Source organism: Phoenix dactylifera, chromosome 9 (genome assembly GCF_051530095.1).
Source record: "Phoenix dactylifera cultivar Ajwa chromosome 9, Ajwa_hap1_PhDact_Kaust_v1.1, whole genome shotgun sequence".
In the NCBI taxonomy this organism is placed as follows: Eukaryota; Viridiplantae; Streptophyta; class Magnoliopsida; order Arecales; family Arecaceae; genus Phoenix; species Phoenix dactylifera.
In genome coordinates this window covers 14129340-14268569 of record NC_143198.1, presented here as the reverse complement: position 1 = coordinate 14268569, position 139230 = coordinate 14129340, and the positions used below count along the sequence as shown (strand labels likewise).

The 139230-nt window shown below is 39.5% G+C and overlaps 3 protein-coding genes, 1 non-coding gene and 2 pseudogenes across 6 annotated transcripts; 1 reads left to right on the top strand and 5 right to left on the bottom strand.

Moving 5' to 3' along the window:
• Window positions 1-2386: 2386 nt before the first annotated feature.
• LOC149752845 (uncharacterized) lies at window positions 2387-7119 on the bottom strand (annotated as a pseudogene).
• Window positions 7120-32589: 25470 nt separating this feature from the next.
• LOC149752844 (uncharacterized) lies at window positions 32590-34635 on the bottom strand. The gene is made up of 5 exons (XM_089925634.1): window positions 34330-34635; window positions 34187-34239; window positions 33626-34052; window positions 33146-33541; window positions 32590-32862 (listed from the first exon to the last, which is right to left on the bottom strand). Exons 1-5 carry the CDS (start codon window positions 34633-34635, stop codon window positions 32590-32592), a joined length of 1455 nt encoding a protein of 484 aa, XP_089781760.1.
• A 12445-nt stretch (window positions 34636-47080) lies between these two features.
• On the bottom strand, window positions 47081-87431 carry LOC103697031 (2-oxoglutarate (2OG) and Fe(II)-dependent oxygenase superfamily protein). 3 transcript variants are annotated; one of them, XM_039117851.3, is made up of 16 exons: window positions 87176-87430; window positions 87030-87107; window positions 82240-82323; window positions 81928-82098; window positions 81577-81645; window positions 81218-81344; window positions 62515-62587; window positions 62247-62363; window positions 58273-58392; window positions 57913-57931; window positions 53062-53140; window positions 50277-50596; window positions 48366-48481; window positions 48187-48280; window positions 47613-47762; window positions 47081-47537 (listed from the first exon to the last, which is right to left on the bottom strand). In XM_039117851.3, the coding sequence occupies exons 1-15, from the start codon at window positions 87293-87295 to the stop codon at window positions 47706-47708; spliced, it is 1644 nt and encodes a 547-aa protein (XP_038973779.1). In that variant the 5' UTR covers window positions 87296-87430; the 3' UTR covers window positions 47081-47537; window positions 47613-47705. The 3 variants fall into 3 exon arrangements, with proteins under 3 accessions (XP_038973779.1, XP_038973778.1, XP_038973781.1); XM_039117850.2 differs by having other exon boundaries at window positions 47081-47502; XM_039117853.2 differs by lacking the exon at window positions 62247-62363 and having other exon boundaries at window positions 47081-47502; window positions 87176-87431.
• On the bottom strand, window positions 76049-81058 carry LOC148702460 (uncharacterized). The gene is made up of 2 exons (XM_089925325.1): window positions 80955-81058; window positions 76049-80852 (listed from the first exon to the last, which is right to left on the bottom strand). The coding sequence occupies exon 2, from the start codon at window positions 77224-77226 to the stop codon at window positions 76186-76188; it is 1041 nt and encodes a 346-aa protein (XP_089781451.1). The 5' UTR covers window positions 77227-80852; window positions 80955-81058; the 3' UTR covers window positions 76049-76185.
• A 12015-nt stretch (window positions 87432-99446) lies between the features above and the next one.
• LOC120105422 (small nucleolar RNA R71) lies at window positions 99447-99546 on the bottom strand (annotated as a pseudogene).
• Window positions 99547-137965: 38419 nt separating this feature from the next.
• On the top strand, window positions 137966-138072 carry LOC120105421 (small nucleolar RNA R71). Its single transcript, XR_005507814.2, has one exon. It is a non-coding gene; the product is annotated as a small nucleolar RNA R71 (small nucleolar RNA).
• The last annotated feature ends 1158 nt before the right edge of the window (window positions 138073-139230 follow it).

Below are 139230 nucleotides of genomic sequence, written 5' to 3'. Positions count from 1 at the left end.
CCTCCAATGGCGGCATAGAGTCGGTATCGGACTCGTCGTCGGTTTCGATCTCTCCGTTACCCCTTATCACCATGACTCTTTTGTTCGGGCATTGACTTGCTATGTGAGCCTTGACATTTAAAATACTTAATGTCACGGTTTCGAGAAGTGGAAGGGTCAGATTTACCTTGAGTGCCATGGTTGGTTGTCTCTTATTTTGGCTCGAAATTGGGTTTTGCAGCTGGTTTCCCCTCTTTCTTCACATGACTCGGTTTCCACGAGAAAAACCAGAATTATGGGATGCACGTGTACCACCCCTCCTCTTGAGTTGTTGCTCCACCTTGATGGCCATGTGCACCATATCCTCCAATTCCACATAATGCGGCATCTCCACCCTATCATGAATTTCTTGATTCAAGCCATTCAAGAACCTAGCCATAGTAGCCTCTCGGTCTTCTTCGATATTAACCCGGATCATAGCAATCTCCATCTCTTGATGATAATCCTCCACACTCCGGTTTCCTTGTCTGAGCGTTTGCAATGTATTGTACAACTTCTGTTGGTAATGGCTGGGCACAAACCGCTTCCTCATCACTATTTTCATCTCTTCCCATGTCTCTACCTGTCATTCCTTATTTTGCCACCTGCTCAACACTAACCGATCCCACCACGCAATATTATAGTAAGAAAATTCAATGGCAGCAAGTTTTGCCTTCTTCATTTCGGAGTAGTTGTGGCAATCGAACACTAACTTTACCTTTTTCTCCCACTCAAGATAAGCCTCGGGATCGTTTCTTCCATGAAATGCTGGAATTTTCATCTTAATACTACCCAAGTTGTTATCTTCCCGATTTCCATCTTCTCTAAACCTATCTTCTCTAAACCGCCCTCCATATCTCCTGTTACCAAAAACCGAATCCTGATCTCCTTCTTCATCAAAACCAGCCCCATAATTCTCTCCATCTTCATCTCTCACTCCCTGATGTTGGACTCTTTCCCTCCTATGCAATTAGGAGCGTTTTTGTGGCTGCTCCAAATGTGTATTCTCCATCCGATCCATCCGCTCATGAACCTGCTCTAACTCCAACCTCATTATACGCCTCATCTCACCCATCTTCGCCTCCATAAACAGCTTTGGATCAGCCACTCCCGTAGCACCTTCGGCTATATTGTGAGACATGACTCCACTCTTGCCTTTTTCCACTCAATAATCCTCTTTCCAGCAGCAATTCACCAAGAACTCACCAAGGGAATTCAAGTTCAAAAGTGAGAAAACAAGGGATATGGGTGATTAGATTTTCAGAAGCACAATTCAGCGAAATTTCCACGAAACGTTTTTTGGTCTTTGGGGTGAGTTGATTTTCGGGCTTATTGAAACCAAAATGGGTGAAATCAAACGAAAAAATTTTTGCCGAGTCTTTTTACTCTTTTTTTTTTTTTGGTGATCAGATTCTTTCTCTTGCTAATAATAGAATAAGATTTCGAATTAAAATTAGAACAAACAGATTATGAGCGGAACGGGTAAAGAAAGAAATTCAGCTAAACTATGATATGTCAAATCGAATTTGGAAAGCTAAAGAACAGGGAATTAAGGCACAAGAAAACAACAAAATTCGAACATAGTGCTAAAACAGATTCAGCCACAATAGATTCGGCCAGATAAGAGAAAGGAAACTAAATTTAAATGGGATAGGCAAACCTGAGACGAGAAATTCTTGGCTCTGATACCAAATGATGCGAACCCCGTCAAGAATATCGAGACCCGCCAAACAATAGGAAAACCCAGGAACACCCGTGACCCGGTTTGGTTGGGAGACCTCGACCTGTTGCTTGAACAAAAACAAGAATTTTGGTATATTTGACCTCAACCCATTGTTTAATGCAAAACAAGAACCGGAAGACGCCACAAACGGTAGTGGGAATCCGCTTGATAAGTCGATGATGAACGCCATGGAAAATTCCGATAAGTTCGAATAGTCCCTCAAAGAACCAAAGAGAATAAAAACTCACTAATTTTCTGAAAAAATATGATCTGCCCTTCAAATAAGCCAAAGGTTTTTTAAATACAAAAGGCTTTTCAACTTCTACCACAAGCATTTTTCTCACAAGCCCGGTACTCTTCACAAAATTCATGGTCATCAATGTATAAACTTTTAATATGTTCAAATCCAAGCAATTTTGCATCAAGTGTAGAGAGTAATTCATACCTGCGAGAAAGTGCATCAGCGACCACATTCTCCTTACCTTGCTTATGCCGGATGACATATGGAAACGTCTCAATGAACTCTACCCAACGAACATGCCTTTTATTTAGCTTGTGTTGGCCCTTCAAGTGTTTCGAGGACTCATGATCGGTATGAATCACGAACTCCTTAGGCCATAAGTAGTGCTGCCATGTCTCCAAAGCTCAAACCAAAGCATACAACTCCTTGTCATAAGTCGGGTAGTTTAAGGCTGCCCTGCTTAATTTCTCGCTGAAGTAAGCAATTGGTCGTCCCTCCTGCATAAGAACTGCGCCTATACCAATACTTGAAGCATCACATTCAATCTCAAACGTTTTAGAAAAGTTTGGTAAAGACAATAAGGGGACGTTGGTTAGCTTCTCTTTGATTAGCTGAAACGCCTTCTCTTGTTCTTCTCCCCATCTAAATCCGACGTTCTTCTTGATCACTTCGGTAAATGGTGCAGCTATGCTACTAAAGTCCTTCACAAACCGCCGGTAAAAACTAGCAAGTCCATGAAAACTACGAACATTGCCTGCACTTGTGGGACTCGGCCACTCTTGGATTGCTCGTACATTCTCTTCATCAACCTGTAAGCCTTGTGCACTAACAACAAATCCTAGAAATACAAGCTTATCGGTGCAAAAAGTGCACTTCTTCCTGTTAGCAAATAACTTTTCTTTCCTAAGCACATGTAAAATCGATTTCAAATGTACGACATGATCATCCAAGTTTTTGCTATAAATGAGTATATCATCAAAATAGAGAACAACAAACCTGCCTATAAATGCATGCAAAACATGATTCATAAGTCTCATAAAAGTGCTTGGTGCATTAGTCAAACCAAAAGGCATAACTAACCATTCATACAAACCATATTTTGTTTTAAAAGCAGTTTTCCATTCATCTTCTTCTTTCATTCTAATCTGATGATAACCACTCTTTAAATCAATCTTAGAGAACACACAAGAACCATGCAACTCATCTAACATGTCATCTAAGCGAGGAATAGGATGATGATACTTTACCGTTATGTTGCTGATAGCTCGGCAATCAACGCACATTCTCCATATCCAATCCTTCTTAGGTACAAGTAAAACTGGAACGGCGCACGGACTCATGCTCTCCCTCACGTACCCCTTCTCCAACAACTCACTTACCTGCCGTTGAAGCTCCTTTGTCTCCTCGGGATTGCTCCTATAGGCTGGTCGGTTTGGAATTGTCGCACCAGGAACAAAGTCAATTTGATGTTCAATCCCTCGAATTGGTGGTAATCCATGTGGTGTTTCCTCGGGAAAGACATCCTCAAATTCCTGCAAAAGAGAAACAATAGAACTGGGCAAAGCAAGGTCAAGTTCGTTAGTGTTTAAAAATGCCTCCTTGTACAAAAGTACAATCATCGGCTGATTTGAAAACATTGCTCGCTTAATCTCACTCACTTTTGCATAGAAATTCTTTTGTTTCCTCTCGAATTTCTCTCATTGGCTGAATTTTGATTTTCTTTTTCTCTATCATTTTGCTCGGCCACTCTCCGATTTTCACTCCTTTTCTTTTGCTCACTATCTTTCTTTTGATCACTCTCTTTTTGCAACCTCACTTGATCGTCATAAACCTGTTTCGGTGTCATCCGTACAAGAGTGATGGGTTTTTGGTTGAGCACGAACGAGTATTTGTTGGTGAAGCCATCATGCTTAACTCTCCGATCGAATTGCCATGGTCGGCCTAATAGTTAATGTCCAGCTTGCATCGGAGCTACATCACACAAAACTTCATCTTCATATTTTTCGATGCGGAATGAAACCAAAACACGCTTATTCACCTATACCTCGCCACTATCATTCAGCCATTGTAACTTGTACGGCCTAGGATGTTTCAGTATGGGTAGTCCTAATTTCTCCACCAAGGTTGTGCTTGCAACATTAGTACAACTTCCTCCATCAACAATCATACTACATACCCTGTCTTTGACATAGCACCTAGTATGAAAGATGTTCTCCCGCTGCACTTCTTCAACTTCTTTTGCTTGCAAGCTTAGGAGTCTTCTTGACACCAGCAATTCACCTTGGACCGCATATTCTTCATCATCTACGTCCTCCAATGGTGGCATAGAGTCGGTATCGGACTCGTCGTCGGTTTCGATCTCTCCGTTACCCCTTATCACCATGACTCTTTTGTTCGGGCATTGACTTGCTATGTGACCCCTGCCTTGACATTTAAAATACTTATGTCACGGTTTCGAGAAGTGGAAGGGTCAGATTTACCTTGAGTGCCATGGTTGGTTGTCTCTCGTTTTGGCTCGAATTTGGGTTTTGCAGCTGGTTTCTCCTCTTTCTTCACATGACTCGGTTTTCATGGGAAAAACCCGAATTATGGGATGCACGTGTACCACCCCTCCTCTCGAGTTGTAGCTCCACCTTGATGGCCACGTGCACCATATCCTCCAATTCCACATAATGCTGCATCTCCACCCTATCATGAATTTCTTGATTCAAGCCATTCAGGAACCTAGCCATAGTAGCCTCTCGGTCTTCTTCGATATTAGCCCGGATCATAGCAATCTCCATCTCTTGATGATAATCCTCCACACTCCGGTTACCTTGTCTGAGCGTTTGCAATTTATTGTACAACTCCCGGTGGTAATGGCTGGGCACAAACCGCTTCCTCATCACTATTTTCATCTCTTCCCATATCTCTACCTGTCGTTCCCTATTTCGCCACCTGCTTACACTAACTGATCCCACCACGTAATATTATAGTCAGAAAATTCAATGGCAGCAAGTTTTATCTTCTTCATTTCGTCGTAGTTGTGGCAATTGAACACTAACTCTACCTTTCTCTCCCACTCAAGATAAGCCTCGGGATCGTTTCTTCCTTGAAATGCTGGAATGTACATCTTAATACTACCCAAGTTGTTATCTTCCCGATGTCCATCTTCTCTAAACCTATCTTCTCTAAACTGCCCTCCAATCTCCTGTTACCAACAACCGAATCCTGATCTTCTTCATCAAAACCAGCCCCATAATACTCTCCATCTTCATCTCTCACTCCCTGATGTTGGACTCTTTCCCTCCTGCGCAAATTAGGAGCGTTTTTGTGGCTGCTCCAAACGTGTATTCTCCATCCGATCCATCCGCTCATGAACCTGTTCTAACTCCAACCTCATTATATGCCTCATCTCACCCATCTTCGCCTCCATAAACAGCTTTGGATCAGCCACTCCCGTAGCACCTTCGACACTATACTGAGACATGACTGCACTCTTGTCATTTTCCACTCAATAATCCTCTTTCCAGCAACAATTCACCAAGAACTCACCAAGGGAATTCAAGTTCAAAAGTAAGAAAACAAAGGATATGGGTGATTAGATTTTCAGAAGCACAATTCAGCAAAATTTCCACGAAATTTTTTTTGGTCTTTGGGGTGAGTTGATTTTCGGGCTTATTGAAACCAAAATGGGTGAAATCAAACGGAAAACTTTTTGTCAAGTCTTTTTACTCTTTTTTTTCTTCCTTGGTGATCAGATTCTTTCTTTTGCTAATAATAGAATAAGATTTCGAATTAAAATTAGAACAAACAGATTACGAGCGGAATGGGTAAAGAAAGAAATTCGGCTAAACTATGATATGTCAAACCGAATTTGGAAAGCTAAAGAACACGGAATTAAGGCACAAGGAAACAACAAAATTCGAACTTAGGGCTAAAACCAATTTGGCCACAACAGATTCGGCAAGATAAGAGAAAGGAAACTAAATTTAAATCGGATAGGCAAACCTGAGACGAGAAATCCTTGCCTCTGATACCAAATGATGCGAACCCTGTCAAGAATAACGAGACCCGTCAAACAATAGGGAAACCCAAGAATGCCCACGACTAGGTTTGGTTGGGAGACCTCGACCCGTTGCTTCAACAAAAATAAGAATTTTGGTATATTTGACCTCAACCCATTGTTTAATGCGAAACAAGAACCGGAAGATGCCACAAACGGTAGTGGGATTCCGCTTGATAAGTCGATGATGAACACCACAGAAAATTCCGATAAGTTCGAATAGACCTTCAAAGAACCAAAGAGAATAAAAACTCACCAATTTTCTGAAAAAATATGATCTGCCCTTCAAATAAACCAAAGGCTTTTTAAATACAAAAGGCTTTTCAACATCTACCACAAGCGTTTTTCTCACAAGCCCGGTACTCTTCACAAAATTCATGGTCATCAATGTATAAACTTTTAATGTGTTCAAATCCAAGCAATTTTGCATCAAGTGTAGAGAGTAATGCATACCTGCGAGAAAGTGCATCAGCGACCACATTCTCCTTACCTTGCTTATATCGGATGACATATGGAAACGTCTCAATGAACTCTACCCAACGAGCATGCCTTTTATTTAGCTTGTGTTGGCCCTTCAAGTGTTTCGAGGACTCATGATCCGTGTGAATCACTAACTCCTTAGGCCATAGATAGTGCTGCCATGTCTCCAAGGCTCGAACCAATGCATACAACTCCTTGTCATATGTCGGGTAGTTTAAGGCTGCCTCACTTAATTTCTCACTGAAGTAAGCAATTGGTCGTCCCTCCTGCATAAGAACTGCGCCTATACCAATACCTGAAGTATCACATTCAATTTCAAACGTTTTAGAAAAGTTAGGTAAAGACAATAAGGACTTTAGTAGCATATCCCCATCTAAATCCGACGTTCTTCTTGATCACTTCGGTAAGTGGTGGGGCTATGCTACTAAAGTCCTTCACAAACCGCTGATAAAAACTAGCAAGTCCATGAAAACTACGAACATTGCCTACACTTGTGGGGCTCGGCCACTCTTGGATTGCTCGTACCTTCTCTTCATCAACTTGTAAGCCTTGTGCACTAACAACAAATCCCAGAAATACAAGCTTATCGGTGCAAAAGGTACATTTCTTCATGTTAGCAAATAAGTTTTCTTTCCTAAGCACATCTAAAACCAATTTCAAATGTACGATATGATCATCCAAGTTTTTGCTATAAATGAGTATATCATCAAAATAGACAAAAACAAACCTGCCTATAAATGCGCGCAAAACATGATTCGTAATTCTCATAAAAGTGCTTGGTGCATTAGTCAAACCAAAAGGCATAACTAACCATTTGTCACATACGAAGGGATCTCAGAGCGGATCCCAACAACGTGCGGCTCGGTCTGCCGAAGATAACCGATCAGCCTTCCTGGTGTGGGAACCTAGTCGCTATGACTTAGGGCACGCCTAACAACAATAATGCAGCGAAGCACAACACCAAAAAATACCAAGAAGGAGAAAGAGAAATATAGGGGAAGGAAACTTTATTGAATAACTACTCAACTGATTACAATAATGTCACGTACGAAGGGATTTTAAAGCAAATCCCAGCAACGTGCGGCTCGATCTACCAAAGATAACCGATCAGCCTTCCTAGCGTGGGTACCTAGTCTCTATGACTTAGGTCATACCTAATAACAATAATGCAGCAAAGCACAACACCAGAAAATACTACGAAGGAGAAGGAGAAATATAGGGGAAGAGAACTTTATTGAATAACCACTCAAATGATTATAACAAGCTCTCCTGGCCTCTCCAGCTCTATCGATACCAATCCCTCCCCTTTGAGGGTCCTCTTATAGAGGAGCAACCTCCAATTGTAAGTCCCTCACGAACTCAACTTCCCATGCATAAGATAAGGATGAATTCTTGATAAGATAGGAAAACCCCGATTCCCATAGTATTCTGCACAATCAGATAAAACGGCCAAGTTCGTCCCTCAAACGAACTCAGATTACCATGAAACTAGATTTGTTGGATTCGGGACGAAAAACCCTTCCAGATGGCACCTTTTTCACATTGAACAGACTTCTGTAGAGTTCCCGAAATGCCCCTCAAAGTGAAAGCGCGTGGAAACAGCGTTACAGCCACGTCTTCTAACCATACACGTTTTCAGTTATAAAAACGTGTTAAAACGTGTCCCTTGCCTTCTGGAGACTTATGCCACGTTCCTCCATCAGTGGCACACATTTTCATGCATCCCAATTTTCCGGATACAATCCATGCTTCGAGATAAGCCCACAACGCTGAATCAGTCTCGTTGCAGCAGCTTTCCTCCTAATGATGAACCAGCATGTATTCTCAACAATACACGCCTTGGAGCACGTGCCCACGGCCCCATGCTCTTGGGTATTCCTCCTACATCTTGCACACGTTTCCCTAGGTGATCCTAGGGTCCAGATTTGGTCTTCAAGTTGCCCAAATCTCTAGAGAGCACCATCAGACCTCGAACCCATCCAGCGACCTGATCTGGTTTATACCTTGATCCAGCTTTCGGTCCAGCCCCGATTCGAGGAGCCGTGACACCCTCCCCCACCTAAACCGAAGTCACCCCTGATGAGGCTAGGCGACACTCGTTGATGATGTCCTCGAACTACCATAGTTCGTCACCATAGTCCCAGCTTGCTTCTGAATCTGATAGTCCTTTCCATCGGACTAAGTATTGCACACGATTATCCTTTTTCCTGTCTGCCTTGATTTCAGAAACCTTCTTGGTGTAATGAACTCGTACGGCTACTGTAGCTCGCCTGCTTCGAGCCCGAGAAGGGTCAGTTGTGTCCTCTTTGAACGGTTTCAACAGGGACACGTGGAACACCGGGTGCACTTTCAACTTGGAAGGCAGTGACAATCGGTATGCTGTCTCTCCAATTTGATGTGTGATGATGAAGGGACCTTCATACCTCCTCACGAGTGCTTTGTGGTAGCCTGACTTCAATTTCATGTGATGATAAAGCTTCACCAAAACCTGATCACCAACCTGAAATTCAGCTGCCCGCCGCTTTATGTCAGCCCACTACTTCATCCGTTTGGTCGCCTTCCACAAGGAGACCTGAACCAAATCTGTATCCTCCTTCAGATCCCTCACGAACCTATAGGCGGTCGGACTACGTCCCATGTAGTCCGCTGCGATACTTTCCGGAGTGTCTGGTTGCAACCCTATAATCACCTCGAATGGTGATTTACCTGTCGACTCCGATCGCTGTAAGTTGTAGCTGAATTGGGCTTGGTCCAAGAGTCGCACCCAATCCCGCTGGTTGGCACTCACATAGTGCCTCAAATACATCTCCAATAATGCATTGGTTCGCTCTGTTTGTCCATCGGTCTGAGGGTGGAAGGCCGTGGACATCTTTAGCTCCATTCCGAGTATCTGAAATAACTCCGTCTAGAACCTCCTCGTGAAGCGAGTATCGCGATCAGAAATGATACTCCGCAGTATCCCCCAATATTTCACCACATATGTGAAGAACAACCGCGCCACGTCCTCCGCATGGCAAGTAGTAGGTGTTGTAATAAAGACTCCGTACTTTGAGAAGCGATCCACCACTACCATGATAGAGCTGTTCCCATCCACCAGAGGTAGCCCGATGATGAAGTCCATGGAGACACTCTCCCACGGACGCTTTGGTATAGGTAATGGCTCCAACAACCCCGCAGGCCGTCGATGTTCCACCTTGTCTTATTGGCATAGCAGACAAGTGCGAACATACTCCTCGACGTCATCCTGCATCTTCGGCCAATAGTAGTTATGTTCTATGAGAGCTTGGGTCCGATGCAACCCCTGGTGTCCTGCCCACATAGAATTATGGTGTTCTCGCAACACCTCGCACCTCAGCCCTCCACCTGAAGGCACACAGACACATCGCCATCGTGTCAAAATCAGCCCTCCTTCGGTCCAGAAACGGCGCGCCTTGCTATCTTTGATGAGCTCACCCATGGAAGTGGCCCATGGATCCTTCTCCATCTCGATCTTGACCCTCTCCATTAGGTTACTTGCTGGTCCGGAAAGGGAGAAACCGCAGCCAGCTGTGCCTTCCTACTCAAGGCATCAAGCACCGAATTAGTTCGGCCCAATTTGTACTCGATGTCAAAATCGAATTCAGCGAGAAACTGCTGCCATCTCGCCTGCTTGGGGGTGAGCTTTTGCTGGGTCTGAAAGTAGCTTGTGGCCACGTTATCCGTGCGCACCACAAACTTAGATCCGAGGAGGTTGAAAGAGTAGATGCCCTACAAGCCAATCGCAATATGTATTGCGAAGGGTTTTTCTTTTGATTTGTCCAAATCTTGTACATGACATTTAAATTTGAATAAAGGCATTATATTTTATCATATGCTGTTGATTATATTTATGATAAACTCCTTAGATTAGGGCAATGGTTTTAAGACTATGATGAGATCATACTAGTGAGACTTAAAATCCTAAAATCCTAATCTTAAATATTCCCAGTCATTGGTACATTGAGTCGGGGATCAATGATTACCGGAAAGACTGGCATGTCTTATGTATGCTCGATGCAGAGGATGATTGATCTCACAATCATTTGTGTGGAGACACTAATACAAAGATATGGGTGCTCATTAGAAGAATGAGTTCACTGAATTGACCTACAAAGAGAAATCTTATGAAGTCTTACTTACATGTCAAAAGATGATTCTCTTAGTGGGAGTTGTGCAACTGATCCTTTGACCTGAGATCACCATGGTATCTTGTGCACATGAACCTATGTTTTGGTTTACACTCATTCATGATAATAAGTTATGTACGAGGTCTTCTGGATATGGTGGATTGTGTACGAAGATTATGAGTAGGTCAACAAGGAATTAATCACTTCTAGTAAGAGAAGATAGCATCCTATTTATTCTAATCATATGATAATTCAGGAAGCCTTTGATCAAAGCAGAATGAAAATTAGAAAGAGTTTCTAATGTTTCATTATTTGAATTATCATTAAAAGATTGAGAAAAATATGAATATGAAATTGAGTTTGACATATATTCATACTCATATACATATTTGGGATGCAGTTTGATTAAAAGATTGAATTGCATGGTAACTTGCCACTGAAGGGTATTTTTGGTATTTCCACCAAATTCCATATTTTCCGGGTAGACATGACATGTTGCTAGACGTCAATCTTGTCTTATAGGTTTGATCGAACTAAAGAGTTTAATTCGATCATCAATTAGAAAGGACTCTAATTGTTAAGTTCGGGTTCGCGCAGTTTGGACTTAAATCGATTAGAAGAGTTCTAATCAAGTTGGGTCAACTCGCACTCACACCTATTGCTGGCTAAGTATGGAACCCAATGGGTCACACACAAGAAAACTTATCAAGGGTCTAATTGGATTAGATCATGTTTGCAAGATAAACATCCTAGCAGGTGTTGCAAACCTTAGCTCCTGATTCGAACTGGATTCGAATCTGATTCGAATTGGATTCGAATCTGATTCTTAATTGATCTAATTTGATTAGATCATATTCTAATATGGGTTAGCCAAGAGTTGGCACCTAAATTGGCTTGATTTGAGTCTAATTGGATTAGATTTGATAAAACATTTAATTTTGACCGTTGGATCAACATTTGGATGAAGAGAAGGATCAAATGGATGGCGCCATGGATTAGAGCCATTGGATCTTCATCATGGGATGATGGGAGATCATGATCTCGTGATGGACTTGTGATATTGACTTAGTCAACATCAGATGGCGTGAGAAAGAAGGGAATACGGTGAATTTAGAATGGCGCCTCATGAAGAAGTGCCACTTGGATTGGATAAAGATGACACGTCATCATATCCTAACTACTTTTTCTTCAAACGCATCATTCTCTCTCTCCTTCTTTCTTATGGCGCCACCAATAAGGGCCTTTGGATCATCATCTAGCCTTGATCAATGGTTGAGAATGCTCCCTATTTTTCATGCGTGAGAAGAAATGAAGAGAGGCATGAGTACGGTGGATTTCATGAAGAGATGCTTAGGGAATGGATAATGATGAAGCGCCATATCATAAGCACTTCATCTTATCCTAACTACTTCTGATATGCCCTCTCATCAAATGACACATCCCTTGATCTCACGCCCCTCTTCATGCATGAATGGATGGCTACAATGCATCCGTACGCCATCTATAAATAGGGAATGCTCCCGGTGTTTTCAAATCATCGGAAATCAATCCAACTCTCTCTCTCTCATATCCCTTCTTTCTTACATTAGTTTCTTTCTTTCTAACATTGCTTCTAGTTTGTCCTAAGCCAAGACAAGGTGGTCTTCATTAGGACAAAAGGATTAGAAGTGATTTTAGAAGGCTAAAGAAAAATAGAAAGGAAGGAAAGCAAGCCGTTAGAGTTCTTTAGAAGAATTCTGCATTAAGGATCAAAAGTCTTTGGAGCTAAAGTCTTGATCAAGTTTTCGTGTGGATCACCATTGGAGGGCGGACACTTGGACGCCTCGTAGAGATTGTACACTTTGGATTATTGTTTGAGGTATTCTACTAATTCTGCATTTATTTTATATTATTTGATTGTAATCATTAAGGTGATCTAGGCTTAAAAGGGTTTCATGCATAGGGACTTTATTAAGAAAATTTTAAAATCCCTAGCTTCCGCTGCCCATTATGACATGCTAGAACCCTTCAGTGGTATCAGAGCTATCCTTAATTGGTTCAATCAAATAATAATGCATGATGTATGATTATTAATTTACTATGAGATAGTAATGTCATATGCTTAATGAAATGCTGAAATATATGATTCATATATGATATGATATGTAATAAAATGTCATGATATGAAATTTTTTATATGAAAATATGTTGAAGCATGTTAATTAGTTGCTTATAATTTATACATGCTATGAGATAGCTATGATGCATGATAGCTTATTTTAGATATGTTAAATATATGTTACAATTAAAGAATGTGCTAGAGACTAGTAAGCCCTCAATAAAAATTATATTAAGTCATAGTGTTAAAAAAAATTTGAGCTAACCCATTCTAGAACAATTAATCTAATTGGTGTCTAAGGAAAGCACTAAAGGTGGTTACTTAATTAGGACCTTACTCTTTGAGTAAGGGGAGCCTCCCACCTGCTTACCTGGCCAATTGTTTGATTGTCTATTATGGATAAGCTTAATATTGATATAATACTATTGATAGCCTTCCTTCATGCCTCGATATTATTATGTCAAGATCCATGCTAGTTTGTTGTGCTAACACAAAACTTGCAATGGGGACTGATGTTATACTGTCTTGGTGCATTAAGATGCTTATGGCATATTTTAATATATTGCCTTGTTGTGCAACCACAAGGGCAATATTATTCGAATATGACTATATATAGAAATGAAGGGTTTGACTTAACTAAAATATTATTGTTTGTTGTACTAACACAAGGCAATAAGTATTTTAAGAGGACAAGATAAAGTTGAGAATTGCATGAGATGCAATCGGAAAGAGTTTCCTACCTTTGAACTCATAAAGGTTTGTTGTGTAACCACAAGGCTTTTTATGATGAATTAGGATCTCAACCCTACTAAGAAAAATTATATTTTCACGTTTATCATAGGAGAGGGCTATGATATTCGATAAAAATAGTAGGAGACAAATTAGATTAAAGTCCTTATCTAGTTGCAAACATGTCATCATGATTGGTCTGCTTATATTAGTTATGTTCTTGCATATGTAGAATTATTAAATGGCTTCTTCACTTTCACTAAGAGGCATCTTAGATGCCAACAAGTTGACCGGACCAAACTATGTGGACTGGTTGAGGAATTTAAAGATAGTACTCACTCAGGAGAAAATTTTCTATATACTTGAAACCCCTGATCTTGGAGATTTAGGGGATGATGCTACAAAAGAGGAGGTTGCCACACATAAGATGTGGAAAAATGACAGTTTGACTGTCAAATGTATCATACTTGCCTCTATGAGCAATGAATTACAGAGGCAACATGAAGGCATGGACACTCAATCCATACTTCTCAATTTAAAAGAGTTGTATGGAGAACAAAGCAGGACTGCTAGGTATGAGATATCTAAGCAGTTGTTCCGTGCTAGAATGAATGAAGGAACTCCAGTGCAAAACCATGTTCTTATGGTTATAGACTTAATCACTAGATTAAGTCAATTAGGTTTTGCTATGGATAGTGAGCTCAGTCAGGATTTGATCCTGCAATCACTGCCTGATTCATTCTCTCAGTTTGTTGTGAACTTTCACATGAACAAGCTGAACACCTCCCTGCCCGAGCTGTTAAATATGCTCAAAACAGCTGAAAGCCATATTAAGAAGGATAAAGGTCCACTCCTTCTTATAGATGGCACTTCTAAAAGGAAATCGGGAAATAAGGGTTCTAAGAAACGATTGAACCCCAAGAGTAGCATCAAAAAGAAAAAAGGAAAGAAAAACTCTGGATCAAGTACCTGTTTTCATTGCGGCAAAGCTGGCCACTGGAAAAGGAATTGCAAGAGTTTTCTTGCAAGTATGAAGACCGATGCAAGAGTTACATCAAAAGGTATGTTTATGTTACATGCTAACTTGTCATTAAGTTCTTCAAATTCAAATTCATGGGTATTGGATACCGGCTGTGGTTTTCACATTTGCAAATCTTTGCATGGACTACAGAAAATTAAAATTTTGAAGAAAGGTGACTTCGAGCTGTATGGCGCTGGAGGAGAGTCCATCCAGGCTGAAGCTGTTGGAACCTACAACTTGGAGTTACCTTCGGGAGAGCTCCTACAATTAGAAGATTGTTATTATATGCCCAAAATTATTAGAAATGTAATTTCCATTCCTTTGTTGTTAAAGAAAGGATTTGAAATTAATGAAAAGGGCAATGGTTGCTCTATTTATTTTTCTAATAAGCATCTTTGCAATGGCATTATGGAAAATGGTCTTCTTGTTTTATTACTTAATGACAATGTCTTTCATATTAATAAAAGCAATAAAAGAAAGAGAGAGGAAGTAAATAACATCCTTCTTTGGCATTGCCGACTTGGTCACATAAGTGAATCAAGAACCAACAAGTTATACAAAGAAGAGTTCTTTGATCCTTATGATTATGAATCATTAGGAACTTGTGAATCTTGTCTTATGGGTAAAATGACTAAGTCTCCATTCACTGGACATGGAGAAAGGGCAAGTGAGTTATTAGGACTTATACACACAGATGTATGTGGTCCTATGACAACTCCAGCTAGAGGTGGATACTCTTACTTCATCACACTCACTGATGATTTATCAAGGTTCGGATATGTGTATCTTATGAAACATAAATCCGAAGCTTTTGATAAGTTTAAAGAGTATCAAAATATGGTTGAAAAACAAACCGGAAAGTGTATTAAAATCCTTCGATTTGATCGAGGAGGTGAATACCTTTCTAGTGAATTTTTAAATCATCTTAAAGAAAAGGGCATTCTCTCTGAATGGACACCTCCGTATACGCCACAATTAAATGGTGTAGCTGAACGGAGGAATCGTACTTTATTAGATATGGTACGGTCCATGGTGTGCTTTACTGATCTTCCTATTTCCTTCTGGGGTTTTGCCCTAGAGACTGCTGCACTAATATTAAACAGGGTACCTTCTAAGTCTGTACCTAGCACTCCATATGAGATATGGAGAGGAAAGAAGCCTAATCTTAAGTATCTTAAGATATGGGGTTGTCAAGCTTATGTCAAAAGAAATTTTGGACACAAGCTAAGTGCTAGATCAGATAAATATATTTTTGTAGGTTATCCTAAAGATAGTATATGATACATCTTCTATCATCCTACCGAACAAAAAGTTTTTGTAGGTAGGCATGCCATTTTCTTAGAAAAAGAGTTTATCTTAGAAAAGGGCAAGGATAGAAAAATAGAACTTGAAGAAGTTCAAGAGCTACAAATAGAAACACAAGAAATTCTTCAACCAGATGTACCCATTGATGAGGTACAACCACAACACACATCTCCTCTCCAAAGGTCAGATAGAGTGCGAAGAGCACCTGAGAGATATGGGTTCATCATTGAAAATGATAAAGCCCACATTGTTCAGAATAATGATCCTCTGACCTATTCGGAAGCTGTCATGAGTAATGACTCTGACAAATGGCTAGAAGCCATGAAATCCGAAATAGATTCTATGTATACCAACCAAGTATGGACTTTGGTTGATGCACCAGAGGGTGTAAACCCTATAGGTTGCAAATGGGTCTATAAGAAAAAGATTGGAGCAGATGGCCAAGTAGAAACCTACAAGGCTAGATTGGTGGCAAAAGGTTTCAGGCAAAAGCAAGGAATTGACTATGATGAAACTTTTTCGCCAGTAGCTATGCTCAAATCTATTCGGATTTTGCTTGCAATAGCTGCATACTATGATTATGAAATCTGGCAGATGGATGTCAAAACCGCCTTCCTTAATGTTTATCTTGAGGAAGAAGTTTACATGACACAGCCAGAAGGATTTGTCTCAAGTAAGAGAGCAAATCAAGTATGCAAGCTTAAGAGATCCATTTATGGATTAAAGCAAGCATCGAGGAGTTGGAACATCCGTTTTGATACAACAGTCAAAGAGTTTGGTTTTATCAAAAATGTGGATGAACCATGTGTGTACAAGAAGACTAGTGGGAGTGCCAATGTCTTCTTAATATTGTATGTAGATGACATACTGATCATTGGAAATGATATTCCAATATTACAATCGGTCAAGACTTGGCTGTCAAAAAGCATTTCCATGAAAGACTTGGGAGAAGCATCCTATATACTTGGTATAAAGATCTATAGGGATAGATCTAAAAGGATGCTAGCTTGTCCCAGTCTAGGTACATAGATAATGTGCTGAAAAGATTCAGCATGGAAGAAAGTAAAAGAGGTTATTTGCCTATGAGTCATGGCATACGTCTCTCTAAGAAGATGTCTCCTAAGACATCTGAAGAGAGGAATAGAATGAATTCTATTCCCTATGCTTCGGCAATAGGATCGATTATGTATGCTATGCTATGTACTAGGCCTGATGTTGCTTATGCCTTAGGCATAACAAGTAGATTTCAGGCTGATCCAGGAGAGGATCATTGGATAGCTGTGAAAAATATTCTTAAGTACTTGAGAAGGACTAAAGATATTTTTCTAGTTTATGGAGGATCTGAGTTGAAACTAGAAGGATTTTCTGATTCTAGTTTTCAATCAGATCCAGATGATAGCAAGTCCACTTCAGGGTATGTCTTTACCCTAAATGGTGGTGCAGTGAGCTGGAAGAGTTCCAAACAGCAAACTGTAGCTGACTCAACTACTGAGGCAGAATACATTGCTGTAAGTGAAGCCGCTAAGGAAGCTGTCTGGATGAAGAAGTTCATCTCTAAGTTAGGAGTAGTTCCCGAGATTGCTGGACCAGTCCCAGTTTATTGTGATAACACTGGAGCTGTTGCTCAAGCGAAGGAACCAAGGTCTCATCACAAATCCAAGCACATTCTAAGACGCTTCCATCTTGTTCGAGAGATTGTCGAGAGACAAGACATAGTCATTGAACGAGTAGACACCAAGAACAACCTAGCAGACCCGTTCACTAAAGCTCTACCACAACAGCAGTTCGATCGCCACCTCGATTGTATGGGGATAAAATATAAGAGCGATTGGCTTTAGTGCAAGTGGGAGATTGAAAGAGTAGATGCCCTACAAGCCAATCGCAATATGTATTGCGAAGGGTTTTTCTTTTGATTTGTCCAAATCATGTACATGACATTTAAATATGAATAAAGGCATTATATTTTATCATATGCTGTTGATTATATTTATGATAAACTCCTTAGATTAGGGCAATGGTTTTAAGACTATGATGAGATCATACTAGTGAGACTTAAAATCCTAAAATCCTAATCTTAAATATTTCCAGTCATTGGTACATTGAGTCGGGGATCAATGATTACCGGAAAGACTGGCATGTCTTATGTATGCTCGATGCAGAGGATGATAGATCTCACAATCATTTGTGTGGAGACACTAATACAAAGATATGGGTGCTCATTAGAAGAATGAGTTCACTGAATTGACCTACAAAGAGAAATCTTATGAAGTCTTACTTACATGTCAAAAGATGATTCTCTTAGTGGGAGTTGTGCAACTGATCCTTTGACCTGAGATCACCATGGTATCTTGTGCACATGAACCTATGTTTTGGTTTACACTCATTCATGACAATAAGTTATGTACGAGGTCTTCTGGATATGGTGGATTGTGTACGAAGATTATGAGTAGGTCAACAAGGAATTAATCACTTCTAGTAAGAGAAGATAGCATCCTATTTATTCTAATCATATGATAATTCAGGAAGCCTTTGATCAAAGCAGAATGAAAATTAGAAAGAGTTTCTAATGTTTCATTATTTGAATTACCATTAAAAGATTGAAAAAAATATGAATATGAAATTGAGTTTGACATATATTCATACTCATATACATATTTGGGATGCAGTTTGATTAAAGGATTGAATTGCATGGTAACTTGCCACTGAAGGGTATTTTTGGTATTTCCACCAAATTCCATATTTTCCGGGTAGACATGACATGTTGCTAGTCGTCAATCTTGTCTTATAGGTTTGATCGAACTAAAGAGTTTAATTCGATCATCAATTAGAAAGGACACTAATTGTTAAGTTCGGGTTCGCGCAGTTTGGACTTAAATCGATTAGAAGAGTTCTAATCAAGTTGGGTCAACTCACACTCACACCTATTGTTGGCTAAGTATGGAACCCAATGGGTCACACACAAGAAAACTTATCAAGGGTCTAATTGGATTAGATCATGTTTGCAAGATAAACATCCTAGCAGGTGTTGCAAACCTTAGCTCCTGATTCGAACTGGATTCGAATCTGATTCGAATTGGATTCGAATCTGATTCTTAATTGATCTAATTTGATTAGATCATATTCTAATATGGGTTAGCCAAGAGTTGGCACCTAAATTGGCTTGATTTGAGTCTAATTGCATTAGATTTGATAAAACATTTAATTTTGACCGTTGGATCAACATTTGGATGAAGAGAAGGATCAAATGGATGGCGCTGTGGATTAGAGCCATTGGATCTTCATCATGGGATGATGGGAGATCATGATCTCGTGATGGACTTGTGATATTGACTTAGTCAACATCAGATGGCGTGAGAAAGAAGGGAATACGGTGAATTTAGAATGGCGCCTCATGAAGAAGTGCCACTTGGATTGGATAAAGATGACACGTCATCATATCCTAACTACTTTTTCTTCAACCGCATCATTCTCTCTCTCCTTCTTTCTTATGGCGCCACCAATAAGGGCCTTTGGATCATCATCTAGCCTTGATCAATGGTTGAGAATGCTCCCTATTTTTCATGCGTGAGAAGAAATGAAGAGAGGAATGAGTATGGTGGATTTCATGAAGAGATGCTTAGGGAATGGATAATGATGAAGCGCCATATCATAAGCACTTCATCTTATCCTAACTACTTCTGATATGCCCTCTCATCAAATGACACATCCCTTGATCTCACGCCCCTCTTCATGCATGAATGGATGGCTACAATGCATTCGTACGCCATCTATAAATAGGGAATGCTCCCGGTGTTTTCAAATCATCGGAAATCAATCCAACTCTCTCTCTCTCTCATATCCCTTCTTTCTTACATTAGTTTCTTTCTTTCTAACATTGCTTCTAGTGTGTCCTAAGCCAAGACAAGGTGGTCTTCATTAGGACAAAAGGATTAGAAGTGATTTTAGAAGGCTAAAGAAAAATAGAAAGGAAGGAAAGCAAGCCGTTAGAGTTCTTTAGAAGAATTCTGCATTAAGGATCAAAAGTCTTTGGAGCTAAAGTCTTGATCAAGTTTTCGTGTGGATCACCATTGGAGGACGGACACTTGGACGCCTCGTAGAGATTGTACACTTTAGATTAGCGTTTGAGGTATTCTACTAATTCTGCATTTATTTTATATTATTTGATTGTAATCATTAAGGTGATCTAGGCTTAAAAGGGTTTCATGCATAGGGACTTTATTAAGAAAATTTTAAAATCCCTAGCTTCCGCTGCCCATTATGACATGCTAGAACCCTTCAGAGGTAATGACGCCAGGTTCGAAGACAGTGCATAATCGCTGTCACCTCCTTTTCATGAACCGTATACCTGCGCTCGGTGTCGTTCAACTTCCGAATCTCGTAGGCCATGGGTGCCCTTCCTGCAAGAGCACCCCTTCAATGGTGAAATCTGATGCGTCGGTGTGGACTTCAAAAGAAATAGAAAAGTCTGGTAGCACGAGGAATGGCTCCGTCGTGACCGCCTACTTGAGACGATCAAATGCCTCCTGACATTGGTTTGACCACCGCCATGGTCGATCCTTCTTCAACAAATCTATCAGTGGGGCGCATAACTTTGAATATCCGGTGATGAACCTCCTATAGTAATTTGCCAAGCCAAGAAAAGAACGTAAGTGTGTAACATGTGTAGGTACCTCCCACTCGGCTATGGCTGAAATTTTTTAGGGTTCCATCATGAGCCTTCCATCCCCGATGATGTGCCCAAGAAACGGCACTCTTCGCTGCACAAACACACACTTCTCCCTCTTCACAAAGCGCTGGTGCTGCCGTAAGGTAGAGAAGACTTGCCTCAGGTGCGCCACATGCTCATCCAACGTTCGGCTATACACAACAATGTCATCCAAGTATACTACCACAAATTTATCGATGAAGTCGTGGAGTACACGCTGCATCAAAGCACAAAAAGTTGCCGGTGTGTTGGTGAGGCCGAAAGGCATGATAAGATACTCGAAGCTCCCGTACCTTGTCACACATGCAGTCTTCTCAATGTCCTCCTCTGCCACACGAACCTGATAGTACCCACTGCGAAGATCCAACTTGGAAATCCATTGTGCCTTGCCAAGTTGATCGAACAAATCATCAATCCGAGGAATGGGGTACTTGTTCTTCACCGTGAGCTTGTTGAGGGCCCTGTAGTCGATGCAGAGTCTCAACGAACCATCGTGCTTCTTCTGAAAAAGTACGATGCTCCATACGGACTCCTCGAAGGTCGAATGAACCCGCTATCCACCAACTCGGTTAGCTGCCTCCTCAGCTCCAAGAGTTCAATTGGGACCTCCTATATGGTGCTTGAGCTGGTGGACGTGCTCCATGCACCAAATCAATCGATGATCGATTTCTCTTTTTGGCGGCAATTGCTTAGGTAACTCGGAGGGCATCACATCCCCGAATTCAGTGAGAACACCCTCGATGGGCGTTGGAATCTCCTCTCCTTCCAGTCAAGGACCGAATTAGTTCGGCCCGATTTGTACTCGATGTCAAAATCGAATTCAGCGAGGAATTGCTGCCATCTCGCCTGCTTGGGGGTGAGCTTTGGCTGGGTCTGAAAGTAGCTTGTGAACACGTTATCCGTGTGCACCACAAACTAAGATCCGAGGAGGTAATGACGCCAGGTTCGAAGACAGTGCATAATCGCTGTCATCTCCTTTTCATGAACCGTATAACTGCGCTCGGTGTCGTTCAACTTCCGACTCTCGTAGGCCACTGGGTGCCCTTCCTGCATGAGCACACCTCCAATGGCAAAATCCGATGCATCGGTGTGGACTTCAAAAGAAATGGAAAAGTCCGGTAGCACGAGGACCGGTTCCTCTATGACCGCCTGCTTGAGACGATCAAACACCACCTGACATTGGTTTGACCACCTGCATGGTCGATCCTTCTTTAACAAATCCGTCGGTGGGGTGCATAACTTCGACTATCCGATGATGAACCGCCTATAGTAATTTGCCAAGCCAAGAAAAGAGCGTAAGTGCGTAACACGTGTAGGTAACTTCCACTCGGCTATGGCTGAAATTTTCAAGGGATCCATCATGAGCCTTCCATCCCCAATGATGTGCCCGAGAAACGACACTCTTCGCTGCGCAAAAAAACACTTCTCCCTCTTCACAAAGAGTTGGTGCTGCCGTAAGGTGGAGAAGACTTGCCTCAGGTACGCCACATGCTCATCCAACGTCCGGCTATACACAACAATGTCATCCAAGTGTACTACCATGAATTTATCGATGAACTCGTGGAGTACATGCTGCATCAAAGCGCAGAAAGTTGCTGGTGCATTGGTGAGGCCAAAAAGCATGACAAGGTACTCGAAGCTCCCGTACCTTGTCACACATGCAGTCTTCTCAATGTCCTCCTCTGCCACGCGAACCTGATAGTACCCACTGCGAAGATCCAACTTGGAAATCCATCGTGCCTTGCCAAGTTGATCGAATAAATCATCAATCCATGGAATGGGGTACTTGTTCTTCACCGTGAGCTTGTTGAAGGCCCTGTAGTCCATGCAGAGTCTCAACAAACCATCGTGCTTCTTCTGAAAAAGTACTCGTGCTCCATACGGACTCTTCGAAGGTCGAATGAACCCGCTGTCCACCAACTCCGTTAGCTTCCTCCTCAGCTTCTGGAATTCAGGTGGGGCCATCCTATATGGTGCTTGAGCTGGTGGACATGCTCCATGCACCAAATCAATCCGATGATCGATTTCTCTTTTTGGCGGCAATTGCTTGGGTAACTCGGGGGCATCACATCCCCGAATTCAGTGAGAGCACCCTCGATGGGCGCTGGAATCTCCTCTCCTTCCAGTGGTTCTTCCTCCTGAAGGGATGCAATATATGTTGGAAGTCCCCTTCTCAGCCTCTTAGCAAGTTGCATCACCGATAGGACTCACTGCGGAGTCCCTTTAACTCGCTTCCCTGGAACTACGCAAGCTCCACTCGGATTCAGGATCACCACCACATCTAAATCCGGCTTTACCATGGCTTGTAGCTGGGTAAGCAAAGACATGCCGATGACCACCTCGTAGTCGTCGATTGGGGTGACCACCGCTGTCACCCGTCCGGTCCATGCGTCGAATTGGATCTCAACATCCTTCGACGTTCCGCTGGTAGCCACTTTTACAGAGTTGACAGCTTTGAACGTGTGCTCATCATATTCAATCTTCAGATTTAGCCACTTTGCCGTAGCCAGGTCCACGAAGAAGTCAGTGGCACCCGTATCAATGAGTGCCTGGAAGATATGACCACCAATGCTGATACGTGCATAGAGGAGGCCTCGTGGCCCCTTGGCCTTCAGGGCATTGAGACTGAGTGAGCCCATCCTTTGGTCGGTCTCTTGCTTCTCCTCCACCGCCACATCCCTCAAGAACATGGCCGTCGTGCTCACCAAAGCATCCACCGCCTTCGCGGACCGTCGTCCGCAGAACTCCTATGGCTTGAGAACATCAAGCTTGTGCAGGGGGCACGTAGCCTCTCTTGCGACCTCCATTATCAATGGAGAAGAGGATACGCCGGTGGTAGTACTCTCCTTCAAAAAGTCAACCACCTGATTTTGGAGAGCCTTCACCATGATCTCCAACTCCTCGTTAAGCCGCAGCACTTCCTTATAGCGTCGCTCCATATCGAAGGAAATCTGGTTCAGCTGAGCGGCGATCTCACCTCGGAGGGTTGCATCCGTACCCTCAAGGTACTCCATCCGCCCTTCAACCTCAGCTATTTGGGCCTCGTACCTCCGTAATCGATTGTCGGCGAAGATAACCGGAGAGGCAATACGTAACCCATGCAAGGAATCATCAACTAGATGTGTTCCACCCATCACCGTACCTCCTCCTGAGGCATGATTGGGATCCACGGTCGAGGATGATGCATCCGCCATTCCCACCTTGAAAGTTACCGTAGAGGTCGTCTCTCTTCGTTTCTGGTATGGCTCTGATACCAAGTGTCATGTACGAAGGGATCTCAGAGCGGATCCCAAAAACGTGCGGCTCGGTCTATCAAAGATAACCGATCAGCCTTCCTGGCATGGGAACCTAGTCGATGTGACTTAGGTCACGCCTAACAACAATAATGCAGCGAAGCACAGCACCAGAAAATACCATGAAGGAGAAAGAGAAATACAGAGGAAGAGAACTTTATTGATTAACCACTCAACTGATTACAATAAGCTCTCCTGCTCTCTCTGGTCTCTCGAGCTCTACCCGATACCAATCCCTCCCCTTTGAGGGTCCTCTTGTAGAGGAGCTATCTCCAATTACAAGTCCCTTACGAACTCAACTTTCCATGTGCAAGATAAGGATGAATTCTAGATAAGATAGGAAAACCTCGATTCCCGCAGGATTCTGCGCAATCGGCTGAAACGGCCAAGTTCATGCCCCAACTAAACTCAGATTACAACAAAACTAGGTTTGTTGGATTCAGAACGAAAAATTCTTCCAGATGGCACCTTTCCCACTTTGAACGGACTTCTATAAAGTTTTAGAAATGCCCCTCAACGTGGGAACGTGTGGAAACAACGTTACAGCCACGTTTTCTAACCATCTATCTTTCAGTTAGAAAACGTGTTAAAAATTTGTTCCTTGCCTTCTAAAGACTTATGCCATGTACCTCTATCAGCGGCACACATTTCTATGCATCCCAATTTCCCAGATTCAGCCTATGCTTCGAGATAAGCCCTCGACACTGAATCAGACTCGTTGCAGCAACTTTCCTCCTAATGATGAACTAGCATGTATTCTTGCCAATACATGCCTTGAAGCACGTGCCCCAACCCCATGTTCTTGGGTATTCCACCTAGATCTTGCACACATTTCCCTAGGTGATCCTAGGGCCCAGATTTGGTCGCCAAGTTGCCCAAATCTCTAGAAAGCACGGTCAGACCTCGAACCCATCCAGCGACCCGATCTAGCTTAACCTTGATCCGCGTCCGGTCCAGCCCTGGTTCGAGGTGCCGTGACATATTCATACAAACGATATTTTGTTTTAAAAGCAGTTTCCATTCATCTCCTTCTTTCATTCTAATATGATGATAACCACTCTTTAAATCAATCTTAGAGAACACACAAGAACCATGCAACTCATCTAACATGTCATCTAAGCGAGGAATAGGATGACAATACTTTACCGTTATGTTGTTGATGGCTCGGCAATCAACGCACATTCTCCACGTCCCATCCTTCTTAGGTACAAGTAAAACTGGAACAGCTCACGGACTCATGCTCTCCCTCACGTACCCCTTCTCCAACAACTCACTTACCTGCCGTTAAAGCTCCTTTGTCTCCTCGGGATTGCTCCTATAGGCTGGTCAGTTTGGAATTGTCGCACCGGGAACAAAGTCAATTTGATGTTCAATCCCTCGAATCTATGGTAATCCATGTGGTGTTTCCTCGGAAAAGACATCCTCAAATTCCTGCAAAAGAGAAACAACAGAACTGGGCAAAGCAGAGTCTAGTTCGTTGGTGTTTAAAAATGCCTCCTTGTATAAAAGTACAATCATCGGCTGATTTAAAAATATTGCTCGCTTAATCTCACTCACTTTTGCATAGAAATTCTTTTGTTTTTTCTCTGAATTTCTCTCACTGGCTGAATTTCGATTTTCTTTTTCTCTCTCATTTTGCTCGGCCACTCTCCGATTTTCACTCTTTTTCTTTTGCTCACTCTCTTTCTTTTGATCACTTTCTTTTTGCAACCTCACTTGATCGTCATAACCTGTTTCGGTGTCATCAGTACAAGAGTGATGGGTTTTTGGTTGAGCACGAACGAGTATTTGTTGGTGAAGCCATCATGCTTAACTCCCCGATCGAATTGCCACGGTCGGCCTAATAGGAAACGTCCAGCTTGCATCGGAACTACACACAAAACTTTATCTTCATATTTTTCGATGCGGAATTAAACCAAAACCTGCTTATTCACCTTTACCTCGCCACTATCATTCAAGCCATTATAACTTGTACGGCCTAGGATGTTTCAGTATGGGCAGTCCTAATTTCTCCACCAAGGTTGTGCTTGCAACATTAGTACAACTTCCTCCATCAACAATCATACTACTGTCACGTACGAAGGGATTTCAAAGCGAATCCCAACAACGTGCGGCTCGGTCTATCGAAGATAACCGATCAGCCTTCCTGGCGTGGGTACCTAGTCTCTATGACTTAGGTCACGCCTAACAACAACAATGCAGTGAAAAAAAACACCAGAAAATACCACGAAGGAGAAGAAGAAATGTAGGGGAAGAGAACTTTATTGAATAATCACTCAACTGATTACAATAAGCTCTCTTGGCCTCTCCAGCTCTACCGGATACCAATGCCTCCCCTTTGAGGGTCCGCTTATAGAGGAGCAACCTCCGGTTACAAGTCCCTCACGAACTCAACTTCCCATGCACAAGATAAGGATGAATTCTAGATAAGATAGGAAAACCCCGATTCCCGCAGGCTTCTGCGCAATCAGATAAAACAGCCAAGTTCGTGCCCCAAACTAATTCGGATTACCATGAAACTGGATTCGTTGGATTCGGGATGAAAAACCCTTCCAGATGGTACCTTTTCCACTTTGAACGGACTTCTATAGGATTTCCGAAATGCCCCTCAAAGTGAAAGCATGTGGAAACGGCGTTACAACCATGTCTTCTAACCATACATGTTTTCAGTTATAAAAAAATATTAACACATGTCCCTTGCCTTCTGGAGACTTGTGCCACGTTCCTCCATCAGTGGAACATATTTCCATCATCCCAATTTCCCGGATTCAGTCCATGCTTCGAGATAAGCCCACAACGCCGAATCAGTCTCACTGCTGCAGCTTTCCTCCTAATGATGAACCAGCATGTATTCTCAACAATACACGCCTTGGAGCACGTGCCCACGGCCCCATGCTCTTGGGTATTCCTCCTACATCTTGCACACGTTTCCCTAGGTGATCCTAGGGCCCAGATTTGGTCTCCAAGTTGCCCAAATCTCCAGAGAGCCTCGTCAGACCTCGAACTCGTCCAGCGACCTGATCTGGTTTATACCTTGATCCGCGTCCGGTCCAGCCCCGCTTCGAGGTGCCGTGACACCCTCCCCCACCTAAGCCGAAGTCGCCCCTGACGAGGCTAGGCGGTACTCCTTGATGATGTCCTCAAACTGCCATAGTTCGTCACCATATTCCCAGCTTGCTTCTGAATCTGATAGTCCTTTCCATCGGACTAAGTATTGCACACGGTTACCCTTTTTCCTGTTTGCCTTGATTTCAGAAACCTTCTTGGTGTAATGAACTCGTACGGCTACTGGAGCTCGCCAGCTTTGAGCCCCAAAAGGGTCAGTTGTGTCCTCTTTGAACGGTTTCAACAGGGACACGTTGAACACCGGGTGCACTTTCAGCTTGGAAGGCAGCGACAACTACCCGCTATCTCTCCAATTCGATGTGTGATGATGAAGGGACCTTCACACCTCCTCACGAGTGCTTTGTGGTAGCCTGACTTCAATTTCATGTGATGATAAAGCTTCACCAAAACCTGATCACCAACCTGAAATTCAGCTGCCCGCCGCTTTATGTCAGCCCACTTCTTCATCTGTTTGGTCACCTTCCACAAGGAGACCTGAACCACATCTGTATCCTCCTTCAGATCCCTCACGAACCTGTAGGCGATCGGACTACGTCCCATGTAGTCCGCTGCGATACTTTCTGGAGTGTCTGGTTGCAGCCCTATACACCTCGAATGGTGATTTACCTGTCGACTCCGATCGTTGTAAGTTGTAACTAAATTGGGCTTGGTCCAAGAGTCGCACCCAATTCCGCTGGTTGGCACTCACATAGTGCCTCAAATACATCTCCAATAATGCATTGGTTTGCTCTATTTGGCCAACGGTCTAAGGGTGGAAGGCCATGGACATCTTCAGCTCCATTCCGAGTATCCGAAATAACTCCGTCAAGAACCTCTCCGTGAAGCGAGCATCGCGATCAGAAACGATACTCCGCGGTATCCCCCAATATTTCACCACATATGTGAAGAACAACCGCGCCACGTCCTCCGCATGGCAAGTAGTAGGTGCTGCAATGAAGACTTCGTACTTCGAGAAGCGATCCACCACTACCATGATAGAGCTGTTCCCATCCGCCAGAGGTAGCCCGATGATGAAGTCCATGGAGACACTCTCCCACGGACACTCTAGTATAGGTAATGGCTCCAACAACCCCGCAGGCCGTCGATGTTCAACTTTGTCTTGTTGGCATAGCAGACAAGTGCGAACATACTCCTCGATGTCATCCTGCATCTTCGGCCAATAGTAGTTATGTTCTATGAGAGCTTGGGTCCGATGCACCCCCTGATGTCCTGCCCACATAGAATCATGGTGTTCTTGCAACACCTCGCGCCTCAGCCCTCCACCTGAAAGCACATAGACACGTCGCCCTTGTGTCAAGATCAGCCCTCCTTCGGTCTAGAAACGGCGCGCCTTGCCATCTTTGATGAGTTCACCCATGGAAGTGGCCCATTGATCCTTCTCCATCTCGGTCTTGACCCTCTCCATTAGGTTACTTGCTGGTCCGGAAAGGGAGAAACCGCAGCCAACTGTGCCTTCCTACTCAAGGCATCAAGCACCGAATTAGTTCGGCCCAATTTGTACTCGATGTCAAAATCGAATTCAGCGAGAAACTGCTGCCATCTCGCCTGCTTGGGGTGAGCTTTTGCTGGGTCTGAAAGTAGCCTGTGGCCACGTTATCCGTGCGCACCACAAACTTAGATCCGAGGAGGTAATGACGCCAGGTTCGAAGACTGTGCACAATCGCTGTCATCTCCTTTTCATGAACCGTATACCTGCACTCGGTGTCGTTCAACTTCCGACTCTCATAGGCCACTAGGTGCCCTTCCTGCATGAGCACCCCTCCAATGGCGAAATCTGATGCGTTGGTGTGGACTGCAAAAGAAATAGAAAAGTCCGGTAGCACGAGGACCGGCTCCGCCGTGACCGCCTGCTTGAGACGATCAAATGCCTCCTAACATTGGTTTGACGACCGCCATGGTCGATCCTTCTTTAACAAATCCGTCAGTGGGGCGCATAACTTCGAATATCCGGTGATGAACCTCCTAGAGTAATTTGCCAAGCCAAGAAAAGAGCGTAAGTGTGTAACACGTGCAGGTATCCCCCACTCGACAATGGCTGAAATTTTTGAGGGATCCATCATGAGCCTTCCATCCCCAATGATGTGCCCGAGGAACGACACCTTCTGCTGCGCAAACACACACTTCTCCCTCTTCACAAAGAGTTGGTGCTGCCGTAGGGTAGAGAAGACTTGCCTCAGGTGTGCCACATGCTCATCCAACGTCTGGCTGTACACAATAATGTCATCCAAGTATACTACCACGAATTTATCGATGAAGTCGTGGAGTACACGCCGCATCAAAGCATAGAAAGTTGCTGGTGCGTTGGTGAGGCCGAAAGGCATAACAAGGTACTCGAAGCTCCCGTACCTCGTCACACATGCAGTCTTCTCAATGTCCTCCTCCGCCATGCAAACCTGATAGTACCCGCTGTGAAGATCCAACTTGGAAATCCATCGTGCCTTGCCAAGTTGATCGAACAAATCATCAATCCGTGGGATGGGGTACTTGATCTTCACCGTGAGCTTGTAGAGGGCCCTGTAATCGATGGAAAGTCTGAACGAACCATCGTGCTTCTTCTGAAAAAGTACCGGTGCTCCATACGGACTCTTCGAAGGTCGAATGAACCCGCTGTCCACCAACTCCGTTAGCTACCTCCTCAGCTCCTAGATTTCAGGTAGGGCCATCCTATATCGTGCTTGAGCTGGTGGACGTGCTCCATGCACCAAATCAATCTGATGATCGATTTCTCTTTTTGGCAGCAATTGCTTGGGTAACTCGGGGGGCATCACATCCCCGAATTCAGTGAGAACACCCTCGATGGGTGCTAGAATCTCCTCTCCTTCGAGTAGTTCTTCCTCCTGAAGGGATGCAATATATGTTGGAAGTCCCCTTCTCAGCCCCTTAGCAAGTTGCATCGTCGATAGGACTCGCTGTGGAGTCCCTTTAACTCGCTTCCCTAGAACTACGCAAGCTCCTCTCGGATTCAGGACCACCACCACATCTGAATCTGGCTTTATCATGGCTTGTAGCTGGGTAAGCAAAGACATGCCGATGACCACCTCGTAGTCGTCGATCGGGGCGACCACCGCTGTCACCCGTCCGGTCCATGTGCCGAATTGGATCTTAACATCCTTCGACATTCCGCTGGTAGCCACTTCTGCGGAGTGGACCGCCTTGAACGTGTGTTCATCATGTTCAATCTTCAGATTTAACCTCTTTGCCGTAGCTAGGTCCACGAAGAAGTCAGTGGCACCCGTATCAATGAGTGCCTGGAAGATGTGACCACCAATGCAGATAGGTGTATAGAGCAGACCTCGTGGCCCCTTGGCCTTTAGGGCATTGAGACTAAGTGAGCCCATCCTTTGGTCGGTCTCTTGCTTCTCCTCCACCGCCATAGATGCTATCTTGCCCCTCAATGGATGGCCTTTCACCTTGTACGGTCCATTGCAAATATAGCATGAGATAGTGCTGGTACATTGCGCCATCCCTTTGCCCTTCGCTTGGGAAGCCCCTCCACTCGAGGAGCCCGGATTCGAGCCTTTTGTACCTCCTTTGTGACCTGATTTCGCTCCCCCACCTTTGCCCTGTTTCGATGCTTGGGCTTTGGGAGCTATGGGTTGCGTCTTGAACTCGATGAGAGCCTCCGCTTGAGCTATCGCCTCGTTCAAACTCTGGACTCCTCTTCGCTGCAATTCCATCTTTGCCCATAGTTTGAGCCCGTCAAGAAAAGTGAAGAGAGAGTCCAAGTTGCTGAGGTCTGGTACCTCCAACAACAATTCGCTGAACTCTCACACATACTCACGCACATCGCCCTTTTGCGTGAGTCGCCGTAGTCGTGCTCGAGCATCATCCTTAGCGAACGCGGGGAAGAATTACTTTCGAAGTTCAGTTTGGAACTGTACCCAAGTGGTGATTGGAACAGCCCCTCGTTTCACATCGTCGACCGACGTTGCCACCAAAGCATCGCCACGTCCCTCAAGAACATGGCCGCCGTGCTCACTTTCATGGCTTCCTCCCTCACGCCGGTAACCTGCAAGTATTGTTCCACGGCAAAAAGAAAGTTATCCACCTCCTTCACGGACCGTCGTCCGCAGAACTCCTGTGGCTTGGGAACATCAAGCTTGTGCAGGGGTCGCATAGCCTCTCTTGCAACCTCCATTGTCAATGGAGAAGAGGATACGCCTGTGGTGGTACTCTCCTTTAAAAGGTCAACCACCTGATTTTGGAGAGCCTTCACCATGATCTCCAACTCCTCGTTATGCCACAGCCCTTCCTTATAGCGCCGCTCCATATCGAAGGAAATCTGGTTCAGCTGAGCGGCGATTTCACCTCGGTGGGTTGCGTCCCTACCCTCAAGGTCCTCCATCCGTCCTTCAACCTCAACTATTTGGGCCTCGCACCTCCGTAATCGATTGTCAGCGGAGATAACCAGAGATGCAATGCGTAACCCATACAGGAAATCAACAACTGGATGTGCTCCACCCATCGCCGTGCCTCCTCCTAAGGCTGGACTGGGATCCACAGTCGAGGATGATGCGTCCGCCATTCCAACCATGGAAGTTACCGTAGAGGTCGTCTCCTTCGTTTCTGGTATGGCTCTGATACCAAGTGTCACGTACGAAGGGATTTCAAAGCGAATCCCAACAACGTGCAGCTCGGTCTATCAAAGATAACCAATCAGCCTTCCTGGCGTGGGTACCTAGTCTCTATGACTTAGGTCACGCCTAACAACAATAATGCCGCGAAACACGACACCAGAAAATACCACAAAGGAGAAGGAGAAATATAGGGGAAGAGAACTTTATTGAATAACCACTCAACTGATTACAATAAGCTCTCCTGGCCTCTCCAGCTCTATCGGATCCCAATCCCTCCCCTTTGAGGGTCCTCTTATAGAGGAGCAACCTCCAGTTACAAGTCCCTCACGAACTCAACTTCCCATGCACAAGATAATGATGAATTCTAGATAAGATAGGAAAACCCGATTCCCGCAGGATTCTGCGCAATTAGATAAAACAGCCAAGTTCATGCCTCAAACGAACTACGATTACCATGAAACTGGATTTGTTCGATTTGGGATGAAAAACCCTTCCAGATGGCACCTTTTCCACTTTGAACGGACTTCTATAGAGTTCCCGAAATGCCCTTCAAAGTGAAAGCACGTGGAAACAGCGTTACAGCCACGTCTTCTAACCATGCACGTTTTCAGTTATAAAAACATGTTAAAACGTGTTCCTTGCCTTCTGGAGACTTATGCCACGTTCCTCCATCAGTGGCACACATTTGCATGTATCTCAACTTTCTGGATTCAGTCCATGCTTCGAGATAAGCCCACAACGCTGAATCAGTCTCGTTGCAGCAGCTTTCCTCCTAATGATAAACTAGCGTGTATTCTCAACAATACACGCCTTGGAGCACGTGCCCACGGCCCCATGCTCTTGGGTATTCCTCCTACATCTTGCACACGTTTCCCTAGGTGATCCTAAGGCCCAGATTTGGTCTCCAAGTTGCCCAAATCGCTAGAGAGCACCGTCAGACCTCGAACCCGTCCAGCGACCTGATCTGGTTTATACCTTGATCCGCATCCGGTCCAGCCCCGATTCGAGGAGCCGTGACATAAAGTCCTTTACCTTGGTAGGTTTTTGAAACTTAGGAATCAAAGAAAGTGTTGTAGCATTTACTTATTTCAGAAGATGCCCGGAGGAGAAAAAAGATTGGATAGCCGCTATGACATCGGCCCCAACTATATTCCAAGCCTTCTTAAAGAAGCCAACACTAAAACCATCCGGACCGGGAGCCTTGTTGTCCTTCAAAGAGAACATCACCAACTTTATTTCGTCATCTGAAACACATCGATCTAAATCCTCCCTCTGAATCTCAGTGAGCCGCTTTGGAAGGGCACGCTGAAGCATGTCCTCATCAACACCCGCAACCTCATGAGAACCTAGAAGATTCTGAAAGAGAACTGCACAATGGTGTCACTGACCTCACCCGGAGTCTCCACCCGAGCCCCATCATCAGTAGAAATAGATGTGATCTTGCTACGACTCTGAAAAAGCTTCACAGATTGGAAGAAGAACCTCGAATTCTTGTCTCCCAAATTCAGCAACTGAACCCGAGCCTTTTGCTTCAAAAAACTTCTTCCGCTCTACTCAACTCCAAATAATCCTTAATGAGCCTTGACTCCTCGGTGTGAAAAGTCGAGTCAAGGGGATGGCGCTGAATCATACGTAGTACCTCCTCCAAAGCCTCTTTAGCTCGCACCACTCGCCGAGAAAAATTTGCAAAGAAGTCCTTATTGAACTTTTTCAACTCCCCTTTCAAATGTTTCAACTTATGGCATAGTTGACACATTGGACTTCCTTTTACATCTATAGCCCATGCCTTAGCTACCACGGATAGAAATTGCGGATGCTCAGCCCAAAGATCAAAGAATTTAAATAGTGTTTTTCGCGAAGGTAAGGCAGCAAGTGTTACCACCATTGGAGAATGATCCGAAACACCGGAAGGAGGAAAGTAAGCTTCAGAGCCTGAAAAGTCACACTCCCATGTCAAATTGGCAAGGACCCGGTCTAGCTTCTTCATAATAGGAGCCTTGTCCTGCCGATTAAACCACGTGAAGAGACGGCCATTCTATCGTAAATCACTTAGGGCAAATTGAAATAAACAAGTAGCAAGGTTATTCTGCCAAGAAGGCCAACTATGAGAGCCCCCAACCATCTCCTCTTGTGACTTTATAGCATTGAAGTCCCCCATGAGCACCCATGGAGAAGATTCCCATCCCACACTGCGAGAAACTAAATCAGCCCATAATTCACTCCGCTTAATAGGGCAATTATCACCATACACAATCGAGATAATGAAAGAGGAATCCTTAGCAAGATCCCTAACATGCACATGCATCACTTGGTCGGATGAATTTATAAGAACCATATCCACCTTCTGAGGATTCCAACCAATCCAAATCCGTCCATGAGAAGAAGCATTATAGTTGCACAGTAAACCCCAATTTCGAAAGATGGTGTTCGCCACCTTTTCTTTATTTCTCTCTTTAACTTTAGTTTCCACCAAACCACAAAGTGACAGTCTTTCCTTTCGAATAAGTTGTTGCACTTCTGAATGCTTGAAAGGGTCATTCAAACCCCTAACATTCCAACAGCCAATAATCATTAAAACTAAGAAAAGAGAGAGAAATCAAGCTCCATAAAGGATTACCTCCATTTAGCCCCCCCCCCCCCCTCGGGGAGTAGTATTTCCGCCCTTTCTTGCCCTTGCCACCTGACCCTTTCATCTTCTTTTTTTTCAAGCGAGTCCTTTGCCTTAATAGCCAACTGATTAGCCATAGGAGTAGTAGCACCATCAGCACAAATAGCTAGCGGTTGTGGAGTAGCTTAATCCATTTTGGGTGTATGCTCTTCAACATCATTTTCAGAAAAATAACACTCTCCCTCTTCAAATTCCACATTATCCTGAAGGTCCTCAAAAGCAATGAATGGAAGCGTGGACTTCTCATCCATCCTCTCCGAGCTAGGTGAATGTAAAACAATCGCATAAGATGGTGTTGCTTCCAATTCACGCCCACAAGGTGTTGTCAACCCTTTATTCTCACAATGAGAAGTTGAAGGTACCCCACATTCCACCGGTGACTTTCCATTTTTTTGCCTTGTAACTTTGCCATTCACCTTCACTAATAGAACCCACCTTAGGCACCACTTTGTCACCGCCATTGATCTTAGGAACCCAAACTTGCTTTGTTTTCTCCTTGGCCACCTTAGGGCAATGCCATTCGAATGGCCAAACACTCCACAAAGTCTAATTTAATGAGGCAGCCACTCAAAGTCAACAACAACACATATTTGCTCCCCATTAGGGCATTGCAAATCAAATTCCTTAATGAGATCCTCAGAAGCATCAATCTCCACACAGACCCGAACAAAACTAAGTCGCTTCCTTGCAAGGGTGATGTGATCCGCATGCAAAGGAATCCCAAAGAGATTCTTCTTCACCTCACCATCATTCGAAGGAGAATCCATCAAAGAGGTGAAAAGAAGAGCTCACCAGAACCAAACAATCCCACAGAAAAAAAATACCACCAAAGTAATCGAATCAAAAAGAGGCTAATCCAACTACAGAAGAGAGAAAAGAAGGAACAATCGTAATCAACAAGAACGATGGTCATGAAAGAAGAAGAGAAATAAGAGAGTGACGGAGGAAGAGAGAGAGGTCCTCATTAGACCTAAATCCACTTTACAGAGAATCATAAGATTATCTTCATCTCCTCGTCTCCTCCTCCTACTTCATCTTCTATTTTTACCAGCATGTATTCTCAACAATACAAGCCTTCTACCACTCGATTTTCTCTTAAAAGTTCTTGAGAAAACTAAGGTAAATTTCAAAGCAAAGCAAATGAAAAACCAACACACTTAAAAATACAGATTTTTGAGTTGAGTCAATATGGAAGTAACAAGTGTGAAGAGTTTAGGAGCATAAATGATGAGAAAAAATGGATATGAAAAGAAAAGCAAAGAAGATGGAAAGAAAGCAAATGGATATGAAAAGTTGAATGATGGATATATAGAGATGAAATATGAGAAATAGATGATAATAAAAGACAAACTTCTCCTTTTTCTTTTCTTTCAAAACATTTGACCTTCTAACTCCTTTTGATCTCCTTCTTTTTTTTTCTTTTTTTTTTTCTCTTTTTTTCTTTTTTTCTTTTTTCTTTTCTTTTCTTTTCTTTTTGTTTACAACTTCAGTCTCCGCTTTTTGTGTTTTCTTTTCGATAATAGAACCAATAGCAATATCAACAAAGATGAAGCACAAAAAGAAATGGTAGAGAATAGAAATGAAATGGTTATGAATGAAAAGATATCAAACGATGCAAAAATGATGGAAAACTATAAATGATAGAATATAAAAGCAAATAAAGGATAGGTAACCTGATTGGAAACCTAGGCTCTGATACTAAATGATGCAAACCTCAACGAACCTACCGTGAGACCCAACAACAATAGTTTGGAAAATCAATTCCCAGATCATCCAAAAAAGGTTAAACGGAAAGGAATATAGACCCCGTTGCTATAAAGAGCAAGAAACCTATATTATCAAAGGATTAGGAATATTGACCCCGTGACTATAGAGAGTCAGAAACCAATATGATCAAGGGTTGGAGGTTCAAGTGGTTGTACTTGAAACTACTGTAAGTTCTACACAAGAACAATAGAGAGAAAATTCTCACAAGAAGATTATATTTCGAAGTTGCTTGATTGTAAGTGAAAACACTAAGTATTTATAGGCAAAACAAGCCTTGGGTGCATTGAACCCACTAGACAAACATTAAATGAAAGTTGGTAAAGATGAAAGGAATTAATACTACTTAAAAGTCTTAGCAGCAGTTAATTAACCTTGGAAAGTTGCAGCAAAACTCCCAACCATTTTGACTAGGTTCATCCTTCATTTGCAAGCCTCAAAATGTCCTTTAGCCTTCCAAAAGCCCATGATAAATGCACCATAAAGAGGAGTCCAAATTTGAAAGGTTTAGACTCTTCTTTTTCATGTTAAATAATTAATTGGGCTGGATATTGTCGAAATGGACTTGCCACATATTAACCATCTTCAAGTCCAAATCTTCATGTGGGCTAGAACCTTCTCCTTGGGCTTGAGTTAATAAAGTTTGGATAGCTTCTTGAAGTTTCTTGGCCCGAGCTCTTGTGATTGGCCCAATTGGAATCTCCATATCATCTTGAGCATCTTCTTTGTCCTTGTCAAAGTCCTTGAGCTGGATCATATCATTGTCATAAGTCGGGAGTTTAAGGCTGCCCCGCTTAATTTCTCGCTGAAGTAAGCAATTGGTAGTCCCTCCTGCATAAGAACTGCGCCTATACCAATACCTGAAGCATCATATTCAATCTCAAACATTTTAGAAAAGTTAGGTAAAGACAATAAGGGGGCGTTGGTTAGCTTCTCTTTGATTAGTTAAAACGCCTTCTTTTGTTCTTCTCCCCATCTAAATCCGACGTTCTTCTTGATCACTTCGGTAAGTGGTGCGGCTATGCTACTAAAGTCCTTCATAAACCGCTAGTAAAAACTAGCAAGTCCATAAAAACTACGAACACTGCCTACATTTGTGGGACTCGGCCACTCTTGGATTGCTCGTACCTTCTTTTCATGAACCTATAAGCCTTGTGCACTAACAACAAATCCTAGAACTACAAACTTATCGGTGCAAAAAGTACACTTCTTCATGTTAGCAAATAACTTTTCTTTCCTAAGCACTTCTAAAACCGATTTCAAATGTACGACATGATCATCCAAGTTTTTGCTATAAATGAGTATATCATCAAAATAGACAACAACAAACCTGCCTATAAATGCATGCAAAACATGATTCAAAAGTCTCATAAAAGAACTTGGTGCATTAGTCAAACCAAAAGGCATAACAAACCATTCATACAAAGCATATTTTGTTTTAAAAGCAGTTTTCCATTATCACCTTCTTTCATTCTAATCTGATGATAACCACTCTTTAAATCAATCTTAGAGAACACACAAGAACCATGCAACTTGATATGATCCAGCTCAAGTTGATGACATGCTTGATGAACTCCATGGTTCCACTATCTTTTCTAAAATTGATTTGAAATCTGGATATCATCAAATTCAAATGAAAGAGGGAGAGGAGTGGAAAACTGCTTTTAAAACAAAACATGGACTTTATGAGTGGTTAGTTATGCCCTTTGGATTAACTAATGCGCCAGCACTTTTATGCGCTTAATGAATCATGTCTTGCATAAGTTTATTGGAAAATTGTGGTTGTCTACTTTGATGATATATTGATTTACAGCAAGAACTTGCATGAACACTTAGGGCATTTAAAGAATGTTTTACTTGTGCTAAGAAAAGAGCAATTGTATGCTAACCTTAAGAAGTGTACATTTTGTTTGGACAAAGTTGTATTTTTTGGCTTTGTTGTAAGTGCTAGAGGTGTAGAAGTTGATGAAGAGAAGGTAAAGGTGATCAAAGACTGGCCTTAACCAACTACCATCACCGAAGTTAGGAATAGAGGGAGTCTAATGAGGACCTCTCTCTCTTCCTCCCTCCCTCTCTTATTTCTCTTCTTCCTTCGTGATCATCCTTGATTCTTCTTGTTGATTACGATTGTTCCTTCTTTTCTCTCTTCTGTAGTTGGATTAGCCTCTTTTTGATCCGATTACTTTGGTGAAATTTTTTTTTTCTGTGGGATTGTTTGGTTCTGGTGGGCTCTTCTTTTCACCTCTTTGATGGATTCTCTTTCGAATGATAGTGAGGTGAAGAAGAATCTTGTTGGTGGTGGAGTTATTGGTTGTTTAGGCCCTGGTTGCAGTGCTTTGAATCTTGATCCTAGTGGGTCTAAGTGTGGTGGTGCTGCTTCTTCAAAGGTTGTTCTTGGTGACAAGAAGGGAGTGATGGATGCTAGTTCTGCACGAATAGCCTTGGGGTTGCCAAATACCAAGGTTGGAGATATTAATGGTGGCATTCAAGTTGCTGGGTTGGATCATATGGTGCATCCTCTTGGAGGTGAGAATGCAGGTCGGTTTGGAGCTATTGGTGATGGTGGTGTGCCTCCTCAAGGGGCAATACAGCCTCCTACAGCGTCACTACTCTTCCCTCAACAACTGCTGCAAAATTCAAATTGAGATTTTTCTATTGATGGCAAAGGAGCTATTTTCGGAAGTAAATTACTACCTATGAATGATGCTGATTATGAAGGAAACTTTCCTTCCTTGCAAGCTAGTAATTGTGGGAAGAATTTCAAAAATCTGCTGGCTTTGGAAAATTCAAATCTCTCCAAATTAAGTCAGCCATCCTCTCCTTCCATTGTCTCTCAAGCCCAACTAGGTAACTTTCCTACATTGCAAGCTACTATTTTTGGGAATCATTTGAATTATCAGTTGCCTTTGGGAGATTCATTTATCTCCAAAAAAAAGTCAGCCAGCCTCTCCTTCAAGTTTGAATGCTCAAGGCCTTGGAGTGGGCTATGATCTTGTGGGGGCCGTGCATACCAATGGGCCTAGTGTGATTGTGGCTGAAAATCCTAAAGTTCAGCCTAGCTTTATTAATGTATTGCGTGGGCCTCAATTGGTAGTACATCCCAAGACCTCTCATTCGTTGCATTATGAACCACTATTGAGAGAAGAAGGTCGGGTTAAGGTGCTACCACCTCCTAGCATTGTTGAAGAAGGGTGTGAGGTATGGAAGGCTACTCTCATTGGCTACTTTGTTGGAAATAAGCTCCCATTTCCAATTGTGAATTCGATTGCTCATAAGATATGGGGTAGTTCGGGATTGAAAGAGGTTCTAGCTTCTGAAAGTGGCTTCTTCTTCTTCAAGTTTGATAGCGTTGAGCATGCATGCAACATCCTAGACAAGGCTCCTTGGCATATGGCGAATAGGCCGCTAGTGCTTAAAAGATGGCAACCTAACTTGAAGTTGGCCAAAGAAGATATGCGGAAGATCCCGGTGTGGGTTCGGCTTTACAATGTGCCACTTGAATATTGGACGGTTCAAGGCTTAAGCTTTGTGGCTAGCGCTATTGGGATTCCTTTGCATGCGGATCACATCACCCTTGCAAGGAAGCGACTTAGTTTTGTTCAGGTCTGTGTGGAGATTGATGCTTCTGAGGATCTCATTAAGGAATTTGATTTGCAATGCCCTAATGGCGAGCAAATATGTGTTGTTGTTGACTTTGAGCGGCTGCCTCATAAATGTGGACTTTGTGGAGTATTTGGCCATTCGAATGGCACTTGCCCTAAGGTGGCCAAGGAGAAAACAAAGCAAGTTTGGGTTCCTAAGATCGATGGTGGTGACAAAGTGGTGCCTAAGGTGGGTTCTACTAGTGAAGGTGAATGGCAAGAAGTTACAAGGCGTAAAAAAGGAAAGTCACTGGTGGAATGTGGGGTACCTTCAACTTCTCATTGTAAGAATAAAGGTTGACAGCACCTTGTGGGCGTGAATTGGAAGCAACACCATCTAATGCGATTGTTTTACATTCACCTAGCTCGGAGAGGATGGATGAGAAGTCCACGCTTCCATTCATTGCTTTTGAGGACCTTCAGGATAATGTGGAATTTGAAGAGGGAGAGTGTTATTTTTCTGAAAATGATGTTGAAGAGCATACACCCAAAATGGATGAAGCTACTCCACAACCGCTAGCTATTTGTGCTGATGGTGCTACTACTCCTATGGCTAATCAGTTGGCTATTAAGGCAAAGGACTCGCTTGAAAAAAAGCAGATGAAAGGGTCAGGTGACAAGGGCAAGAAAGGGCGGAAATACTACTCCCCGAGGGGGGGTAAATGGAGGTAATCCTTTATGGAGCTTGATTTCTCTCTCTTTTCTTAGTTTTAATGATTATTGGCTGTTGGAATGTTATGGGTTTGAATGACCCTTTCAAGCATTCAGAAGTGCAACAACTTATTTTGAAAGGAAAGATTGTCACTTTGTGGTTTGGTCGAAACTAAAGTTAAAGAGAGAAATAAAGAAAAGGTGGCGAACACCATCTTTCGAAATTGGGATTTACTGTGCAACTATAATGCTTCTTCTCATGGACGGATTTGGATTGGTTGGAATCCTCAGGAGGTGGATGTGGTTTTATAAATTCATCCGACCAAGTGATGCATGTGCATGTTAGGAATCTTGCTAAGAATTCCTCTTTCATTGTCTCGATTGTGTATGGTGATAATTGCCCTATTAAGCGGAGTGAATTGTAGGCTGATTTAGTTTCTCGCAATGTGGGATGGGAATCTTCTCCATGGGTGCTCATGGGGGACTTCAATGATATAAAGTCACAAGAGGAGATGGTTGGGGGCTCTCATAGTTGGCCTTATTGGCATAATGACCTTGCTACTTATTTATTTCAATCTGGCCTAAGTGATTTACGACAGAATGGCTGTCTCTTCACGTGGTCTAATCGGCGGACAAGGCTCCTATTATGAAGAAGCTAGATCGGGTCCTTGCCAATTTGAGATGGGAGTGTGACTTTTCAGGCTTTGAAGCTTACATTCCTCCCTTCGATGTTTCAGATCATTCTCCAATGGTGGTAACACTTGCTGCCTTACCTTCGCGAAAAATACCATTTAAATTCTTTGATCTTTGGGCTGAGCATCCGCAATTTCTATCCGTGGTAGCTAAGGCATGGGCTATAGATGTAAAAGGAAGTCCGATGTATCAACTATGCCATAAGTTGAAGCATTTGAAAGGGGAGTTGAAAAAGTTCAATAAGGAGTTCTTTACAAATTTGCCTCGGCGAGTGGTGCGAGCTAAAGAGGCTTTGGAGAAGGTGCAACGTATGATTCAGCATCATCCCCTTGACTCAACTTTTCACACCGAGGAGTCAAGGCTCATTAAGGATTATTTGGAGTTGAGCAGAACGGAAGAAAGTTTTTTGAAGCAAAAGGCTCGGGTTCAGTGGCTGAATTTGGGAGACAAGAATTCGAGGTTCTTCTTCTAATCTATGAAGCTTTTTCAGAGTCGTAGCAAGATCACATCTATTTCTACTGATGATGGGGCTCAGGTGGTGACTCCGGGTGAGGTCAGTGACACCATTGTGCAGTTCTTTCAGAATCTTCTAGGTTCTCATGCGGTTGCGGGTGTTGATGAGGACATGCTTCAGCGAGTCCTTCCAAAGCGGCTCGCTGAGATTCAGAGGGAGGATTTAGATCGATCTGTTTCAGATGATGAAATAAGGATGGTGATGTTCTCTTTGAAGGATAACAAGGCTCCCGGTTTGGATGGTTTTAGTGCTGGCTTCTTTAAGAAGGCTTGGAATATAGTTGGGGCAGATGTCATAGCGGCTATCCAATCTTTTTCTCCTCCGGGCATCTTCTGAAACAAGTAAATGCTATAACACTTTCTTTGATTCCTAAGGTTCAAAACCCTACCAAGGTAAAGGACTTTAGACCAATTTCTTGTTGTAACACTGTTTACAAGTGTATTGCAAAGCTCATAGTAAATAGGGTGAAGGTGGTACTTCCGGAATTGGTGGGACCTTTCCAAACGGCCTTTGTTGTGAGTCGACATATTAGTGATAATATTATCCTCTGCCAAGAGTTAATGCGGAACTATCATCACTCTGGTGGCTCTCCGAGATGTGCTCTTAAGGTAGATCTAATGAAGGCATATGACTCCGTTCGGTGGAATTTTTTACTGGCTGTATTACGCATTATGGGGTTTCCGGATAGAGTTGTTAGATGGATTGCAGAGTGTATCTCCACTACTTGCTTCTCCATCTCTATTAATGGCGAACTTCATGGATTCTTCCCTGGGGGTCGAGGCTTGCGGCAAGGGGATCCTATGTCACCTTATCTTTTTGTCCTAGCCATGGAGGTCTTTTCGGGTTTGATGGCTAATATGGTAAGGGACAGTGGTTTCAAGTACCATTGTCGTTGTGAAAAGAAAAAGATCTCTCACTTGTGCTTTGCAGATGATCTTATGATTTTCTGTAAAGCGGATTTGGCTTCTGTGTCTTTGATCGGTGGTTGTCTTCAGCAATTTCGAGACTTCTCTGGACTTATACCAAATCCAGATAAGAGCAGCATGTTCATTTGTGGAGTGCCTTCCGATCTTCGAATGCAGCTTTTGGATATCCTCGGGTATAATGAAGGAGCGCTTCCGATTAGGTATCTTGGTTTGCCGCATATAATGACTAAGTTAAAGGCTACTGATCATAAGATGTTGGTGGACCTGATTATTGCCAAAACCAAGAGTTGGACTTGCCGTGCTCTCTCCTTTGCAGGTAGATTACAACACATCAAATCTATTTTGTTTTCCATCCAAGTTTATTGGTCCTCCTTATTCATCTTGCCCAAATCAATTATTAAGAAGGTAGAATCCACTTTACGCTCTTTCCTTTGGAAGGGTTGTGAGCTTAGCACTAGATGTGCGAAGGTAGCATGGGACAATATTTGTTTGCCTAAGGAGGAAGGGGGTTTGGGCATTAAGAACATGGTGACTTGGAATAGGGCAGCCATGACCAAACACTTATGGGCTCTCTGTAATGATGACGGTAACTCTCTTTGGTCTGCTTGGGTTCGCTCTTATCTTTTGCAAGGTAGAAGTATTTGGGAGATCAAATGCCCCAGGGATTGCTCTTGGAGTTGGCGGAAGATTCTTAGTCTTCGTAGCCTTGTCCGATGGAAGCTGAGATATTGAGTGGGCAATGGGAGTAGTATTTCACTTTGGTTTGACCATTGGCATCCCCTTCGTCCTCTTATTGAGGTATTTGGGGAAAGGTTTATCTATGATTCTGGCCTTGGGCAAAATGCCAAGGTGGAGGCTATTATTGACGGCCAGGAGTGGCTGGCCTATCTCTCGCTACCCTGCATGGCTTGAGCTCATTAGTAGTACTCCTACTTCATTCCGGCCAGATAGCAGAAGGCCGGATGTCTTGTAGTGGATTGATACTCCGAAGGGTTCCTTCTCTGTTCGTGGTGTTTGGGAGTCGTTGCGCCCATGGACTGGTGGAAGCTTGTTTGGCATAGCCAAGCTATTCTAAGGATGTCCTTTATTCTTTGGTTAGCCATCCAGGATGCTTTGTATACTCAAGCTAAGCTTATACGCTTTAGCATTATTCAGATCGCCCAATGTGTTTTGTATGGGGGTGGGCATGAGGATGTGGATCATTTATTTTTTGAGTGCCCATTCTCTCAGCACATCTGGTCCGTTCTTTGTGCCAAGTGTAATATTCCGTGGGCCTCGAGTAGATGGATGGATACAATCTCTTGGCTTTCTCAAATGGATGGTCATTCACTCTTGGGTCGAACTGCAAAGCTTATGGTGGCAGCTGCGGTCTACTACATTTGGAGGGAACGTAATGCTCGTTTGCATGGCGATGGCCCTACACATGAGTATTCTTCTGAGAGAGATTACTTTTTGTATTGTGACTCGGATTAATCTCACACGGGGTGTGAGTCCATCTCCTGCTAATAGATGGCTTCACAGTTCGTGAGGATTCTCTGATGATATCTTTTGATACTCTCATCATTTTGTTCTTACAAGCTTTGTAGTTAGTTGTTGTGGCTAGAGGGGTATGCCCTCCTAGCCTTTGATTTCTGGGGTATGCCCCTGTGCATTTGTACGTCATTTCTTCAATTTGGATATATACACACTTACCTTTATCCAAAAAAGAAGTTAGAAGCTTCCATGGCTTGGCGGGATTCTACCGAAGGTTTGTTCCAAACTTTAGCACTATGGCTGCTCCATTGACAAAAATCATTAAGAAAAGTGTTGAATTCAAATAGGGTGAAGCACAAGAGAAAGCATTCCACACCTTGAAAGAAAAGCTAAGTTCTGCCCCTTTATTACTTTTACCAGATTTCTATAAACTTTTGAAATCGAATGTGATGCTTCTGGTATTGGTATAAGTGCTGTCCTAATACAAGATAAGAGACCCTTGGCTTACTTTAGTGAGAAGTTGAGTGGAGCTGTCTTGAACTGCTCCACCTATGACAAAGAACTCTACGTATTGGTGAGAGCGTTAGAGACGTGGCAACACTGCCTATGGTCAAAGGAGTTTGTTATTCACATCGATCATGAATCTTTGAAGCATTTGAAGAGCCAAGGTAAGCTTAATTGAAGGCATGCTCGTTGGGTTGAGTTTATTGAGATGTTACCCATATGTTGTCCAATACAAGCAAGGTAAAAATAATATTGTTGCTAATGCTTTATCAAGAAGGTATTTCTTCTTTCTACTCTTTCAGCAAAGTTTTTGGGGTTTGAACATATCAAGAAGTTGTACCCACAAGATTCTGAGTTTTCAATAGTTTTTGAAGCTTGTGAAACAAAACCTTTTGAAAAATTTTATGGGTACTTATTTCGGGAAAATAAGCTTTGCGTTCCGAAGTGTTCTTTACGTGAGCTTCTTGTCAGGGAGTCTCATGGGGAAGGATTAATGGGACATTTTGGTATTTTTAAAACTCTGAAAATTTGAAAGAACATTTCTTTTGGCCTCACATGAAAAGAGATGTTGACAGAATTTGCAACAGATGTGTCACTTGTAAAAAGGCCAAATCAAGAGTGAAACCTCATGGATTATACAAAGCTTTACCTATTCCTAGTCACCCTTGGACTGATGTTTCTATGGATTTTGTTTTAGGTTTACCTAGAACTAGAAAGGGAAAAGATTCAATTTTTGTTGTTGTGGACCGATTTTCTAAAATAGCACATTTCATCCCTTGTCATAAAACTGATGATGCCGTTCATATTGCTGAATTGTTCTTTAGGAAAGTTGTTCGTCTTCATGGTCTTTCTAAGACAATTGTTAGTCATAGGGATGTTAAGTTCCTTAGTCATTTTTGGCGAGTTTTGTGGGGTAAGTTGGGAACAACTTTGTTATTTTCTACTATTTGTCACCCTCAAACAGATGGTCAAACAGAGGTTGTGAATCGGACTTTAGGTACTTTGTTGCGTGCTATAATTAAAAAGAATTTGAAGACTTGGGAAGATTGCATTCCTTTTATTGAATTTGCTTATAATAGAACTGTGCATTCTTCTACTTCTTATTCACCATTTGAAGTTGTTTATGGTTTTAACCTATTAACTCCATTGGATTTACTTCCTTTACCTGTTAACAAGATTACCAGTTTAGATGGGAAGAAGAAAGCTGAAAAGGTGAAGAAAATCCATGAAGAAGCATGCCAACATATCCTTAAACGAAATGAGCAAGCTGCTGCCCATGCCAAAAGAGGAAGAAAGGAAGTCATTTTTCAATCAGGAGACTTGATTTTGGTACATTTTTGCAAAGAGAGATTCCCTAGCCAACGAAAATCAAAGCTCGATCTATGTGGGAATGAGTACTGGAAATATCAATGATAATGCTTACAAGATTGATCTTAAAGGTGAGTTTCATATTAGTTCTACCTTTAATGTTTCTGATCTCTCTCTCTTTTATGCAGATCTTGATTCAAGGACGAACCCTTTTCAAGAAGAGGAGAATGATATGATCCAGCTCAAGGACTTTGACAAGGACAAAGAAGATGCTTAAGATGATGTGGAGATTCCAATTGGGCCAATCACAAGAGCTCGGGCCAAGAAACTTCAAGAAGCTGTCCAAACTTTATTAACTCAAGCCCAAGGAGAAGGTTCTAGCCCACATGAAGATTTGGACTTGAAGATGGTTAATATGTGGCAAGTCCATTTCGACAATATCCAGCCCAATTAATTATTTAACATGGAAAAGAGGAGTCTAAACCTTTCAAATTCGGACTCCTCTTTATGGTGCATTTATCATAGGCTTTTGGAAGGCTAAAGGACATTTTGAGGCTTGCAAATGAAGGATGAACCTAGTCAAAATAGTTGAGTTTTGCTGCAACTTGCCAAGGTTAATTAATTGTTGCTAAGACTTTAAGTAGTCTTAACTTGTTTCATCTTTACCAACTTTCATTTAATGTTTGTCTAGTGAGTTCAATGCACCCAAGGCTTGTTTTGCTTATTGATACATAGCCTCAGGAAAGACCGGACGTTTTGGCTTTGAAGCTGGATATGGCCAAGGTCTAATGGTCCGTGACTCAATATTCCACCACCTTGGTTTTTCTACTCATTTTAGAAAATTGACATATGGCATGTATATCTTCATTGTCATTCTCTATTTTTTTTAGATAAGGAGTGGGAGAAGGTTTCTTTCGGCCTACGCATGGTCACACGCAAGGCTGTCCCTACCTATTCATTGTATGATCTGAAGCTTTCTCAAGATGGATGAGATAGAAAGAGGCAGAGGGCTCCTTGCAAGGTGTATATGAGCCTAGGATAGCTCAACCTATAGCACTTTTGATGTCTGCTGATGATCTTTTTATTTTTAGGTGAGCAACTATATGGGAGTTTTCCGATCCGGGTTTAATTTCTATGTTCTCAGAATTACTCTCTCCCTTTATTTTTTTTTCTTATTGGTCTCTATTGTTCACTTTACATGTGGACCAGTTTAGATTGAATTTGAATGTATATAACGGAGCAGAGCTGAAAAACTAAATAAATTGGGAGAAAGCAGCACACACACACACACACACACACACACAGAGAGAGAGAGAGAGAGAGAGAGAGAGAGAGAGAGAGGCTACAGGCTATCTGAGAGGAGCAATAGAAGAATTTCTCATTAGGTGATCTATTTATTTAGAATTTGAGTCGCTGCATCCAAACACATAAATTTGACTGTTTTTCCTTATGAAAAATTGTTTGAATCATACCAAATCATCAAAAATCCATGCCAGTCTGCATATGATCTTCGAAAGTTCTTTTTTTTTTGTGGCACAAGATATTCGAAAGTTCTTTGCCTTAGCTCCACAGCCACAAAACGGACCAAGAGCTAGTACTTGCTCAAGTTCCATCAATTACAGAATATGGTCTGGAGAAGGAAGCTCCAATCACATTACAAACCTACTGGGAATTCATAAGTCCACTTACATTTCAAAGTTTGTTCTTGCGGTACCTCTATTTATAATCCCAGTTCGGCAGATTGGAACTTTGAAACAACCCCATTATGTGTAAGCCCTGACAAAGGAGGGCAGGGATGCAGTTATGTTCTCTGACGAGCCAGTCCCATGAATAAGAGCAAGATTCTGCATCCATCTGGAGTGCATAACATCAGTTGTCATATATATCATCTGAGAGAGGAAGGCAACAATTCAGAAATCATTTGACAAAGTGCAGCTATGTGATGACAAGAAATGAGGGACAACCTTGAACTTCATGCAGCACATAGTATGTCCTCAAGAATTATCGCGCTATTGGCTTCATTTCTTCTGATGCATTATTTGTTAGTTTAAACTGAACTACTTGGGCTTGTTAATGCTTACGCCAAGATATTGATCTAGAACGTTCCTGAATGCCTGCAATTCATTACACAGTTTTGCTCAAATTCACGAGATACAAATACAAGCATCCTTGAAAACTCCAAGCCCTAATTAATAGCAATTGTCTTTCAATAGAGGCTAAAACCATGGAAAAGGTCTAGAATATAATGTAACTGAAGCAGTAAGAAAAGGTCTGTTTTCTCTCCTCAGTATGCTTCTTTCGGAAATTAAGAAAACACATTTGGAAAGGCAATGGTGATAAAACGCTGGATCCTATGTATGCGTGGATATCTAAAGGAATCAAGTCTAATCTAAATAGAATAAGTAATGGAGATCTAGTAGAAGAAGCATCAAGACATTATTCTATGTCTAAGGATACAATATCTCATTCTAGTTATGCCAGACAAATTATAAAGAAACTAATTTAAGATAGAATAGGCCACTCATGCATATGAGATACCTGAAAAGCAAACAACTCCTTTCCATTCAAAATTGAATCCATTGCAGCATACTGATCATCGAATATGCTATAGAATAGCTGGTAAAATTCATCCCTGCACGAAATGTAATGGAGAGACTTCACAAATATTGTCTATGTGAACCTATTAAAAAGGTAAGACACATTAGGATTATCCATACTGTTGTTCTTTAGTGGTCTGTTGATCCATCCCATCAAACTTCCGTGTAAGAACTTCTGCTGCTGTTGGTGAAAGCATGTGCAGGATGAGAGCCTCTAATGATCTTGGGAAGTGATGCTAAAAAGAATGGTATAGTGATAGATTTCAATAAGTTGCCATTTCAAAAGAAAGAATGCAATCATGTTGCCATAATAAATAAATAAACAAATAATACTATGATAGTCAACGTGACAAAATTTGATTAACATCATATAAATATAATCATCTTTTCTGTCATTCCACAGGGGGAAACTATTTTGTCCTGACCAAGACAAATTTAAGTAAGGTCCCTTAATTGAACAAATGACATTATGGACTTTCAACTCTATCTTAAATGTTAAGAACAACAATCCAATCTCGATATACTTGATTGAAGTAATAGAGATTTTTTCAATATCTCATCAAAGTGGGTGGCTAATAAAAATACAAGACAGATGATCCAATAGGAAAACATATAATGCACTTTCAACTTGATGAATTACACTACCTGGCTTTGAAACACAAACTTTGATGCCAAGAACATTACTCATTACAAAATCTTCTCAATTTAGCTAAACAGCTAATGCAAAATCATACTATCTTGACATAAACATATTCAACCATCTCTTGAACATGTCCCCAAACTTGCCAAAATATGTCTGTCATGTTTCTCATATTTTCTGTTCAATAAATTCTCCTGAAATGTTGTACTTTGACATATGTCAAGTTTCTCCACTCTTAACATATTTTGACGTCTAACATTGACCCGGTGATGGCGGATAAAAACTATTAACTGATCTTAGATATTTTTTGTATTTTCGGAACTTTTATTTAGGTTCCTTTAGAAGTGGGTTTTAGAGTCTTATTTTCAATGGAATTGGTGGACAAGTACTACTTTATGTATATGTTGGTTTGGATAAGTCAAATTTTAACCATTTTAGGTGCCTTTTTACATAGGAACTTGTATGATTCCAGATTTACATTTTTAGGAAACTTTCAGGTGTAAAGAGTTTGAAGTTAGAGAAGAAGTCATAAACAGTCTATAAAAGGGTCTATCAGAGCTCACAAATTATTGTACATGAAAATATTGAATGGATGAGAAATTTCTAATTGGACAGGTTCAGCCCCTTCTATCCCTTCTTCTGTGTTTCTTTCTTCTTTTTGTCTATTCTGCTTCTCTTCCTGTCCTAGTAGAATGTCGATCTTTTCTTTGATTTTCTTCTTAACCTTTTTGTATATCATTTATATTATATTAAGAAAAGATCTGCATGCACTTTTGCTGAATTTCACTTATAGGTCAACTATAGATCCTTTTGTCTAGCCTAAAAACCATTAAAATATTGTTCCTCCCATCTTTCTCCATCACCAAAACCCTAGAGCAGGTGTATTTGAATCTTTATTTGATCACAGCAGCCAAAATATCTCTCTTCTGCCTTATTTCCAAAAACTAGACAAGCAATAAGCTTGATCAGAAATCTAGATTGAACTCATCCATAGGACCTTCCCCACATATGTAGGCCATCTTTAATTTGTCCTACAAACCAAGTGACGTTGAACCATCAGCTTATGAACTAATTACAACTTTATGATGTTAAAAAGTTAATATGGTTCATAACGACAGCTTCTATTTACAAAAATTAAGGCAACACAATTACAAAAATAATATGCCAACAAAAGATTCAATTTCATAACACTCACTTGTTTATAATTTTTTTCTGCGAAGGAATTAGATAGTAAAGATAAGTTATGTAGAAGTAGAACACTTATGTATGTTATGTTTAAAATTGTTTATTTCTATGTAACTTATGGCATTTATAGTGATGCATCATTATATTATAGTCTAAGAAAAAAAAATCACAAAATCAACATGATTAGTAAGAAAATTCATGCTTACCACCAGGACTAGTAGGATTCTGTGTAGTAAAAGGGGTTCAACAGCCAAAAAGATGCTTGCAACAGGATCATTTTCCATAAGACAAGAACCATCTGTTGCAATCTGCTTGTATTCAGCCCTTGAATTGACTGATAGATCTTTCAAAGAATTGGAATCCACAGCTTGATCTTGGCCACTAGCTTTAACAGTGTCATGAACCAAAGATAAAAGTTCATATAGCAGACGAAGTGCATGGGGTTCTAGCTGCTGCAACAGACCATGCTTGCCACAAATCCCTTTTGAGCCCTCTTTCTGGTGATTGGAATCAAAGTCATGGTCACCTGTAATTTGATAAGACAATCATTGTAACTTTGGCAGGACAATCTTTCTGCATAGTAGACAAGTTTATGCTTAATATCCAGAACAAAGCACAATGAAACTTTGACAAAGAAGACAATTTAAGGATAGGCATGCAATTTTTGTAATAAAATCCAAGTATTATAAAGAATTTATATCTCGCTATCCAAAACTTCAAGCATGAATCTCATTTTTTAACTGTGTTGAGAGTAAGGCAGAGTTTCTAAAATACACAACTAGTTATTCCAATTTAAGGTAAAAGAATAATGGTGCAAAATAATACTTAGAAATGCCAATTAGAAAAAAATCCTAAGGGCTGAAATTCTACAAATTAACTACAAATGAACATCACAAGTGCATTCCATTAATGTTTCTTAACAATGTTTATTGCTAAGCGTGTACTCTGGTGAAACTACCTTACAAATAAGCCAATTAGATATGCATCCAGCATCTCTAATACTGCCCTTGGGGTGCCATTTCATCAACTGTAAACTAGAGGCATTGACCAAAAGGAATGGCGACCAGATATGCCACATGTACGATATTTACCTAGATCATACTTAAGTCTGTAACACTCTGCCTATCCAAAGAGTAACTCTCATATACATTATGTTGTCATGTGTTGGATTATCATTAAATAAAACTGATATATGATATTTAAATGATGTGAAGCATGACTTTTTACTTCTTAAAAAATTTGTATTTTTTTTTTACTTCTTTCAGCACAGAAAAACTGAAAATATAGGTCAGAAACCATAAAGAGTAACAAAAACTACAACTTAGTGTCAAGTATTTTTATTGTTTGTCTTTAATCCTTCTGATTTTTCCTTAATGTTCAAATATTTTCTTTTTTTTGGGTTGAAACTGCAAAAATTGGAGCCGGAACTAATGAAACTGCTAAAAGCTAAACCAAGTTTTCAATCCCTTGAAACATAACGAAGAGATCTCAGATAACAAAAGGTGAAATAGAGGATTGCGAAATAGAACACCTAAGATACTGTTCAAAGGGGTTTCATAGAGTACTTTAAATAGGACTTATGCATGATCTCATGCAATAATATTTGAGGTAGATTAAAAATTTTCTAGATTTAATTGTATATTCTCAACTGTAGGCAAATTTAAACTCAAAAGCTCAACAGTCCATTTTAGTTGCTTAATTGGATAAACGTTAAGCTTGATTAAAATGGTCTGCTTTGTATCAAATCTATTCTTGTGATATATGTTTGACTTAAGGCATGTTGGTAAGTGTCACAAGATAAAATATCTTTCTCTTAAAGGTTCCAGGCCCTCTTCATGAAGTCACTCCTCATTGTTCAGATATCATATCTCCATAGTGTTCAGCTAGCTGCTACTTCACTAATTCTCCTTCAAACTAATCCTTTTTGAATCATATTTGAAATATATCATTGATTCCAGTTGGTAACCCCTTAAATCCTTGGATGCATTAGCAACCAGCCTACAAATATTATAAATGTATAATCTATGAACATACAAGGAGAACAAACAGAAACATTTTTCGGTTCTTGTTATATAAGAAATACTCATTTTAACAAACATAATCATATTACCCTTCCATATTTGTCCATCATAGATCAGCCTAGAATTCTGGGTGTACTTGTGGAAGGTTGCATAATATCTTTTGAAATCTAAAGCAGCAACAGCGAGAAATTGTAGAGGTGCCTTTACGTGGATTTACTACATAATAAATGGATAATTAGGCAATGCCAACAAGAAAAAAAAAATAAGATGATGAATATGAAGTTACAATTATGACTTTATAATCTTTGGTTGAGGCACCATAATACACATGCATATGATAAAAAAGTTTTAACATTATATTGTTTAATTCTTGAGTTTGCACTATTTCTTGAATTAGTTGGGATAAGCCATGGTTAGGGTTTGCATTGGTTTCCTCTTTATATTTATCAGACTCCTAAAGAAATGGAAAAGAATTTTTTTAGCGAAAGGCAGGACGAGAACCTACAATTTTATTAGTTAATAAAATGCGGGACACCTGGACATAAGAATAATGACACACTTCCCGTACAGGCCATCAGACAGATGACAAAAACTGATTAAATTCCATTCTGAACACAAAAAAAAAGTCTGTTCCTATTATCATAGAAGTCAAGTAACAAATATGATCTAGGATGGAGAAAGAAAAACTTCACATCACAACAATGCCTCCACCAGCTCTCCAGGATGTTAACATGCTGAAGTGACACTTACGTGAGCTCACTTTTTTTTCCCAAATAGACACTTAGTTTTAACTACTCCACTATGACTACACCAGCTACTTCAAATCATGCCATGTAATACTAATTCTTTCACCACCAAACTCACGCGAGTATAGGGATGCTGGCACAAAAGCTTGAAAACTCCACAAAGTTATTAGTTATATATTTTCTGAAAATGCTTCATTAAAAAATGGCACGGAAGGAAAGCAAACCTTCTGAGCCTTCACGAGTGACTGCAGGATTTTCTGTACCTTTAAAATTGTGAACCATACTGTTGCGCAACATCTGATTCTGTCCTATACCAAAAGGAAGAAGAATCAATCCTTGCACACTTAAAATTTGTAACTTAAACATGAAAATCATAATAGGTACAAGAAATATGGCAACAAATCTCCAAATTAACAAATCATGGATGGACATAAAAAGGCCAAACATGACTCCTAGACAACCTTCACATGTGAAGAAGCAGACTTTGAATAGTTAATTCGTCTAAGTGGTTTATAAACTTTAAATAAAGCTCCAGAGTCCAGATATTAGTTGAATTAAAAGTTCGAACTCAACAATACATGGCACTTGTGCAGGTAAATAGGGAGAGTATGTGAGGACCCGTGCGGGCGTGTGTTTAGTCCCACATCGGTTATTCGCTAGGTAGATCTTGGGTACTTATACAAGATCAAGGAACCCAAATAATACCTTTCGACTAGCCTTTTTGGGTAAAGTCCTGGGTTGTTACAAATGGTATTATAGCGGATCTGGCCCATAACCTATGTGGACTAGATAACACTGCAACAGAGATCCATTGGGGCTAACCACAGGCTGATCGTAATGCTTGTGATTAGATTTGAATAAATTTAAACCCTTAGCCTGACGAGTATGTCATGGCTTAAACGAAGGGAGTATGTAAGGACACGTATGGGCGTGTGTTTAGTCCCACAGCGATTATTCGCTGGGTAGATCTTGGGTACTTATACAGGATCAAGGAATCCAAACAATATCTTCTGACTAGCCATTTTAGGTGAAGTCCTGGGTTGTTACACTTATCCATGATTATCCTTCATTAGCATGGTTTTCCATTCTGGCTAAAAGAAACAATTCCTAAGAGCTTTTGAAAAAAAATTCTATAGCAGCTGGTGTTAGAGCAGATTTCAGTGTAGGAGTAAGAAAGAAGCAACACAAAAAGCTAAGTTTGTATTTTCATAAGAATATCAATATAACAAGATGCACCTGTTCAGTGCATATGATACTTACAATATGACTAACATACAAAGTAATAGAACTAAAATTTGTCCATCAGATACCACATAATTAATAAAAGCTTGATTAAAAGTGGCTAAAGCATCTAGCAGTTTGTGCAGGAGAAAAGAGAAAGGGAGATTCCAAAGTGGGTGAAACAGGCTAAGAAATTGATTGTGAAGGATTAGATGATGAGAGATCCTCATCAACTATGTTTGGGTCTCTAGGAAGGATGATGATAAACTCACAAGCTTTCAAGTGACCAACAATGGTCATCAATGAATCTTTCCCAGCTTAATAATGAATTAATGATTTTTTGTTATTTTTCCTAATGTTATATGCTGAACATTTCTGCTACTTGCAGTGTTGGAGCTTGAGGCAAAGTTCTAACATTTCAATAAGTTCCTTGTTAATCTTAGAATTTGGTTATAGAAGCATTCAATGGGATTATCATCTTAAAATAACAATAATCAATTTGGTAGATGTTTAGGCTGCTTATTTCATACCCTATTTTTTCCATATATATTTCAATTATTCAAAAACAACCTAATTTTTGCTTGGGGACACCCACTAAAATTAGAATGGTTAGACACATGCAATATGATTGTCATACTGAAATAACAATACTCAATCAAGAAGTCCTTTAATGACGTTCAAGGAAACATAAGCATATACCTATCTATTCAATGTCCCTCTTTTTCATGTCTGTAATTCAACAGCAAATAATGCTTAAGATGTTCCTCATGTTCCTCTGCAACATTAGATTTGTTGCTGATGTGGCTAAACTTGCAAGCCATATCAGCAAACAAAAGTTACAGGCACATGGAAGGGGCCAGCCATTAGAAAAAAGAGAGGATAAGAAGGAGCACCTGCCTCCTCTCCCATATTCCACGCACCCAAGATTCCCTTCTGATGCAACAAGATTTAACATAAAAGCACCACATCAGCCAAAAACTGCAGCACACTGTTCACTGTTGCTGTTTAAGCTACAGTACCATGACATGTAACTGGATCTTTTTTTGTATTTTAGTCGATGCTTTATAGTTTTCTATTCATGACTAAAAGTCTTAATTTCTGTCACAATGGAGGCTAGTTGTTCTTATCAAGTAAATGTATTGCTTAGTTGTTTTTGGGTGAGATCATTTCCTTTTAAAACAGTCCTGGTACAGTTAGGAGAGGCGGCTTGCTGATGCTATTACAATAGATGCATATGTAGCTGAAAAAACAGAATGCAGAGTTTATTTTGAGATTAAAAAGTTGCTGCAGGCCTACATTCTTCTGCCCTATCTTCTTATTCTTATATTCTGCTGACCCTCTCTCCTTTTTCTACTCTTTCTTTAACTATTTTCACTCTGCTGAGCTAAACACTGTTGTCTAACATCAGATTTCATGCTGATAATCAGATATGCAGTTGGATTTGCTTCCATTTCATAGCATCACTTGAAAGAGGCTTCCAAAGAAGTGCAAAATCAGAACTAAATTCAAATTTGAATCTAAATCTACCAGTGATCCCTTGATTTATTGGGGATTACACCACATCCCCCTGCCCTTGCCACCATGCGAAGGGGCAGGCTATCTCATGGAGTTATTTTATGGATCTCAGAATTTAGATTTGTTGTTTTTACAAGATCCCATATGAAACATTGTATACTCAGATTGGATATTTGGGGAAAAAAATCTTCATCTTCTTCATCCATATTGTGACCCTCTTATTCTTCTCCTCTATTTCTTCTCATTCACTTTTCATTCTTTTATATCTTCTATTCCCATTTGTTAGTTTTTTCTTTGTTTTGCAAGAATAATTGTTAATTTCTGCTATTATAATGTGATCTGATACATATATCTCCCCCTATGCTCAACTTTCTTGCATCGGAATGTCTTCTTATGATTGCTTCATCATTATTATGTCATATTCCTGTGATCTCTGCATGACATCTTTGTACTCCTGCATGCTCGAATTTCTGGATAAAATTAGAACTTCTTTCATAACTGCATTATGGAACCATAGGAGATCCCAATCTAGTGGTTCCCGCATTCAATTTGTGCTGCAGAATATCTGGACAGCATCCAGAAATTGATCTAAAACCTTAATAGTCCTTGAAATAGAGCCACCAAACTTATTAGGCAGTCCTAACCCTAGGCCTGCAAGATGTGATAATAATGATAAAATAAAATGTAAATGATGATGGACTTTTAAAAACAAAAAATTGTGAAATGGACAAATATGAGCAGTTGATACCGTCTTTTCTGGTATTAACTAGTTTTGATCATTTCTTTAGTTCTTCACGAGACTAGATGACAGAAAAGCATTATTTAGGCCGAACAAGGGTCAGCAGCTATAGCTATTTTCTTGCTTTCAAACAGCTGGTGGAGGTTTGCAAAGTTAATGAACAAAAAGCGAGACAAATCTCTCAGAAAATTTGCACTTATATGGGGATTTGGAGTTCATCATAACTTTGAAACTTCTTGGAGTGCTTATACTGAAAGCTAATATAAGAAGAACAAGACTACACTAAAATAATGGCAGAACTATTTTAAGATAGACAGATATGAAAAGATTCCAAATTTCCTTAGTCATTAGCAATAATACAAGACAAGAATATGGCTGATTCGGGACTAACTCAGAGTCTATCCACTTCCATAAAAATCTTTACATTTTCAATGGTCAAAAAATTGAAATGCTTCTTTCTCATTTACTTAAATTTTCACATTCACTACCTCCATTGATAAGTATTCAAAATTAATCTTAAATTTCATCTTCCATATATGTTGTCCGATTTCGTACATATTGGAGAATTATCTTGCTCCTATTCTTCAAAGATTTCTAACCATATATATAGCCTTTTCAGTAAAAGAAGATCACTTAAGGGCTTGATTGATTAAAATGACACATAAACAGGTTTGGTCTTTCGGAGTATACACTGATTATATAACATCATCATGCCTTTTCGCATGTAAGCTTCAAATTACTTTAATAACAATGGTCATAATTTTATCCAAAAGCAGTGTCAAAATGTCACTAAAATATGTTTAGCATATCATTTATGATCTTAGTTTACTCATAAGTAACAAACTTGTTTACTGTGGTAATTATTTGCGACTATCACTTGACTCCTCACGTCAATTTACAATTAAAGTACCATTATTATGATCTAATGTTTATAAGATAACTTTGCATCTATAATTCCATCTAATATCAGGCAACCATAGTACTGATACTCCATGATCCTATCAGTCTCTTGCATACCAAGCCTCTCTATCATCCAACTACAGACTAGCATCCCATTTGATGCAAACTAATATAACATCATTTAAAGCAAGCACTGAAAATTTATGCACAAATAATTAACACCAATATGAGTAAACGTATGACAGGCTGTACATTAGCAATCAGGGCCAATAAATCATGGTGATGTTCATCCAAGAAGATGAACTTTAAAAAACAACAAAATAACAGATGCATTTCAAGTTAAATCACATTGACACTTGACCAACCTACATATTCAATTTACATTTGTTCCAACAAGTTGGGACTTTCAACTCCTGAAAGATACCTAAAAGATGTCAAAGGGAATATTAATCTCTCACAGCCAACAGGATTGATCCAAAACATGTACAAGATACAGTTGGAAAACTGGAGTAATCAGATACCATACATGCTCCAATTTTCTGCTTTCAGCTTCAACTCAATGAAATGAAGCGGGAAAGAGTTTTGCATCCATACAAAGAAAGGGAAGTATGCTTACTATGTGCTTCCTTCATACATATAAAGATAACGAAAGGCAAAGTTTGTATCTATAAAGGAAAGATGAAATTAGTAAGATGCGCACCATCTCCTTGTCGACCAATCTTTTCTATGTGTCAATGGTTTGACAAGCATACGCCATCATAAAAAAGAAGAAAAAAAGTAAAAGAAATTGATGTCAGTTGTTTCACAAAGAAAGAAAGAACATAACATATTAAGAGAATTTCATAATCACCTAAACTTTATGCATATGATAATTTAGTGGGTTGCTCAGCATGCATTAGTTTGGCATAAATGATCTTTTCTACAATTACCATATACTATGTACAGAAAGCATGAATGCATGCACTCCAAAACAGACACCAACACTATTCAGCACAAATTAGATGCAATAGTACCTCTTAGCTACCCAAAGAAAAACAACCTGTAGAAACAAGAGTGGTACCTGCTCAATATCCGGCGTAAATAGTATCCATCCATATGTTCTAACATGCTAGACATCATATTTGACTTCCACCAAAAGTTCACTGCAATGGTCAATTCATTGCTATCCACTTGATGAAACCTGTTAAGAAGCTTATTCTAGTCACTAAACCGTAAAGAGAACAGAGAAGCAGGTTCAGCAAAAGTCTGGAAATACAATGTGATCAAGCCAGACACCATTAGCGTTGACACATAAAGTCTGATTTCTGAAAAATAAGGTGTAACTCTAAAGAGATAAATCAATTAATCAATCAATCTCAAACCAACTCTTACTCAATTAAAGCAATAAGGTAATAAAAGTACTTTTAACGTCCAATAACAGTAACTGCCAGATAAAAGAATATTACCAATTTAATTGCAAATATAGTGTAGTTCTTATCATGACATACATGTACAGATATTGAATCATGCTGAACAATGCAAGGTTTAGTTACAGATCCTTTTTTGAAAATTATTCCAATAAAGGATAACATTTGCTACCATTACATGCTTTTTCAAATGTCTTTTCACCATCTCCATCCTTGTTTCCTTTGGTGTTTCCACCTTTTTTCTGACCCTTAAACACAAATTTAGGGCCACCAATGCCTTCTCAGGTTTCTGTCTTGCATGCCTATATTATTTGATTCAGCTCTCTACTACTTTTCCATATTCGATGCAGCTCTTTCATTTGCCCAAATGTACTCATGCATAGAAGTCTTTCAGGCTATACTTGAGGTTTTCAAGGTGCAACTTTGTCAAATCTCTATAGTGCAAGTATAACTTCTTGTCCTTCATGGAATAAACTTTCAGTTAACCATTGTGAATTATTTCCTTGTCAAGTAACTATAGTCTACATAAAATTACATACGCAATCATTGAAATGATATCACACATTACTTCATCTTTGTATCTGCTCATGTTATGGAGAAACAAAAAACACTTCTATGCTAAACTGTAATTCAGCCATGTCAGTGGACATGGAGAAGACCTATGCAGCCTCACCCCACATGTGGAGTGGTTGTTACAATGTTTTAAACCTATGATGCCTAAGTCAGAATGGAGCAACCTAACTGTTGCACCAAGGTAGACCTGGCCACGGTTCCGATTATGGAACCGCCGGTTCCGGTTCCACAAAAACCTAGAACCTTAACCGGAACCGAAAATAGTCGGTTCGGTTCCGGTTCCGGTTTTAAACGGTTCCGGTTCCGGTTCTAGAACGGTTCCGGTTCCGGTTTTAGACGGTTCCGGTTCCGGTTATAAAATTTTGAAAAAAAATAGATTGTGTAATTAATTTGGAAAAAAAATTTAAATACAAATAGATTATGTAATTAATAAAAAATGATAATTTGTACCTCATTTTATTATTTACTCATCAATAGAGGGGGGTCGGTAATTTGGATCCCAAGAATTTGGGTTTGGAACATATATTTCCTTGCCTTTATTTGAGCGGGAGGAAGACATTTTTGATAATTGGATTGGGAAAAATGAAAATATGGGAAGGTTATGAAATGTGTAGAGAATTGGAATAGATTGAATAATTGAGAGAGTGAAAAATTGAGAGAGAGAGATTGGAAGATGGAGTCATTGAGTGGTGTGGTGCAAAAATTGATTTGGAGAGGTATATAGTGTTGGGGATAATTTTTGTTTTCCAGAATGCCCCTCAAACTAGCCGTTTTTTAGTTGTTAGGAGGAGTAAAATAGTCGTTTCCCAAAATGCCCCTCAAACTAGCCGTTTTTTAGTTGTTAAGAGGGGTAAAATAGTCATTTTTTTCGGTTCGAACCGGAACCGAACCGCTGGTTCCAGTTCCGGTTCCGATTCCGGTTCGGTTCGGGTTCCGGTTCCGGTTCCGGTTCGGTTCCGGTTCGGTTCCGATTTCGGTTCCGGTTCGGTTCTGGTTCCGGTTCCATCAAACATGAAATCTTAACCGAACCGTATTCCTCAAGGTTCCAGTTCTGTTAAGAACTGTGAGACACGGTTTCGGTTCCGGTCCGGTTCTTCCTGGTTCGGTTCCGGTCCGGTTCCCCGGTTAGAACTGAACCGTGGTCGGGTCTACACCAAGGCCTGCCCTCCACAATCATATTTCTATATGAATAACAAAAATGTTCTAAAAAATGTAAGACATGCACCTAGGAGGTATATAACAGCATATCAATATAACAGACAAAGAATTTGTAAACCTTCGCCTGAAATTTATCGTTAGATGCTTATCAAATTCCAATCACTTCTCTAGTTTTAAATTATTTTTGAAATAAATTCCTTAGCCCAATAAGTAAATAAATGAGCACAATTTTGACTAGTTCTGACTGTTTTCAGCCGTTTCAGCCTAAATCAACAGTGTTTTCGATTTGATGAACAAAATACATGTAGTATTTGTAACAGCCCAACAGGTTGGAACCAATAAGCTATGTTACATGTAATTGGGCATGTCAGGTTTGGGTGCATGCCAATGTTTTGGATCCTTCTACTATCAATGAACTTACCTTACAACCCAAAAAGTCATGTCCCAATGACCTCCCGGCTACCATACAGTTCCAGGAAGAAAATGACTCCCGCAATGGTTGTAGGACACCAATTCTCTCTTGAACGGGGGTATCCCACCTGTCCCGGTTGTGTCCAGACATTTGGGATGCACCGAGATGGTTGGGACAGACCAGGAAGCAAATTTTACTGCTTCATTTAACGCACAGGTGTCCTTGCTTCATTTACTGCCCTTAATCCTAGGGTGAAACAAAATGTCCATAGCAGACAACTTTATTTTCATGAAATCCATTCTAATACTGAGAATTACTCCTAGGCCATTTAAGTAGATCATAATTTTTACCATAAATTCTTGATAACATTTCAATAGGTCATCTTGCAGCCATGCATAAAAACAAAGCATGCATGATTTTACAAAGAACTACAGAATGTGATTACAAATGAAGTATTTCTCATGTTGATTAGCATATTTGTCATAAGCCATCCTTTTTCAAATATGGCACGTTAAAAACCTTCTCAAGCACTACCAAATCTGCTCTTTTAGTTCATTATTTATAGAGGACTTTTTCAAATTTCTTTGCTTGGACTTCTTTTCTTCAGTTTGGTTTTGGACTAAAATTCATTCATATAATCCAAATGAGAAGAAAAAACATTCTTTTCATTTTTTGCTTAGTTCCAAATATGAGTAAAAGCATGAAAGGCTTTCACTGAAAAAGGTTCCCCTTTTACAAACCAGTCCAAGCACAGTTCATTTGTGTTGCCATGACTTATTCAGACAAGATTCAGATATTGGTAGTATGATGATCATACCCGAGCAACAATCAAATTTTAATAGACAAGAATTGCAGTGACCGCGGAATAAATATCCGACCGAATGGAAACCATCAAGAAAGCAGAATGTATAGCACAATCATCCTATGGACAAAATTAGAAAAATTCAATGTTCTCATAAAACAAAATTGCGTGCATAAATAAATCTAGATAAGCATAGGAAACTATAACCCTCTGCACACTCTACTAGGTATTTGGAAAATCCAGAAACAGTAATGAGAAGAAAAATATTCATATCCACCATATCCATCTGTGATAAGCAACCAAACTACCGAGGCTAAAATAAGTGTTACAAAGTACTAATTACACTTGACTTAGGCAGGTCAAATCATAAATAACTCTGGAACAAACCAAGTTTACAGGTTATTTCTATGTGATCAACAAAATTATGAATTATAAGCATGGAAAAGTTAATCAAATGGAGATGAAGCTATGACTTTTCCTTTTTAATTAGCTTTTCACTTCCAGATAAGATTGTGATAAAGTGACAGGCTTTCCAGCCTTGCCTTTTCAAAGAATGTAGCGTAGTAAATGAAATCGCTCATTTCTGTTCCTTAGTTGCACAATGCAAAATAAGGAATATCATTCCAGAAAATTATAGAACCAAGCAAGAAACAATGTAACTTCAATAACAGTTTGTGCCCTACCATCCTTCAGGAATAAAGAGAGCATCACCAGAATGAAGAATGATCTTTTGGGAATACTGCTTGGAGTGTTTTGCTCTTCCATGAAATGAAAGGTTAGGGTTTTCTATGTCAACAGCACTGCCAAACAATAATAAAAAATAAAAATTAAATTAATAACTCAAGGTTATAGAACTTTCGATTCTTAGCCTCTTAGAGCAGATAAAAACCTAGAGACAGAAACATATATAAAATGCTCTTATTATTTTGATGATTTGTGATCATAGCATACCTATGGTTGGAAGCTTCTCCATATATCGGCATTGGGTATAAGAATGGACATGCCGAAGGAGGCCATAAAACAACTGAAAGAGACAGATTCAGAAAAAATGGTGGAATCAGTATTGTACCATATGGTGTAAGTTGACAAGGAAACATAAGACATATTTTATCAATAAAAGGGGACCATATTACAAAAATGAAATAACAAGTGATAGAACTACAGTAAATCTCAAAATCTAGAAGGGCATAAATGGAAACAAGGAAACAAGAAAAACATCAAAACAAAATAATACCTTGCATTGGTTAAATATAACCAACATCAATTAACTTTCAATGAAGGGAAAATCCTTCAATTCCAGTTGGACAAGATCATCAAGAAAATAGCAACAATAGGAACTTTCACAAGAAATCTCACATTCTTGTTAAAAAAAAAAAAAAAAAACCTTGTGTTTGACTGACCACAGATGTACCATAGGTCCATATAAGGAACCAATGACAAAGTATAACAGTGCAGATAACATAGGGCCACACTAAATACCATGGTAGTGTAAGAATGATTGTCAAACACAAATCAATGGTAGTAATACTAACCAATACGCACATGCATGCTCAAATCCCAATAAAACCAAAAGCCCCCCCTGACTTGATCCATGAGCTCACAAGCTATACAAGTCCATAGTCTGCATTACCTAGCTAATATTAAGATCTGTATCAGGTTAAATAGAGCTTGGCTAAACTTTTTAGCATGACCTGGATACTGGTTGGTTTCAGGCTAGTCTTTAATGGGTCAGACAGTCTAAACCATCCTAACACAAGAATATAATATTCATACAGCATGTGCTAAATATATGCAACTAAGTATATTTAGTAAGTATATTCATGGGAACAGGTAGGGCTACATGATCAAGTATTCAACTGTGGTAAAACTAAATAAAAAGTTGTGCATGTTGCTCTTTAGCATGAACTACACTCAGGATCATGGTATGCAAACCATAGCAAACCACCTAGTTCGATTAGCAGTTTACCTTACTAACTACACACCAAAATAGTTCATCGTCTCAGTACGAAAATTTGCATGAATCGGTGTGAACCGGTCCTTACTAGGCCGAACATGAAATGGCTTTGTTCTAAGTGGTTGGGCCCTTAAGGGCCTCGTACCGATTCGAGGCCTAAATTATTGAGGGAAAAAGGGCCTAACACCCATCTCTACTTCAAGATAAGAGAGGAGAAAGAGAGGAAGAGAGTGGAACGGTGAGCGAATCAATTGCTTCTAGAATAAAATCCCAACTATAAAGTAATTCTGGATTAATTAGGCCATTAGTGCATAATATAGACTGAAAATATATATGGTGCCTCTTACTAGAGACTACATTAGCCATAACCAAAATTTAATTTTTAAGATTTGATGTAAATTAAACACTATTTTTTATAAAAATATTATAAAAAGATTACTATTATTAATTCAAAACTCATGAAATTTTAGTAGCACGTAACGATATTTCAGACATTTCTTTTGGAGCATGTATAATATTTTTCAATAATTATAAAATTTATTCATATTTGTGTAAATTTAATATAAAAATATTGATGCAATAAAATTTTTGGAAAATTTAGAATTATATAAATATAGCTTAGAAGTATTCTTTAAAGCAACTACCCCATTTTTCAAATTTTTGAAAAATTTCTAAATTTTTTGAGTAATTATAAATTAAAAATAAATTAACTAATGAAAATCATGGATAATCGTAGATGAATACTGACAATTGATGCAATCTTTTTCTAAGGTTGATAATGAGTGGTCTTAAAGATTTCAGAATTAGGTGGCCAGCATTGGAGTCAAAAAGCAAGTAGAGTAAGGAACATGGTCGACGGAGTCATCCCGAACCGTCCGATTCGAGGCATACCGAGCCATACCAACGGCAAACCGAAACGGTTCCAGCAACCAAAACGAGAAACCGGCATGAAGAAAGAGAGGGAGAAGGAGAAGGAAAGAGAAGAAAAGAGGGAGAACAGGAAGAGGGAGAGGAAGGAAGAGAGGGAGGGTAGCGGCTGGCCGGCGGAAGGTCACGTTCGAAATAGGGAAACCGAAGGTGGAACCCCTCCTCCGCCCCTACGTGCGGCTCCCCAGCCCTCCGCCAACGACTTAATTTTTTTTGAACTAAAAAAGCCCCCCTCCAAGACCCCTATTTCGAACAAAACAAGGAAACTGGAGGTGCAGCCCTCCCCCGCCTCTCTGCGTAGCTCCCCGGCCCTTCGCTAGCCTCCACCACTCTCCTCTCTCCCTCTCTCTCCCTCCTCTCTTCATTTCCTCTCTCCGGTTCTCCCTCTCCCCCATCCCCTCTACTATGTCGGTATGGGTCCGGCACGGAACAGCACAAGGGCAACCGGTCAGGCAACCGGTCCGGGCCCCGATCTGGGCACAGCAATCCTTGGTAAGGAACACGATATTAAGTGAGAGCATGGCAGTGTTGCAAGCCTGATCGTAGAGGGTTGCAAGCGATGTTTCTCAACAAGGAGAAGGCGCAAAGCCAATATGCTCATGATGACAATAGAGGGCACTATGTGGAGAGGATGGTGATAGATTAGCGGTTCTGAAAATGGACTGAGGAAATAGTTAAAGCCATCATACCACTTTATTGAGTGCTTACGATTGTTAATGACAAGAGATAAAACTAGATGGCTTTCCTTTACCCCACAATGATGACAATGAAGAGATCAGACAGACTAATCCTACATATGACAGGATCAACATCATTTAGGAGAGATGAGATAAGCAGTTCCCTTTGCTTATTCCATTTACTAGTGAGTCTTAGTTTGAGTATGTGGCACAGGATAAGGACTAGGGCATAGGGCTAAGGAGGACACATAGCAAACAAGAACCTGGAGGTGGTGGACATACTGACATAGTACCGATATAGCAGATAAGGTTGTGTATCGAGTGGAAATCTTGGATGTATCATGATCCCCCAAGTAGTCAAAATCATTATACTGTATCGAATCACAACCTCTCATGCTAGGTTATTACCCATATTGATCCGTACCCTCTATGTCTTCATGTTCGAGTGGGTATAATCCTCCCTTATCTCAGACTACGAATAAGACCTTGCTTAGCCCCATTTTGGATTTCCATCACTGTACTCAATAAAATAGCAGTATCAACATGACTATCCAGTATAGACAGTCTACTAGGATCCTAGGTGGTCAAAATACCAAGACTAAAGTCCTAGGACCCGACTACGAACATTATAAGGGACATCAATACTCGACTTGGAATTGAATAGATGCATGTATATTACATTTCTAATTTTAATGGAGGTATTTTACATATTCAATGTTATGCTTAGTTAATTTAACATGTATTAGATAGTCGCACCATTCTTTAGACATGTACCATTAAAAAATAAAAGTGTATTACATTTAATCATCAAAAAACGAACTCACAAAACCCTATTTTACATTCAAAATTAAAGAAGGAAGCTTAAAACCTTGAATATATATATATATATATATATAGTGTGCCAGTATAGTTTGGCACAGTACCATACCGTACTAGCTGGTCAACTACCAGTATGCAGTCTAGTACCGAGATAGCAAACCTTGCTTAGGATAGGTTTGTCTAGGTTTAGGTTGGTCTAAGTTTAAGCTAGAGAATTTATCCAATCTGAGTGGACAAAGCTAGTACAAAATATGATGTCCTCTTGGATATGGCTCTACTTGCCCATGGAGTACCCTGACTATATCCAAGATGAACTCAAATCTTTCCTATTTCTCTCAACATTATTGCTCCAACTCGATCACCTAATAAGAAAGCAAAATAAAGCTTTTCTACGTATTACTTGAGCTTAGTTTAAACTTAAAAACAAACTTTAGGCCCGTTCATGGAAATTTATAACCACCATTCTATCCCAAACATTTCATGACAGTCCACTATATTAAAAAGTGGCCTATTATTTGACTACAACGCATGCTTCCTTCAAAGTTCAAACAGTCAACAATCTGCAAGGCTAATAGCGAGAGATTTCCTAATTCTATGGCAATTCATGTTCCAAATTAGTCATGGCATCCCATGAGAAAGGCCAATATCAACCAAAAGGTATGAAAGGTTGTGAATTGTCCATTAGCCCCTAATCTTTTGCACTTCTCATTATTCCAGAAAGGACTTTCAAAATGGCAAATAAAATGAAGTTTCAAGTTCCGCGTGCAAAATCCCCAAACATCATTCAATGATAATCACATCATATCTCTAATAATATCTCACAGTAGCAAGTTTCACATAGATAACACATGACATGTTTGAAACATGAAGATATAGATAAACACGACCACATCTCTAATCTATCCAAAATCTCATTTTTTTTCCCTCCACCCCAGATTTTTTTCCTCCACCCCATATCACTGCTTCGAGTATGGTCAAATTGCATTTTCCATATCCAAGCTACTATGTTACATGGGTTTGGGCACAGGTGTCAGGTATATGGACACTCTATATGTTACCTAATTTTGTGAAGACTTGTTATGTTTGTTTATTGCCCACATTTATACCATATTTACATATATTCGCCTGTCATGTACACAATTGTGCTGTCTTTATGCACATACATTTTTATTTCTTCAATGGGCCAAAGACCAAAAATTAAATCCTCATCAAAATAAGGGCTTGATAATATTTGTAAATAAACTCCTATCTCAAAATAGCATACAAAGTAGGGACTAAGGATTAGTTTTTGCATCAAAAGCTATTTAACCAATCACATTTATCCATATTCTTAATAAAGCCCGACAAAACCTAATCCCTAATCTCTATCTTTGACACCATACCTATTATACCTTCGTCGCCTCCAACCCTTTTCCCCCGATTTCTTCTATCCATCACCAAGGCACCATCTTTCATCTCTTGACCAGCTCCGGCAAATCACCTCATCTAGTATAGGGAAACTGCACCTACCCTGCCCCCCAAACCAACTTCTCCTTCCCCTTCACAGTCTTCTTGACGTGTCCAAGTAATGCTAGTGCATGTCAAGCATGGATTCCACACCTGTACCTAGAGATGTGTCATATCAACACAACTATCTTGAGGTGATTAGGCGAGCCCGGGTATCACAACCTAACTCTAATACAACTGGCAGGATATCTCAACCTAAATTGCTTATATAATTCATGGTTAGAGCACTATCCATATTCACATAGCTCTTGTAATCACTTTTACCACTTCCCAATCTCCACAACCACTTTCCAACAATGTGAGGCGCAAGTCTTTCACTTGTCTTACTTTAAACCCACTCATTTAGCCTTATGATAACCCAAGAATGACGACAGCTACTATTTCCCTTTAATCTCAACCATCTTCTTGGATAACTTATTTGGTTAATAACTAGTTTGTTGACTGTAGTGTTTCCAAAATCAATAGAAAGTAAACCTGAAAGTCAACACAAGACAAGAGTAACTTGGCCACCGATATTGTTGCGGGGACGGCCTTTGGCCGGAGCCTCACACAATAGCATAGCCCACATTAAGCTAGCAGAGAAAGAGGACCACGTTCCTCCCGAGGTATTGTCCGCTTTGGGGGTCGAGCGTACCCGGAGCCCTCCTCACGGTTTTGTTCCACAAAAGGGCCCTCGAGAGGAAAGGATTTCCACCCCCCATTTAAGGCACGGAACCTTTCCACTACTAGTGAGACTAAATTCAAGGCCCCCTCCCCCCCCAACATAGCCCCCCAAGCAGGAAGGTTCCGGCCAGGTTTTACCCCAACAGGCCCCCACAGTCCTGGAGGGTAGTCAATGGAGAGAGGAGGCGCCCCTACCTGGCGCGCCATCTGTTGCGGGGACGGCCTTTGGCCGGAGCCTCACACAACAGCATAGCCCACATTAAGCTAGCAGAGAAAGAGGACCGCGTTCCTCCCGAGGTATTGTCCGCTTTGGGGGTCGAACGTACCCGGAGCCCTCCTCACGGTTTTGTCCCACAAAAGGGCCCTCGAGAGGAAAGGATTTCCACCCCCCATTTAAGGCACGGAACCTTTCCACTACTAGCCGATGTGGGACTAAATTCAAGGCCCCCTCCCCCCCCCCCAAACAGATATAAAAGAGCTTATTTTTCACATGGATCTCTCATCATCAATTCTATCCACCAACTAGTCCTGCACATAAATATCTATGAGAGGTTTCTCTCCATGATTAAAGTAAGATCTCTTCACTTAGGTTCCCATTAAGTAGAGAGTTTTCGTGGAGGTTGACTTATGATCCAAAGGGGATTGTGATGTACTAATTGCCATGGTTTGCAATATTGGACTGTACCAATCCATAACATGGATACCGACTTGCACCGGGTGCAAAACAATACTCGATATGCTGCCTATGCCGAATGTCAATACCTATACCAATTGGGTATTAGCACAATTATCGAAACCAGCACTGTGAACTTTGCTAATTGTCCAATCTTGACGTAAACAACAGATATTTCATCAGCTTACTTCATGTGAATGACAAATAAAATTCTGTTATCCAAGGTAACAAGCCAAGAGGGGGGGGTGAATTGGTTTTTCTTGATTTTCGATTTCTTAACTTTGCTAATTGATGAGTGAGTGATTTGGTTAATATAGATTAACTACAAATAGTGAACTTAGAACAATACACAATACAAACAACAAGAAGTATAGTGGTTCGGTGCTCTCCTATTCTCCTACATCCACTCCTCAAGCGATCCCTTGGAAATTCACTATAATCCCGTGGATTACAGTTGGATTGTTTTCGAGGCTCACAATCCAAAAACCTTTACACTTGGTTTTCCGGGATCACCAAAAATCTATGTTGGTTTTACGGGCTCACCAACTAACCTTCACCGTTGGTTTTACGGGTTCACCAACAAACCTACACCGTTAGTTTTACGGGCTCACCAACAAATCTTACAAGATTGTTAAAAAGAGAAAAAAGAAGGTTTAAACTCCTATATGAGCAGATATAACAAATATAAGCTACAAAGAAGAGTTAGAATATAGTTATCGCTTTGATAAGGCTCTTCTCTTCTTTGTCAGGGAATGCTTCACTCTTCAAGGGTTGGTGGAGCTCTTAATGCCTCTTTTTGATCTGCTCAACCACTTTCTTTTGATTCTTGAATGAAGCACCTCGATGAAGAAAATTAGGGCTTTTATCTTTCTTGGGTAAGCTTTGATATTTTGCAAAAGGATACTTTGCTCTGATGAATAGTGTCATTATAAATATTTTCCCACATGTTTAGGTTACTTTCCATTGGTTAGATTTGAAAAACTATCCGTTACTAGCCGTTGGGAGGTCAAAAAGTACTTCTGCAGAACTAGCCGTTATGCTTCTGCCCGTGCTGGGGTCGACCCAAACTTTTCTAGGGTCGACTCAAACCACTGTTCATCAGACTTGGGGTCGATTCAACTTCCAGTGGGGTCGACCCAACTTTCACTGGGGTCGAGTCCTGCTACAGTGGGGTCGACCCTCTCAGGGATCACAGAACCTTGTATTTCAGTTGTTTTTCACTGGGGTCGACTCAACTCTTTTTGGGATCGACTCAAGCTACAGTGGGGTCGACTCAAGTTCCATTGGGGTCGACCCTCTCAGGGATTCCAGAGACCCAGTTTTGAACGACATAGCCTTGAGGTCGACTCATGTTCAGTTGGGGTCGACTCCATTGGGGTCGACTCAAGTAATCCTGGGGTCGGCTCCATCTGGGGTCGGCTCAAGGAAGGTTGGGGTCGACTCTCTCAGTAAATTCCAGAGACTTGTTTTCTTGAGGCTTGAAGCTGGGGTCGACTCAACCATACTTGGGGTCGACTCCACTACTGTTCATCCATGCCATTTTCGCAGAGGTGTGCCTGATGGTTCCATGATGTGCCAGGATCGACTCCACCTTTATTGGGTTCGACTCATTCCATACTTTGCTGCATCTTAAGGTTAGAATTATCAATACAATCAATGAAATATACTTCAAGCAATTTTGAATATATGACATGATAGTGCTACATACTCTTAACAATGAAAAATTACTATTGTGCCCTTAAGAATACGTTTCACTTGAAACTTTGCTGAATTAGAATTTAGAATTCACTATCCCTTTTCTATCGCAAATTTTATCTCATTATTAATCATTGAAAGACATCTTGATCTCATTCTTCTAATGTATCGAGAGTGTCGAATTCAGTAATGATGTATCATATTAACTTGTAGTATTTAATTAGATATTTTCTCAATGGTTGTGTTAATCATCAAAATAACACTATCATCCTCAATCTCTCCCTTTTTGATGATTATAAAATATTGAGTATGAGCAGATTGATACTTATCTTAAAATTAGAAAATTTGTTCTAAAAAAGCTCAAGTTGCTGAATTTCAGATTTTCAAATTTGAGAGTGAAGTCTCCTCCTTTTTCATCCAAATATTGCCAATTTGAACTTTTGATTTTCTCCCCCTTTCTTTTATATTTGGTTAAAGATGAAACTTCAAAAATTTGAGATAAAACAAGAGTTTCAGGTTATGTATCGAGGTATGAGAGGTATGTGCCAAATTCTGAATTTTGATTAAAAGTTTAGACTTTAACATTTTCATTGTTACATGTCGCTCCCCCTTAAGTGTATATTATCTCCCATTATAATTTTCAAATTTGTTTGTCAACTTATTACAACTTCTTTCTTTCCTTACTTCTCCCTCTTTTTGTTATCATCAAATAGGTACATGGCAATAGATAAGTAGAAGCAGTAAATAATAAACAGTCAAGTTTCATTGATCAAAATGGAACATTGTAGTACATTAATGTCAAAAATACAATGTTCTTCAATCAAAGTGCAAAGTACATTAACAAAGCAAAATACATATGAGAGCTAGATAAATTCTAGGCACTAATCATAATGCTAACATCAGCCTAGGGGGTATCTAAGAGCTGTGATCTAGTCCTCATCCTCCTAGTATAAGTGGCTAGGGGAGGTCGAGCCTAATGGAACTGAGTCTGGCGTGGACCTCGCTGAGCTGGATGACTCTGTGCCGAAACCTCCGACTTAGTTGCTCGGGGCACAGATGGACCATGAGCCTCTCTCTCTCTGTAATGCTCCCACCTGTTCTCTGAGGTCTCTAATCTCAGCAGTCATAATATCCATCCTGCTCGTCAATCCGTCAGAGAGAGTCCTCACCTGAGCTGACACAAGCTCAGTCATCCTACTCCAAAACTCCTCCGTGCATCCCATGGGTACGGATGACGACGGGCCAGCCTCTGAAGGTGCCGTAGGATGATCCTCAGGTACCTCAGCCTCAGGGATGGGGTCTCCAACCTCTGGTGCATCACCCTCCTGTGCATGTATCCCTGCTCCTGCATGCACCATTGCCCGTTCACCTTTTCATAACCCATGCGAACTAGGGACCGTGTAGTGTAAGTGTCAGTGAATAGCAGATGCCTAGAGATCTCTCCCTCTACAGATATGTCATGCTGTCGGAAGACCAGGATGAGTATCATACCATAGGGCAGAGAAACTCTCGACTTGCATATAGCCTCTCTCATCTGTCTGATCATCATAGCTGGGAGGTTTAGGGGAATGCCCTGAATAACATGCTCCATAATGACTAAATCTCGCTCAGATATGTGATCAAATCTCCCACTCTTCGGAAACAAAATCCGACCTATGAAGTTGTGCAACAACCTCATCTCAGCTGATAGAGAGCTAGCTATCACAGTTTCGGAGTAATCAAAATCATCTCTCTCAAAGATCAACTGTAGAGCTCTTAACTTGCTTTCCGGTCTTTCTGGAGTTGCACCTTCGCAGGGAAGATGAAGCAACTCACTCAAACTTTCTTCCGAGACCCTAACCCTTACTCCTCGGACTTCAGACACAAGCCCTCCCGGTCCAACCTTTAGGAAGGCGTAGAACTCACGAACCGAGCCCGGGTAAGTCACCAAATCTAGGGAGCAAAGATACTCCCATCCTTGCCTTCGGATCCAATCCCCCAAACGGAACCCTTCTTGAACCAAAAATTCGGAGTGGATCCTTCTCCCCATGGTAACCGGTATCCCCGCATATTTTGCAAGTTGAACTAAAGGGAAGAGAGGAGGAGGAGGCTCTACACGTCTCACCTTATGGAAGCACTGTAGAAGACTCTCTAGCATGTCTATCTACAAGGGTTGTCCGTGAAACTCTCCCGAATCTCTTAGCAACGGCTCGCTTGGGTCCCATTTTCACCAAATGCTTCCTTAGGTCTTGATCCAACGGTTTGGGGAAGCAATCTTCTACTGTTTGGAGATGATCGGAAGAAATTGGAAAGTGGAAAATAGGGTTTAGGAAGAGGACAAGATGAAATAGTGCCCTAACAATAGCTCACGGGTCCCTCTTTAAAAACAGGGTCCCGCCGTTGGATTGACCCCAGTTTCTACTAGGGTCGACTCAACGTGGGGTCGACCCCATTTTGGCTCGGGTCAGCCCTAGTTCAGCCCAAACAAAAAAAAAATTAAAATTCTTCCTTTCTTCCGATCCTTGCCAAATTTTGTGGGGCATTGATATGTGAGTAAGGAATCTAGAAATGAATAATTTTACTCATGTTTCATGGGATTTTCAAAATAAGAGAGGAGTATCATGAGGCAACTCATTCCTTCCATTTCCACTCAATCAAAGGGATTACATATGCCTAATTCCCTCCTAAGCATGCAAAATCTATTTTCACTTAAAGATTTTGTGAATATGTCAGCTAATTGTTTCTCAGTACATACATGCTCAATACATATGTTTCCATTTTGCACATGATCTCTAATGAAATGATACCTTATCTCAATGTGCTTGGCTTTAGAGTGCTGAACTGAATTTTTGGTAAGGTTAATGGCACTAGTGTTATCACACTTTATAAGAATGCTGTCTAATTTAATTCCATAGTCCTCTAGTTGTTGTTTGAGCCATAGTACTTGAGCACAGCAACTCCCGGCAGCTATATACTCGGCCTCAGCCGTTGACAAAGCAACTGAATTCTGCTTTTTGCTGAACCATGATACTAAGTTATTCCTTAAGAATTGACATGTTCCACTGGTGCTCTTCCTATCTAATTTGCATCCAGCAAAATCAGCATCAGAATATGCAAGCAAATCAATACAGGAGTCTCTAGAGTACCATAATTCTATGCTTGTGGTTCCTCTCAAATATCTAAGGATTCTTTTGACAGCACTTAAATGTGATTCCTTAGGATTTGATTGGTATCTAGCATATATTCCTACACTAAATACTATGTTTGACCTACTGGCAGTTAGGTAAAGCAATGATCCAATTAATCCTCTATAGAGCTTCATATCAATACTTTTTCCTTGTTCATCTTTGTCTAGTTTACTAGTGGGGTTCATAGGAGTGCCTATCACCTTGTGATTTTCATTTCCAAACTTCTTTAATATTTCCTTTGTATACTTAGCTTGATGAATAAAGATGCCTTCCTTAGTTTGCTTGATTTGTAATCTAAGAAAGAAATTTAGTTCTCCCATCATACTCATCTCGAATTCTCCTTACATTAATTTAGCAAATTCTTTGCAAAGATTATCATTAGTGGCACCAAAGATTATGTCATCTACATATATTTGTACTACTAGCAAATTTTTGTCTTTTCTTTTGAGAAAAAGTGTTTTATCTACATTTCCTCTACTGAAATCATTATTTAGCAGAAATTTGCTTAATCGATCATACCAAGCCCTAGGTGCTTGTTTCAATCCATATAATGCCTTATGTAATCTAAACACATGATTTAGCAATTCATGATTCTCAAAACCAGGAGGTTGCTCTACATATACTTCTTCCTCTATATAATCATTTAAGAAGGCACTTTTTACATCCATTTGATACAATTTGAAATCCATGAAGCATGCAAAAGCTAGAAGTAATCTAATAGCTTCTAATCTGGCTACGGAAGCAAATGTTTTCTCAAAATCTATCCCTTCTTCTTGATTGTATCCCTTAGCTACAAGTCTAGCTTTATTTCTTATAACTACCCCATTTTCATCTAATTTATTTCTAAAGATCCATTTTGTTCCAATTATAGAATTATGCTTTGGTCTCTCAGTTAATGTTCATACATTGCTTCTTTTGAATTGATTTAATTCTTCTTGCATTGCATTTATCCAATTTACGTCTTTTTCAGCTTTTTCATAATTCTTAGGTTCTATTTGTGAAACAAAAACAAGATAGTCATTTATATTTCTAAGAGAGGATCGAGTTCTTACCCCATGAGATGGATCACTAATGATTAAGTCTTTAGCATGCCCATGTGCGTACCTCCATCCCTTTTGTAAGTCTTGAGAGTGTTGTGGTACATGATCGTCCTCTTTATCTTGATTTGGTACGTCATTAAGATTCAATTCATCATCAGAAGTATTTTCTCTCCTAGGAGACTCGCTATCAGACTCATCAAAAATGATATGAATTGACTCTTCAACTACAAGTGTTCTTTTGTTGAATACTCTGTATGCCCTGTTAGATGTAGAGTATCCTAAAAAGATACCTTCATCTGACTTGGTATCAAATTTACTTTGATCCTCCTTGCCATTGTTTAAAATGAAACATCTACATCCAAATACTCTAAGATATTTAGCAGTTGGCTTCCTATTCTTCCAAAGTTCATAAGAAGTTTTCTTGGTTATAGGTCTTATTAAAACACGATTTAAAATATGGCAAGCAGTACTTACAGCTTCAGCCCAAAAGTACTTTGGAAGATTTGACTCACACAACATCGTGCGTGCTATTTCTGCCAAGGTCCTATTTTTCCTTTCAACAACCTCATTTTGTTGAGGCATTCTAGGTGCTGAAAATTGATGAGAGATACCATTTTCATTACAAAATTCTTCAAAATGTTGATTTTCAAATTCAGTTCCATGATCACTTCGAATTGCAATTAAGGTGAGCTTCTTTTCAGTTATGATATTTTTATAATATTTCAAGAATGCTGAAAATGCTTCACTCTTATGTGCAAGAAATGAAACTCATGTGTATCTTGAGAAATCATCTACTATGACTAGTCCATACTTTTTTCCTCCTAGACTTGCAGTTCTAGTAGGCCCAAATAGATCCATGTGTATGAGTTCAAAGGGCCTAGTAGTTGATACTATATTCTTTGATTTGAAAGATGATTTTGTTTGCTTTCCCAATGAGCATGGTCCACAGATTTTGTCTTTTTCAAATATTAATTTTGGCACATCTTTTATCAGATCCTTCTTGACTAGTTTTGATATTAAGTCCATACTAACATGTCCTAGTCTACGGTACCAAAGCCAACTTGTTTCACTTTTCCTTTCTTCATTAGTAATTAAGCATAATCCATTTTTCTTGCCTAAATCATGAAGATCTACCATATAAATATTTCCATGCATGTCCCATAAGTACAATGCTATTATCTTTTGGATTTATAATTATGCATACTGAAGCTTCAAATATGGCTTTAAGACCTTTATCACAAAATTGACTTATGCTAAGCAAGTTATGTTTCAGACCATCAACTAATAAAACATTTTCTATGAATGTGAATGGAGTAATATAGATTTTACCCTTTCCAATGATAAGTCCTTTTCCATTGTCTCCATAGGTTACCACTCCACCCTCTTTAGATTCCAAAGTGACAAATTGTTCTATGTCACCTGTCATGTGTCTTGAACAGCTGCTATCTAGATACCATCGTTTATCCCTCTTATTAGCTGTAAGACACTCCTGCAATCAAAGTCAAGAATGTGCTTTAGGTACCCAAACCATGTTGGGTCCTTTAAGGTTAGTACTTGATGTTCCTTTTTGAATCCAAATTTTCTTGGACTTTAGCTTACTTTTATCACTCAATTTGTTATAACTAGGCTTTCTAAGATTGCATTCATATGCTTTCTGTCCTACTTTATTGCAGCAATGATAAGTTATATTTTCAGTTTTGGCTTTCATAAATATGTTCTTTAAGTATTTTTGTTTCCTATTAGTTTTATATCCCAAACCAGCCTTATCATATACCGCTTTTTGACTATCAAGAATCATATTTAATTTAGTTGAACTAAGTGTAAACTTGTCCACTAAGGATTTGTATTTTTCTGCATCTTCTTTTAGCTTGATATTTTCAGCAATTAAATTCTTGATTTCATTTGTGAACCTCCTACTTAATGTTTCATAGTTATTAGATAGTTTCAGCTTATCTTTGATAAGAGATTGATTTTCATCTTTTAGAACTTTATTTTTATGAATTAGCTTCTTGTGTTCTTCCATTAGTTCTAAAAATGCATCATGTAACTCTTCCACCGAAAAATCATATTCAAGTTCAGAATCTACCTCATCGTTATTGGCCATGTAGCAGATTTGAGCCGTCTCTTGTTGATCTTCCTCTTCCGAACTTGACTCTTCGCTTTTACTCCATTCAGCCATGAGGTTCCTCTTTTTAAGTTTTCTTGCCATCCATTTCAATTCCAGGCAATCTATCTTGAAGTGCCCGGGCTTGTTACACTCATAGCATATTGGCACTTCTTTTTCCTTTTCTTTTTCTTTTCCTTTTTTCCGGCTTGAGCTACCTCTTACGAAAGATTTTCTTTTATAGAATTTCTTTTTATCTTTCATGAATTTTCTGAATTTTCTTGCAAGCATTGCCATTCCTTCTTCATCATATTCCTCCTCATCATCGGACTCCTCTGATGCAGTTTCCTGCTTTGGAGCTGTGGATTTCAAGGCAATGGTCTTCCTTTTCTTAACCTCCTCTTCTGAGTTTTGTTTCATAGTCAGCTCATAGGTCATGAGTGATCCTAGAAGTTCTTCCAATTGCAGTGTATTGAGATCCTTTGCTTCTTATATTGCAGTTATTTTGGCCTCCCAAACTCTTGGTAGAGATCTGAGAATTTTTCGTACTAGTTCAGAGTTGGCATAAGACTTTCCCAAACTCTTTAGTCCATTTATGATTTCAGTGAATCGAGTGAATATTTCAGTTATGGACTCAGTGGATTCCATTTTAAACAATTCATACTTATGTACTAATATATTTATTTTGACTCTTTGACTTGATTAGTTCCTTCATGTGTGACCTCTAGTTTATCCCAAATTTCTTTAGCGGAGATGCATGTGGATATTCTATTAAATTCACTTATATCTAGTGAGCAGTAAAGTACATTAATTGCTTTAGCATTTAATTGTGCAAGTCTTCTATCATTCTCATTCCAATCCATTTCAGGCTTAGGAATGATTGTGCCCTCTATACTAACAGTGGGTGTGTGTGGCCCCCTAGTTACGATGTTCCATATGTCATAGTCTAGTGCTTAAATGAATATCCTCATCCTAGCTTTCCAATAAGTATAATTAGTGCCATTAAATAAGGGTGGTCTATTTGTGGATTGTCCCTCGCTAATAGAACATCCTACTTGGGTTGTCATGATCTTTGACTCTTGATCGTAAGATCAACGAATACTATGAGAGCACCTCGCTCTGATACCACTTGTTGCCCAAGGTGACAAGCCAAGAGGGGGGGTGAATTGATTTTTCTTGATTTTCGATTCCTTAACTTTGCTAATTGATGAGTGAGTGATTTGGTTAATATAGATTAACTACAAATAGTGAACTTAGAACAATACACAATACAAACAACAAAAAGTATAGTGGTTCGGTGCTCTCCTATACACCTACGTCCACTCCCCAAGCGACCCCTTGGGAATTCACTATAATCCCGCGGATTACAGTTGGATTATTTTCCGGACTCACAATCCAAAAACCTTTACACTTGGTTTTCCTGGATCACCAAAAACCTATGTTGGTTTTACGGGCTCACCAACTAACCTTCACCGTTGGTTTTACGGATTCACCAACAAACCTACACCGTTAGTTTTACGGGCTCACCAACAAACCTTACAAGATTGTTAAAAAGAGAAAGAAGAAGTTTAAACTCCTATATGAGCAGATATAACAAATATAAGCTACAAAGAAGAGTTAGAATATAGTTATCGCTTTGATATGGCTCTTCTCTTCTTTGTCAGGGAATGCTTCACTCTTCAAGGGTTGGTAGAGCTCTTAATGCCTCTTTTTGATCTGCTCAACCACTTTCTTTTGACTCTTGAATGAAGCACCTCGATGAAGAAAATTAGGACTTTTATCTTTCTTGGGTAAGCTTTGATATTTTGCAAAAGGATACTTTGCTCTGATGAATAGTGTCATTATAAATATTTTTCCACATGTTTAGGTTACTTCCCATTGGTTAGATTTGAAAAACTATCCGTTACTAGCCGTTGGGAGGTCAAAAAGTACTTCTGCAGAACTAGCCGTTATGCTTCTGCCCGTGCTGGGGTCGACCCAAACTTTCCTGGGGTCGACTCAAATCACTGTTCATCAGACTTGGGGTCGACTCAACTTTCACTAGGGTCGACCCAACTTTCACTGGGGTCGACTCCTGCTACAGTGGGGTCGATCCTCTTAGAGATCACAGAACCTTGTATTTCAGCTGTTTTTCACTGGGGTCGACTCAACTCTTTTTGGGGTCGACTCAAGTTTCATTGGGATCGACCCTCTCAGGGATTCCAGAAACCCAGTTTTGAACGACAGCCTTGGGGTCGACTCATGTTCAGTTGGGGTCGACTCAAGTATTCCTGGGGTCGGCTCCATCTGGGGTCAGCTCAAGGAAGGTTGGGGTCGACTCTCTCAGTAAATTCCACAGACTTGTTTTCTTGAGGCTTGAAGCTGGGGTCGACTCCACTACTGTTCATCCGAGGCATTTTCGCAGAGATGTGCCTGATGGTTCCATGATGTGCCAGGGTCGACTCCACCTTTGTTGGGGTCGACTCATTTCATACTTTGCTGCATCTTAAGGTTAGACTCATCAATACAATCAATGAAATATACTTCAAGCAATTTTGAATGTATGACATGGTAGTGCTACATACTCTTAACAATGAAAAATTACTATTGTGCCCTTAAGAGTACGTTCACTTGAAACTTTGCTGAATTAGAATTTAGAATTCACTATCCCTTTTCTATCGCAAATTTTATCTCATTATTAATCATTGAAAGACATTTTGATCTCATTCTTCTAATGTATCGAGAGTGTCGAATTCAGTAATGATGTATCATATTAACTTGTAGTATTTAATTAGATATTTCCTCAATGGTTGTGTTAATCATCAAAATAACATTATCATCCTCAAATTCTTATTTGATTGTTGAGAAAATCCCAAAAATTGAAGAAAGGAAACCAAAACGTTAGAAGTTAGTCACTAACGGTACACAAAACATCTAAAGTGCAACGCAATCTTATGACGGACCAAATTTCATATCTCAAGCTTCACTTGTAGCTAAGGTCATGTAGCAATTCCTTTGCATTTTTCCAAAGAACTCATTGGTCAAACAAATGGATCCATGTCCCTCACATTGGTTGATACTTGATAATAAGGATCTCTTAAATGGAGAGTAGTCAACTACATACTTCAGCGCAGCAGTGTCACCAACTTACTCCATAATTATCATATAGAGTATATTAAAAACACACACATTTTCCAATTGCTCCTTGATGTCTGCATGGATATTTTCATTGTTGAATCAAAAGCTTTAGTTGTCAAGAAATTTATCATTTCTCCTTTGTTGCAAGTTACACCAAATTGATGGAAGTAGCGTGATCCCCCCTCTCTACAAGTAGTCCATCATACCAATGGATTGAACACAATTAAATAAATTGGAGAATACTGCACCAAGCATCATATTTCGACACCACACTTGTTCCAAAATAGTGTTGTTGTCATTTCCTAATTTAACAAAATCTTTTTTTCAAATGAAGTCTTAATAGCATTCACGCCCCTCCATTACTAAATATGAGATTGCTTTTCCATTTGTCCAAGTCACAGCCTCCCCTGCATTTATCATTTGTAGATTCTATAATCTTAATTGGTGTCACTTGGAGTGGTGAAATGCAAACATTATATGATAGAAAGGATTGTGCACATTAGGCGGGCCAGTTCGGGTGGGGGGTATGAAGGTACAGAAACAGTAAGAAACAAATAATTGCATAGGAAGCATAATAGACAGTTTTGACAAATTATCTCATGCGCCGAAACACAACTTCAAGCAAATAAAAGTGGAATTTCTACATGGTAAAATAATAACGGCTAGAAAGAGACCCACAGCACAAGCCCAAAATAACGACATCTATTTCAATGATGGAAATATTTTTTAATGCTCTGTCAATTATTATGATTGCAAATTATAATTTAGAACCCAATTGCGGACTATGTGCCCAACACTTTGTACCACTTAAAACAGTCAAAAGTGTAGAACTTGCTGTTCTCTCCATCAAGTCTTGCTCCTACTTTTGGCTATCAAAGGAAGAACATCGCATGCACAGACACTGAGTCGAAGCAAGTGATGTATACTTGCCCTTGCAGGCTGCAGCCCTGAAACCAGTCGTTAGCCTTAGTCAAAGCAATCTCCTATGGACAGCTCAGAAGAGTAAGGTGGACAAATTGGATGAGATTGTAGAGTTCACAGCGACGAACTTAATAATAGAAGAAAAAGATAGTATACAGATTTTGAGACACCTCTCCCATGTTTCTTGTTCTCCAAACATTCATATTAAATGTTACTGCATTAGGGTCAAACCCTATCATTTCCAAAATGAAATTTAGTCATATAAGCAAATCAAATAAAAGAATTTCTAGTTTTTCTTTCTTGAACATGGATTCATCATGATAATAGACACAGATGAAATACAATTGCATTGTAACTTGTTTTGCAGGAACAAAGAGAAGTAAAAACATACCTTCTTTGGAACCAGCAACCACACAAAGTAGGTTATGGTGTGGATCATAGTGAGTACTAGATCTAGATCGAGTCCTATTCATCCACAAATTCACAGATGCCAATGTTTTCATTCCTATAAATACAGGCTGCATCAACAAACAAAGATTAATCAGGATGATACATATGGCACGTTTTGAAGATAGATATGGACTAATGGTACATTATGCTCAGAGATTCAAAAGCTGGGCTAAGAAAGTTATGACTTATAATTCACACATAAGTAGCAAGCAAAAACATAATATAAGGAGAAACATATTTACAAAAGAAAAAGAGAAGAAGAAGAAAAGAGATAAAAGCAGATAAATGGTACAGTCAGACCATTTGAATGTCTTCTCTCAGAATTTCCAATTGACACCTTTCTTTGCTCTCAGTGTTCAAAATGGGGACCTGTCAAATATGTCATACTTATAAAAGGTTAAATACAGTATAGTTACATGGTATAGCTAAATAGCTGAATCACAAAGTGTGAGTTTGGACGGGCATAATTGATGCCTAGAGGTAAAAAATGCAACATCAACATCAAAGAACGCTTCCTGATCCATTTTTTTTGACTTATGTATAGCGCCCCCCCCCCCCCCCAACACACACACACACAAAAAAAAAAAAAAACCCTACCCACAGGAACCACTTCAGTTAATAGTGACAGAATAGAAGGCAAGTGATAATTACCTGTGCTATATAGAATTGGTCAGAAGTATCCACGGAGGTAGAGCATACTTCTTTTGAATATGATGGTTCCAAGGAAGACTCTTCTGTCACCGTAGTGGAAGTACTGACAACATTCACTTTCTGAAGATAGAGTTTGCAGGAGGCAATGAAGGTAGAAAATGGTATAGGTACCTGCGTTCAGATAGTAAAAGAAATTCTAAATGCAGCTAATGTAGGGTAGCCAACTTGCCATGATTCAGAATATTGCATAAATAAATGCCAATGCTAAAATACCAAGTATCCAAAAGTGTAAAATCAAAGATGCAATTTTACCCGTTCATGGCTTCTAAGGTTCCCATAGAAAACTGGTGCAGATTTGGAATACATAGCCTCCACGACAGCAGATCCTGCTTTCTCCTGTAATTTTTACTCCATGTAAGATGATTCCCAATGTAAAAATTAGGTCTTCAATCAGCATGAGCTTGAAAGGTTGGGTTGCTCAAACAGCTCCCCATAAAGGATTGCCAGATTTCAATATAGTTGTTTTGCATATTGACATTAGGTTGACATTTAGTCCTAAAAAACATGGCAAACTATTAAAAGGATTCAAATTAAAATAGGGACCATAAAGCTGATCCAAGATTGTTGCGATAAAATCAAGTGGTTACGATGCCTTATATATAATAAATATATGTAAAGAATACAGAATATTAGAACCCTGGTGCAGCGATATATCCGTATCTTGTTTCTTTTCAAAATTTTCACATAGGCATCTCCATTTTACAATACTCACACCGACAGTAGAAAACTCCTAGCTGTCACAACTTATTAACTTCTACTCTTCTTGATGGCTAAATTCCTTAAAAATATATACATACCTTCTTGATTCAAAACCTACCCAGTGGAGTCAATAAAATAAAAACTTAAAAATACTTCAAAAATTTCCTTTCAAAATTACCTAGTGGAGCTTTCCTCTTTATTTTTCAAATATCACCATAGTCTTCCCCCTTTCCAAAAACCCTATAGAATTTCCTTTTCTTTTTCAAATTCTCCAAAGGGTTGACTCTTTTTAAAGATAAAACATTCCATTCTCCCTAGTGGAATATCTTTTAATTCTTCTATGGAATTTTCAAAAACAATTTGTTAGCAAAGTTTCCAAAATATAATTTCTCCAGTGCATCCTCTCCAGAATGTCATAAAAATGCTATAAAAATTTGAAAGTTTTCAAAAATCCCAAAAAAATTTGCAAAAGTTATCAAAAAGTCCAAAAATAGCTAATTATGTGAACTTTAACAAACTAGGAGAATCCTCATGCTTTCCAAACAAGTTCACTCCATAATAAAGTACTTATCGATGCTAAGCCTATCATTCTAGGTTTGCCTAGCACTAATCTCAATCCCTTCATACTTCTAAGGAATTGCCATAAGAGTCACAAAAGTATTGCATTTTCTTTTGAAAATCACCACACTTCATCATTGCAAAACATACATTTAGACTACAATCTAAATGAAGGCTAATGTAACCCACACCTAAGGATCATACTCTATGCCAAGTGATTCAAGCCACCTAGTCAAACATGCAATGGCCAGTTCAATGTCCTCACAGACAAACAGGACCCCTGCCAAAGCATCAATGAGCATCCCTTTGGGTTTGGCTATACACCAAATTCTAACGAGCTTCATATCCTTCAGGTCAAGCTCCATGCAAACTCAAACAAACTACTAGTCTCACCCATCACTCCCTCCGCAGCCCTAGTGAAATTCACATACCGGACATTGATCAAAGATAGCCCTGCAGTCATGGCACAACACACAGCAAACACAAAACATAGATAACACCACCATAGCATACATTTGCATTAGCATTCACACCATCATCACACAAGACACTTTCAAAACATGAAAATTGAGGCAACCCTCCTTAAATACTGCCGCTTCCTCTACCCTTTAGTAGGAGGTTGTCACCTTTTTCTTTGACAATTGCCCACTCCATGGCCTTGTCAAAGATGGCATATTTTAGACCCCAGTTGTCACATCTAATAAACTCAACTTTTCCTGATGGCTAAGTTCTCTACCATCTACCCCAAGACCCTTACAATACTTCCTTACACTCTAATTTATCCTAGGTTGGCCAAAGATCTATTTCCAAATTTTTGGGTATTTTTAAGATGAATTCTACTTTCCCTATTTTCTCCCTCCAAACAAAGTTATAGAGCACAAATCTAAGACCTAACCTCCCCTAAATCTTGTCTAAACCTCCCTTGATCACATTCTAGACCCTAATTTGGCTTAATTAGACCAAATTATCATATTTCCTACTTTTGCTATATTTATGGATGAATTTCTTGAAGTATTTCTTAATCAGGCTGTTAGAACTTATCATTTCCCATCAAAATTGCATATGGTGCCCTTGGGCCATAAACCCCCTATTTAAGCCATGGACAGCACCCTTTAATCATGTACTTTAAGTCAATGATTGTTACAACTTGGCCTATCATGGTTTTATTTAGACATGATTGAACTACGTTTTACTATCACCCCAACACTCCCTAAATTCACCCCTATCAAGACTTCTAGCCTCATCACTCACCATCCATCTTATTCTTACTCCCTAATTTGAACAAGATCTCCACCTAGATCTAAAACTCCTAAGAAAATTCAATAATTTGATCGCTCTAATTTTCCATCCTTTAATTATTGCATGCTCCTATCTTAAGACCATACCTCTTAGGATCATGACACTTGTCACCCTCTCCTCATAAAACCAGAGTCTCGTCTAGAATCCTCCTAGTTCCCCATTTACTTTAACCCACTTCTACACCCTCATCTTCCATAACAAACTTTGCAACATCCTAAAAAATTCCATGATCTCACCCTAATTGCACCCATATCTACTTAGATTTCTTCTCTCCTTGCGACAAGTGTCCCCCTATTCTAATTCTTCCATTATTCCTTTCCCCCCCAATAAGACAAATTGAAGATCTTCTTTGTAACTACCTAAACTCTTCACCAAGTCTAGATTCTTGACATGCATTGGTTAGAATCATGTCTTGTATTTAGCTCTCTCACCTCTCCCTGATGACCTATTTAGCCTTTAAGACCCTCACTGGAACTAGCTTAAATCACATATATGCCGCTCCATTATCATCTATTGAATCATTTTCCCCATTTTACAAAATCCTATCCTTCCATGCCTTCTTCACATCATCGTCAAAAGAAGAAAGAACTAGCTTACTCCCTTATTGCATTTAGCATCCCTCTCTATCATTGGATCATTATCACTTCCCTCATCCTAGCCCTCCTCTCTTATCTTTTTTATCACATCCATACCAAGAAGCACAAGCTAAAAAAACTAATCATCCCTAAATCCTAGCCCTACACCACCTGAATCCACCGCTTCAAACCTCTCTTCTCCATTTCTAGTCAATAAAAAACCTTCACCTCATATCAATCCTAGGGACAAGATCCAAACAGATTTAATCCCATCCCTCAGTCCAAGATCATCTATCCTAGCCCTTGAAATCCAAAGAAACACAGGAATGCACTTCCATTGAATCCTAACTCTTAAACCTAGAAAACCTCACCAATACTCTCCCTTACACCCAAGACAATAAGGTTAAGCCATTTAGCACCACATGATAACCCTTAGATCTAGGGCTTCCCATCTCTCATAAATTCCTATTCCTTAAACCACCACTATCCCTCTGTAAATACTTTTACTCTATCCTAAGATGATGGTAGAATATAAGAAGAAAAACTAGAGAGCCTTGAGGAGACCGCACCACAATAGAGAGCCTAACACTGAGACCCCTCTTCTCTCCTTCACCTTCTTGTTTCAATCTTTTTTCTGCTTCAGCAAAACCCTAGATCTAGCCCTTAGCCACATCTACAAGCTATCAAGAAGACTAGAAGACTTATCATATCCCCTTACTTGGGGCCTCTCCTGGTAGAGGCTACAATCAAAGGGGAAAGGTGGAGGAAGAAACTTGTGATAGTTAAGGGTAACATGGTTTCACTGGGGGGTATCTATGTTTAGATCCTACTTTAACCAAACTTGTGATAGTTAAGCATAAAATGGTTTCATGTGCAATATAGAAGAAGCTTATGCATATAATCCTTGGGATTGTCTTTGCTATGTGATGGAGAGCATGCAACATTTCAGATGAATTAATGGATAAGAATTTTATTATCTCAAATAGACCTTGGTTCTTGTTTTGCCCCTAATTTAGTTCTTTGGGAGCCACATCCAACAAGGTGATATTGTCAAAGTACACAAGCGACCATTGACAATCCACCTCTAGTTTACAAGCAATAAAGATAAAAGCAGAAAGGGGAAAACTGGACAAGAACAATAAAAGAATGACAAGGCATTTAAATTTGCCCAAGCCATGAAGAGAGACCAAAAAAACACCACAGCGTACCTTTCACCAATATAAAAAAAGGGCCAAAGATGACAAAGAATATCTTGAATAACCAACAACACAATGTAGTATTCCACCCTAATGCATGACAAGTATCACCAAGCTAACCGCCATTCTAAAGAGATAAGACCACCAAGAGAATATATCCTTATAACACATCTAACAAGATCAAACTGATTCATTTTATATTTAACTGGAATCTTGCTGCAAGCTTTATGTGTTGGGAAGCAGCAAGCCAGAATCATAAAGGGCTATTATTTATCACATGTAGATTACCTCAGTTAGATCCCACTGACAAGTATTTACATAAGTCTAGCTGCTTGTGAGAGCTAAGAGGAAGATGTATAGACGAGATAATTGAACAACCACGTGCATACCTCTTCCACAAAAACTATGTGAAACTCTTCATGGAACCTCCAAGAAGAAGCAACAATGAAGATGATCTCTTCTTACCATTTATTCACACTAGAAACACCAGTTTATTGCAGTGTCTCCCAAAACCCAACAGAATTACATTCTTAAAAAAAATAAAGAAAAGGAAGGTCCATCCAATTGCAAGTGCACATCCTCTTGAAGACAATCCCATCCCAAACAAGCAAAGTAAATCTCAAATCAAAGAACAGCATTCAATGAAACATCTAAAGTTTTCACTTTAGAAAGAAAAGAAAGAGAAACAGATGGTGGAGAGGAAGAGAGAAAGGACCTCCAAGTAATCGAGGCCTCCATTAAAAGGGTTCCACTTGGAAAAGGCCTTCCAGTCCTTAACGGCGCCATGAATGACCTTTACAGAAACAAGAACTCGACGATCAGAGAAAAGTAACGTGAGAAAGAAAGAGAGGAAATGTTTACCGCTGGCACGTTGGTGGGTTCGATCTCGGTAGAGAAATCTTCGGGAGAAGGGGGATTCTCGAACTGGCGGACTCGCAGAGCTTCTTCCACTTGCCCCTCCTCCCATGCTTCGGATTCCATTTGATCACGCCGGAGAGCAGACAGAAGGCAAAGGAAAAGATGATCTTCGCTGGACCGCCAAACAAAAGCAGGGGTAGCAATTTACTCCGCCCCCGTCAGCTTCCCGACCCGACGCAGGTTTTACCTGACAATAAGCAGATAATGATAAAATCCATTCCGAATCCAACCGATGATATATATAATTTTTCACAATATTTTTACTAAAAATTATTTTTATAAATCTCTTTCTTTTCGAAATTAAAAATAATAATAATAATTTATATAAAAAAATTATGTTTATATTTTTATTCAATAGGACTCATCCCACTTAATTAGCTGATTATGGACCGAACCTTAAGCCAAAAATATATTCATTTTCAGCCGGAATCGACCGTGCCTATTTAAAATCTAACATTTGTTGTGCTCAAATCCGGCCCATAGTCAGCTCTACATCTAATATTACCCGCCCGCCCCACCAGCCCACCTAACGTCTTACCTACCAGCCATCCTACTCCGCCCCAAGACAAGTACAGAATGGGTACAAGTAATGACCTATCCAAACCAGACACGGTCTATTACCATCTCTAGATAAGAGTGAGGAGATCTTGTGAGGGCAAATGAACTATATGTTCGGTGTAGATCATTTTTTTTTCCAAAAAAAAATTGTTAATCCATTCATCTTTATGGGTTTTGCATAAAAATCCCTGCATTATTAATCTTATAATAAAAGATCACACTATTTTCTGCAGATGATACACATTTTAAAGTTCCTTGATAAATTTATCTCTAGATCTCCAGACAATATGGATGGTAGTACATATATGAATATTCTATATATACATACATACATACATACATACGTACATATATATATATATATATATATATATATATATATATATATATATACACACACATACATACACACACACACATATATATATATATACATACATACATACATACATACATATATATATATATACATATATATATATATACATAGATATATGTCTATGTATGTATGTATGTATGTATGTATGTATGTATGTATGTATATATATGTGTGTGTACACACGCATCATGTACTAGATCCAAAGGCAGAATTAACTAAGAACTCTTAGATGTGAATCATTCCGCAAAATAAGTAAATAAATAAATAAATATAATATTTTAATACAAAATCAATAACTAAGTGGGGGTTTTATCAAACACTCACTTAAAGTACAATCATTAAATTTGGACCTAACCAAAAGCAATCAAATTTGGGTGTGGAAAGATTAGGATTTGATCGGAGTTGATCCGGATTGAATTGGAGATAAAGGAGATGTGTCTAGTCATATGGGCTCCTACTGCATCACCTCATGGATCCAAGGTTTTTATCTTGTTTCGTGCAACTGCATCTATTCAAGACGTCAATCAACATAAAAAAAAAAGCTTCATCGCAATATAAAAAGTCATTTACATTTAGGAACCACCAAATGTAAATTTGATATTAAACCCAGAATAATAGTTGGATCCATCGTGTATTGCACTAAAAACCAAGGTTACATCCTTTGGATAGAGATTATTAAGGAATTGCATTAATGTTATTAACATAGTATATTTTATATTATAAAATAGGTTAGAAAATATGTTCAATGGACTATATTGCAAACTACAGCTAATATTTTGTCAATATTATAAATAAAGATCTTTGCTATCACTATGTACAAATTGATCCAAATAAAATCCATCTATATTGCAACATGTAGACACACCCAAGATATCACACGAGAAATAACTCTTTCATGCTTGGATCCACTGAATTCAACCCAACTCGATGCAATCCAATCCACTCAAACCTAAGTTGAGTTCAAACATAGAATATCTTAAAAATATCCTAAAAACTATACTTACACCTGTTGCCACCCCTTTTTCTTCGTCTTGTTCTGGGCGAGCCAGAAAACTTGGGATCCCCAGGAAGCTCAGTTTGTCGAGGTAGAGGGCATGCACGCCAAGCTTCGATTAGGCAAGCCTAGATGCGTGCACAGATGTGCCACCGACATCGGGCTAGTCGAAAAGGTGTGAGTCAAATAGAGGATAGAGAGTAACATGGTCCAGATGTTTTGACCTTCATGGACTTCGCCACTATTACACCATTGTTCAAAGAAGATAAAAATGGATGGAGATGTAGCATTGCATTATAGTAGAAAGGTTATAGTATTTATTACGGATGTAGTGCTGAGCTACAATAATGATATAGTGCTAGGCTATAATCATAGTTTAATGCTAGACAATGGTAGAAAACTAAGTTACACCTCCTCTTAGGTTAAAATAATAAAGATAAAGATAAATATAAAATGATTGAATTGATTATCGAAGGATTCCTACATAGTACAATTACACTTATTAACACTAATATATAGTAACTATCTACAACTACAATAACCATCTACTCTGTCGGTTGCTTCCCATGTCTCATCTTCAGTTGTGGCGGTTCTAGTAATCGTTGTCAACCGTCTTTCCACTATTTAGCACAATAATTTTACAACATCGGACTGATAGTTAAGCCTTATAGGCCTTAACATAATTTGTGTTGGCTGTGTCCCCTATTCAGCCTACAAATGAATCCTCTATTCTTGGAAATTTGAGATCGTTATCATTACCTTATCTTTTTGCCAGCCATCTTTCATGGCCAAGACTTTTCTTTTCGGCCTATTATTTATATTATAGCTGAATTCTACCTATTCGACTTTGGTCTCTACCTTTTGTGTGATCTTACATGTAGAACTCTATCCAGAGTTGACTAGAGTCATGTGATTCTATACTTTCTTTGATTCAATCAAACTCAATTTATGTGACGCAAGCTTCTATCTGCCAACTGGATTGTTAAGATGTAGTGTAAACAATGCCCCTTACATCTCATTGGCTGAGGATCACAAGACTAACAAGATGCCCGTCATCACCTCCTTGATACATACAAAATAGGAATCTTGTAATTGCGATTTTGATCCACTAATCGAGGGCTGCTCTTTGACCGAAGTATCTTTCTTCAGAAATTAGCTCGCATATCTTCTGATTTCTTCAAACCTTCCGCTTCTGCCACGTTTCCTTTTACAAGTTGTCCTTGTATATCCCAACGGTCTTCACATTACTTGAAGGATCTTCCATATTCTTAGAAATCTGATTTTGCTCTCCATATTTATGGAGATTTGATTTATTTTTTCGTTGGAGCACACCTTTTTATAAGTAGACCCTATATCTCTCCAATACTCATTCTTTCTAGTGTATCCTCCTAATATTTCTTTAATCGCCATGGTGAGTGGGACTAGGCATTAGCTAGAACAACTTATGAATTTTGATCCTTCAACTTAGGGTATCGTCTCACATGGTCCTGTTGCTGAACTGGGATATTGTCATCTTTAGTTTTTCAATGCAGCAAATTGACCTCTTTGTCACCGACCTTTGGCTGATCTTGTACCCTCACTTTATAAGGCTGGCTTGGGTGAATTTTTTGTATTTAAGCTCCTATCAACTACTTCTGCATCGAAGCCCCCAGCCCGCTGCATTTGTCCTACACCCATTATCACCGACCATGGATTGTGGTGGGTGGAACATCTTGATATGTTAGCGGGTTAACAAGGGAAAGGGTTCGTCAGTGTAAATCAGGAGCGAAGTGAGCACCCTGCATATCAACTCTTTCGGTCCCATGCTTAGCTGAATGATAAGGCCTACTTCACGTGCGTACTTCCTATCAAAACTCGCCCTATCCCTTATAAATTTGGCCAATGATTTCTTTCAACCCAGACTAGCTAGATTATTTTGGCCAACCTGGAGAAAATCGGATCAGATCTCTTTGAGAAAGGCTAACTGATGTCTGCAAGGCATAACTTATGTGAGAAGAAATGGTGAAACTTGAATACAATAGCAAGGTGAGATATGATCCTAGGTATAGCCTAACAAGTAATTACATGCTCACGGCCTTCTTCTACAGGATAGGAACCTTCAAGCTAATATCATGAGCTCTTCAAGAGGAGTGGAAAAGACTCAAAAGAGTTGTGAGAGGACTTTAGAAGAAAGTAGAGTAGCACTTTTGTATCGACCTCTTGGTTGAAACTTGGTACAATGTACTCTTAACTATAATGTAATACTATTATTTATTTCATTTTTAGACCAAAGTCACCACTTCTTCAATCTTCAATCCATCACTACACTAGAAACTTGAAAAAAATTGGTAGTGATTATGAGTATTATCAATGATTGATGTCAGTATTTAATAGAAAATGGTTCTGGAACCTCTGTTATTGTCGTTTTTATATGGTCCCAAAGCCTCTATTACTTAACATAAAGTGGTCCTGAAGTGTCTCTTTTTTTTTTAGTCTAATTTGTGCACTTTGGAGCTATATATTTCTTTTTTGTTGTTGCAGGTGGGGCTAAATAATTCTATTTGTTTGATTATAACTCAATCTGTTGCATGCATCGCACTTGTTGGAGAGATTTTATTTTTTTATATGTCATGCCGAATAGACGGTCTCACCATAGTTGTGCATGATGTCAAGCTTGTCAACAAGGGTGGACACATCGACTATTATAGAGGGGGTATGGCCTATTATGATATCCGTGACACAAAAAAGTATATATTATGAGAAGTTATAGGATATAGTGGAGTAGCTGTGTGAGTATAAAGTCATTGTTTTGTAGGATGTGATCAATGACTGATAATCAAGGAATAAGGATCCTATTTGAAGATAGATAGCTTAAAGTGATGATAGAGCTTGCATTGGATATAATAGAGTTTTTTCATGTTTATGTGGAATATGAAGAGGTAGTTGATGAAGCAGTCAATGTATCAATTAATGAAGCAATCGATGTATCAATTAATGAAGTAGTCGATATATCAGTCAGTGAAATAATTAGCATAGCAATCAACAAAGTAGTCGAAGAGGGAGGAGAAAAAGTTTAGGTTGGAAAAAAGAATGCAAAAGAGTAATAGAGAAACAGACTGAAAAGAGGTAAGAAGCAAAGGAAAGAATAAAATAGCAAAAAGACCTAGGGCTCGAAGCGAAAGCAAGAAGAAATTAACGAGACACTTAGAGCTTAAAGGGATGAAGTTTCTTAGAATGAAGACTATAGCCTAGATGTTAATAGTAAAGATATAGAGAGTGAAGACAACTTACACAAATGTTGAACTATTAATAGATACTGAGGAGTTGATAGATGCAAGGAGAGTAGTGAAGGAAGCAAGAACTAAGAACAAATATATGGTTAATGAGGTTTAGAGTGAGCAGCTACACTTGTGAGTGTGAATACATGTCCAAGCCATCAAAGTGCAGCTTTGGATAAAGTAAAAGAAGACATTGGGTACTAAAATGAGTACCTCGATTCTTCAAAATTTAATAACCCAGAATCATGTTCTGAAAATGAGATTGGTGAGCTTAAAAGAAAGAAGTGGGCATACTTCAACCACAAGATTGAAATAAGGGATACCAATTTTCGTAAATGTACGACTTTCAATATAATGGAGGAATTTAAAGAAGTTGTGGTCAAGTATAATGTTGCTTGGAGATATGATCTGAGGTTTAGCAAGAATGAGGCCAATAGAGTAAAGGCTAAATGCACATTCAGTGGCTCTCTATTTAGACTATAGTGTTTATTTGAGAACACTATAGATAAATTTTAAATTAAGACTTATGAAGGAGAGCACAGATGTGTTAGAAATAAGAACAAGCAAATGATTGCCAAGTGGATTGCAATGGAGTTTCTAAAGAAGTTGAGGGTGTATCCTACTTATAAGCCAAGGGAGATGAAGCATTATATCAAGACCAAATATAAAATTGATGTCACTATGTCCAAGTTTTAGAGGGCAAGGCAAATGGTATTGAAAAAGATTAGAGGGTCTTATCATAAGCATTATGTAAGGCTATATGATTATTATGGGAGCTTTAAAGGAGCAATAAGGGCACCATAATAATCTTGAAGGTTGATAGGACTAATGATGGAGTGCAGCTCTAGAGGTTGTATAAAGGGTTTGAGGCACTTAGAAGGGGCTTCTTGGCAGCTTGCAGGCCCATTTTTGGGCGCGTGATGGATGTTTTCTAAAATAGTTTTATAAAGATGAGTTGTCAGCTGCCATTGGTAGAGATTCCAGCAACTAGATGTTCTCAATTACATGGGCTTTGGTTGACGTAGAATGCAAAGAATCTTGGTCTTGGTTCATTCATCTTTTGGCTGAGGATCTAGGGCTTGAAAATATGCTAAGTTGGTTGGTTATCGGTTACCAACAAAAGGTTCAAGTTTAAACTTTTCTTTTTTTGGTTTAACGACATCTTACTACATTCGGCCATAAGTATGCCTAGAATAGTCACTGTATAGAATACGCTCTAGTGCCAGTGGCATATGCTCCAAGATCCCCCACGAGACGGCTCCAGAGTGGTGTACTACAAAGGAGACGACCCAGTCCGCTGCACTGTTCGCCTCCCAAAGCATATGCAAAACTTGGAAGAAATCAAACTCCTCCATAAAATAGCATATATCACGGACTAGGGGGTTCAAATTTATCCTGGCATGCTCGCTCTGGATCCAATCGATCACTATAATCGAATCACCCTCAAGAAAGACCTGCTGAGCACCCAAGTATACTCTGGCATGGACGAGGCCCTCCCACGCCGCACGCAGCTCCGCCACTAGGACAGACTCATCAAAAATGCACCGTCCTCTAGCTGCAATCAGCCTAGAGTTCTGGTCTCTGATCACAAAACCTACGTCGCATCTGCTGCTACTCTTTGAGATGCTGCCGTGAAAATTCACCTTAAGAAAACCAGGAGGTGGGGGCTCCCAGAATACCATTGATATCATCGCATACCTAGGTGCTGTAGGAACCAAAGAAGAACCCCAAATATCTCTATCACCTCCAAGTGAGCTCTCAGCTGCAGCACTCAACAGCTCAGCTGCATGTGCGGAGGCTTTGTCCACCACTGATCTCGGGTCGAACCCTCTACCATCGAAGATCCTCGCGTTCCTGTCCAGCCATATATGCCCATGCCACTCCCCTTTATGCCATACCAGGTCTCCGAGCTGAGTCTCTTAACTGGCTCAAAAATATCTCTGGAGGAGGGAAGCTCTACCGATGGGCCGAGGCGAAGGCACAAACCTAAAGCGTTCGCAAGCAAGTAAACAACACATGGTTAATGGTCTCCTCCTCCTCCAGGCATCCCTCACAGTCAGCAAGTATGCGGATCCCCTTCCGAGCCAAGCCCCCCTGGTAGGTAGAATACCCCATTCCACTCTCCACAGAAAAAGAGCCACCTGTGGATGGACTCGTAACCGCTAGATCCAATGGCCCTCCAGCTGACGGGTAGGCCCCAAGTCCATTATAGCCTGAAGATCTTCTAAATGTAACTCCCGCCCTTCCTATCGAGCTTCATACCCTCCTATCCGTCATCCCCTCTAAGGATAGTGGTGTAGCCAGTATCCTTTTAGCTAGGGCGTCGCCGAAGAGAAGGTAGATCTAATCAGCATCCCATCTACTCTCTCCTGAAACTAGAAGATCACTTGCAGCTGGGTCAAACATGGTAGGCCATTATTAATTTTATTATTTTCAAACTTTAACATTTGTTACATATTTCTATGTAAGATTTGGTACAAGAAGTTAGCGAATTGTTGCCACGTGTTAAGCGCATACATTGTGCATGGCACATATATGAAAATTGGGGGAAGAGGCTTAAGGGTGGAGTCTTGAAGTCTACATTCTTTAAGGTTGCAAAGTCAACATAGAAGGAGACTTCCTTGATGTCCTGGATAAGCTGAAAAGGCTACTAGAGGAGGCATGGAGAGACTTTACAGAGGTGAACTGAAGAACCTTTGTAAAGGCTTTATTCAGTCACTTTGTACAATGTGATGTCATTGTCAATAATATATCAGAGGCATTCAACTCATCCATAATAAAGATAAGGGAGAGGCTCGGGATTGAGATGCTTGAAGATATAAGGATGACTGATGGTCAGGATGATAAAAAAGAGGGAGGACATTGAGAAGTGGCATGGAAGAACATACCTTCGGATTCAAGAAAAAATTGAGAGGAATAAGGCTGAAAGTAGGTGGTGTGAGGCAATATAAAATGGAGATAGGAAGTATGAAGTGACATATAATGAGCAAACTTATAAAGTTAGTTTATTGGATAGGAGATGTACTTTTGACAGGTAGACCATGCATCCATGCCATTTCTGCAATATGACATAAGAATGATGTTGAAGAGGATTATGTATCAAAGTGCTATACCAAAGATAGTTGGAGAAGGTACTATGAATTTGTCCTTCAACCTCTCAATAAAGAAAAGTTATAACCTAGGACTGGTGCAGAGGCAATGCTACCTCCACTTGTGGGGATAATGCAGGTAGGCCTCAAAAAGATAGAAGGAAGGATGCAAATAAGGATTCCAAGAATCCTCGCAAACTTTCAAAAGCTAGAAAACATATGACCAAACATATATCTTTTCAGAGAGGTCATAACAGGCAAGGATGCCCTAAGAGAAGTGAGGCATCATCCAAAGAGATCTAGAGGCAAGCCAAAGAAAACCTAGGTTATGCCGATTTTTAACTTTCTTTTTAACTTTGGCAAGTGTTCTAACTCTCTAACAATTTATTCTTATGTTATGCTAGGTTACAGCCAGTGGGGTTAGCATAAGAAGGTGAGCAAAACTGCCTGTAAGGAGGACTCTAGGCAATGAGCAGCAATAGCATGAGCAAGCCTCCAGTGATGAGAGCACAAAAGTGCGATCTACACATCACTTAAATTAGTATTATTGCTAACAAATAATGATAGAAGTGTTGTATTAATATTATATTTTTGTGGGGTGCAGGTGATCGGAAATCAAAGTTAAAATGCACATTGGGTTCAAAAAGATGGATCATAGTAGGTGACTAGTCAACCACATGAGGTCAGTCCTAGTTGCACACTAGAAGGAGCATTAGCCGGCTAGGCGCAGCCACATCAAGCAGCAGCATGTCCTCCCCATTTCGACTAAGACCATTTGAAGGAATCCTGCACACATCCGTGCTTCAGCCGAGCCCATATCACAACGTCCACGAGCCTTCCTTTTTTCCGTCCAAGTTCATCACCCACGCATCCAAGCAGCCGAGTCCCAGCATGGTTCAGCTTCTTCCACGAGTCCCAGATCCCAGACATTCCGCATCCGCGTGCAAATTCCCCGCATCCGTGATCTCATATCTCGTCCGCACTTCCCAGCATGCCACGTCCGTGAACCAGCTCCCCTGAGTTCCCAGCAACCGTGATCCCAACTCCAAACCTCCTTCCGATCCCGAGCATCTCCATTCCAGCGTCACAGCAAGATCACACGCTCCCGGATCTTTCTCCCCACCAGTGCATCATCCGAGTCCGCGATTCCAGCGGGGAAGAGATCACGATCCATCCACGATCGGATCCTCCAGGCCACTGCAGCCTCCCGGATTCGCAATCATCCGAGTTCCAGCCACATCAGCTCCCAGCATCCGCGTGCGATCCAGCCTCTCTCAGTCATTCCGCGTCCAGGTGATCCGCGTCCGGGATCTTGCGGCTGGCTAAGGATGCTCTTCCCGTTCGTTTCCGCGTCCGATTCTCCCGCATCCACAGCCTCATCCAGCCGACGTGTCTCCACCGCATGCGAATCTCTCGCTTCCCCTTCCAAATCCCAGCCGTCCGCGCCTATTCCCGTGCAAGCTGGAGGGTTCTCACGGGATATATGAGTCTCTCTCAGCGGGGGAAGAAGGTAGCTCTCTCGGGTTCAAAGAAAAAAACAGAGGAGAGTCATGTTATTCAAAGAAAAGAAAGAAGAAAGGGAAACAGAGCATGCTCTGTTTCCAAAAAGAATAGAAAAAAGAAAAGAAAAAAAGGGAGTTTTCTTTTATGATTATGGAGGGCTGATTTCTTAGGGAGGGAGATGGAGGAACCTTTGATGTATTGCTCTTTGAAGTAAACTCTAAACTTTTGCCTTGAATGAATTATATTTACTGATATGTTTTTGATCCATGCATAGTTACTTCGTAGATAGTTCTTTAATGGATTATGATTATTGATATATGGATTGCTTTAGTATTTGATTCGTCGTAGACGTAGAAAGCACGACGAATGCTTAGAAATTGAGTTCATATGTTCATAAAACATATACCATGATTAGATCTATCCTACCATTCATTTTTAATCAAGAACCATAGAGTTTATTTCTTGGATGCAATATCGTCAAGGGGGATTCCAGATCCCTACCATCTTTATTTTATTAAACTTTGTTTATTGCTATATTGTTCTCCGATTTTAATTTCTGAAAATCAAAACATAATTTTAATCCACAAATTTATTGAATTAATTAATCTAAAATTATATTAAATAATCTCATATATATTTCGTTCCCTGAGGATTCGCCTCGGACTCCCGAGAATTTACTACTTGTGCGATTCTCCTGCACTTGGGAGAACAATTTTATTTTTGCATCAAGTTTTTGGCGCCGTTGCCGGGGAACGGCTGATTTATTAGTATAATTTTAGATTTAATTAGTACTTTAGTAGTTAGTCTTTTTCTTTCCAAAAAAAAAAAATTCTTTACTGCTGTTTTTTTATTCCCTGCACAGTCTGCATCAAACTCTGATATCAAAGTAATTAACCGTATGATTGAACTCAAATTTGGTCGTCAAGTGCAGAACCTGTGTTTCTTTCATCGGAACGGTCTGATTGACATTCTAAAACTTTTAAGACCATTAGATTAATACGAAACCTTGCTGCTTTCTGTTTTTAATTTTCTGCATTCAATTGTTTTAGAATCAGAATTTTATTGTTATCATATTTCATTAACCCTTGTTGCTAATTGAAAATTTTAAAAAAAAAACTTTAAGAAAAAAATCAAGGGTGATTATTCAAAAATTAAAAAAAAAAAGAGAGGAAAAACCTAAAATTGCAAATTTCAAATTTCAGAATTCAAATTTCAAACTTCAACTCATAAAATTAAAAAAAAAATAAATAATTTGCTCGATCACCTATTCAATAAAATTTAATGTCATGTCATAAAATATTAAAAAAAAAATTTGATTGTTGCATATAGTATAAGGCATCAGCATAAAATATTCTAAGGGCTGAACCCATTTAAAAAGATAAGGTCGGAATTTCATCACTCGTCCTTAGCCAAAAAATCACCCCATTGCATAAATATCCTAAGCTTAACTAAAATCAACTAGACGTTGGCCCCTAAGGACATTCGAGCTCAATAGGACAAAGACCACCGAAAGTTGCACCAATTTTGCTCTGTGGCTTAGTTGATGTCTAGGCAAGCTTTGTCCCTATAAGGGAGACAGTTCATCTGTTCGAGGCAAGTGGGTTTTAAGTGGGACCTTTGCGAGCGCATCATGACCCCTCCACTTACCTGGGAGCTTACCTGGTCAACTCGGTTCATTAGACCGGATTGGAGGCTTAGGTGCCCTCTTCAAACCAGTTAGGAGCTGTCTAGAAATTTAGAAAAAACATTAGAAATTGAGGTGTAATGTTTAGTTGCATGTTTGATTGTGAATAGATTTTTGTTTTAGGGTGTAGTTTTAGGGTATCTTTAGTTGGTACTTACATTTATATTTATTTTTTAAAAAAAACATAAAAAATTTTAAAAAAAAATTTAATTAAATTTTGTATGCTAGGTTGGAATAGGGACGACACCGGTCGATTAAGTCGTACAACTTTAGATCATCCCTTAGGACACATCCTTGAAATTCCTTCGCAGTATCTCACACCTTGTGAGATGGCAAATTTTCCTGATGATGTAGGAAGTCACCATGGTGATGAAGGTAGACCCTCAGTTATGACACTTCGACAATACTTACATCCCACTAGGACTAGTCAACCTTCCTGCATGATTATTCCTGAAAATGTAGGACACTTTGAAATCAAACCAGGAGTAATTCAATTGCTGCCAAAGTATCATGGAATGGAATCCGAGAACCCTTATCTTCACCTTAAGGATTTTGAAGAAATTAGCATCACATTTAGAGTGCCAAATGTATCGGAAGATGTCCTTAAATTGACCTTGTTCCCTTTTTCCTTAAAGGATAAAGCCAAAACATGGCTGAACTCCTTAAGACCTAGATCGCTAGGAACATGGCATGATATGCAAAGAGAATTCTTGAAAAAATTCTTTCCCGCACAAAGGACTAACTTTTTGAAACGGCACATTAGTAACTTCCAACCAAAAGACCATGAAACATTTTATGAAAGCTGGGAGAGATTTAAAGATTTGCTTCTCTCTTGTCCTCATCATGGGTTTGAAACATGGAGAACCATTAGTTTCTTTTACGAAGGGTTGTCTCCACAGTTAAAACAATTTATAGAGACTATGTGCAATGATCTATTTTTGGAAAAGCAACCCGATGAGGCATGGAACTATTTAGACTCTCTCGCGGAGACTGCACAATTATGGGATACAGGGGATAGAGTGAATAAACCTTTGCCTAAGCCTACTAGCATTCCACACGGGGGCCTTTATAACCTTAGTACTCAGGATGATATTCAGGCTAAAATGGCAGCCCTTACTAGGAAGGTAGAGGAAATTGAACTTAGAAGGATTGAACCCGTCAAGACCGTAGAACATAACAGCGAGTGTTGTAGGATTTGCGAGATGCCTGGCCATCTCATCACTGATTGCCCCACAATACCCGCATTCAAGGAAGTTTTGCACGATCAAGCCAATGTTATGAATACCTATCAAAAATCTTTCAATAATCCTTTTTCGGGTACTTACAACCCTGGATGGAAGAACCATCCAAATTTCAGGTGGAGGAATGACCAACCTCAACAAGTATATAACCCAACTCCTCCACCTCCGCAACCTCATTATGCACACGCACCCCCTCAAAAATCCAGTCTCGAAGAAACTTTGCAATCTTTCATGCAAGGCCAAGCTAAAATCAATGATGAATTAAGAAATCAACTGACAACGCTGACCACTGCTTTAAGTGCTCAAGAGAAGGGTAAGCTACCAGCTCAACCACAACCTAACCCTCAAGTCTACGGCGGTAGCAATGCATCATCTTCAACTTCGCATAAAGAACAAGCAAAGAGTATAATAACTTTGCGAAGTGGAAAGATTATTGACCGACCAATCCCAGAACAAACACAAGTCATACCTGATTCTGACCCTCCCAAGACAAAAGAAAAGAATAATGAAGAAACTGAAGCACCAACATCTACTGAAAAAATTGAATGTCCTTTTCCTGTACCATTTCCACAAAGATTAAAGCCCTTGCAAAAGCTTGAACCAAACTCTGAAATTCTTGAGCTTTTTAAGCAAGTAAAAATCAATGTACCTCTTTTTGATGCAATCAAACAAGTGCCTTGCTATGCAAAATTTTTAAAAGATTTGTGCACTGTCAAGCATCGTTTAAATGTCAAGAAGAAGGCATTTCTGGCTGAAAATGTGAGTGCAATTTTACAGCATAACATTCTTCCTAAATATAAGGATCCAGGTTGCCCAACTATCTCGTGCATCATTGGCAATTTTAGGATTGAGCGAGCATTGCTAGATTTAGGAGCGAGTGTGAACTTGTTGCCATATACGGTATATGAGCAACTCGGTTTGGGTGAGTTGAAGCCAACAACTGTGACCTTACAATTAGCTGACAGGTCAGTGAAGGTCCCTAGAGGGATTATTGAAGATGTGTTGGTCCAAGTAGACAAGTTCTATTTTCCTGTTGACTTTATCGTACTGGACACACATCCGACTTTCAATTCACCATCTCAGATTCCGGTCATCTTAGGACGTCCATTCCTTGCAACTTCTAATGCTTTGATCAATTGTAGGAATGGTGTCATGAAGCTTTCTTTTGGCAACATGACCTTGGAACTGAACGTCTTTAGTATAGGTAAACAACCCAGTGATCATGAAGAAAGTAAAGAAGTTGAATGGGTTGAAACCATTACGGAAGAATATTTATTAAAAGAAATATTTACTGAATCGCCCGACAATGGTTTAATAGATTGGTGTTCTGAAAGTACTGCTAATGATGTGGTCCCACCTGGTTTAGATAATTCAGATGTTATGATGGTCAATGGGTGGAGACCGCAAATAGAGGAATTTGAACAGTTGCCACCTCGAAAAGCAAAGATAGTACCATCCCATGAACAAACACCTAAGCTCGAGTTGAAACCTTTACCGAAGGAACTCAAGTATGCCTTTCTTGGATCCGATGACACATTTCCTATAATCATCTCATCTGATCTGGATCATGCCCAAGAAAGAAAATTACTTGGTGTTCTAAAGAATCATAAGGGAGCTTTAGGATGGTCTATTGCCGACTTGAAGGGGATTAGCCCTTTAATTTGCACGCACCGGATATATTTGGAGGACAATGCCAAAACCACAAGGCAAATGCAACGCAGGTTGAATCCTACAATGAGAGATGTGGTTAAAGCAGAAGTCCTCAAGTTGCTTGACGTGGGTATTATTTACCCAATTTCCGATAGCAAGTGGGTGAGTCCTACTCAAGTCGTACCCAAGAAAGCAGGTCTGACGGTAGTAAAAAATGATCAGGGTGAACTAGTTCCAACTCGTGTTCCGACGAGTTGGCGCATGTGTGTTGACTACCGAAAATTGAATTTGGTCACTAGGAAAGATCACTTTCCCCTACCCTTCCTAGACCAAGTTTTGGAAAGAGTTGCAGGACACAAATTCTATTGTTTTCTCGATGGCTATTTCGGGTACTACTAAATCGAAATTTCACCTGAGGATCAAGAGAAGACTACCTTCACTTGTCCTTTTGGCACATTCGCTTTCCGTCGGATGCCATTCGGGTTGTGTAATGCATCTGCAACATTCCAAAGGTGTATGCTCAGCATTTTTGAAGAAATGAACGAGAAATGATTTCTCTGTTTTTGGCGATTCAGTTGATGATTGCCGGTCACATTTACAAGCAGTCTTAGCTCGATGCATGGAAAAGAATCTGATACTGAATTGGGAGAAATGCCACTTCATGGTGCCAAAGGGAATTGTCCTAGGATATATTGTTTCATCGAAGGACATGGAAGTTAATAGAGCTAAGATTGACCTAATCGCCAAGCTACCTGCACCCAAGACGGTTAGAGATGTTAGATCATTTTTGGGTCATGCCGGATTTTATAGGAGGTTCATCAAGAACTTTAGTGTCATAGCTCGACCATTATGTAACCTCCTATCCCTTGATACACCGTTCAATTGGACCGAAACCTGCCAAGAGGCATTTGAAAAGTTGAAGTCTATGCTTAGCACTGCACCCATCGTGCGACCACCCGATTGGTCATTACCTTTTGAGATCATGTGCGATGCTAGCGACTATGCGATAGGAGCTGTCCTAGGACAACGCAAGGATAATAAGCCATATGTCATTTACTATGCAAGCAAAGCCTTAAATGATGCTCAAATAAATTACACCACCACCGAGAAGGAATTGCTTGCAGTAGTATTTGCATTAGACAAATTTTGCTCTTATATCCTTGGTGCTCCTATTGTTATCTTCACGGATCATGCAGCGCTAAAATATTTACTGGATAAGAAAGAGGCCAAACCACGCTTAATACGATGGATACTTCTACTCCAAGAATTTGACATCACTATCAAAGATAAAAAGAAAGTAGAGAATGTGGTTGCTGACCATTTATCACGGCTAGTTCTTCATGATTTGGTGCCACAGTTGCCCATCAAGGACTCGTTCCCTGAAGAGCAATTGTTTACACTTTCTATTATGCCATGGTATGCTGATATTGTAAACTTTTTTGTCACGAACCGGATGCCGGAGCATTGGGGATCGAATGATAAGAATAATTTCTTACGTGAAGTAAGAAGTTATTATTATGATGCCCCCTATTTGTTCAAGTATTGCAATGATCAAATCTTTAGAAGATGCATTCCGGATCATGAGATACAAAGTGTACTCTCTTTTTGTCATGCCAGTGCTTGCGAAGGACACTTTGCATCTAATAAAACGGCAGCTAAGGTGTTACAATGTGGTTTTTATTGGCCTACACTATTTAAAGATGCCCACGAGTTCTGTAGGACATGTGACCCATGTCAACGTATTGGAAGTCTAACTCGTAGGCAAATGATGCCTCTTCAGCCCATTACTGCTATTGAAATTTTTGACATGTGGGGCATTGATTTTATGGGCCCATTTTCACCGTCTTTTGGATATGAGTATATTTTAGTTGGTGTTGAGTATGTGTCAAAATGGGTAGAAGCTGTTGCCTGTAGAACTAATGATCACAAACCTGTTTTGAAATTTCTGAAAGAAAATATTTTTTCACGATTTGGGATGCCCAAGGTTATAACTAGTGATGGGGGAAAACATTTCTGTAATAAGCCTTTTGAGATCCTATTACGAATGTACGGTATCACTCATAGAATTGCAACTCCTTATCACCCGCAGACTAGTGGCCAAGTAGAGTTAGCCAATCGGGAGATTAAACGAATTTTAGAGAAAACGGTGAATCCATCACGCAAAGACTAGTCTTTAAAACTTTCTGACGCATTGTGGGCTTACCGTACTGCTTATAAAACTATTCTTGGTATGTCTCCGTATCGGCTAGTCTATGAAAAAGCATGTCATCTACCTGTTGAAATAGAGCATAAATCGTATTGGGCCATTAGAAAATTAAACTTTGAACTGTCAGATGCTGGTTTAGCCAAAAAATACAACTAAGTGAGTTGAATGAAATTCGACGGGGTGCGTATGACAATGCTAGACTTTGTAAAGAACGAATGAAAATTAGGCATGATAAATTAATTCTAAGAAAATCTTTTGAACCTGCACAAAAAGTTCTTTGTTATGACTCCCGCTTACATCTGTTTCCTGGAAAGTTACGATCAAGATGGACAGGTCCTTTCATTGTAAAAACTGTTTTTCCACACGGGACAGTTGAAATTGAAAATCCACAGGATGGCACAATTTTTAAGGTAAATGGACAAAGATTAAAACCTTTTCTTGAGAATTTTGCAGATAAAGAGGACTCCTTTCCCTCGGAGGAGCCTTCTTATGACTGAGCAGACGGCCAAGGTATGTGTATATTAGTTAGAATTAAATTTTTTCTTTTATTTCTAGTTTTCTTCTTATTTTGTAGGTCTTCTTTTCTGGAAATCAACAGCTCAAGATATTCTTCTTCTCTCTATTATTTTCTCTATTGTCTCTCATATATAATTTTCTTGCATTTTTTTTACATTGAGGACAATGCAATGTTTAAGTTGGGGGCAGGGAAATATTTTGATCAAAAAAAAAAACTTATTTTTGCATTTGATTTATTCTATTACTTTCTTTTCTGAGCAAATGCACATGTATTTTGATATTGAGTATGTGCAACTATTAAGGCAAGGAACACATGCATACTATGACTGATCAGAGACCTATTATTAGATCCCCACACGTGTATTTAATGACAATAGGAAGGCCTCAGGAGTTCATATTTGTTAACTGCATTTTTGTTAGCCTTATCCATAAAAGAAGTATGAGTATCCTTGTTCGTACCATAAGGTTCAGGATTTGGTTTTCACATAAAGATAGAGGTTGAATATCCCGATTAGATTACTTAGGTGCCTTATGATCCGACCTTGGTTGACCTATAGTCACGATGCAGTCACATATATAATAAAAATATTTTATATGGTTCAGTCTACCATCTCTTTTCTTGCATAATTATTATTCAAAAATAAATAAATAAATAAATAAATAAATACTTATGATGACAAGTCTGGCCTCGTGGCGTAGTCCGGTTCGAGTAATTAAGTCCGAGGGGTGTTTCACCTAATGTCTTGAGCCAACTGGATCGGGAGTCATTGACTGAAAGCTCGCTACATGGACCTTACTAGAGCCTAATGGGGTTGGATAGCTGTAGTTGTCATGTGTATTGAAAAAAAAAAAAAAGCATGAATGAGTTGGTTAGGCTGAACCTAGTGACATGTGGTAATGGCTGGTTTGACTCCATTGTATTGGACCTCTGTGTATTCGGGTTGTTTAGTTGAGATTGATAACTCTTTCTTTACATGCGAACCATTCTTGACAAATTTAGACAACATGTGATATTCTAAAAATTTGATGGATCAGGTTCTAACAAATTGTAGAAAATATTTGTGAACTTGAGTAGTACACCTAAAACTCAGGCGGTGCCCGATTGTGGTGGAGGTATTGGTACTTTGAGAAAGTCATGCGATTTGATGCACACTACACTTTTATATTTTCTTGCTTTGACAGTTGCCATGCTTGAAAATATATATCAATTAATTACATGTGTATTAGCTTAAGATTTATTTCATATTTTTTTTAGAATCTCATGTCATATAATTTATGATGTTTGTGGGTAGCATCCCTGAAAACCCTCACGAGACAACACTCGTCCACTAGGGTAACCTAGGGGTTTAACGGCTTGTTGCACGTGCTAAGTGCAATCGTGATTCCTACGAAAGTGAGTACTTATCTTAATTTTATGCAATTAGTTCTAATAAAACATCAAAGGATCAACCAACACTTTTTGTACTCTCATGTTATTGTTTACTCTGAATTGCTAGAGACTAGCAATAAGCTAGTTGGGGAGTGTGATGAGAGCACAAAAGTGCGATCTACACATCACTTAAATTAGTATTATTACTAACAAATAATGATAGAAGTGCTGCATTAATATTATATTTTTGTGGGGTGCAGGTGATCGGAAATCAAAGTTAAAATGCACATTGGGTTCAAAAAGATGCATCATAGTAGGTGACTAGTCAACCACATAAGGTCAGTCCCAGTTGCACACTAGAAGGAGCATTAGCCGGCTAGGCGCAGCCACATCAAGCAGCAGCATGTCCTCCCCATTTCGACTAAGACCATTTGAAGGAATCCTGCACACATCCGTGCTTCAGCCGAGCCCATATCACAACGTCCACGAGCCTTCCTTTTTTCCGTCCAAGTTCATCACCCACGCATCCAAGCAGCCGAGTCCCAGCATGGTTCAGCTTCTTCCACGAGTCCCAGATCCCAGACATTCCGCGTCCGCGTGCAAATTCCCCGCGTCCGTGATCTCAGATCTCGTCCGCGCTTCCCAGCATGCCACGTCTGTGAACCAGCTCCCCCGAGTTCCCAGCAACCGTGATCCCAGCTCCAAACCTCCTTCCGATCCCGAGCATCTCCATTCCAGCGTCACAGCAAGATCACACGCTCCCGGATCTTTCTCCCCACCAGCGCATCATCCGAGTCCGCGATTCCAGCGGGGAAGAGATCGCGATCCATCCACGATCGGATCCTCTAGGCCACTGCAGCCTCCCGAATTTGCAATCATCCGAGTTCCAGCCACATCAGCTCCCAGCGTCCGCGTGCGATCCAGCCTCTCTCAGTCATTCCGCGTCCAGGTGATCCACGTCCGGGATCTTGCGGCTGGCTAAGGATGCTCTTCCCGTTCGTTTCCGCGTCCGATTCTCCCGCATCCACAGCCTCATCCAGCCGACGTGTCTCCACCGCGTGCGAATCTCTCGCTTCCCCTTCCAAATCCCAGCCGTCCGCGCCTATTCCCGTGCAAGCTGGAGGGTTCTCACGGGATATATGAGTCTCTCTCAGCGGGGGAAGAAGGTAGCTCTCTCGGGTTCAAAGAAAAAAACAGAGGAGAGTCCTGTTATTCAAAGAAAAGAAAGAAGAAAGGGAAACAGAGCATGCTCTGTTTCCAAAAAGAATAGAAAAAAGAAAAGAAAAAAAAGGGAGTTTTCTTTTATGATTATGGAGGGCTGATTTCTTAGGGAGGGAGATGGAGGAACCTTTGATGTATTGCTCTTTGAAGTAAACTCTAAACTTTTGCCTTGAATGAATTATATTTACTGATATGTTTTTGATCCATGCATAGTTACTTCGTAGATAGTTCTTTAATGGATTATGATTATTGATATATGGATTGCTTTAGTATTTGATTCGTCGTAGACGTAGAAAGCACGACGAATGCTTAGAAATTGAGTTCATATGTTCATAAAACATATACCATGATTAGATCTATCCTACCATTCATTTTTAATCAAGAACCATAGAGTTTATTTCTTGGATGCAATATCGTCAAGGGGGATTCCAGATCCCTACCATCTTTATTTTATTAAACTTTGTTTATTGCTATATTGTTCTCCGATTTTAATTTCTGAAAATCAAAACATAATTTTAATCCACAAATTTATTGAATTAATTAATCTAAAATTATATTAAATAATCTCATATATATTTTCGTTCCCTGAGGATTTGACCTCGGACTTCCGAGAATTTACTACTTGTGCGATTCTCCTGCACTTGGGAGAACAATTTTATTTTTGTATCATCCAGTAAAACCCAAAAAAGGCCAAGGTAGGAAAGGTTACTAGAGGAATATAGTCTCTATGCGTCACCTAATACCAAGGAAAGATTTTTTATGGTAAGATTCATATCTATTTATTTATATCTCTCACCTAAATTCAGATATTGACACGTGCACATTCTCACAGGGATCAGGCAAGGTGAGGAATTTGAGAGGGGAAGGTGAAAGCCATGGTACAAAGGGTTCACTGAGAGCTCATTTAGATTCCAGAAGGAACATGGTCATTGGTCGATCTAATCAGTCTATTTCTTTTCAGTTGGAAACTCAGGAAAGCAGTGTTAGGGGGGCCAGCCTGTAGGATCAATGTGTTGGATAGTCTTAGGGGGACCAACCTTAGGAACAGTTGCTGAAACAATATGCTGTCGGTGGATGTTGTTTTGTTTTATCCATAGATGCTAAGTTCCATGTCAATGGGTGTTAGTTTCCTATGTTTGTTTTCGAGAAGTGTGTTAAACAGTGTATTATAAGTTCAAGGAAAGACTGTGAAACATTGCTGTCAATGAATGTTTTATAATTTGTCTACACTTTGTTAGACACCGTTGTCAATGTGTATTATAAATTCATTGTTAAACACTTGTATGTACTTTGTTTTATAACTTCAATGGAAGAACGAGTTTTAAAAGTTCAATTTACTGTTGATACTATTAGATAGAAGCAGCATTGAAGTTTTAGAGCTCACACTGTTTATGAGTTTAATGAGTTATCAATTGACTTCAATTTGTTGTTCAATCGAGTTCAGCTTATTCTTCAACGAGTTTTCAATTGAGCTCATATCGTTAGGCAGCAACAGCATGAAACTGAGCTTTAGAGCTTAGTCTCAAAGTTTCAATTGAGTTCATAATTTTTGATTGAATTTTAAACCTCTCTCAAAGTTTTAATTGAGCTCATACTTTTCCATTGAGTATTAGAGCTTGATCTCAAAGTTTTAGAGCTCTGAAATTGAGCTCGGTCTCAAAGTTTCAGAGCTCTGAAACTAAGCCCGGTTTCAATATTTCAAAGCTCTGAAATTGATCTCTGGTTCAATGTTTGAGTTTTGAAATTGAGCTTTGATTCAATGTTTCAGAGCTCCGAACTGAGCTCTCTCAAAGTTTCAATTGAGCTCATACTTTACCATTGAGTTTTAGAGCCGAGTCTCAAAGTTTCAAAGCTCTGAAATTGATCTTGATTTTAATATTTCGGAGCTCTGCAACTAAGCTCAATCTATTTCAGATCTTTGAAATGGAGCTCAATCTCAAAGTTTCAGAGCTCTGAAACTGAGCTTAGTTTCAATATCTCAGAGCTTTGAAATTGTGCTCAGTTTCATGTTTCAGTTCTGAAATGGAGCTCAGAAACTGAGCTCAATTTCACTTAACTTTTGGCCAAAATCTCAAAGTTTCAATGCTCCAGTTCTAAAGTTTGAACTGCCATGGACTCCTTTGAACTCTCCTTAGTCTCCATGTTTGACTAGCTTTTCAGCTTAGCTTTCTAATTTCTTAAGTGTTAACTTGCTCGCCAAGAATATTTCTAGATATGAACTACATCCTAGAGGCACCCACCAAAGCTTTCCATGTTGAGTTGTTTGGTTTGAGCTACTGAAGTTACAATCTTCCCAAGTTATTCTGAATTGGTGAGAACAAGAATCTAAGACATAGCTTGTGCCGACAAAATCAAGTGATGAGAAGCAAGGAGGATCGAGGGACATTCTCATCGTGTACATATAATTCAGCTTTTTATTATATATAAAGTTCTCTATAATAACATTACATGTGATGTAGCCAAAAAGTTTTGGCCAAAAACTTTATATGTAATAACATTTCAATAAAGTTCTCTATGCATGAAGTTTCAACTTTCAACCAAAATCAATATCTATACATTCATTACAGATGATATAACTCTCTGTAAAAATGTGTCAAACTATTACATTACATATAAAGTTGATTACAAAACATTCATTACAAAGTTGATTGTAAAAGATTCATTACATAGCTTATTGGAATAATCACATCAAAAGAACTCAAATAATCCACAAATAATTTAATTTCACTAAACAACCAGTTTCGAAGCATACCTCTTCGACATTGTTTCCTTTCGATCCACAATAAAAATAAATAAGTTAAATAGTACCTGTAGGTTGGTTCGAGGAGTGTTCACTATTTTTGAAAGAGATTCGCCTCCTTATGTGCATCGGATTATGGCGATCCCTTCTTAAAATACAACGGACTATTGAATTTGCAGACGTGTACAGTACTACAAATTCTCTTGAACTCAGCAAGGACTATTCTGTATGCTCGTACACGATAGTATGAAAAACAAAGCTTTTGAAATAGAAATTAGAAAATGAGAGAATATCTTATTCTCTCCCTCTTAATGTGGCCTTCTATAGGCTTCACCTAGAGAAACGTTGGTCTGCAACGTTTGCCTATTCAAGACATCTTTAAATGAAACGTTAAAGGTTTCTTAACTGTTCTTTCAAATTTAAAAAACTTTTCTTCAACGGATGACTCATTTAAGGAATAGTTTAAATGAGATGTTAAAGGTTTCATAACCATTCTTTCAAATTTAAAAACCTTTCTTCAACGGACGACTCATTTAAAGAATAGTTTAAATAAGATGTTAAAGGTTTCATAACCGTTCTTTCAAATTTAAAAAACCTTTTACATAGCTGACTTTCAAAATTATAACATAATCACAGGTATCTTCTTCACACAAATCATAAGCACAATTGCTAGCACATTTCATGAAAGCATCCTTCCAATCATATATAACTTATCCCTAGCAGCACCCTTTGCAAACTCCCTCCTCAACCCAGCACATTTAGTTTTCACCCTTGCTGCATCCATTGGGATGCCAGTAGCTTCTCTTTTTAAAACATCTGCCTATTCTAACAAGCTGATTGCCTCACCTTCCAGTTCTGGCATATGTTCTTTTAAACCATAAATTGTAGATAATCTTCTCACTCAGCTTTCAAATCTCTAGCTTCATCCCTCTTTTCAAAAAGAGCTGCTTTTGCTCGATCCTTTATCTTAGGATCAACCCATGTGAAGTATCTACAACATATATTCTTCTGCAACAACAATAATTACCCACAAAGATCCTAATCAAACAACATACATTTTAGGTATAAGACTGATCACACTCACTTGATAGTTTGCAAAATCCCTAAACCTTTATCTAGGGTTGTTATTGGTCCATGAAATCCATATTTTAGGTATAAAGTCGCACTTACATTGCCCTAAATTTTTATAGCTTTTTGTTGAGTCCATGCTACGTAACACCTTCCAACTCTTCTACATGCCACATTTTTCAAATGAGCTTTAGATCAATGCCTCACGTGATGTCTATCGCTGGTCTCCTCCAGTCACTGAAATGGGAAGCAAAAACTCTAGAGGGAGAAAGGGGGAGAAAGAGTTTAGGACAACTTTTTCCACATCAGCAACTTTTCTGCCACATCCGCTTCTACAATATATCATGTCATAGCACGTGACCATTTCCATCACAATCGTCGGATGGAATTATTGACTAGATAAGAAATTGTTACCCAGTAGGCAGCCCGGGGGGGGGGGGGGGGGGGGGATGAATTGGTGCTTAATTAAAAATGAGAAAATTCAATTTGTGATTTATCTAATGTGTTAGTTAACGATATAAATACACTTGAGACAATAGAAGGACAAAGCACAAAGACACAGAATTTATAGTGGTTTGGAGCTACCCTTGCTCCTACGTCCACTCCCCAAGTTCCACTTGAGATTTTCACTATAATTCTAGAATTACAGCACAGTTGTTTTGCAAGCTCACAACCTAATTTGTTGTTTCTACGAGATCACAACAAACTCGCTTGGTTTTCATAGGCTTACCAACTAGAACCAATCCGACTGTTTTTACGGGCTCACAATCCAACCCAGTTGGTTTTCCCGGATTACCAACTAGAACCTATCCCCTTCTGATTCAATCCCTTGATTGAATCAGGCACTCAAATAAGAGAATGAATGTATGAGTACAAGCTTCTAAAAAAGCAGATAAAAATAGTTTAAATGAGTAAGAAAAAGAGTAGCTTCTCAGATGATTTTAGCCGATCGAGATGTTGCTTCTCCTCTTCTGGATCCTTTCCCAGATCAACCAGTAATGTAGGATCCTTCTATTATGGCTCTAGTGTGGAGAAAGAATGGATTCTTGATGAAGACTTGCTTTCTCCTGATTTTTCTTTGAATATCCTTTGAGCCTTTGTTTCAAACTGATTTGCTTTTCCTCTCTGTTTGGATTTTTTGTTCTTTTTTTGCTTCACTTTGAATGGATCATTTTATAGCTTAGTTTTGAAAAAACTAGCCATTATATGCAAAAACTAGCCGTTCTGTCGCGCCTGTCATTACTGACAAAAAGGTCCATTCAAGCTGGAGACGTCTCGCCCATCCAGGAGTCGGCTCGACCAAAGTGGGAGACGTCTCGTATGAGTTTGGGGTCGGCTCTTGCTGGAAATCCTTCTGTCGGGTTATCGATCAATTTTTGTTGGAGTCGGCTCGCGTGGTTCGGGAGTCGTCTCGCATCTTTGTCCGTTGAAAACAAACTTTCTATCTTTGTCTGAGAGAGACGTCTCGTACTTAGTGAAGAGGCGACTCGTGCTTCGTCCACGCGATAGGAGACTACTCGCGCTTGACTCGAGTCGACTCGCGCTGTGCAGCTTGAAATACTCTTTCTGTCTTTCTGAGAGAGTCGTCTCGTGACTGTCGGGAGTCGTCTCGTGCTTTATTTGAAGAATGGGAGACGGCTCGCGCTTGACTTGAGTCAACTCGCGCTTTGCGATCGAGATTACTTCTTTCTGTCTTTCTGAGAGAGTCGACTCGTGCTTTCTGGAGACGGCTCGAATGTGTGCCAATATCCTATACTTGTGCCGGAGTCGACACGAACTTCCTGAAAGTCGACTCAAACTCTGAAAAATGCTTGAATGGTTTCAACGCTTGTTTCTAAGATCCATGAACCATTTCTAAGTTATCCTTTTGAGGTTGTAGCGTCGTTATCCTGAAGATACTTATTTAAAAATGTTAGTTCAACAAGGAATGCACTCATAATGTTTTGGCACATCAAAACCAAGTTAGGAATTGATCAATTACTCAGCAATCTCCTCCTTTTTGATGATGACAAAACATTGAGTGTTTTCAACCAGGTATAAATTGCATAAGTAAATTCAATCAGGAATGTATGCTCATTTTTTATCCAAGATATTAAAGGTGTGAGCAATAAACTTTAATATTATAATGCTCCCCCTGTCACTTGGAATTGTATGTAAATTTTATTGTTTAGCCATTGTGAGTCCTTACATTGATGAATTAGTGAATTAGTGTAAACATGTGAGTCCTCATTTTTTGCAAACATCATTTACTTAGCTCCCCCTAGATTAGTGCATTTTAATTCACTTGGCTCCCCCTAAACTTGTGCATTCTTTACCAATTTTACTTAGTCCTTGCTGTCCTAACTCTTCTCCCCCTTTTTGTCATCAGCAAAAATATAATAGAGGAGAGCAACAATTATGAAAGACTGATAAGAAATGGAGCATTTCATTTCATCAAAAAAATGTATACATTTGAGATGTACGAGAAGGTTCAAAAGATACAACACTTGTGGAGAAGGAGAAAAAAAAGAAAGTATGCATTAGTAGTTCAAGCAGCCAGCATACCAGTAATCCTACTTGTCATCTGAGGTAATATGTTCAGGACTACTAGCCTTAGAAGGAGGACCTCTAGGAAAATGCCTAAGGCATCTAGTACAGGAGGCAATTTGCGTATGCTGTGGGGGTCTCAAAGGCCTGCCGGCTCTCCCTCTCGAAGCACGACCTCTGGAGGATGATGTTGCTGGTTGTCGCCCTAAACAATTAGCAATCCTTTCAACTTCTGTTTCAAGGTGCTGGAGTCTGGCTTCTATTGTTTCAATCCTCTAAATACCCTATGTTATCTTTTCGGTGAGTTTGGCACTCACTTCATCTGCAACCATTTTGGCCATTCTCTTCATTTGATCATCATCCAAACCCTTGGGAGATTTTGCAAGCTGTCCAAATGATTTAGAAGACGAGCTATAGAGAGGTGCAGTCTGTGCTGGTGCTTGGCTAGACTCACCTTCTTCCAAGTATCTAGAACATTTTCGTTGCCATTTTCTCTTTATCTTACTGAAGCCCATTCTGTGCAAAGATTTTTCATTATATACCTCAGCATTGTGGAGTACTATCTGTGGCTCATTTTCAAGAATAGCAACCTCAAAAGCTCTAAACAACAAGGTGAGAACCATCCCATAGGGTAAACTTAGTCTGATCTTTGTGGCCGCCTCTCTCGTGTAGATCATCATCATTCTTGATAAATTTAACGGAATGTCCTTTATCACAGAGTACATAACCACAATATCTCTTTCGGTTAACCTCTCAAAACGTCCTATTCTAGGGAACAGAATCCTTGCTAAAATACTGTGGAGTAGCTTCATCTCTACAGGTAGTTGGATTGCTGTAATGTTCTCTACAGGACCGATGTCATTCTTTCCTAGAATAGCTTTTAGTGCACCCACTCTATTACCAGGTCTTGTAGGAGAGAGTCCTTCATTCGGCATCTTCAGAATTTGAGCAAACAGTTGCTCGGTTAATATAATGTTGATTTCTCTAACAGTGCAAGTCAAAGTTCCTGTCTGGGTATCAGCCTTCAAGGATCGGTAAAAACTTCTAACAAGGTCAGGATAGATGGGTAAATCTAATGAGCACATGTAGTCCCAACCAAAGGCTTTCAATTTTTCTCCTATTGTAAATCTTTCCCTTGCCAGAAACTCAAAGTCAATCCTCCTACCTTTGGTTGCAATTCTTTCGGCCGTTGTCGAAGGTGAGATTGGAACTATGGGTTCTGTCGAGCCGGTTCTTCTCCGAGTGGATCTTGCTTCCTCTTGAACTGTTTCTTTGGATCTCTTCCTTCGGAATGCGAGCCTCTTCCTAGGTCCCATTTGAAAGTTAATCCTAGGTTCTTCGGTGTTAAGCATGCTGTTTTTTTTTTTTGAAAATCATGGCTGAATCTTATCAGGTTGCCTACGTACCCCTTCACAAGGGAGATCAAGCCATGCATAGTTCTTTTTAAGTTTTAAAAATGCAGCAAAAAAATGAATCAAATAATTTAATTCATGCATGCTTATAAGATCAAATCTAGAAATCAGCACCTTAAGAACACATAGGATTATGACGAAATCGTTCAAACAATTATGCTAAAACTTTTATGCATGATTAACTATCAGATCTGAAACTTAAGAACTCTATTCCAATTAATCTCCGAATATTCATCGAATGGATTCTGGAGATATCTCCGTGAGGAGCCCCAAAAGAGGGTAAAACCTCGAGGAATCGGACCTAGACCTTGACACCATAATAAATGATTAATGCTAGATTAATACCTTTTATGATGGATGAAAGTTATGGATTTGATCCTTGACTTTACAGCCATGCACACGAATGGCCTCTACGAGAAGTACACGCGAAGCCCTGAAGGATCTTTTTCCGCAACAGTGCTAGCAGTTGCAGAACACTTGAAGGTTGAAATCTGCTCGCCGGGATTCAATCAACTCTTGATCAATCATCTTGAAGCTGATAGAGATGAGGTTTGTAGAAAAAGTAGACTCAGATCTGATCTTGAATCTTCCAGATATTCATCATGAGAAACTTAGCTAAAATGGAGAAGGAAGAGGAGAAGGAGGCATGTGAGGAAGAAGGCTGCAATGCAATGTGTAGCCGGCGCCCATTTTTGACCCCTTTTAATGGCCCTCGAATTTTATTCAAAATTTAAAAATTAGCTTCTAAAATCCTCCTCTAGTTGGCGCATGCAATGGAATAGGAACAACCCAAATCAGATCTCAACCAAATCTGATTTAAATTCAAACTTTAAACACATGCGCAAGGGGGGAGTAATGCAGAATTCCATGCGGCAAGGCAAAAGACTTCATATTTTCGAACTCACCTCTTGAAATTCGAATTTAATCCATTCAAAAACTCAAACGCCACCTTGGCTGATGGTTTGAGTGATTAAAATCATTTAACACATTGCTTAATGTTTGAATTTAAATTCAAACACCAAGCAATGTCGCCAAGTGTCAAGCAATGGGTTCATGCACCATGCATTAATTTTTGGTTTATTTAAAATTCATGAAATCCAATTCCATGTCACCACTAATTGCGACATCATCTGAGCCTAATCCCCTTGGGTTGCACCTAATCAAATTTGGTCAAATCCGGATTAAAACAAAGCAATTTGGTTGAACCCAATCTAATCAGGTCAGGCCCTAATTGAGCTCAAATTGAATCCAATTCAATTTTGGCTCATCCATACTCAATCAAATTGAATTAATTACTTTGTGTTGGACCTAATCTAATTAGGTCAATCTCCAATTAAGAACAAATTAATTTAAAATTAATTTGATCAGCTTAAGTCCTTTTGGTTCTGACCTAATCCAATGAGGTCAAAATCCTAATTGAGCCCAAAGTTGAATCCAATTTAATTTGGCTCATGCTAGCACAATTACTCAATCAAATTGAGTTTATTAGTAATTTAATTACTAATTAATCCTCCAATAATTACTTTAATTATTTTATAAGATAATTTGCTAATCAAATTGACCAAATTACCCCCGAATGATTCTTAATCATTATCGATCGACAATAATTTGTTGCTTTTTACCAACAACATGTTAAGGAATTTCTGGACCTAGAAATTCATTTCATACAATTGAACCTTTTCAAACTGTTTCTTTTTAAGAACCAAAAAAACTTGTGCCAAAATAACAGATGCCAAGAAGAACAAAAGTCCTGCCCTATTGATTAGGAGTCTCGACCAGAAACCACCAGGCCATGTCTCCCGATAAAAGATGATCCCCACAATAGATGTCAGGCCTTGGCTTCTGAAAAGAAGATTGGATCCGGGGGATTACCGTTGAGAATTCGAGATTCCAATCCAAGCTGTCGAAATTTCATCAGCCTTCTTGATCAATCAGGAAACTTCTATGCGTGTGACCTCATAAGTTTGAACCTAAGCCGGTGGTACAGGAACGACTTCCTATACTAATCGATGTGACCATCTAGCAATGGTACCCGACATCTGGATAGGCCGAATATATGCGAAACAAATATTCTAGAACCCTGGACTATGGTTACTGTATAATTCATCCCTTTGACTTCTAATGCCAGGCTGACTTGGAGCGCACTATCAATCCTATAATTAGTACATCCATTATATGATTAACTTTAGATATCCCGTGACTCCTCACTGGGATTATCCTGGCCAAGATTTTGCTAAATTAATCATAAGATATTATCATCTGCTTCCAGGAGGGGTCAATTCCATCTTGACTCACAACTGACTACGCAAGTACTTGACTGCACCCAGTGACCTTCTGTCACTGAATTAGAAATTCAGGTAGTCCGGTACCAAAGTACAGTGAGTTACTTGCTAATCACTTTGGTGATCTCAGGTCCGAGGGATACTTATACCCATATCCACTCGGAACATCTCTCGACAGTAAAGTGTTCCGAAATTGGTCATGTTCAGTAAAATGTACTCCTACACTTCACTTGTGTGGCATACCAGTGTCTCCACACTTCTTGGTTAAGAGGACAACCAACGTATATATCACACAACGACCTAATCTCGATAATGCTGTCGTCCATGTAACAACATATCATTTAGTCGCAAACTGGTTTAAGAACTCGAAGATAAATCCTCCTTTATTTTTAATAAGTCCTAAGGACTTCATCATATAAGCGTTCATTTGAAGATATAAAATGATGAATAATGCCAAAAAATACTTTATTAATTTGTAAATTCATTAACAAAATTCAATCATCAATATGCCGATGATTGATATTTAGAATATAATTTCCAACACCATTAGTGCGAAGAACTAGTGGAGACAGAGAGGAACTTGAGGTTTTTCTTTAGAATTGAAGAGAGATGGTGGCGAGCTAGGGTACGAGGAGAGAGGGATTGAGAAAATGTTCGGAAGATGAACAGCTTGCGTGCAGTTCAAGTGGGTGTCCTATCGGTGAGTTAACTCGAGGTTTAAATGAGCACAGCTGTGAAAAAGAACCATCGATTTGAACTCAAGATGTCTCCCGCAAGGGTCGAGACGACTCGACTACGTTAATTTTCCTTGAGACGTCTCCTGCAAAAGTTCGAGACGGCTCGGCAAAAATAGGGCACTGTGAGTCTGACCTCGAGACGTCTCATGCACTGATCAGAGATGACTCGCACGCGAGTCGACTCGAATTCTCCTCGAGTCGGTGCTACGATTTTAATCTTGCTCTTTTTAAAAGAGAAATTAAATGTAGAATACCCCAAGTATAGGGTGTAGCAAAGTAATATTCTCGGTGAGTCCGAGATCGAATCCACAGGGATTTGACAATGAACAAAAACTAAAGGCTAAATAATATTCAGATTGACAAAAATATAACTAAGGCGTTAGGATTCAGCCTAGCACTTCATCGTTCTTTTCTTAAAATCATCTATTAATCATAATAAAATAGATTTAGTTTTATGGGCAGCATTACAGTAATTCTATTTTAAACTACAGGGATGTCTAAGCATCTGTTATACCCGGAGGAAATAACAAATCAAAGAAAATATATAAGTTTGAAATAATTTCTATCAATCTACTGCACCATAAATCAAATCAAAAACATTAAAATCCCATTGATGATTAAAGAAAATACATGAAGAAAATGCTAGACTTTTTCCTAGCCTTAGCTAAAAGAGATTTAGCTGTCCATATGAGATGCAAGCATTTTTATAAAAGGGATTAGCATAGAATAAATAAATTAAAGCATAAATCCCTTTTTTTTTCTTTCTTTGGTTCAGAAAACAGGGCACTCTGTTTTCTCTCCCGGCTGCCTTCTCCCCTCCGTGGCCCGGCCGGATGAATCGTGGCTTCTCCTTCTTGGCTTCTTCTCCTCTCTCGCCCAGACTTGGATGGATCCGGCCTCCTCCTCCTGATTTGTTCCGTCCGGCTGGGAAAAAATGCCGATAGATCCCCCTGGTCGTCTCTCCCCCTTGCTCCATGTCCTTCTCTCCTCCCTGGCCTCCTTTTTTTCTGATGCAAGCTCAATCCCCTTTTATAGACACCTTCACCGGATTGGAGAAGCTGGAACGCTGCTCACGGATGCGTGTTCTATTTGTTGGGAGCCACGGTAGATGGGATGAAGAAAACTGTTGGGGTGTTGCTAAACAGAGGAGATGGGATGTTGATCCTGTTGCATGTTCTGGGAGGTCACGGACAGTTGAGAAGTTGGAAAATTTCAAAGCTCCCATGCTGCGGACATTGGGAAATTTGTTGAGCTCGGGCTGCCGAGCATTAGGCTCAAACCCAGCGTTATTAGATCTTTTGAATTACTTGCACTCAAACACAAATAAAACATTAATTAATCAATTTTATTAATAAAGATTAGCTCTAATATTAATTATGATAGTATGAAAATTTCACTTTACTCTCATCAGTCGGCTCAAGGTCTGGCCTTCTTCAAACCATCTATAGAGCTTAATCCAATGGATCTAAAATTGGTTTGATTGATTTTTAATTTTGGAAAATAGTCATGAATGTGCCATTTTGATTGAGAGTTAGATCAAGAAGGAATAGATTTTAGAAAAGTGAAAACATGATCATTGAAAGGGGTCAATTACTCCCAATTTTCTTCGAAGAGTACTAAATCTATCTTCACTTAAGGGCTTTGTAAGAATATCGGCTAATTGATCATCGGTGCACACAAAATTAAGTGATATGTTTTCATTTGAGACATGATCCCTTAAGAAATGATGTCGTATTTCAATATGTTTAGTCCTTGAGTGTTGAATTGGATTCTTAGATAAATTTATAGCACTTGTATTATCATAATTAATGGGTATCTTTGTTTGCTTGATCCCATAATCTTCTAATTATTGTTTAATCATAAAATTTGAGCACAACTACTTCCGGCTGCTATATATTCAGCTTCTGCCGTTGATAATGCAACCGAACTTTGCTTTTTACTAAACCATGAGATTAAGTTTTCACCTAGAAGTTGACATGTATCGCTTGTACTTTTTTTATCTAATTTACATCCTGCAAAGTCAGCATCTGTGTATCCTATTAGTTTCAAGCTAGAGTCTTTAGAGTACCATAACCCTATATGTTGAGTTCCAACTAGATATTTAAAAATCCTTTTAACTGTAAGTAGGTGTGACTCATTTGGATTTGATTGAAATCTAGCACACATGCATACACTAAACATAATATCTGGCCTATTTGTTGTAAGATACAAAAGAGATCCAATTATGCCTCTATAGAGCTTTTGATCTACACTCTTGCCTGCTTCATCTTTGTCTAATTTGCATGATGGACTCATGGGTGTGCCTATGGATTTATTGGTTTCCAGCCCAAATTTTCTTAACATTTCTTTGATATATTTGGCTTGATTAATAAATATTCCATTCTTTAGTTGTTTGATTTGTAACCAAGGAAGAAATTCAGTTCACCCATCATGCTCATCTCAAATTCACCTTGCATTAATTATGCAAATTCTTAACATAAACTGTTGTTGGTAGCTCCAAATATAATGTCATCAACATAGACTTGTTCTATCAGTATGTCCTTATCTTTCCTTTTCAGAAAGAGTAGTATTAACATGTCCTCTAGTGAATTTATTGTCCAATAAGAATTTACTTAATCTTTCATACCATGCTCTTGGTGCTTGTTTTAGTTCATAGAATGCCTTATTAAGTTTAAACACATGATTAGAGTGTTTATGATCTTCAAATCCTGGAGGTTGTTCTACATACACCTCTTCAGTTATATACCCATTTAGAAAGGCACTTTTGACATCCATTTAATAAAGTTTGAAGTCCATAGAAGTGGCAAAAGCAAGTAACAGTCTAATGGCTTCTAATCTAGCTACCGGAGCAAAGGTTCATTAAAGTCAATTCCTTTTTCTTGATTATATCCCTTTGCTACGAGCCTAGCCTTGTTTCTTATAACAGTATCATTTTCATCTAACTTATTTCTGAAAACCCATTTTGTACCTATTATAGGATAATTCTTAGGTCTTTCAATTAATTCCCAAACATTGTTTCTTGTAAACTAGTTCAATTCTTCTTGCATTGCATTTACCCAATTTGCATCTGCTTCTGCTTCTTCTAGGGTCTTTGGTTCAATTTGTGAGACAAAAGCTAAGTAGTTATTTGCATTTTTAAGAGATGCCCTTGTCTTAATTTGATGTGCTGGATCACCTATGATTAGTTCCTTAGGGTGGCTAGTTGCATATCTCCACTCCTTAGGTAGATTATGATCTAGTTCTTCAACTACTTCAATCTCAGCTTGTTCATCATCCTCTTTATTGTTGGTATTGGATGAATCTTTAAGAGTAATTCTGCCAGTCTTATTTTCCAGAATTTCTATGTCATCTTCGGTTCATCCATCCTAAGTGAATGACTAAAATTCTCATAAAAAATTACATATACTGATTCCTCAACAACAAGTGTTCTTTTATTAAATACCCTATAGGCCTTGCTGGTTGATAAGTAACCTAGAAATATTCCATCATCTGATTTTGTATCAAACATTCCTAGATTGTCTTTATCATCATTGTGTATGTAGCATATACAACCAAACTCATGAAAGTGACTAATATTTGGTATTTTGCCTTTCCAAAGCTCACAGGGAGTTTTCTTAAGAATTGGTCTGATGGAGACTCTATTTAGAATATAGCATGCTGTGTTTACTGCTTCAGCCCATAAATATCTTGGAAGATTTCCCTCACATAGCATAGTACGGGCCATATCTACTAGAGTTCTATTTTTTCTTTTTACTACCCCATTTTGTTAAGGTGTTCTAGGAGCTGAGAAGGTGTGGTTAATCCCGTTTTCATCAGAAAATTTTTCAAAAAGACGATTTTCGAATTCAGTCCCATGATCACTTCTTATTGAGATAATGATTGTTCCCTTTTCATTTGTGACTTTCCTATAGAATTTTAGAAAGACTGGAAAGGTTTCATCTTTATGTGCTAAAAACATTACCCATGTGTACCGAGTGAAGTCATCTGCTATGCTTTTAATCTTGCTCTTTTTAAAAGGGAACTTAAATGTAGAATACCCCAAGTATAGGGTGTAGCAAAGTAATATTCTCGGTGAGTCCGAGATCGAATCCATAGGAATTTGACAGTGAACAAAAACTAAAGGCTAAATAAGATTTGGATTGACAAAAATATAACTAAGGCATTAGGATTCAGCCTAGCACTTAATCATGCATTTCTTAAAATCACCTATTATCTTAGTTAGATCTGAGTAAAGACCTAACCGAAAAGTGGAGCGGTGAAAATACCAATTAATCGTTAATAAAATTGATTTAGTTTTATGGGCGGCATTACAGTAATTTTATTTTAAACTACAGGGATTTCTAAGCATCTGTTATACCCGGGGGAAATAACAAATCAAAAAAATATATATAAGTTTGAAATAATTTCTATAGATTTACTGCACCATAAATCAAATCAAAAGCATTAAAATCCCATTGATGATTAAAGGAAATATATGAAGAAAATGCTAGGCTTTTCCCTAGCCTTAGCTAAAAAAGATTTAGCTATCCATATGAGATGCAAGCATTTTTATAAAAGGGATTAGCATAGAATAAATAAAATAAAGCATAAATTCCTTTTTTTTCTTTTTCCTTTCTTCTCTTAAGAAAACAGAGGGCTCTATTTTCTTTCTTTTTTTTCTTCTCTCTTCCGATGGTTCCCTGGCTTCCTCTCCTTCCCGAATGGCCTCCCTCATCCTTTTCCTCCACCGGATGGGAAGATCAGAAGAGGAGATGCAGATGGTTGGTCTCCATCCTTCCCTTCTCCCCTCCCTCGCCCGGTTAGCTTCCTTCCTCTTCCGTCGGTGCTGGCCTTCTCCTCTTCCCGAATGGCCTCCCTGGATGCCTCCCCTCCCTTGCTCGCTCGGCTCCATCTTATAGCATGTTGAAGAAGCTGGAACGCTGCTATGACGAACCGAACGGATGGGGAGCGTTGAACGTGGAGGCGATACGGACTGATGGCTTGAATGCGGACGGTTTGGGACTCTTCGGCTGCTGGGATGCTTCCACTGTTGCTTGGAATGATCCGGTTGGGAGACAAGAAGCCATGCGGAAGGTTTGATGTCACAACGCTTGAGATGCCATGATGCTTAGGAGATCCATGGTCGGTTGGGAAGATGAGATTGGAGGGAGTTGGATCGGCTGAATGGGAAGAAAATGTGACCGTTGGGATGTTGAGAAGACTTCTCGGCTGGGATTTATTCGCTGGGAACATTGCTTCACGAATGAAAGAAAGAGCCAGTTGGGAGTTTGGGAGACAGGAAGCCATGCAGCTGTTTGGAAGTTGAGAAGACTCATGGAACAAGTTGGATTTAATTTCTGGAAATGAAATGGAGGACTCGGCTTGGGGATGATCCACTTACTGGGATGCTTTTCCTACTGGGATAGTTCTGCTAGACCACGTGGATGGCCGTTGGGGTGTTGAACGTTGCAAATGAGCTTGGGAACGGATGTGGTCACGAACGTTGCTGATAGAAGCCACGCGCGGAGATGGGGAGCGTGGAACGCAGAGGCGACTCGGGCTGATGGGCGTTGAACGCATGATACACATGGCTGGGGCAGGCTGAGACGTTGGGTACTTTGTTGAGCTCGGGCTGCTGGGCGTTGGGCTCAAACTCAGCATTTTTGAGTCTCTTGGATTACTTGCACTCAAACATTAATAAAACATTAATTAATTAATTTTATTAATAAAGATTAGCTATAATATTAATTAAAATGGTATGAAGATTGTACTTTTGTGCTCTCATCACACCCCCCAACTAGCTTATTGCTAGTCTCTAGCAATTTAGTGTGAAAATGATAAAATGAGGGTGCAAAATTATTGTTTATTTTTATTAATATGCATGAATTAAAATAAATACTCATTTTCGTAGAGCATTACGATTGCACTTAGCATGTGTAACAAGCCGTTAAACCCCTAGGTTATCCTAGGGGACGAGTGTTGTCTCGTGAGGATTTGCAGTGATGTTACCCACAAACATCGTTTTTAAATTAAAAGATACTTTAAAATATAGCAACTCTTAAGGCAAATGTAAATGTGACGTCTTAGAATACCTATACCTCCACCATAATTGGGTACCGCTTGAGTGCTACGTGCACTACTCAAATTCACAAGTGTTAACTACCATTTGTTAGCTCCTGATTCACTAAATTTTCCGAATATCACATGTTATTTGTCCAGAATGGTTCACATATAAAAATGAAGCTATCAATCCCAACTAGACATCCCAGGTACACAGAGTTCTAAAACAATGGAGTCAAACCAGTCATCCACATGTCACTTGGTTTTAGTTTAACTAACCCACTCATGTTTATTTTAATTTTTTATTTATTTATTTTTTTTTAACAGTGACTACAACATTCCAACTCCATTAGGCTGTAGTAAGGTCCATGTAACGAGCTTTGGGTCAATGACTCTTGATCCAGTTGGCTCAAGACATTAGGTAAAACACCCCTCGGACTTAATTACTCGAACCAGACTACGCCACAAGGCCAGACTAATCACTTATTTCAGTCATTTTCACCTTTTTACACGAATACTCGCTGCTTTGTAGGCAAGAGGCCCGGTTACTCAGTGAAGACAAACTGTATTATTTCTCTCTCTTTTTTTTTATATATAACGTGACTGTATTGTGACTATAGGTCAACCAAGGTTAGAACATAAGGCACCCAGGTGATCTAGCTGGGAATTTCAAACTCTATATTTATGTGAAAACCAAATCATGAACTTTAGGACAAAGACACTCGTACTTCTTTAGCGAATAAGGTCAACAAATAAATAGGTAACACAAGTGAATTCCTGAGGCTTCCCTATTGTCATTGAATACTTGTGTAGGGATCTAATAATAAGTCTCTAATAAGTCATAATGTGCTCCTTGCCTTAATAGCTGTACATGTTTATTTGTTTAGAAAAATTAAAGTGGTAATTAAATGCAACAAAATATATGTTTGTTATTATTACTATTATTATTATTATTATTATTATTATTATTTTTGAAAGATATGACAATTGGTATATAGAAAAAAATACAATAATCTCTCCCCCCAACTTAAATTCAACATTGTCCCTAATGAATGCATGAAATATGATTGTATGAAGGATAATAAGGCTGAAGGTTAGAATTTACCTGATAATTGGCCTTTCCTGACGCTTTTTTCCCGACGTAGGGAGAAGCGTCGGGAAAAAAGGGTTCCCCGCCAGAATTTGCCGATGCTTTTGTTAAGCGTCGGTAATTCTCAAGAAAAGACGACGCACAAAAACGTCGTTGTAATATAATTGAAAAGCCGACGCTTATTAGCGTCGTCATAGTCCCAAGATAAAACGATGCTAATAAGCATCGTCAAGAGCCAAATTAACAACAAAACCAAGCGGCCGGCCCCTTCCTCCTCATTTTGCATCCCGATCGATCAAGCCCTAGCTCCTCTCTTCATCCCTCCTCTCCTCTCCGGCGCTGAGCGACGTCCGACGGCCACCGCCTTTCTCTCTCCCTCGCGCTCTTTCCCCCCTCGCGCGGCCTTCATTCCACCGCCTCTCCTCTCTCCGACCACCCAACACCGGCGCCTCCCATCCCCTCTTTTTCTCTATTTTCTCATTTTCCGCCTCCTCCTTCCGCTGTCTCCCTCTTCTCCTCCTCTCAACGGAGCCTCGTCAGTTGCCGCCTCGTCATCGCTGGTGGGTGCTTTGGAGAAGAAGTAGACGGGGAAAAAGCTAAGTTGTTTAAGCCATCATCAAGGTGAGACCCAATCTTTAATTTTCTTTACGTTAGATTTTTGACGTTAGAGGGCTAAATCTTAAAGGTTTAAGGTAATATTTAGTTTCTGAAATTTTGGAAATAGTGGGTATCAAAATGAGCAGAAATACACATATATGGGTATCAAAATAACCTAGAAATTGAATACAATAGAAAATGATCCCCCACCGTATTGAGTAACTGCTTGAAAACTGCATCTGGAAGATAAGCCAAGGTTGTACCACAGTCAATAATGGCACCTTTATTTGCTCCATCGTCAAATAAATAAGTAGGAAGCCTTAGAAAAAGTCCCACCAACCTCAATTCCTGTCAAGTTGACATTGTAATGTTTCCTGTGGAAGTTAAAATTTAGAAACTTGAAAAAAGTTTCGCATCACTAATAACTAATAAATACAGTTATTGTGGCACACATAAGTAATTGCAATTGATTCAAAGGAAATCAAATCTACCAAACCTCAGAACTTTCTGAAATTCTAACAGAGGTGGAGGACTTCATGGTAATCTCAATACCAAAGATTAAGAAACAAATGGGCACGAGAAGCCTTAGCCAAAGAAGCCAAAGCAGGAATGGAGTCAGGGAACCACCGGACAATGAGCATAGGAGGCAAGAGATGGATCGCATAATCATAAAACAATCATCTGTGAAGATCCAAAGAAACACAATTAAACTCAAATAGAAACATCTAGCTTTATAAAGTAACATTCTCTCCAATATTTCCCTCCAAAAAAAAAAAATTTAATTTGCCTGTGAAAGAGCTAGCTTTATAAATAGAATACTTTATAGATATTCTTTAATAAGCCTGTGAAAGAGCTAGCATATATAAAACATAGCGTATTCTAGCTGGATAGTGCCACAGTAGAATGATCAGTGTTAATATTGGTTCCTATGTCGAGTTTGGAGTCTAACTTTCGTTGTAATTTAGTAGAGGTGCTGATTCAATTGCAGAAGATGCATCTAACAGTGGTGACAACATGATTTACCATTTTGGTTTACTAATTTCAATCATGTGGCACATGATTCCATTGCTAGTTGTGATATTATCATATGCCATCATTGTTGTGTAGTCAAGATTTGGTTCATCAAACTGAGGGATTCATGTGTATACTATTAAGGTAGTGGTTTTAATTGTAAATACCATGCAAGCTGTCCTGGTTTTTTTGTGGAATGGGCCAGCATACCTGACACTTAGGACAATAGATGTCTCATTTGTCTTGGTCCATTTTTTGACTCATCCCATTCTGAAACATGACATGAGAACAAAACAGGGAGCTGGAGCAGAAAAGGAGAGCATGCTGCCTGCAGCAAAGTCAGAGAATATAGAATAAAAACAGTGTGATTAAAGAAAGAGAACCACTGAAGAGAAGTGGAAATCAAAAACAAGAGAATGACAGAATTAGCTTCTATAAGAATCATTGCTCATAGTCACAGCTCTATAACCAAATCTGTACAAATTCACTATTCCTCTTGACCATTTGTATGTCTATATTTAAATAAAAACTAATTATTTGCATGTTTATCTAATGAAGAAAATGTACTTTAAATCCTTGAATTCTTGACATCTTCTTAGTTTTGTTGGTGTCTAAATGCACTATTATGCCATACTAGGATAACATATCCGAAGTGTCTGACTGTATCTAGTAGACTTGTATCCTAGGTGGTGATACAAGTAATTAGATGGAATCAGATTCCTCACCCTCACCCATAATTAAATTAAAAGGTGATTTGCAGTATGGACATCTTGCAGGGACTACACACTATACAACTGCCCTACTGTATTCATTCGCATTTGCACGCCATCTCCTATAATTGTGCATGCTAATGCTACCATGTTGCAGTTAGAGATCGAGTGGATGCCCAACCATGCACCCAACTATACCTTTCCATCCTACAGAAATAGGCGACTGACAGCCTCAAGCTGACAGAAAAATTTCACTATTTTCGCCTGTAATGGGTGATCAACCTCTTTCCATAATTGGTGTCCGGGAAAGGTAAGAGCTAAATGACCCAGCCCAGACCAAAAACACCCCGAAGATCACAAATAAATGCCAGCAACCAAGTTACCAAATTTCGGCTCTCATGAATCATTCCATTCCATTTGCCTGTTAAATAGCGAAATGCTAACAAAGCTCCCATCTTTGTCAAAATTGTGCATGCAGTTTTTTTTTTTTTTTTTTCCAGCAATGCTAAAACCTAGGATCATCTCAATATGGAAAATAAAACCCTAATCTTGTATGCCTAAATACGAGATAAAAGAAAAATCCAAAGATGAATTGTGCCAATCTCTCTTTGTGCCAATCTCTCTTTCCAGCAATATGAGACAAGGAGAATTAATAAAAACAAGTGCCAATCTTGTTAACGCTATGAATTGTGCCAATCTCTCTTTGTGCCATTTGCCTTATGTCATGTTGGCGATAGAAAGGATATTTGTGATTATAGGATTGCTAGATAACAACATGCCGCGAGGAAAATGATTCAGAGATGTTGAGTTTCAGCACACATCCATTGGATCTTCTTCCGATCAGTCCCTACGGTCCCAGGCTCCCAGCAGCCCGACGAGCCCCAGCAGCACGAGTCCCATTCTCAGCATGAGTCTCATACTCAGCACGAGTCTTAGTCTGAGCACGTGTCACCTGCTGATTGTCCAGACATGGATGACGTGCACATCCAGGGTAATTTGATTTAATTTTATATATTAATTTTTCTTATAATCTAATTATATTAAATCATTTGCCTTTAATGTTTTAATTAATGGATATTTTATTTTATTTTTATAGATGGACTGGGGAGAGTGAGGAGGACACGAGGACCCACTCGAGCACGGGACGTGTGGAGCCTACGCGAGGATGAAAAGATCGTGGTACATTGCAATGAACTGGGGCAACCCATCAAGAGGACTGCAAGCATTTTATCGACTTTTCTAGGATCGGTTGCGCGGAAGGGTCAGTTGTGTCCGCTCAACTATACGAAATGGAATGAAATACTTCCTTCGTATAAGATTGAGCTTCTTAAAATTATTGAGGTAAAGAATGAATTTGCTTACTATCATAATTTTATTTTTTGATTTAACATTGTTATAACATTCTTTAATTACTTTGATGTAGAAAAAGTTTTTGCTCCCTAAAGAGAGTCATGATTGGGTGCTGAAGTCCGTCAACCGCAAGTGGAAAGAATATAAGGCCAAGTTAAAGGCGGACTGGAAGCACGATGGTATGACAGAAGAGGAGGTTGCCCGTGTTTGTCCTCCTGATGTAATCCCTCATCAGTGGAGGGAGTTTGTCCACTATTGATTTTCCGAGAAAGCTCAGGTTGTGTATATTTTTTTCAATATCTTATATTGTATCTACTAATAATTTAGATTACAAATTTATATTGTTTATTCCTTTTTTGGGAAGACATATTTCAATATTGGTAGAGCTGCACGAGCCTCTCAGACTATTCCTCATACTTCAGGCTCGATGAGTTATGCTCGACGTAGAGCTGAATTCGTAAGTTTTTTTGAAACTCTTTGAAACTATTTTAAATTGTTTTATCATATAGCATGTATTATGATAACTAGCTTGCCAATATATCTTTTGTTGTAGATGGATGATAATGGGAGGGAGCCTGGTAAGGTGGAGTTTTATAAGATGACTCACACCCACCGAGATGGCAGTTTTGTTCGGGAGGAGTCAAGAGATATAGTTGTATGTATTCATCTTTGAATCTTTCAACAATATTTTTATTAGTTCTATTATTGGCATACATTAATATGACTTTTTCTTTTGAGAATATAGGACAGGGCAAGAACTCTTATTTCAGAGCGCATCGGAGAGTCATCATCATCCGACGCTATCAGTCATATCGAAGCTCAAGTGCTTGATGAATTATTGGGCCCAGAGCGTTATGGTAGAGTGAGGGGTTATGGCGTTGTAGTTACCCCCACTCAGTTGTCTGCAGTGGGCATGTATACAAGAAATGCTGGAGAAGGCAGTAGCAATGCAGAAGTTAGTAGACTTCGGGCAACAATTGAAGATATGAAGGATCGCCATCAGGCAGAGTTGGCAGAGTTGAAGCAGAACCAACAAACTTTGCAGTCTCAGCTTGAGCATATTTCATCTATGTTACAGCGATTTCTCCATCCTCAGGTAAATAACTATATGCATTTGATGACTTTACATAATTATCACTTATTTTGCATGAGTTAATGATTTTCATATTCTTAACTTTTAATTTTTTTTTTGTAGATTCCTGATACTTCAACAGCTCGTAGAGATGATGATGGCGCTAAATCCGGTCCCTGATACTTTTTAGACTGTTATTTAAGGAGCTTTATATGTATTTTTTTTATATTTTTCAAAGAACATTGTAATTCTAAACTTATTAATCATATATGACAAGATGAATATTTTGAATGATTTGAATATTTGTGTTGATGTAAATGTAATGCAGGTTCATATTGGCGTAAATGTTGATTTATAATATGCATGTGTTTTATTAATAATTTTTTTTAAAAAAAATCCCACTCCCGACGCTTTAAAGCGTCGTTAAAAACCAAACTTGGACCATATGAAAGACTTTCTCCGACGCTTATAAGCGTTGGCAAAAAAAGTGGTATGCCGACGCTAATTCGCGTCGGCAAAAGATCTACACCGACGCTTTCCTAAGCGTCGGTAAATACCCGGTTTTGCCGACGCTTTCCTTGCGCGTCGGCAAAAACCTTTCCCACTCAGGTATCATCGACGCGTCTACGACGCTTGCTTTTGCGTTGGCAGGATTTTTGCCGACGCTAATAAGCATCGATAAAGGCCAATAAAAGCGTCGGTAAAAGTCACTATTCCTGTAGTGACTTTAGAATTGCTTAATAAAATACCAATTATTTAGTTAATAAAATATATTTAGTTTTATGGGCAGCATTACAGTAATTTTATTTTAAACTACAAGGATTTCTAAGCATCTGTTATACCCGGGGGAAATAACAAATCAAAAAAATATATATAAGTTTGAAATAATTTCTCTAGATTTACTGCACCATAAATCAAATCAAAAGCATTAAAATCCCATTGATGATTAAAGGAAATATATGAAGAAAATGCTAGGCTTTTCCCTAGCCTTAGCTAAAAAAGATTTAGCTATCCATATGAGATGCAAGCATTTTTATAAAAGGGATTAGCATAGAATAAATAAAATAAAGCATAAATTTCTTTTTTTTTTCTTTTTCCTTTCTTCTCTTAAGAAAACAGAGGGCTCTATTTTCTTTCTTTTTTTTCTTCTCTCTTCCGATGGTTCCCTGGCTTCCTCTCCTTCCCGAATGGCCTCCCTCCTCCTTTTCCTCCACCGGATGGGAAGATCGGAAGAGGAGATGCAGATGGTTGGTCTCCGTCCTTTCCTTCTCCCCTCCCTCGCCCGGTTAGCTTCCTTCCTCTTCCATCGGTGCTGGCCTCCTCTTCCCGAATGGCCTCCCTGGATGCCTCCCCTCCCTTGCTCGCTCGGCTCCATCTTATAGCATGTTGAAGAAGCTGGAACGCTGCTATGACGAACCGAACGGATGGGGAGCGTTGATCGTGGAGGCGATACGGACTGATGGCTTGAATGCAGATGGTTTGGGACTCTTCGGCTGCTGGGATGCTTCCACTGTTGCTTGGAATGATCCGATTGGGAGACAAGAAGCCATGCAGAAGGTTTGATGTCACAACGCTTGAGATGCCATGATGCTTGGGAGATCCATGGTCGGTTGGGAAGATGAGATTGGAGGGAGTTGGATCGGCTGAATGGGAAGAAAATGTGACCGTTGGGATGTTAAGTAGACTTCTCGGCTGGGATTTATTCGCTGGGAACGTTGCTTCACGAATGAAAGAAAGAGCCAGTTGGGAGTTTGGGAGACAGGAAGCCATGCAGCTGTTTGGAAGTTGAGAAGACTCATGGAACAAGTTGGATTTAATTTCTGGAAATGAAATGGAGGACTCGGCTTGGGGATGATCCAGTTACTGGGATGCTTTTGCTACTGGGACAGTTCTGCTGGACCACGTGGATGGCCGTTGGGGTGTTGAACGTTGCAAATGAGCTTGGGAACGGATGTGGTCACGAATGTTGCTGATAGAAGCCACGCGCAGAGATGGGGAGCGTGGAACGCAGAGGCGACTCGGGCTGATGGGCGTTGAACGCATGATACACACGGCTGGGGCAGGCTGAAACGTTGGGTACTTTGTTGAGCTCGGGCTGCTGGGCGTTGGGCTCAAACTCAGCATTTTTGAGTCTCTTGAATTACTTGCACTCAAACATAAATAAAACATTAATTAATTAATTTTATTAATAAAGATTAGCTATAATATTAATTAAAATGGTATGAAGATTGTACTTTTGTGCTCTCATCACACCCTCCAACTAGCTTATTGCTAGTCTCTAGCAATTTAGTGTGAAAATGATAAAATGAGGGTGCAAAATTATTGTTTATTTTTATTATATGCATGAATTAAAATAAATACTCATTTTCGTAGAGCATTACGATTGCACTTAGCACGTGCAACAAGCCGTTAAACCCCTAAGTTATCCTAGGGGACGAGTGTTGTCTCGTGAGGGTTTGCAGTGATGTTACCCACAAACATCATTTTTAAATTAAAAGATACTTTAAAACATAGCAACTCTTAAGGCAAATGTAAATGTGACGTCTTAGAATACCTATACCTCCACCACAATTGGGTACCGCTTGAGTGCTAGGTGCACTACTCAAATTCACAAGTGTTAACTACCATTTGTTAGCTCCTGACCCACTAAATTTTCCGAATATCACATGTTATTTGTCCAGAATGGTTTACATATAAAAATGAAGCTATCAATCCCAACTAGACATCCCAGGTACACAGAGTTCTAAAACAATGGAGTCAAACCAGTCATCCATATGTCACTTGGTTTTAGTTTAACTAACCCACTCATGTTTATTTTAATTATTTATTTATTTATTTATTTTTAACAGTGACTACAATAGTCCAACTCCATTAGGCTGTAGTAAGGTCCATGTAACGAGCTTTGGGTCAATGACTCTTGATCCAGTTGGCTGAAGGCATTAGGTGAAACACCCCTCGGACTTAATTACTCGAACCAGACTGCGCCACAAGGCCAGACTAATCACTTATTTCAGTCATTTTCACCTTTTTACACGAATACTCGCTGCTTTGTAGGCAAGGGGCCTGGTTACTCAGTGAAGACAAACTGTATTATTTCTCTCTCTTTTTTTTTTATATATAACGTGACTGTATTGTGACTATAGGTCAACCAAGATCAGAACATAAGGCACCCAGGTAATCTAGCCGGAAATTTCAAACTCTATCTTTATGTGAAAACCAAATCATGAACTTTAGGACAAGGACACTCGTACTTCTTTAGCGAATAAGGTCAACAAATAAATAGGTAACACAAGTGAATTTCTGAGGCTTCCCTATTGTCATTGAATACTTGTGTAGGAATCTAATAATAAGTCTCTAATAAGTCATAATGTACTCCTTGCCTTAATAGCTGTACATGTTTATTTGTTTAAAAAAATTAAAGTGGTAATTAAATGCAACAAAATATATGTTTGTTATTATTATTACTATTATTATTATTATTATTATTATTTTTGAAAGATATGACAATTGGTATATAGAAAAAAAATACAATAATCTCTCCCCCCAACTTAAATTCAACATTGTCCCTAATGAATGCATGAAATATGATTGTATGAAGGATAATAAGGCTGAAGGTTAGAATTTACCTGATAGAATGACCGCACACTGTTGTTGCTCACCAATTGTTATATCAACAGAAAATGAAAGAGATACAAATTATGATACAAATAGAGGATCTCTAGCAGATATAGAGATCAATCCTGATAAACAGGATCTCCCAGATTGGTCGATTCAACCTCTGGGGTAAAGTTGTCCAAAAATAACTTCAAACGTTGGCCATTTACTTTAAAAATATTACCGGTGTTTGGATTTTCTATCTCAATAGTTCCATACGGATAAACAGTTTTAAATATAAATGAGCCGGTCCACCTGGATCTCAATTTTTCTGAAAATAAATGAAGTCTTGAATTATATAATAGAACTTTCTGGAAAGGCTCAAATATTTTTCTTATAATATTTCTATCATGAAAGACTTTCATTTTGTTTTTATAAATTCGAGCATTCTCATATGCTTCATTCCTGATTTTCTCTAGTTCATTAAGTTGAAGTTTGCATAGTAAACTAGCCTTATCCATATCAAAATTAAATCTCTTAATAGCCCAGTAGGCTTTATGCTCCAATTCCACAGGCAAGTGACACGGTTTGCCAAAAATAAGACGGTACGGAGACATACCAATCGAACTTTTAAAAGCAGTACGATAAGCCCAAAGTGCATCAGTTAAACGTAAAGACCAATCTTTACGATTTGGGTTAACCAATTTTTTTAGAATATTCTTAATTGATCGATTGGATACTTCAACTTGTCCACTTGTTTGTGGATGATAAGGGGTGGCGACTTTATGGGTGATCCCATATTTTCGCATTAAAGCCTCAAAAGGCTTATTACAGAAGTGTGAACCCCCCATCACTGATGATGGCTCGAGGCATTCCAAATCTGGAAAGAATATTTTCTTTTAAAAATTTTAAAAAAGTTTTATGGTCATTATGCTTGCAAGGAATTGCCTCTATCCATTTGGAGACATAATCTATAGCTACTAAGATGTACAAATTTCCAAATGAAGAAGGAAATGGATCCATAAAATCTATTTCCCAACAATCGAATATTTCGATAATTAAAATTGGGTTGAGAGGCATCATATTCCTACGAGTTATCCCACCTAACTTTTGACAACGCTCGCAAGCTTTGCAAAAGTTATAGGAATCTTTGAACAAGGTGGGCCAATAGAAACCGCATTTTAAATTTTTGCAGCCGTTTTCTTAGTAGAAAAATGACCACCGCAAGCTTCAGAATGACAAAAGAAAATGACACTAATAAATTCATCATTAGGTACACATCTCCTAATAATTTGGTATGGGCAGTATTTGAAAAGATAAGGATCATCCCAGAAGAAATTTTTTATTTCGGTCAGAAATTTTCTTTTGTCCTGTTTATTTCAATGAATCGAGAGTTCACCCGTGACAAGAAAATTTGCAATGTCTGCAAACCAGGGTGACGACTGGATCTCAAAGAGTTGCTCATCAGGGAAAGTGTCTCTTATGGGTGAATTGTCTATGGAATCTGGAAGAGTGAGACGGGACAAGTGATCAGCTACTACGTTCTCTACCCCCTTTTTATCTCTTATTTCTAGAAAAAATTCTTGGAGCAGAAGGATCCACCTAAGCAAACGCGCCTTAGCATCCTTTTTTGAAAGAAGGTACTTAAGGGCAGCGTGGTCAGTGTAGATAATGATTTTGGATCCAATCAAGTAAGACCTAAATTTGTCTAGTGCAAATACTACGGCGAGTAGTTCCTTTTCCGTAGTGGTGTAATTCATTTGTGCACTATTTAAAGTCTTACTTGCATAGTAGATAACATAAGGTTTTCTTTCCTTTCTTTGTCCTAAAACTACCCCAACTGCATATTCACTAGCATCACACATAATTTCAAAAGGAAGCGACCAGTCGGGTGGTTGCATGATGGGAGCAGAGGTCAGCAAGCTTTTAAGTTTATCAAAAACTTTTTGACATTCTTCAGACCACGCAAATTGGATTTCCTTTTGAAGGAGATTACATAAGGGTTTAGATATTGAGCTAAAATCTTTAATGAATCTCCTATAAAATCCTGCATGACCCAAAAATGAGCGTATATCTTTGATAGTTTTTGGGTTGGGTAAGTTAGCAATTAAGTCAATTTTAGCCTTGTCTACTTCAATTCCTTCAGATGAAATGACGTGCCCGAGAACAATTTCCCTAGTTACCATGAAATGGCACTTTTCCCAGTTTAAGATTAGATTCTTCTCCTCACACCGAATTAAGACTAGCCTTAAATGGTCTACACAGTTTTCAAAAGAGGAGCCGAAAACCGAAAAATCATCCATAAAGACTTCCAAAAAGCGCTCAACCATGTCAGAGAAAATACTGGGCATGCATCTTTGGAAGGTTGCAGGAGCATTACATAACCCAAATGGCATTCTCTTGTAAGCAAAAGTGCCAAAAGGACATGTAAAAGTGGTCTTTTCCTGATCTTCAAGATCAATTGCAATTTGGTTGTAACCGGAATAGCCATCTAGGAAGCAATAAAATTTATGACCTGCCAACCTTTCTAAGATTTGATCAATAAAAGGTAGAGGAAAGTGATCCTTCCTAGTGACAGAATTAAATTTTCTATAGTCAATGCATACACGCCAACTAGTGGGGACCCTAGTTGGAACTAATTCATTGTTGGCATTTTTGACTATAGTAACACCAGATTTTTTCGGGACCACTTGGGTTGGACTTACCCATTTACTATCTGAAATAAGGTAGATCATACCCGCATCCAGAAGTTTCAGAACTTCTGCCCTAACCACATCCTTCATGTTTGGGTTCAATCGACGTTGAGGTTGACAAGAAGGTTTAGCATCAGCTTCTAGGTGGATTCTATGAGTGCAAATTGAGGGACTAATTTCCTTGATATCAGCAATTGTCCACCCTATTGCTCCCTTATGTTCCTTGAGAATTTCTAACAATTTTAATTCTTGACTTTGTTCGAGTTTGGATGATATGATCACAGGAAAAGTCTCTTCTTGACCAAGATATGCGTACTTGAGCTCAGATGGCAAAGGTTTTAGCTCAAGTTTAGGTGCTTGAACACTAGATGGTAGAGGATTATTGTTGCGTGTGGGCAATTCTTCAAAACGAGATTTCCACCTATCTGTATCCAACAAAGGAGCTGAATCTAATATAGCACTGATTTCTCTAAAGTTTTGGTTGATATCTGTATTTCCGAAATGAGTTAGGCATGTTTCTAACGGATCAGAAGAAAGAGATGGGACAAGAGCATCTTCTATAATAGAGTCGATCAGATTAACTCCATGAATCTCATCATTTTCGTTGTCATTATCGGGTTGTTTGCAGATGTTAAATATATTAAAATCTATAGTCATATTCCCGAATGACATTTTCATTATTCCATTTCAACAGTTGATCAAAGCATTGAAAGTAGCTAGAAATGGGCGGCCTAAGATGACAGGTATTGGAGTGGTACAATTCATGACAGGCTGGGTATCTAATATTATAAAGTCGACCGGAAAATAGAATTTATCAATTTAGACAAGTACATCCTCGACTACTCCTCTTGGTATCTTTATAGATCGATCAGCAACTTGGAGAGTAACCTTGGTGGGTTTTAGTTCACCAAGTCCTAACTGTTCATAAACTGAATAGGACAGTAAGTTAACACTTGCACCTAAATTAAGAAGGGCTCGTTGTATCCTGAAGTTTCCTATGATGCAAGATATGGTAGGACAACCAGGATCTTTATGCTTAGGTGGGGTGTTGTGTTTGAGAATAGCACTCACCTGTTCAGTTAGAAAAGCTTTCTTTTGTACGTAAAGCTTTCGCTTTATGGTACAAAGATCTTTTAAAAATTTGGCATAAGATGGGATCTGCTTAATAGCATCTAATAAAGAAATGTTAATATTTACTTGTTTAAAGATATCCAGAATTTCTTGGTCAGGTATTTCCTTTTTAGCTGCAAGCAAGCGCTGAGGAAATGGAGCAACTATCTTGTGATGGGTATTGATTCATCTTGTTCATTATCATCTTCATCATTCTTTTCAATAGATTTTTCAGGTTTGTCATCCTTCGTTGGGATTTCTTTGTTAATTATTTTTTCGCTACGAAGGGTCGTGACAGACTTAACTTGTTCAAATTTAGGTTGGGATGAACTTGCTTCATGGACCTCATGTTAACCCTTTGGGTTAGATTGAGGTTGGGCTGGAAATGTCCTTTTTTCCCTAATATTGAGTTGAGCCTCAATTCTACCTACAGAATTTTTAAGTTCTTGGAGCGATTGCATTGTATTCTGATTTATCTGAGTCTGCCCTTGCATGAAAGTTTGCAAAGTATCTTCAAGGGATTTCCTATGTGGTGGCACATAAGGAGTAGGAACAGAATTTCCTTGAGATTCATTGGCAGTGGATCCTGGAAATGGTCTTTTATAAGTATTGATGAAATTTGCTTGATCATGCAACACTTCTTGAAAAGTAGGGATTGTAGGACAATCCTTGGTCACATGTGCATTACTCTCACAGATTCCACATATACTTTCAACAATAGTTTGTGCTTTTCCTATATTGGCCTTGCTTAATTCCATGGCTTCAACCTTTCTAGTCAGATTACCAATTTTTACATTGACATCATTATCATCTTTAATAAGATATATTCCTCCTTTTGCATTAGGTGCTATTTTAGATTTTTCATTTTTATCTGTTGTATCCCAAGCTTGTGCATTTTCTGCTAAAAGATCAAAATAATCCCAGGCTTCATTTGGTTCCTTACTCATGAATTCACCGTTACACATCATTTCTACAAATTATCTCATATTGGAGGACAAACCATCATAAAAGAAACTAATGACCCTCCAAATTTCATATCCATGATGTGGGCAAGCAAGCAGGAGGTCCTTAAATCTTTTCCAACACTGAAAAAATGTTTCTCCATCTTTTTGTGCGAAGTTCATGATATTTCTTCTAAGTGTGTTTGTTTTATGTGTTGGGAAGAATTTCTTTAAAAATTCTCTTATCATTTCTTACCAGGTAGCTATGGTCCTAGGCCTTAAGGAGTGTAACCATGACTTAGCTTTTTCCTTTAAAGAAAAAGGAAATAACTTAAGCTTAACTACCTCTACAGTGACATCATTGAAATGAAGTGTTGAACACACTTCATCAAATTCTTTCAGGTGCAAATAGGGACTTTCAGAATCAAGTCCGTGAAACTTTAGGAGTAATTGGATTATTCCTGGTTTCATGTCAAAAGTTCCCGCAGCAGTAGGAATAACCATACAGGATGGGGTACTAGTCCTAGTGGGTTGTAGATAATCACGTTCTAATAGGTCAGTCATCTTGAAATTCATTATCTCCCTGATTACTACCATTATCTCCATTTGATTATTTGAATTTTGAACAATTAAATTTTTATCTCTTGATTCAACTCGAAATAATCTATTCGTTTTATCTCTCTCCCACAACAGCATATACTGAAATATCTATATTTTATTTTATTTATTTATTTATTTATTTATTATTATTTTGGGTTGGTACAAGTACCACCTAAAGAGATCTAAACAAACACTCTAAAAAATTTAATTAAAATTAAACATGCATTAAAACATCACCCAATAAGTTTTAATGTTTTTCTAAAAATTCTAGACAGCTCCTAAGTGGTTTGAAGAGGACACCTAAGCCTCCAATCCGGTCTAGTAACTTTAGTCGACCAGGTAAGCTCCCAGGTAAGTGGAGGGGTCACGATGCGTGTAGTAAAGGTCCCACTTAAAACCCACTTTTTTCGAACAGAAACTGTCTCCCTTCAATCACTTAGAGGGACAAAGCTTGCCTAGACATCGACCGGGCCACAAAGCGAAATTGGTGCAACTTTCAGTGGTCTTCATCCTATTGAGCTCGAATATCTTTAGGGACCAACGTCTTGTTGATTTTAATTAAGCTTAGGATATTGATGCACTGGGATGATTTTTGGGCTAAGGACGAGTGATGAAATCTCGACCTTATCTTTTTAATGGGTTCAGCCCTTAGATTTTTTATGTAAATGCTTTATACTATATGCAACAATCAAGAAGATTTTTAACATTTTATGTCATGACATTAAATTGCATTTGAATAGTTGATCAAACAAACTAGCT

What these genes read in the sequence shown, in the direction of transcription:
- LOC149752844 (XM_089925634.1), bottom strand. Translation starts at nt 34,635, where the DNA reads ATGGCGGTGACAAAGTGGTGCCTAAGGTGGGTTCTATTAGTGAAGGTG. An exon ending in GTTATTTTTCTGAAAATGAT is followed by an intron (nt 34,240 to 34,329) that starts GTTGAAGAGCAT and finishes ATGGCTAATCAG; the next exon opens with TTGGCTATTAAGGCAAAGGA. An exon ending in CTAAAGAGGCTTTGGAGGAG is followed by an intron (nt 32,863 to 33,145) that starts GTACTACGTATG and finishes GTTCTCTTTCAG; the next exon opens with AATCTTCTAGGTTCTCATGA.
- LOC148702460 (XM_089925325.1), bottom strand. Translation starts at nt 77,226, where the DNA reads ATGACCTATGAGCTGACTATGAAACAAAACTCAGAAGAGGAGGTTAAG.
- LOC103697031 (XM_039117851.3), bottom strand. Translation starts at nt 87,295, where the DNA reads ATGGAATCCGAAGCATGGGAGGAGGGGCAAGTGGAAGAAGCTCTGCGA. An exon ending in ACCAATTCTATATAGCACAG is followed by an intron (nt 81,646 to 81,927) that starts GTAATTATCACT and finishes CATATTTGACAG; the next exon opens with GTCCCCATTTTGAACACTGA. An exon ending in CAGACCACTAAAGAACAACA is followed by an intron (nt 48,281 to 48,365) that starts GTATGGATAATC and finishes CATTTCGTGCAG; the next exon opens with GGATGAATTTTACCAGCTAT.